Source organism: Drosophila sulfurigaster, chromosome 2L, assembly GCF_023558435.1.
Source record: "Drosophila sulfurigaster albostrigata strain 15112-1811.04 chromosome 2L, ASM2355843v2, whole genome shotgun sequence".
Classification (NCBI taxonomy): Eukaryota; Metazoa; Arthropoda; class Insecta; order Diptera; family Drosophilidae; genus Drosophila; species Drosophila sulfurigaster.
The window spans coordinates 4,019,868-4,159,327 of record NC_084881.1 but is presented as its reverse complement, the minus strand read 5'-3'; the positions used below and the strand labels follow the sequence as shown (position 1 = coordinate 4,159,327).

General features: G+C 39.7%; 7 protein-coding genes across 8 annotated transcripts; 5 read left to right on the top strand and 2 right to left on the bottom strand.

Moving 5' to 3' along the window:
* The first annotated feature begins 18,004 nt into the window (after positions 1-18,004).
* On the top strand, positions 18,005-64,527 carry LOC133843470 (protein abrupt). Its single transcript, XM_062277045.1, is given in 8 exon segments — positions 18,005-18,087; positions 29,247-30,217; positions 30,631-31,032; positions 31,034-31,247; positions 31,352-31,636; positions 31,713-31,914; positions 61,134-61,856; positions 61,924-64,527. Coding segments are annotated over 7 exon segments (2,802 nt in total). The 5' UTR covers positions 18,005-18,087; positions 29,247-29,738; the 3' UTR covers positions 62,421-64,527.
* A 141-nt stretch (positions 64,528-64,668) lies between these two features.
* On the top strand, positions 64,669-74,251 carry LOC133837246 (uncharacterized). The gene is given in 12 exon segments (XM_062267934.1): positions 64,669-64,978; positions 65,052-65,174; positions 65,259-65,602; positions 65,678-66,573; positions 66,668-66,823; positions 68,760-71,368; positions 71,421-71,742; positions 71,744-72,896; positions 72,966-73,205; positions 73,264-73,381; positions 73,439-73,929; positions 73,995-74,251. Coding segments are annotated over 12 exon segments (6,732 nt in total). The 5' UTR covers positions 64,669-64,845; the 3' UTR covers positions 74,142-74,251.
* Positions 74,252-74,339: 88 nt separating this feature from the next.
* LOC133843490 (polyglutamine-repeat protein pqn-41) lies at positions 74,340-76,023 on the top strand. 2 transcript variants are annotated; one of them, XM_062277081.1, is made up of 4 exons: positions 74,340-74,474; positions 74,731-74,822; positions 74,899-74,997; positions 75,082-76,023. In XM_062277081.1, the coding sequence occupies exons 1-4, from the start codon at positions 74,457-74,459 to the stop codon at positions 75,770-75,772; spliced, it is 900 nt and encodes a 299-aa protein (XP_062133065.1). In that variant the 5' UTR covers positions 74,340-74,456; the 3' UTR covers positions 75,773-76,023. The 2 variants fall into 2 exon arrangements, with proteins under 2 accessions (XP_062133065.1, XP_062133075.1); XM_062277091.1 differs by lacking the exon at positions 74,899-74,997.
* A 587-nt stretch (positions 76,024-76,610) lies between these two features.
* LOC133843487 (lysosomal thioesterase PPT2 homolog) lies at positions 76,611-78,100 on the top strand. Its single transcript, XM_062277065.1, has 6 exons — positions 76,611-76,816; positions 76,937-77,036; positions 77,101-77,142; positions 77,211-77,318; positions 77,385-77,658; positions 77,736-78,100. Exons 1-6 carry the CDS (start codon positions 76,685-76,687, stop codon positions 77,932-77,934), a joined length of 855 nt encoding a protein of 284 aa, XP_062133049.1. The 5' UTR covers positions 76,611-76,684; the 3' UTR covers positions 77,935-78,100.
* A 487-nt stretch (positions 78,101-78,587) lies between these two features.
* LOC133843480 (double-strand break repair protein MRE11) lies at positions 78,588-81,006 on the top strand. The gene is made up of 5 exons (XM_062277056.1): positions 78,588-78,907; positions 78,967-80,008; positions 80,065-80,225; positions 80,284-80,596; positions 80,661-81,006. The coding sequence occupies exons 1-5, from the start codon at positions 78,681-78,683 to the stop codon at positions 80,757-80,759; spliced, it is 1,842 nt and encodes a 613-aa protein (XP_062133040.1). The 5' UTR covers positions 78,588-78,680; the 3' UTR covers positions 80,760-81,006.
* LOC133843502 (uncharacterized) lies at positions 80,992-82,335 on the bottom strand. Its single transcript, XM_062277103.1, has 2 exons — positions 81,486-82,335; positions 80,992-81,425 (listed from the first exon to the last, which is right to left on the bottom strand). The coding sequence occupies exons 1-2, from the start codon at positions 82,220-82,222 to the stop codon at positions 81,305-81,307; spliced, it is 858 nt and encodes a 285-aa protein (XP_062133087.1). The 5' UTR covers positions 82,223-82,335; the 3' UTR covers positions 80,992-81,304.
* Positions 82,336-116,440: 34,105 nt separating this feature from the next.
* LOC133843512 (uncharacterized) lies at positions 116,441-117,626 on the bottom strand. Its single transcript, XM_062277114.1, has 3 exons — positions 117,465-117,626; positions 116,624-117,217; positions 116,441-116,569 (listed from the first exon to the last, which is right to left on the bottom strand). Exons 2-3 carry the CDS (start codon positions 117,209-117,211, stop codon positions 116,516-116,518), a joined length of 642 nt encoding a protein of 213 aa, XP_062133098.1. The 5' UTR covers positions 117,212-117,217; positions 117,465-117,626; the 3' UTR covers positions 116,441-116,515.
* Positions 117,627-139,460: the final 21,834 nt, after the last annotated feature.

The window sequence follows — 139,460 nt, the reverse complement described above, 5'->3', positions numbered from 1 at the left end:
TGTCTTGGTTGTTTAGTTTAGTATAATAGACTAAAAAATACAATTAAACTTAAACCTAATTGAAAATTGTTCTTAAGGACTTTTAGTGCAATATTATGTTATGACTTAGCTTCGCAGATTATGTCCTAAGGCTGTCTATCGACTAAAGTATCGATATTTAGCCCCCCTATGGGTAGATATTAGAAATAAACAATTTGTATCTTCTTGTAATTAATACACAATGTATTTTCCTAAATATTTAATAAATTTTATATCAAACTCTTCAAATATTGTTCGTACGTAAAATGACTCAGATGTGGAATAAACATGTAAAGGGCGTTGTATATGTTCAAACATTCATGTTGATATAATTCAGAGTTTAGACTAAAATATTATTCTGCAATTCGTCAAAAATGAATTGAACAGGGTCACATTTCAATAACGCGTAGTTACTGTAATTATCTTAATAGACCACGTTCTTTTTAGGTTATGGAATCTGGAATATGTGAATGGAATAGTTTTATGCAAATGAATCAAGAGCTTGTGCTTGTTGTCGAGACAGCAATCGAAACTATCGATAACACAACTGTACATGTGAAATACGATCGACGCCATTTTGAGAGCAGATTCGCTGTTGCTTTGTATAATAGAAAGGGCAAGCACAAACACATGTACATACATACATACATCGAAATACAGCGAATTTACGGCGAGTACATTCAGCTGAGTATGAATACGTACGTATCTTGCGAGTATCTTTCCAGTCTCTGGCCAACTTATTTTACATAATAAGCACTCGTATTCGTTTGTATATGTATCCAAAGTGTGTATGTACATTGAGTACGAACACATACATATAGGCATAAAATCATTAGTGTCTATTTGCGTGCGTTTGTTGAAAATAAAAAATATAAAATTTAATCATAATTAAATTCATGGTTCGTGTATCAGCAACAAAAACAACAACAACAATAGCAACATCAGCGGCAGCGGCAGAAACACCAACAATATCAACACAGCTCATGAGCGCAAATCAAAAACTGCCGTCTTCTCTGCACTCTTCGCTCTTTGCTCTTTCATTTCTTTGCTTAAGTAGTTTATGGTTCGTCTCTCTCTCGCACTCTTTGCATGTACATGCGATGTGCGTCGCAAGGTGAGCGTCGATTTCGACGTCGCATCGCTTCGTTTTGTTTCGCGTCGAGTCGCGTCGCGTCGAAAACATCTTCAGCTTGCGCTCACATGCATGTCTACATACACGTGAGTACGTGTGTGTGTGTGTGTGTGTGTATTTTCGACTGTCTCGATCGTTTCTATTGTTCACACACACATAAGTTTTGCTTGTGTAGGCCGCGTCAGGTTGATGTTGTGGTATTGGTATAGGTAGAGTTAGGTAGACAGCACTCGAAGCTGCCAGCTGCTCTCAGTGCGTATGTGTCTGTGTGTGTATGTGTGTGTGTGTGTGTGTGTTGGTCTTAATTGCGCCTCCGTTGGCTGATTGCTCGTTTACACGAGCATAATTCCATCCCAATCTAATGCCGAGGCGTAATTTCACATTGACGAAAGCGCCACCCATTTTCTATGGCATATGCTTAGCTGAATCCCCCAATACACCTACAGTATGTACGTACTTGTCAATGCATGCACATTCCTGTACAACATTGAAGACTTTTTTCAAACATTTCATAAACATGTTTCTATTTTTTACATTGATAACTCCAGCATTCGCCTCACACCGGAACTGAAAGCTTTCGCTCCTCGTGTACTTTTTCTTTCAATACATTTTGAGGCATTAATAACTCATTCCTCTCCCACCACACCGCCCCTATAATACTATATATGTACGTCTGTATGTTTCCCCTGGACACTTCTTATCCACAAGCTGTGACAACAATGTCGTGGATGACGCCTCCACTTTCTTGAGAACTGAAGAGAGGCAGAACTTTCAAATGATAAATGAAATATCATTTGCCGAGCGTCTTTTTCCATCTTGTGTTCACTTATCAGAAGGTCTTCTTCTTCATTTTATTACAATCTTCACATTTCATTTTAAAGTTTAGTACTTTAATAAATCTGTAGGATTTAGAACCTCTAAAGTTCGGATTCAAGTAACCACAAACAAGTAAGAAAGCTATAGTCGAGTGTGCTCGACTGGGAGATACCTGCTACTCATTTGCAATAAAAACATATTCTACAAATGTACTGAAAATATACTGCAATAATACTGAAATATACCGCAAGCTGTATTTGGTACTACATTTTAAAAATACCATACAGCACAAAATAGTATATCAGATTGCCAGCCAAAAACCCGATTGCAGTAGTCATTTTTTGTCATACAAAAGTATTTCTTAAAAAACTTCTGTTAACTGATAATTAAAGACACAATTTAAATTACATTTATGAGTTATAGATGACATTATATTATAGCGAAATAAATATTATTTAACAACATTTGTGTTACAATATAATGGAAAAAGCTTTACTAGAAAATACAATAATCTATTATCATAATGAAAGATTGTGAGTTTCATATTTGGTTCCTTCTATATATAACTTAACCGATTCTTATACGTGACTTAACGGTATTCTATGCCAAGATTAGGCTTTTACTGCTGTACTCACTGATCCTTCAAACTATAGATTCTTACAAAATTGTCTCACCTCTGTCCTCATTACAAATAATAGCTAAATTTGTTTAATAAAGCAATTTTTTTGTGTGTACATTATCAAACCGTATACAAATGCAATTATTATTGTTACTCTAGTTTAAAATATTTGGGATTTACAGCATTGAGTTTTAAATTCATTGTCAATAGTATCTCTTAGGAACTAAATTGTGGTAAGGAAATCGGATGGAACTCAAACTACTCGACTTTGTATTTTGAGAGATATCTATAGATATATCTTTGTAGCTGACAATAATTGTTCTACTTTCGAATAGAATTTAAGCTATTTTCGCTCTTGCTATCGCTGCTGATGCTGCTGCTGCTGTTGCAGGAAGTCATTAAGCTCATGAGGTGGCATAAATAAAGTTTTTCGAACCGCCTTGGGTTGGGTCCTCCCCTAGAAAGCTGGAAGGTGACAGGCGGCGGAGCATTATTAAACGCGACAAAACAATATAAAATTTACTCGAGAGAAACAACACGAAATTGTCGATGCTACACGTTGCGCGTTGCACGTTGCAGCCTCCTCTCCCCCCAGCCTCCTCATCCAGTGGATCCATCGAATGGACCGCGATCGCATGCAGCGGCTAATGTATCTAATAGATACACGACGGCATGTCAAATGCTGCCAGCCAAGCATAAGCGAAGAGGGGTACTCAAGGGGCTTCGGAGTGTCGGACAGAAGCGTGGGGAGGGGAGGGGGAAGAAGCTATCGCTTCGATGCGGCATGCAGCCTTGCAACGTGAGTTCCTAATTAACATTGGGATTGTAGTACACGTTTAATTTATATCTTATTGATGCCGGCGACATTTGTATTTATTTTTACCAGATGCTACACCCCCCCTCCTCCTCCACCTATCCCCATCCCCATTCCCATCTCGCTCACTCTCCATGGAGCCCATAGGTACTTCCCTAAGAATCAGTGTCGCATTATTGCGAGACTTTCGTTTGAGTGCGCGTATGTGTGTGTGTGTGTGTGTGTGTGAGTGGAATTTTATTTTTATCAAAATTGTGGAAAGCTCGAAAATTTATATGAAATACGTAGGTATCTCGTCTAGTGTATTTGTATCTGTATCTGTATCTGCATCTGTATCTGTAGTTATTGTTGTTGTTCTTGCTGTGATTTCGGCTATAATTATTGTTAATATTTGTTGCTGTTTGTTCATTTCACGCGTTTGCTCTTATTGTTGTTGTTTTCGTCATTTTTTATCTATACTCTAATTAAAATATTCGTGTGTTTGCCTTTATTTGCTTCGCTTTGCTTTTTATATTTTTATAGCATCAACAAAATCAAAAAACAAAACTTGAGAAACAAAATTGAAAAATCTTACTTGTGCACAAAAATTTCATTTTGTTCTTTTTTTCATCATTATGTTGCTTGCTCTTTTCTTGTTGTTGTTGTTGTTGTTGCTGTTGTTGTTTCAATACTCGACGGACATTGTCAAAAAATAAACACTACCAGATCGTGGGAGGCTTGATTTTAATTTTAGACAAATTATCAAATATTTGGAATCTACTTTTATTATATAAAAAGGTAACACAATTTCAAATTACGGTCTTGGATAACTAAAAACAACTATTAAATTGCACAAAATCTCACTTATACTTAATAATTTGAGATTCAGTTAAATGCAATATTCGAATTTTCTTTAATAGTTATTCACACAAATTCACCGATCTTATTTTCTCAGCAAGTTTGTGTATTATTTTTATTGACGTTTTTAATCTTGTGATGAGAACACCTTGCTCCTAAACATATACATATATCTGTACATTATATGTATACTGCTCACTTGTTTTATTTTTAAGCATTTATTTCGTTTATTATCGCCCATCTCTGCGATTATAAATTTATTACAAATACTTGTGTCAATTCTGCGTATTTCGATGACGCTATTCGTCAGAACTGTTAAGAATAATAGTTATATATATCACCCTATATATCCTCAAGACTTTGTAATTTAGTCGTTAGAACACAAATGGTTACACATTAAGATACCAAATAACATATCTTGCGAATTCAGTTCTCACGGTTTCAATTATATTTTACCCCAAAGACCTAGTTACTAATTATCTAACCTATCTTTACACATAATTCAAGAAATAAATAATATACATACATATGTTTACTTGCATGAATACGATCTCCAATTGTTCTCGTTGCTAATCTCAAATGTGTACGTAACATTGTTACCACAAAATCAAATCATCTACAAGACTTGGGAAATGTACATGTTTCGGTACATTATTTTTGTACCTTTTTGCTTATCTGTTGTATCTCAAGCATCGAACATGTTTGATGCGGCGCCGGTGGTGTCTGTGTTTTACAAAGTAATAACAGCGGGTTAACAGTGTTTATATTAGCTCTGTTATTTAATATTTAAGTCAAGCAATACTACAAACTGACATTTTTGTACAAATTAATGTACACGAAACATTAAATGGATATCTGAAAGATTGCAGCTTGGTATAAAAATAGTTTAACAGAATAATATATTAATTATTGATGCAGCGTGAAAACTATGCATTCACATTTAACCTAGCTCAAATTAAATTAAGTCACAATTAAAGTATTTAAATTATACTACTATATTACAAAATAGAACTGCTATCTTGTGTTTGCATTAGACAGTTTAAAATGAAATCCAAAATTTATAATTTGCAAATATGTATGTAATATTGCTAATATGCACATTTAACCGCAATAAACGGTTATTCCCCCTGTAATTGATGTTTCTTATTACAACTGCGTATTACGCTGTGTGGTTCGTGCGTAGGTCTGTCAAACATCAACAACTAACATGTCTGTTCCAGCGTGCTCGGTTGCAACTGGTTTCGGTTGGACGTTCAACATTTTGGTCTGACATTACGAGACATTACGATTTGAAGCGTGCGTGCGTTCGTAACGAACGAGCGTTGTGTTCGTTCCAACAAGCCGAATCAAGTCCAACAAGACGACGAAAGAGCAAGTAAAAAAATTACGCGGGCGTTCTCAGTACATTTCCAGCAATCAGACGGGCAGCAGGTGTCGTGGTTCAAGTGCGGCTAATCTTCGATTTGCCTTATTTGTGATTTGTTTTGGTTTTTTAGCCAAGTTTGAAATTCGCTTGGCAATTGGATAATCTTTTCAATTGCAACTATAACTGCAACACGCGAGCGAGAAGAAAACAAAAAATAAGCAAAAGAAAGAAATAGTGTTGATATGCAAAAACGAAATTCAATCAATGAATTAATAATAATAAACAGAGTTGAAGTGCAATTGCAATTATAATTTGTTTCCTAATTCCAAGCGAAACTAATGTTCATCATCATAATAATCGCAACAAAAATCAGTGACAATTTGCCTCCTGCGGCTAGCCAAAAACAATAAACACAGCAGCAGCAAAAAAAAAAAAAAATACGAAAAACGAAAACAAACTCACACATGCACAATGGCAGCGGCAAATTGGCATAAATAATTAAAAATCAGCGTTGCCTTTGCTTTTTTACAACCTGATTTTTATGAATGAATGCAGCAGCAGCAACTGAAGCAGCAGCAGTAGCAGCAGCAGCAGACGACGACGACGACAGCGCCAACAACAACGCCATCGTCGCGTGCACAGGAGCGCAGCAGCGACTCCACCCGCAACTTGCTGGGGTTTAACATAACCTCGCTACGGCCCTGTCGAAAGCGTTTATGCGAATTCGATTGCGACTGCGATTTTCGATTACGATTTCGATTCCCCTTTGCGCGTCGAGCCTTATTGGTGACACATCGCGTTCAGCGCTTGTCATTGTTGTTGTCATCATTGCTCACAAGTTCGCACTCACACACACAAAGAGACGCACACACGCAAGCACTACAGTGCAGTGACAACAATTGTCGCTGTTGCAAAATTAATAACGGAAGTTGTGCATTTTATTAATAAAAGCAAAATTCACACAAAATGCAGCGACAAAGAAGCAAACACACACTCGTGAACATCAAATCACAACTAAATCACAGTGCATAGAAAGTGCACAAAGCGTCATCTGCGGCTGTTTCTGTTTCTGCTTCTGAATCTTCCTTCTTCCATTTGCCGTTCGCTTTATTGTGCACTGTGGGGCCTCCTCATTGATTGTGATTGTCTCCGTTCTTACAGCTTTTTCAGTTTTGCAGTGTTATGTGCATCTCCTTGAAGGCAGCAAATTAACAAAAATATCCATTCTCGTAATCGGAACAAATTCAACACCAAATTTATATACTCCCAAACATAAACACGAATATCGCGAGTTTCAAAAATATTTAACAATATTGTAACTGTGTCGTCTAAAATAACTTCAAAAATTAACAATATCTGACTAAAAGAACTACGATTGACTCGAAGGTCAAGAGCGCCAAAATTACATGCGGTATTCCCCAAAAAGGATTCATCGAGACTCGTCCTAAATATTTGGTAAATATTTGTTTGATCATATTTTGCAGTAGAGCATCTTAAATATAAAAATTACTTAAAATATAATTGTAATGATAATGTTTTGGAAAGGTTTTGATTGCTGTTTTTGTGAAACAATTAGGATTTCAACAATCAAAACACAACACATATATAAAATATCATCTCAAGTTCCATTCCTAGACAACTAGTTATGTAGGTACATCAGAGGTGTACGTATCGTAAAAATGTGTGTATTTGGGGGAATAATGGTAATGGCAGATAATGAATAGATGAACAATATCGATAGATATAGATGGATGGTTGGATGACTAGATGCTGCGTAAGTGTAGTTTTCTCGCCCTGACTAATGTTGTTTTTTCCTATTTTTTTATGTTTTGTTGGCTAACAAAAGCAAATACAAACTTAGAGAAACCCGAAAATGTTCAAGAATGCAGAGAGGAGGCGAACAATTAACGCTTTGCTGTAATTACAGCGACTGCTGAAACAAAAAAAAAACCAAAAATAAAAAAAACACACACGGGGGCAAAAGAGGGAAAAGAAATAATGTTTGGGAACACACAAGTTACCAAAAATTAATAATCAATAACTCGCTAAAAGGCAGCCAACTCGCCAGTGACAGAAGAGAGAAGAGGGGAAGAAAGAGACAGGCAGGAGAATTGTAGAGTCGGAGGTAATTTTATCGGTCGTTGAACGAGACCGAGATGATTTCCAAGCGAATTTCGGTAGGTTGATCTTAAAGGGGGTCTTGAGGGGGGCCTGGGGGCTGGTCTCAGGGGCGGCACACGGTATGTTGTAAGATGTGATCGGTTTTCGGTTAATTACGCTTCAAAGTCGAAGTTCAGCTTGGAGGTTTGAAGTATTTTAAGTCTTCGCCAAAAGTCTTGGCTGTTGCCCGTTAGCTCGGTTAATTACATAAAAACAAGTGATTTGCGTGTGCGCTGGAGCCCAGAGGCATGCCGCTTGCCTTGCCGCATGCCGCATTGTAATTTGCAACTCACCAACTTGCGTAGCTAATTAGCCAAAGAATAGAGAATCCGAAGTCGAAGTTGAAGCCGAACCCGAGAAGTCAGAAGATTCGTTGCTGCTTCACAGCTTTCTTCACTGATATTGATTTTGCAATAAAGCATGGAAAGGAGCAAGCCAGGGTTGACCTCTCTCTCTCTCTCTCTCTCTCTCTATCTCTCACTCTCTCCTCTCTCACACACTCGTAATTTATCATATAAAAGAATAAAACAAAACTTTCTTTTTGGCTGCGACGTCGCCCCCTGCTGTGGTCAAGGACTCCGGGAATGAGGCACATTCGTCGTCGTTCTAGATAAATAAGCATTCTTAATTATCCCCTTTTTGACTGAACAAGAAAAAACGTAGAAAAAATGTTATAAACAATGGAAAACCGCGCACTTAATGCGTTTTCTGTTTCGCCAACAACAACTTGGCGAACAAGCCAAGTATTTTTCTTCATATTATTCATTATTTCATTTCGTTTCGTTTCATTTTTATTTTTATTTTTGACCGACAAAAAGAAAGGAAAATGTTTTTATTGCCCGCGAAAAAGGGTACAAAATGGGCCGTCGACTTCTTTGTCGTCTTCGTCGTTAGCCATTAGCCCCGACTCCATTTGCAACCTCTTCCCCCGGTTGCCGCATAAAGCGTCTCAAACTTATGAAAAATGCAAAGTGCCGGCCAAAAAGTGGCCACAATTGAGTCTGGTATAGAGAAGTCCATTGGCCAAATGCCGTTCCATTGCCGTCGCATCGCGTCGCGTTGCGTTGCGGCCGTCGGTAAACGAGATTTGAAATCGGCGACCAACTCGCCTGACAGCTCAATGACTTTTCCTTTTTTACCTTCATTGCGGACATTCCTTTTTCCTGCCCGACCCGGCCCGTCCCGGCCTGGCGAAATATGTAATTGCACTTTTAGGCCCAGAAAAAACAAGAAAAGGGACAAATTTGTACTTCAATTGTTTTCAAAGAGGCGCCTTCGTTTCGCTCATGACTTGGCTAAAACGCCAGCTCTTTAGTTGTCACTTACCTCAACAAACAATTCCCAAAATCTGACTTGAAAATTCAAAATTTGTGAAATGTACTTCTCCGATTCTTTCATTTTTGCCATATGAAAAAACAACAACGTCGGAACAGTTCTCTTGAATATGTGTGTTTTTTGCCTTTATCTGCATGAGTTGCCAGTTTTCTTAGTGCAACTTGTATTGTCATCTTGTAGAGCCAAGCTGCAGTTTATAAATATTTATGTTTCTAAAATTTCAATTCTAGAGGCTATATTGAATACTTTCATCTTTAAAATATTATAATACCGATTTGGAATATGTTTACACAAATTCCTCACTTAATCAATATATATTTGATCAATCTAAATTAAATTAAAAAAAAACAAACAATAAACTGATACATTATTTGATTTAAATGAATAACAATATTTTAAATATTTAACTACTATGTAAAATATTAGTAATATTTTTAACCAAAAATAGTAAAACTTTAATTAAATTATGTAATATTAAATATATTTCAATAGTTTCGGGTTCTATATACAACAGTAATTTTAAGGAATTCAGAAAACTACGAATACTTTCACAATTTTTTCAAATTTTCAGTCAAGATTAAGCTTTATACATATGTGTAATTTAGAATTCCAATTAAAAATGTATATTATTGAAACTTTTTATAAATTAATGTTAATAATTAAATTATTTCGACATATATTTATCAGTTGCCATTTTGTCAAATACATTATCGTATTGTTTCTTATATACTTTCGATTGCATGAACAAGAACTGACTTAATCACATAAAAAGTTCTATCACACATACATATCTATATTTTATATATATATATATATATTTGTAGGTAGATATGTACGTATGTCAATTGGAAACAAAATAACAAAATTTTAGAAATTTGCATCCGTAAAAGGTTATTTTTTGTGCCTACCCCTTCCCCAACCCGTTCAACATCTGACACCGGCCCTTAGCTCATCAAGCCGCCCACCAAGCCAAGCCCACGACCTAAAAACCATTTCGCACACTTATGTGTATGTGTGTGTGTGAGTGTGCTGTGTGAGCGGGGGGACAAGGGGATCTCTGTGTGGGTGTGAGTGGTGCTATTGTCAAATGCAATTTTCTAACGCAGCCGCACTTTCAACGTTGACAACGACAACGTCGACGTCGACATCAGCGTCAACAGCAGCAGCAGAAGCAGTAGCAGCAACAATTGCAGTTTTAAGTGAAAATAAAACACATAACAAAAACAACAACAACAGAAAAGGCAGCAGCAGCATTGGCCACCAACAACAATAAAAGCCTAAAACCTAATAAAAATTCAAATTAACATTTGAAAGAGCGAATAGGCGAGCAAGTGTGCAAGCGAGAAAATCAAGTGGGCGCCGTCAGATCTGCTGAGTGCAAGCGAGTAGGAGCGATAGAGAATCAGAGACAGAGAGCAAGCGAGAGAGAGAGAGAGAGAGCGAGCGGCAAACGAATTGAGAGCGAAGCGCACATGAATGGGACAGACAGACAGAGCCGAAAGCTTATGAAATTCTATTAATTTTTGAACAAAACTGCATGTAATGTCTGTTTGGACCCCATCCCCCACCCCACGCTGTCTCCCTTCCCACAACTGTTTCCCCCTTGAACTATTTGCTGCCGCTTGCAGTTTCCTAATCGCCACAGAACTAACTGCATGAAGGGGCGGTCGTCCGATTTTGTTTTTGTTTGCGTATTTTGTTGCAATTTGTTTTTGTTATGTGTGTACGACGCTATCCAGCGTCGTTGTTGTTCTCGTTGTTGTTATTGTTGCAGTGCAGACTGCAGACACTCGCATAATAATGCAATTTGCAAGCTGCCCATCTGTCTGCTCTCTACCCCCTCTCAATTCTTCCCTTTGCCAAATACCTCACTCTGCACACACAAACGCAAACACACAGTAGTCGACGTCACGCGCCAAAAAGACTGCACGACCAGCGACGCCGTCAGCTTCGCCGCTGTCTGTCGGCAGCCCGAGCCCCACTCACTCACACAAATGCATATACATGTGCACACATTGAATAAGCTAGCAGACATACGCACACATGCAGACAGCCGAGTATGCACGTACACACATACAAGCTTATAAGCATTGCAACTGTGCTGCCACCTGCAGGCTTGGTGTCTTCTGCCTTCTTCCTTCTCCATCTTCTTTATTTTATTTGCTGTTTGATTTGGCTTTGCTCGCTGGCTTCTCTCATCTTTCCTCTCTATCCCTCTTACTCTTTCTCTTTGTGGTTCTCTGTCGATTACGCTCTTGCCTGATTTTGCTGTCTCCACTCATATTCTCATTTGTGATTTTTGTTTTTGTCCTTTTTTTCGCACTGTTTGCCAGTTTTCCACAAAACAGCTGAAAAAAGCACGTGTCATCGTCATTGCTCTTGCTCGCGATGTTGATGTTGACGTAGGCAGCGGCAGCGGCGTCGACGTTGACGTTGACGTCGCCGCTAAAGGCTGTCTGCGTTTTGTTTCCAACGCGTTTCGCGGCTGCTGCTGCGTCTGTTCATGCTGCTTCAGCTGTGCTGTTGTTGTTGCTGTTATTGGTGTTGGTGCTGGTACTGTTTCTGTGAGTCTCCTTCGCTTCTATTCCCCTCGCAGGTCTGTTATTCCCTTTTCATGGTCGCGAATTCGTTTGCTTTGCTCGTTTGCTCGCTGTTTTTCATGGCTTTCGCTTTGCTTTATTTGATTTGATTTTTATGCTTGTGAATTTCCTTTTGATGCTCATCGCGAGTTGTTGTTGTTGTTGTTGTTGCTGCTGTTGTTTCACATTTGTCAGTGGCAGACAGGACAAAACTGGGAAACCCCATGATGATAATAGCAACTTTGCACGCTGATGACGATGATAATGATGATGATGATAGTGATATTGGCTTTTTTGTTTACTTCTTTTCTTCGTGGGATTAGCTGCTGCCACGCCCCTCCTTCGCCACCATTACAAGCCTAAATATTCCAATAAGAAATGCAGCCCCAATGCAATTTCTTTGAGCCTTTTCAGTTGTTTCCTTTGCAGCAGGAGCGAAATTATTGATTCGCAGCCACGCTTTTTGGCTGCACGCCAAGTGCAAAAAAGTTGGTTAATGCCAGCAGACAGTAAATCGACAGAAAAGACGAATTTCAAAAAGATATTTTCAAGATACATACATTGTGATGCATAGTTATTTGCTCAAAATTATGACCAGAAATACAGACGCCATTGGGACGAGAGTCCGTCTGGCCTTTAGTCAATTGTGCAATCGCTGACTGCAGTCAATACTAGTTCGCGCTCCCTCTCTTTCTCTTAGAATGTGTGCATTTTGCTAGCTCTCTCTTTCTGCTGACTCTTAAGTTTTCGCCTAGTTTCCTCAGCTGAGGTTTGTTATTGTTTTCCTTTGCCGCTTTGCCGGCTTGTGAGTCGAGTCGTTTCGTTCGATGGAGTCGACAACATGAATGAAACACACACAGGCACTTGGTCGCAAGCATAGCGAGTGTGGCTTCGTGTTGTGTCGCTGGTGCACTTCGTGTTGCTTCAAACGTGTTCGAATTCGTCGCGAAGAGCGTGGGCGTCGAGTTGCGTCGCGTCACCTTGTCGAGAGGTGGAGTGCGAATGAGAGGACGAGTTCTACGAGAATTAGAAGCAACAACATTGCAACTTTCAATAAGAGAATTGTCTAAGGGCAATTGCTTCAACTACCGACCATTTTAGTAACGTCTTGCCCTTCCCCTCCCCATCCAGCCACAAGCTTCTTCAGCAGTACTCTTTGCTTGACCAGAACTTGGTAAGCTGTTCATTAACCGTTAATGCGGCAGATCGTAAATCGAAATGGAAGGTGTGTCATTGCGACTTATAAATAAAATTAAACACAATCACAAGCGGAAATATTTGCGCTTCAAGTGTGGTTGTTGTTGTTGTTGACGTTATTCTCCCTCATCGTTGTTCTTGTTGTTGTTGTTGCTGCTTCTGCTGTCGTTGTACTTTACGTCTCCTTCTACCTCTTTGTTGTTGCTGTAATTAATGGCGAACAATTACAAAAAAGAACGCAAAAGAAAATAAAAATAAAAAGAGACCCCAACAGACAGCGCATTCAAAGGTGGAATTACAAAATGAAATGTGAAGAGCAAGTTAAAAAGTGAATTACCTGATAAAGGACAAAACGCGATTTGAGGTGTGTTTGCCTCTGGCCAATACAATGCGTACCGACCTCCCCTTCACCCTCACACTTTCCCCTCCCCACTCCAATCTGCCAACTCACTCAACCAAGAGGAGGACGTGTGCCTTGGACAGGTTAAAAACCCGTGCCCAGCATGAGGCTTTACTGACAGCCACAACCGACGCACAATGGGCCCAATCCCATGGTGTAATCAGCAAAAGCTTCTCTAAAAAAACTTTTGATTCAAATGATTATTAGAAACTTTCCTCAACGTGGTTGACCAATATAACAATAGTCAGATGTTTGTAAGCTGAAATGAAGTTTCTACTATACTACATTTTAAATCGAATGTTTTCTTTTACTATGTGCAGTTAAAGATAAACAATGAGAAGACTCCGAAATTGGAATCTTCCTGAAATGAAATATTAAGTTATTACATTCAGAGACGATTATGTATAGCGCTGTCTACTTGGCAATAAGAAATTTAAAAAAAACTCTTTATCTTGAATCATCTGATACATTTTAAAAGCTGATGATTTTTTAAGATGTATTAAGTTTACTAAATATTTAACTGAATTTCACATCCAATCTGTAGTTGGGTGATACGTTCTTTTGCTAAATCTACAATTAGTTTTCTGAATCATAAAAACTATCCCAAAAGCGATTTAAGTGTAATGTAGCAGAGTTGTGTTTTTTTTTGTGATCAGGTCCAGTGACCATTGTCCAGTGTCCAGCTGACGCGCTTAATTAATTACGCGATTGTATTTGTGACTAACTGCTTAAGGTCCACAGTTGCTATCTCACTCTCTTTTTTCTTTACCTCCCTCCTCTTTATTGCCTTACCGCAACCTTAGGCGGGGTCACCGCACTTTTCCCCCTTCGCCTACTTGTACTTCGCGTCGGCTTCGCAGCTCCAAAACTTGCGCATTGATGAGCAACAAAAAGTTTTGTAGCACTGCAATCGCTGCCTGGCCGAGACTTCCTGCGGGAAATGACGGGAATCGAGAGAGGTCAGGGAGTGGAAGTGGGGAATTCGCTGGGGAGAAATTAATACCTACTTAAGCTTAACTGGACAGTTGACTCCGTGAAGTTGTAACTGGAAGGTGATTCACACGATTCACACGCCCAAATAAATCGTACCGAATTGTGTGTTCCAAGTACTCGACCGGGAGGGCAACGCATGAAGCGAAATGAGTCGATGGCTTAGCTTGAGGCTTACGCTGAGATCGGTGAGGAGCGGGTGCGGGTGCGGTGGTTTGTTGTGGTGTGGCCGGTTAACATGCAGAGCAATGTAGCTGCTGAATATTCAAATGGCGGCAATTATCCTTGCGGTGGTGCTGGCCACGCGACACGCCCGAAAGGACTCGCGCTGCCTGCCAAATTATGAACGAGGCAAAAACAAGGAGAAAATGTCTGAGAGAAAGTCGAAGGTGGAAATTTTTATTACCAAAAATTACAATGTGCGATGCAACGCAATATGGCAAAAAGCCGAAAGGTGCAAGACGCAGGGTAACTGCGACTGTTAATTGTACCCCACAAAAAAAAAAAAAAATAGTAACAACTACACTACACAACGCTACAAAGCCGTGGGCTTGGACACCTTCGCGGGGTCAACAGCTCAGCTTTGTTTTCGGTCGCAACCCAGGACGACCCGTCGTCAAATAAACACCCTATGAGCCCGGGACTCTCTCATCGGACTGCCGACGGGTGGTAACCCTACCTAGTCCGGCGGTCCGTCGGTCCGACGGTTAGTGGAGGGGGTCTAGGCAGAGTTCCTTTTGTTGGCCATTACGCTTAATTTCATTAGAAATTCATAATTTCAGTTCAGTGTGTGTGCTGGAGGGAGGGGAGAAGGGGGCATGTGGGTGCTGTCACTTGTACATGTGTAAATGTGAGCAATAAAAAACGAATTTGATGTTGTTGTTTCGGTTTCGGTTTCTGTTTCTGTTTCTGTTTGCCAACCGCTGTGAGTCCTGTTATCCTGTTAGCCCTTTTTTCTCCAACTATTTTTCTACTTTACCTCTTCGATGTTGTTGCTAGTTACGATTGTTGTTGTAGTTGTAGGGCCATTATTTTTGTCGTAATTTGTTTATAACGGTATTTATGAAATGGTCACAAGTCAACGCTTTCCAGGCTGTTGCTCTACCACCACCCCTCTCATCCACCCTGACACACGCACTGCCCCCACTATTCTCCATCCCCATCCCCATCCTCATTCCCACTCCCATCCCACCCCGTGGCTCCCTTGTCGGATCACCCACAAAACAGTTTGGACATAGCGTCAATTATTCTTATTACGCCTATTACTTCTTTTTTAACTACTTTCGGTTGTTGTTGTTGCTTCTATTGTGGAAATCGTTGGCCTTTTATGTTAATCGCATTGTTTTTGGCTGGGAAAACTCGTGTAACTGTAATTGATATGCGTCCTTATCATGCAATCCTTCGTTACAGCTCGCTTTCGTTCCTGTTATCGCCCTTTTATAAGCTCTAATTACAAGTATTACTTGGAATATTCAATACTCTGAGCACTAGTCAACCAAACCAAGAATATAGCTCTCTGATTGAGATTATATCATCATTGAGATTGCCTTAAAAGTTAGAGAGAAATGATCGCATATCTTGAAAGAATCGAGTGTATGATTTTTACTTACTGTATTACTTTCACCTATAAAACCTCTTATGTTTGTTCTTCATATAAAGCAATTTCGTTTTTGAATCGTTCTTCAAGAATTTCAAATGAAAGATTCACTTGATGGACAATGTAAGTGAATTTTATGTGTGCATAATTTAAAGTCTTACGAATAAGATTCGCTTTTTTAAGCTCGTCATTTGTTTATTGCTGTATTTGTATTTTGTTTTTTTTTATTGTTTTGTCTAATTAATAAACTTTCACATCTGATATTTGTTTTTGGGAAAGATTTTCACTTGCATGCAACTTAAAGAAGACGAAACCAAAAAAAAAGTCGTACTAAACATATTTCGTTGTTTAACTGTGGTCAAAAATGTCGAGTTCGAATCGTTTTATGCAAATGATTTGTACAAAAAATGCGATGAGAGGAAAAAGAAGCCACGATCAATACAGATGGCCAAGAGGCAAATGAACTTGGCTTGTTGATTTCGACATGGCCATGGAGAGTGGAATAAATTTATTGGAGTTTGACAGTTAGACTTTAATTACAGCATTTCACAGTGTGTTTAGTTACTAGAGACCACTGCTAGTCTCGACCTTAATCATCGTCATCGGCTGAATTGAAGGGAAAGCGAAGTGCGATCCGATCGAATCCGATGCGGATCGGTCGGTGTAACCTTTGACCTATCTCGCTCCCCTTGACCATCGCAGGTAGTTGTGTATCTAAGGAGAGTGGTGAGCACCTTTTGTGTATGTGTATGTGTGTGTAGATGTGTTTTTCCCTCTTCTTATGGATATCATAAAGCAATAAATCTTTTTAATATCTTCTCTCGTTTGTTCTGCTCTTTTTTTTACCACATTTTCTTGCCATGGGCGTACAGTTTCCCTTTCAGTTACAAATTTCTCACGTCCTTTTTTTTGGCATTGCAGAGGCGTATGCGGGGGCGATAGCGGGGAGAGTTTGATACTGGGGCAGAGGCGTTGGCATTACTCAAGTTTGTGGATTTGAAGTAATAACTCAGTGCGTCATAAAAATTTTAATTGCTTTGGGTTTTTCTCGGTCAGCCAAGTGCCAAAGCAGTTTTGGTAATTAACATTAACCCGAAAAACGTCCAAACAATGCGAAGAACCCAAGCTCTTCGTCGCCCCCTCCTCCATCCTGCTTCCCAAACTTCGGCCAGGAGTCAAAAACAACAAAAAATAAGTAAAAAAAACATGCCGCAAAGAACAATGAAGCAATAAAAATTGCAGCGCATAATTTTCAGCTGCCTCCATTTGGTGTCCCATTGCCCCCCACCTCGCACCTTTTGAATGCGAGGCAACCCTTTTCTTAGTGGCCAAGATTTTTGAAATTTCCACGCGTATTTGTAATTAGTTTGCTTATTGTCTCCCCCGTTTTTCACTCGGAAGAATCTTGACTTTCAAAAGAAAGTCGCACTTTTCGCAGAGTTGAGATAATTTTTAATTCTACTTTGAAATTATCTATATAATAATTGAAGAAACACTTCCACATTCGACATTAATCAGAAGCATGTACATATGTTATGTGGCTATTTACTAAGTAAATCCATATATGATTCAATGCCACATTTTAAAAGTCTGTCATAGACTAAATGTTGAGGCCCTAAAGAAATCATAAGGTAAAAACACTTACAAAGAACAAATAGAAGAAAAATATTGTGTTTTAAAGCAGGACAGTAAGAAGTAAGTCAAAATAATAGTTGTGCTACCAATTGTTTGCTCTATGAACCCGCTTAGCTCGGATCCTTTGTGACTTACACATGGCATTTGTATTTCGATGAGGATTTGGGCATGTGCGACATTTAGAAGAGAAGAGGTGAGGATAGAGGATAGAGGAAAAAGAGCCGCTGTCATGCAGGAAATTTATTTTTGGGATCAAGAAAATCCAAGGAAAATCAACTGCAATTGTTTCTGGCACTTTGATGTTGGGACACAAGATCTTAGCCAAGTGCTAAGTGACTGCAATTAGACAGACTCACCAAGCAGGTAGATTTGGATAAAGTTAAGAGGCAGGCGTTGGGATCGGTCACGTTTGAAACAAATCGAATCGAATCGAAACGAAACGGACAATCGAAGGGCGTCAATAAATTGTATTGCAATCGACACTTTTAACATGAACTCAAATGTTGTAGACCATTTTCAAATGCTTCTTTCTTCATTGTTCTGTTTGCAGATCACATCGGACCAGATCAGAGCCCAAAGAGCAGCACTTTATGTAAGTACTTGTTACCATATAGCATATAGCAGGAGAGAGATGGTTTAAAGTCGAGTCAAATCAATTCGCTAATTGAAATTGAAATGCTTGCTTAATATGGTTAAATGCGAATGAAATTGCACCCCTCGGAGCAGACCCGGGGACTGCCCGGTTAACAATCTTAATAGAATCAAAGAGCGACGCAATATAAGTTTTAATTTGGTGTAATTGTGACGGGAAACTGGGTGCGGTGCGAGTACAGCTGCGATCCCCAGTTGATGAGGTACTCAGTACATCCATCAACGAGAATAACACAACAATCGGAGCGGAGTGAGAGGGGAAGGCATGGCATGCCATCCGTTCGAAATATTGAAATCAATTAACCAAATGTCGCGAGTACTCGTCTGTTCAGCGACTCGATTAATAACTGCTTGCAAAAAGTAAACAAATCATCAAAATCAAAATTCAAATTGAAATCTGTATGCGAATCGCGGCAGATTTCGTTGTGCCAACCAGCAGATACCCTGTATCGATTGCAATCTGATCACGCCACTCCTATGCTCCACGATACGCATGGTACTTTCAAATGGCAAACAGCAAATAACAAACAAATAACATGCCATCAAAGAGGGGTTCTTCCATTTCCATTTCCATTTCCATTGCCAGTCCGCCCCTTGATGGCCTCCTTAAAGACTGGCGCGCCGATTTTCTGAGCAGCTTCAATTGTCTGCACTTGAGTTCAATTTCTGTTCTGTTCTGCTGTTCGGTTGCGATTCGGATTCGGTCAGCAACAGGAACAGCAAAAGAAGAAAAGAATCAAACATATACAGATAGGGGGAAGCAAACTACAATAGATTCTTTTTGTTTTTGTTATGTTTGGGTAAAATGCTTTTAATTTCAATACACACTCACACATGAGCGAGTACTCGTTGATCATATTTTTAGGAACGCGAGTGGCCTGGGTAAATGTCATAACTATAAATTTTATTAAGATTCAAATGTACTGCGTACAAATTTAGATACAATTATTACTTACTTTACGACAACTGATTGAGAGTTGTGTGATCACGTGGGGATCATCATGACATGGGGTCTATTTTTTAGACAGATATTAGCGGACACCCCACAGAAGGCACAATATGTGAGAGATTAGAGTTAAGAGTTACTTGTTCTTCACTTTTAGAGTTAGATCTTAAGTTGTTCTTTAGCAAATGTAGATCACCTCACTGGCACCCTGTTTGCGACTTGTGGCATAAATGAAAATTGCAGCGACTTAATTACTTTTAATAAAGACGTCCGTGCGTGGAAATTTTCCACTTCATTAGCGAAAATATACTCGTTCCCGTTCTCGTTCTCGTATTCGCATTCGTGGTTTTGCATAATGGCTCATTATGATCGACAGATGGGGACAAGAGAGCGAGAGAGAGACCTGCATAGATGTGTCTCTGGGTGTGGGAGGTCGCCTTAATACACACAAATTGAAAATTGATGAACTTATCCGGTATGGGGACAACAACAACAACAACAACAACAGCAAAAATATGGCAAGATGCAAGTAGATTGTGAAGCTATCACATAGCACTCGAGAGAATGCATTGTATCAATCAATGAAGATCTATCGATCGACAGCCGATCTACAGTCTACAATCTGCAGTCTTCTATGCGATGCAGCAGTCTACACATTTGTAGGAAATTACTAATAATAATGACGACTTTAATTGAATATTGCGCACTTCATTCATTGCTCATTCGATATTTGAATTTGAATTTGAATTCGAATGCTCAATTCAAATTTGAAGAGGGGCAATGAGAGCATCGGCAAATTATCCATTATAAACTTTCAATCGACCATAAACACTTGGGGTCCCCTCCGGGACGAGACGAAGCGAGATACTTTGTATGGGAGCTCTTCCATTAGACGTCAGTTGAATTGGTCGATGGATCGATTGAGGTACTGACGTTATATTTGGATACTGCGGTTAATGAAGTTTCCTCGCAAAGATTATTCGCAGCGTACTTGTGGCTGTTGCCTCTTCATGTTGCCGGACCGTGTTGCGCGCTCTTCGTCTCGCTCTCTCCCCCCTCCCGCAAGCAATTCATGCATGAAAGCAATTTTTAATTTATTTTGGTTGAGCGCTTTATTTTCCTAAAATTATGACATAATCACAACAGCAGCAACAGCAACAGCAGCAACAGCAACAACAGCAAATAAAAGAGTCACCTAATAATGTCATGTGAAATTTATCGTACCCCAAACGAGTACCAGGGGCGTGGTTACCAAGCCATCGCCTGTGGCGTGAGGCGTGAGAAGTGAGGAGAGACGAGGGGCAGGCAACTGGAAGCATGCGAGTAGACAACGCTCGGGGATGGGGGAAACCAAATATATATTTGGATGCGCCGAACACCTTCCGCTTCACAAATCAGCGCATGTGTTGGCATTGTCGAATTAGAGCAGGCAGTCGATAGTCGATAGGTGACAGCTGAGGAGGGATGCGCTGAGGAGGGGGCAAGCGGGGGAGCGGTACCTTGGCTGACCAGTTGTCGGTCGGTTAATGTTAATTTTATAATTAACCTACTGCCAGAGCAAAACCCAAAACCGTCGATACATTCAAGCCAAGTGCCTCGATTATCGATTGAATTGAATACACTCATAAAATTCACTTAATGGCACAGTGCCCCAGTCTGAGACTCAGTCGAAGTCGAAGTCGCAGACACTGACTCCAATGCGGATTCACATTTAGATGAACAACCTGCATCTGTTGATAATGTTGGACATTTAAATGGCTCTTGAATATCTTCATTGGATAAGCACTTGTAAATGTTGCAATTAAAACCAAATGAATGTTTTGGATGATGGTTCGAAAATTGTCCTTTGATTCGTGTAATTGTAATGCGAATCATTCCAAGTAATATCATAATTAATGGAGTTGTAAATATTTCATTTTGTAGCGCTATTGGAATTGACGTTCATTTATTGTTTCTACTTAAAAATAAAGTTAGAAACAATTTTAGCAGTATAAATAAATATTGAATACACTTTTCAAACCCATTCATTAATAGACTTAAAGTAAAGTATAGAGGATATGGAGGAGGCAAACAAAAATAAATTAACATTTTCCGAGACATTTCCACAACTTGCTTAAAGATCGCAAAAAGGTCTTCAAATACATAGTAGTATTCTTAGGTTGACAATCTTAGAGGTCGTTATTTGATACTGGTGATGAACCTGCAATTGGGTTGACCAAAAGGCTTAAGGCGAACAAAATAAGAGGAGACAAAGGTTGATACAATCAAAATAATTAAATGAAATACCGTGGGCGAACTAGATGGACCAAGTATGTAAACATGATCGTTAAATTAAGCATTGAGAAAACGAAACAATACAATAACAACAGCACTACACACAGACAGACAAACAAAAACACTCGGCATACGCATAGTGAGACAAACAAATAGAAATAGAAAAAAAGAAAACGAAAAAGAAAAAGAGAGAAAAAAAAAAACAAGTTAACCAATGAAATAAACGCAAATTTAATGACAAAAACGCGAACAGCTACAACTCGGCCAATACAAAGTGGCCATTGCTCGTTGCTTTTGGCCATAAGCACATTACAATCGAGTCGGAGCGAGAGATCTGGGCAGCCAGAGACAACAAAGGGCAGAGTAACTATCGGACCCGATCCGATCCGATCCGATCCATTTTGAGGGGAGGGCGCAAAACGAAAACTACAAAATGAGAAACACATAAAAGAGCTCAACTCCCAAATATGAAGAAGAAAAAAGAAGCACACGAATCTAAAAACGAAGCGAATAATGTATTATTATAAGGTATGCATAGACAGAGACAGCCATAGCTACAGAAAAAGAGCGAGAGAGAGAGAGAGAGAAGGCAATGACACTTACAACTCTGCCATTTTGGAGATGAAGATGATATTTTGAAATCCAGATGAGCAGAGCAATAATTTTCATATAATCGTATATCCACTAAATAGATGTACCTGATCAACCTCTCTTTTTATAAGTGCACTGGTGTGTGTGTGTGTGTGTGTGTGCTCATTTCACTTTGATTTGTTTTTTATTGTTTTCCCCCAAAAGCCAGAAGGGAAAAATCTTACTAAAACAAAAACAAATTAGTTTGAATGTTGCTCTTTTTAGTTGTACATAGGTGAGCACACTCATACACACACACACACAGAGGCCAACTCGCTTTCTCTCTTGGAGTTAATTGTATTCGAATAACGATGCAGCATACGTATGTGTGTGTGTATCTTACAGATACTTCTTCAGTCAGGGTTTTGGATTCGACTGCGGCTTTTGGCTAATTTAATTTATGGCTAGTTTATGTAAATTTTTAATACCATTCAGTTAATGTTGCTGATGCTGTTGCTGTTGTTGTTGTTGTTGTTGCTGCCATGCTCATATTTATTATTATTAGTATTAGTATTTTGTGTCTACTTTTTTTTGTATCTGTATCTGTTTCTGTATCTACATCAGTGTCTTTGTTTAGTGACTGGTTTCTTGTGCGTATTTTCTACATTTTGGTTGCTGTTGTTGCTGTCCATTTCTCAATACTACCAATTTTTTGTGGAAGGTTCATTGACACCCATCAAAAGCACTGAGCGTGCAGCGACAAATGAATCCGTATCTCTGGCTCTGGCTGTCGCAGTATCTGAATCTTTTAAATGTATCTAAATCTAGTATTGTTGGCTAAAGAAAGTTGAAAACTCTTTCAGTGCTTTAGCGGCATTTGCATACATTTGGCCACATTTCTTAGCCATGCGAAACGCTCCTGATGCGCAGCTAATTGCGGCCTATTAGATGCCTATCAACTGGCCCGTCCCATTAAGTGCGTCGTTTGCTTCAAGTTGGAAATTAATTAGCACAGGTTAACAAAGCAACCCACACACAATCTCAGACTATCGTTGGAATAAATATATAGTCAGAAACTAAATAATTCTTCGAGTGCGATTGTAACGAAGTTTTGAGAATAGCTTTGCAGCATTGCAATTAATCCGATTCTCAAAATACTCCAAAAATATATACCCCACACGAACTCATGACAAGCTTTTAACAGTTGAGTGATGGGACTTGGAGTAGGAACCGAGCTAAGCTCACCTGCCTGTCCACAACTGGGGCATTGATTTCAGGTTTCGATGGCGCTTCAGAATTCCGTGGCGATTTTTTCGCTTGGCGTTTGTCGTTTTTGTCCCCGTCGTATTCTGAGCTTTAGTTTTATTTCTCGCTTTTATCGGTTTGGCCCTGCCATCCATACTCTATCCGTATCCGTATCTATATCTCTATCTCGTCTATTTGCTCATTTAATTTCGTACTTTTTGGTGCTCGGCTTTGAAATTACTCAATTAGTTTAATTAGCAGCCGGAGCGATTCGACTTGATTTGCGGTCATTTGCGAGCTCGGACTACGATTGAAATGGATCGTGTAGACAAGTTGGCACTCTTTTGCCCCTACACAAACACAGATGTACAGACATTCCTTAATAACTTTACTATGCGAGTGTGTGTTTTAACTTGCTAGCTAATTCAAACTATTGTTTTCTTTCATTTTGTTTTTTGTCTTCGATTATAGCTCAAAGTAGACGAACTAGTTTTCTCTCCGAAACTAAAACGTGTTTTCTCTCTCGCTCTATTTTTATTTATTTCCTTGTGCATATCTTCTGAATTTTGCAGGCTCTTTAAATGAATGTTTTAAATATTTTCTACATTAATTGATGAATAAGTGGGTTTGCGATCGACTAAATTATACTCGCGTTCTATAAAAGTTTCCATACTGAAATGTTCTACTTAGCATTATAATAATACGCAGATTATTATGTCAACAATGCAGATCTTAAGATTAGTTTCTTAAGGTGTTTCGATATCAGCACAAATATGTACGTCAAAGTCAAAGACGTTTGAGGGCGTTTGTCATTTATCAAAATCATTAATGCAATTACGCGACCCCGTCGGACAACTTGGACTGCGACCAGGACTGAGACTGAGACGAAGACTGAGACTGGCTTCTTGCTAGCTAATTATTTTGAATTATTCAATTTCATGTCTCAATTTAAATTCTCTGAGGCAATTAGGAAAGTCAGTTTTGTTGTTGTTGCTGCCATCTATCTGTCCAGTCATTTTAGTTTTTGTGCCGTTGAGTGGCACTTTGATGCAATGCCTTGGGTGGGCGGGGAGGTGGGTTGAGGGGTGCTCTACAGGGTGTGCTCCACAAATGCAAATTAGAAATGTGTGGGACCAAAATGAAAAACAATTTAAATAATTGAAAATCGAACAAATCGCGAGCTGTGCCAAAAACAAAAATAAAAAAACAAATTCAAAACGAATCGAATCGAATCGAATGGAATGGAATAGAAAAAATAGGAGGCAGGCAAAATAAAAAAATGTGAAAACGCAATGCAAATTCAAATTCAAAATCCCCTTAAAACAATGCGAGTCACGAGAGGGAAATCAGGTGATGGCAACCGAATTTGGGGGCCTGAAACTAAAACAAAAACTTAGACACACGCATACAAATATAATATGCAGATAAATATCGAATATATGTATATGTATATCAATATGCGTGTGTGTATGTGGATGGACATTAGCAAATGCGCACCGGATTGTTGATGTGCAAAATCTAATTAATTATTTCATTAAAAGTGTATTTTATTGACACTCTAATTTAGATTTTTGGATACAGTTGCGTGCACCTATCTATCTATCTACAATAGCGCTCGGCTATCTATCTATACATACTCGCTTATGTACATATGTGCGATTAAACTATGTTTACATTTTTCCTCTCTCTGCGTTCGAATGTGAAGCTGTGTATGTGTGTGTGTGTGTGCGGTCTATGCGGCGTATGAGCAATTTTAATTGGTTTTTAACTAATTTGCTTGCATTTAGCCGACCCTTTTATGTATGCGGCTGTGTGCGCTTTTGTGTATCTTTGCAGACTTTTATGAAAATTTGCATATTGTAAATGATTTATTTTGACATTTTCTAATCAATTTTATTTAGGCAGCAACTGCTAACATTTCGAAACAATTCTACAACAATAATAAATACAAGCGTACTTCACTAACTCCAAAGCAAAAAAAATTAAATGAATTAAAATAACTACAAAGTCAAATAAAACAATTAAACTGTGCATTGTCAGCTAAGTTCAGTACTCAATTATTATATATTATATATTTTTTTGGATTCTCCTTTTTTTATGTGAAAGCATTTATAATTGAAGTCTAAACTAATAAAGTCTACAATAAAAAGTAATATTTGAATAAAAACAAAGCAGTTCTTAAACAAAATACAAAAATATATACCAAAGGTCATATTTGGTATATCAACATAGTTCTAAATTCAAAATATACCATATATACATTCCTTAAAATATACCTAATTATTATAAAAAAAAATATACCAAAGGCTATATTTGGGGTTTCGACATAGTATACCCAATTAATATACAATAAAATACAAAAAAATACACAAAATGCTATATTTGGTATATCAACATATTACTAAATTCAAAATATACCATGTATTCCTTTCTTAAAATATACATAATTAATATACCACAAAATACAAAAATATACCAACGGATATATTTGGTATATCCACATAGTATACCAAATTAATATACAATAAAATACAAAAAATATACCAAATGCTATATTTGGTATATCAACATAGTACTAAATTCAAAATATACCATGTATTTATTTCTTAAATTATACCAAATTAATATACCACAAAATACAAAAAATATACCAAAGGATATATTTGGTATATCGGCATAGTACTAAATTACTAAAAATATAGTATATATATACATTCCTTAAAATATGTCAAATTACTATAGAACAAAATATACCAAAGGGTGTATTTGGTATATCGAAATAGTACTAAATTCAAAATATACCATACATACATTTCCAGCAGGCACAAATTCAAAATAACCTTCTACTCTATTTGTAGTGGGTTTAAAAATCTTAAGATTTCCGTAACAAGGCTCACAGTGAATTGGCAAATCGAAAAAAGCAGGAACAATAAACTTAATTCAATTGCCGTTTGTCAGATTTTGGTTTGAATAACAGCGACAAAATACGAGGCAGTAAACGGTTTTCCATCTCCATAAACCTAATGGAACAATCCGATTCTATATGAAATTATTCTCAAATGCAAATGGTAAAAGTACTCGCCATAATCATAATCATCATCGTAAGAAACGCCGAAAATTGCTATATGAATGCGCGTATAAATATATGACTATATGCTTGGCCCATTCTCAAGTATTTAGTATTCACTGGAGGATGATACTCCGTAGTACCTCCTTCCCTCGGTTCTCGCTCGGTTCGGTCTTCGGTCTTATGGCCATGTGCCCATGTGCTTTGGGGCCGTCGAATCGTTTACTAAGGCGCCGTATCAATTTACCAAAAATAGTTGCTGTGTTTGTGTGCTTTCTACTTGTCTAACAACAACTGTTGTTACTTGCCCGCCCTTTCGTTCCCCCGCTGCCACTTGGCTTAACTCCTTGCCACGCATATGGAAACATTTGATTGGATATCAAGCGCTTTGTGTGTTGTTTAGTAATTCGTTTTTTATTTACTATTATCATTTACATTTATTTGTTATTATGATATGCGCACCCTTCTTCTCCATCTTCCTCACACTCATATGCATATCCTTGGAATGTGTGTGCTTGTATATGTATGTGTGTGTGTGTATGTGGGTCCGTTGGCCTTTTAATTTGGACGTGTTTTTTATTGTTTCACGCAAATTTTTGATATGTTTTGTTTTTTAGACAGTCGATTTGCCATTTTTAGGCGTCCTTGTTGCTGTTGTTGTTGTCAGTGCTCGTGCCAACGTGAGAAATGCAATTGCGTTGCACTCACACATACACACACACACACTCACACATTTACACATATGCTGTCGTCATACTCGTACATGAAACGCTTCCTTTTTGTTCCGATTTCATTTACATATTTGTCTGGTTACCAACGCGGGACCGCGTTTTGCTTTGTTTTCCTTATTTTGTTTTTTTGTTGTTTGTTGTTTTTTTCGTTTGGTTTCGCTTTAGTGCATAGATAGGGGACGGATTTTGTTTCGTTAGTGTTGTTATTATTATTATTATTATTGTTCTTGCTGTTATTGTTGTTGTCCTTTCGAATTTATGCGATACGACGCGAATGTTTGTTCAATAAACGAAATAATTGTCGGCAAGTGTGTTATGATGAAATTGTTTTGGGTTACTTCATAAATTAGCGCACACAAACAGTAGAAGTAACTCTAACTGTAACTGTAACTGTAACTGTAACTGTAAGTGTACCACAGATACACATACACACCCACACTCACGCAGACTGACACGCACATTAATACACAGCTCAGCAGTGGCAAATTTCAGTTAAGAACTAGTCTTCAAATAAACTGAATTATAGAATATAAATTTAGATACAATTTCATAATCATTCAGTTCAAATAAAATAATAATAAAAATACTGCATAATAATGAACATTATGTATGTGTTATAGACAACTTTGAAGGCTTTTCGAGAGAAATTATACCATAGATAAATAATAAGTGATAAATTATGTATCTAGAAATAATAGATACATAATAAGTAATAAATTAATTATCTAGAATTTCGATTTTCGAATGAAACAAGTATTCTGAAGTAGATTCAATCAATCTATATCGTCAAAATTCATTCATTCACTGACTAAACATCAACGCACACCTTTCTGAAAAATGAAAACTAAAAATTAAAATTTTAGGAAGCGCATATTAAGAACTTTTTTTGTAAGTGTACTATATCTAATTAATGGTTTCAAAAAAGTTTTTACTCATTTCTTTCTCAATATACATCTCCTTATAGCGAATTTTATCATTTAATCTGATATAATTTAAATATAGACAAAAAACTGCTGCTGAGGACGGCAATTTCATCAAACTTACAAACATTATTGTTTTTATGATCAATAAATCTGTAGCCACAAAGTGTGTATGATTTTCCTTTTCAAACTGATTTAAATGTTTTTCCCATTGCCTTGCGCGCACTTTTGATTATGTTTTGAGTAATATTCTTTATTTGTTACAAACTGCTTTAGGAATCGCAGGTGTCTTCTCTTAAAATGGGTACATCGAGAGCAAGTGCGCCACTCCGGACATGGGTCTTGTTCTCTTGCGATGATGATGATGATGCCCATAATCGAATTTAAAGCGGCATATCATTAATCAAAACCCTGAGGCTGGCAACCCCAAGCAAGCAACCAAGATGTAAACATAGAAATCTAAAATCCAAAAAGACGGGAAACCACAGTCAAGTTTCATTTTAAATTTTTTGTTGTTATTGTTTCATTTTTTTTTTTTTTTGGAATGTGGCATGAAAAATGAGCTTGCCGCAAATGCAGGCGCCAATTGCAAACGAAAAGTTGTTGCAGTTGGCTTCTGTGATTATTTTGATTATTATTAGGGGCGTTACGCATTGCCTTCGATATTTCTATGTGAAGATCATAATCCAAGGGTCATCCCAAAGCGAAGATCAGATGAATGGGTTTATAAATATTTTGAAGTCAAACACATCGATCAGTGTTTGTCGAAGGAGAGAGAGAGAGAGAGAGAGAGAGAGAGAGAGAGAGAGAGAGAGAGAGAATGAGAATGAAAAGTACTGAGACGACCTGCGTGTCGTCTGTTTTGGGACTTCTAATGATCTTGTACAATTATTTCGTGTTGCAAGTCAGAGCTCAAAGATCGAGTTGGCCTCGTCTCTAGGGCCTGGCCCAAAGAGCGGTGTTCGCTGCTTGTAAACGGTTAAATTAAATTGATTTGCGTCTAATGCCCCCGACAAGTGGCCCGCTCGGTGCGCTCGAGTAATTAATGATTCCATTAGACACCGCGGTGGGGCAACTTGACTAGCAACTGGGCAGCTGGGCAACTGGCAACTGGGTAAGCACCGCCAGCGTAGTCTCGGTGCTTAAGTATGAATAATTGGTAATAGTATTTAATGATGGGGTTTCCAACTGCTGCTGAGTGAGGGGCCACCTGCCGCCCCGTGTGTGTGCGTGGACGAGGCGACGGTGGCAATTGAACCTGAACTGAGACCACGACTCATTTTCAAGCGTTTCTTTCGAACACGTTTTTTATATTTGTGCATGTGTTCTTCTTCTCTTCGATTACAGATTGAGCTGCCCTGCCCGCTCTCTTCAACCAGCACTGAGTAAACGTTCCGTCCATGATTGTGGCCCCCACTAGTCCCGTGAAAATGGACAAAGGCCGACAGAGGTTGCCACAACTTTCGCCCAATTAGCACAGGACGCAGGACGCAGTTAAGCACTAAGATTGGCGGAACGGCAACTGTAAATATTTGCGATACGCGCCCCACAGACACACATTCATACGCACACAACTACACATACATAGAGCGGGGACAAAGCAAGCATTCGTCCATACAACAATAGCCAAATCAGAGCATTAACAACAAAAGGCCGACGTGGATCGAGTCCATTAAGACAGAGCACAAAAGACGGAAGAAGCTAACTAAGAGCGAGAGAGAGAGAGAGAGAGAAAGTGTGACGGAGAACTGAAGCGAGAGAGAGAGAGAGAGGAGAACGAAAGTATAGAGTGAAGAGCGAAGAGTCGCAGGACAACGGCTTAAGTTCCTATACAGATAAATGACCGAGTCCACACAGCTGCAAACGGCGGAGAACAACAACGCGGGCGTGGTCAAAATGGAGCCACCGCCACTGGCGACCTCCACCCACAGCTCGCACACGCTCACGCACACTCACACGCACTCACTGGCCGCCACGGCAGCTGGCGGCGCCGGTACGGCGCTCTCGCCAGCCACACCGCCCCTGCCCCTGCCTCCGTTGGGAGGGCATTCATCGCAGCAGCAACAACAGCAGCAGCATTATGCGCTTAAATGGAACGACTTTCAGACATCCATACTCAGCTCGTTCCGACATCTTCGCGACGAGGAGGACTTTGTGGATGTGACCCTTGCCTGCGACGAGCGCTCCTTCACCGCCCACAAGGTGGTGCTCAGCGCCTGCAGTCCCTACTTCCGCAAACTGCTCAAGGCCAATCCCTGCGAGCATCCCATTGTCATACTACGCGATGTGCGCAGCGACGATGTGGAGAACCTGCTGAGGTAAGTCCTGCTGTTCTCTTGAGGAATTGCAAAGTCAGGGCAGATAACTAAAAGAGTTGAAATGCAACTTGAGCATCTTGATGCAACTTGTACATAAACAGAACTTCAACTACTGTTTTAATTAAACTTTTTATGCTTTTATTTAAAAAAAAAAAACATTTTCTTGGATGATCAAATCGCAGTTTAACACTGTTTACATGGTTTTACAAATGTTTCAAGATTATTCATAAATTACTAGTCATCACAAGAGATAAGATCGTTCCTTCGGTTCGTCGATTTGTATGATGACACATTATCAGAAAATATGTTTGGAAGCTGATGGTCACTTATGTATACGTTTTCTTCTTAGACTAGACAATATGAATTTAATAGATCTAAAATTAATTTTCTTTAACTAAAACTTACTCCCGCAGCTTTATGTATAACGGCGAAGTTAATGTCAGCCATGAGCAGTTGCCCGATTTCCTGAAGACGGCTCATTTGCTGCAGATACGTGGCCTGGCGGATGTCAATGGAGGTTATCCCTACTCCAAGGCTCTTTCGGCCGCTTTGAGTCACAGCAGCAGCAGCAGCAGCAGCAGCAGCAATAACAACAATAATAACAACACCGCTGACAGCAGCAATCACAACAAAGTTAGCAACTATTTGCCCACAGCGCTGAGCAATGCTGGCAGCAATAACAACAGCAGCAACGGCAACAACAACAACAGCAATAACAATAACAGCAGCAGCAACAACAGCAACACACACAGCCAGATTTCACCGTTCAACACGCCTCAGACGCCGTCATCGTTGCCAGTTTCGAGTGCAGCAGCCCGCTGCCGCGGCTTCGTTGACAGCAGCCGTTGCTGCAGCAGCCGCAGCGACAGCATCGAGTCTGCCATTGGGAGGCAACACCCAGGGTCAAAGCCAGAGTGGAGGCGGAAGTGGAAGCGGAAGCAGCGTGACCCCCGCCATTCAAGAGTTGAAGGCATCCGCAGCGTCGCCCGTAAGAAACTCCAATCCGAATCCAAACCCAAATCCGAGCAAAGTAAAGTGTGCAGTTCCAACCAGCTTGCACTCGATTCGATTGCCATCGCGCTTTGACCAAAACTAATCTGAACCCTATTCTATTCCATTCGTTTCGATTTAAAGGCAAGCAGCAACCACTGGGACCTAAGTGACATGGAGGGCAGTCGCAAGAGTCATCTAACTCCGCCGCCTCAGAAGCGTATTAAGAGTGCCGATCTGTTCCGTGCCCAACACGGCATCAGTCCGGAGCGATTGCTCATAGATCGTGACTTTCCGGTGGCGGGACAGCATCCGTTGACCCGGAATCGCAGCCGTGACACTTCCAAGGATCGTGATCGTAGTCTTGAACTCCGCGAGTCGTTGCTAGGCCAGGCTCTAGAGAACAGCAATGGACAGCAGGCTAATCAGGTATGCCAATGGTAAAAGCTTTGCTTTATTTGTACTGATTTTATTCCTTTCCCATTTCCCGATTACCACTCCACAGAAACATGATCTTGGCCAGAGTGCTGGAGAGGACTCGAACAGCAGCGATACGGAGCCATCAGATCGTGGAGATGGTCAGCACGATGGCACCCTCGATGGCATGGACAATCAGCGCTCTCACTCCTTCCCTAATGCATTCCTCGGCCTCCAGGGTATTCCTGGCCTTCTGCCAGGACCCTCTGGTCTGGGGGGTAATGATTTTGGTGAGTTCAAGCCTCGTTTATTCGATTTATATTTTTTCGATATAAGAGAAACGCTTTAAGAGCTGCATAAAGCTCACTTCAATCTTTATCGAATTATAGAGTACATATGTTTGCCTCTTGTGTATGATTTATCGATTGCCGCGAACGATTTGTGTATGATTTGCAATTGCAAGAAGCTCGTAACTAACTATCGATTGCTATCGATAAACCGATAAGCCGATGAATCGCCAGGGCATTACAAATTCGACAAACAATTGGCCAACTAATCAACAAAGAACAATCTCAAAATGTAACCAAAACAAGAAAGCAAAACGTATTAATTAAGTATAGTTAAGTGCGCTGTATATCGATTGTTATCGGTTTATTGTATTCACTCACCAACATACATATTACATATCTTATATTTATGTATATTACATTCTTAAGTAGTTGTTATTGTTTATTATTTGAATAGCGCAACGAAACTCATAAAATGTTTAGATAAATCGATTTGCCTGCCTATCGATATCACACATATGTACATACATATCGAAGCCTAATTAAGTTCCACATTTACGCATCCCAAATCGTGGCAATCATTGGGTCCAAATCGCCTACGAACGACGGGTTGGTCGAGTGTCAAGAAATATGCGTCGACCACGTGTCGCATTAAGGAAGGACAACAATGAGTAAAGTTTTCTTATGGGCCGGACAACGGCTGGCCAGCACATTTGAAGTGCGATTATAAACATATTCGGGAGAAAGGGGGAAAAGGACCGTCGTAATGTTCATTTACGTATGTGCAAATGCTTCGAAAAACGCACAAAAAATGATTATTATTACTATTTCTATTCCTATTTCTATTACTATTATTATGATTATGATTACCATTCGATATTATGTGGCCAACCCCTTACAAATATGAATCGTTTCTTTCCCTTACGTTTCACCTAAAAGTCAAGAATACGTTAAGGCAATCCTCCTTGTCTCTTTCACACTCACAATCGTGCTCCCAACCATATTCACTTGCGCTCTCTCACTTTCCCACTTGTGTGTGGCATTCGATTTTCTTTACCCTGTTTGTTTGCGTTGCCGAGCACATTACACGCACTTTGTATAGCATCGCAAATGTCGCATTTATCGGGCATTAAAATGATAATCGGACTAGAGATGAGAGCGTGTCGTGTCACGACTTCGGACTTCGCACAATGTGTGCTGCATTAAATATTCTTTTCATTCCCAAAAAATAATTTAAAAGGGAAATTGGTACTTCCTAAATTGATGTTGGAATTTAAACTCAAAAATAATTAGAATTTTTTCATAAGCAACAAATATATGTTTAGAAGTGAAATATTTGTTTTTAAATAGTCTAGTTTATTAAGAGTGCAAATAGTTCCCTAATATATTTTTCTTCTAATATTTTTGACACAAAAGTCGTGCTTTGTGAATTGAAGCACCACATCTCTGCACAGTGACTTCAAGTAGTGCTGGGTTGTTCCCTGTTCGCCTTTCTGGTCTCAGGGCTTAGGATTTTGCTTCCACTCCTCTCCGCTTGGTCACCCATAACGAACTGGGCCTAGTCCGTTCGCTAAGCCGGCAATGCCATTTAATATTCAGCGCACATAGATCATTGCAACAAATGTTGACCGGCCGCCGGGTTAGTCCAAGTGACGAGCAGTCGTTTTGACTTTAGGTGGATAGGGTGTAGGATGTTGGGTGTTGGTTGCTGTGGCTGTTGTTGGGCCGAGGTCCTGTCGCAGATGCCATGGCTCAAAGCGAGCGGCAAAGAAATCAAATTTAATAAAGCATAAACATTCAATAAGCTTCGACTGGGTTGGCACGCCCCGCCATGGAAAAAGTCATTTGAAATTCTGGACAACGTTATACGAATACGAATTCGAATACGAATACGAATACGACAACGGTTACCGTAACCGTAGCCCTAACTGAGGCTGTAACTGTAACGTTAACGGTAACGGACTTGCCACTAGGCTAACACTCCGGCTTGGGCTCTGGCCATTTGGTAACGGAATCGAAAATATTAACGGCCTGGACTAAAAAGGATAAAGTTTTGTGCAATGATAAAAATGATAAGTTCCTTTTTTTCGCTCGTTGTTCTTGCTTCTTGGGTGTTTTGTTTTCTTCTACTTTTGCTCTTCGCCATCGCTGGGCGAGGTGCTGTCCACCCATTCCGAAAAGGACAAAAAAGGACATACATACACACATATTTAGATTTTATTTCGTTTTATTGCTTTTTTGTGCATTCGATTTATTTGAAGACATTGGCAATGGACAAAACGGACTTGGAAATTGCGCACATGTGTGCGCAAGGACTTGAGACCTAACCTCCTCTTCTTTTTTTCTTGAACTGCCCCCACCTCTTCTCTAGCTACACCCCTGTCTATACCTCCCACTCTCTTTCTCTCGACGGTCCAGACGAGAGTTCTATGCCGTTTAGTCCATGCCAGCTCAGACTAGTAATATGAGTTGGGTTTGCATTTTAATATATTTGCGCCATTGGCTCCCTTGCTTCCTTCGTCCCAGTTTCCCACTCTCTCTGACCCTTCCGCGTCCTTCTCCGCCCACACAAATGTCACACACTCGCAATCAGATGCGGGCCAAGTGGCTCGAGCAAAAAAAGAATTGGAAAAAAGGAGAAATGGCACAACTACAAAGGCGAAAAAGTTTACTTTGCAAAAATCCGTTGCAGAAACATTTATAAAGTGGCCAGCCCGAAAAAGTCTTGTAGAACTAACTCCGCCAGGCAGCTCAGCGCAGGGACGAAGGACAACTGCAAAAGATGGACGATGGAGGCAAAGAAAAAAAAGAAACAGAATAACAAGTCGTTGGAGCTCCGAGCTTGCTGCTGACCTCTTGAAGGCGTTGCCATCTCTGAGCGACATTTTAAAATGAAAATGATAGCAAAAGAAATGAGGAAGATCCAGGCAAAATCGAGAAGTACGAGTGGATGTTGCCTTCGGGGCAGTTGGCGTTCCGTTAGGTGGACAGAAAGCAGGCAGCAGGCGGCAGGCAGTCGAAACATTGACAGCAGATAAATGGCAGCCAAAATAATAACAGCAAAAGGGAGGTGTAAGTCACACACATGTGTCCCTGTGTGTATATCTTCGTAACAAGAATGCTAAGAAGAAAAAAACACTTATACCTAACGGTGATATTCAAAAGGCAAAAGCAAAAGACGTTTTGGCAGCCCAACGATCTGTGTGCCAGCTCACCACAGCGCCATCTGTCGGTCGAGAGTTAGTTGCAAGGTGCAAGGCGTCAGACTGTTCCCACCCCCGATGTCCTGGCATTCTTCAGCCAGCAGCTAGTGCAGTTGGCGCCAAGTGACTATGTGGGAGTGGAAAAATCATTGACATATGAGCCCAGTTGCTCATTTCTTGTGCAAACCAAATGCATAAGTTGAAAGCGGCAAAAGGGTCAAAGAAATAGACCAAAGAGACTGCAACTGCAACTAAGGATTGCGATGCCGACTCGACTTCGACTTTGACTTTGGTTGGGGCTTGGGGTTTGGGGCAGCGGAACTTCGCTTGGACTTGGCTGGACCGATTGGCGCTGGCGTAGCTAATGCGCAAAGTTTTCTGTCAGTTTTATTTGCCAGCTGCTCTCGCATTCATCCCACACACAAGCACAACAGCAACTTCCACACAGAGACAAATGTGCATTATGTTGTGCCACATTCGTTGAAATCGCATTCGCAACTGTCACAGATTCCAGCTAACTGATGTGATTGCCAGAGAGCATTCAAGATAAAATCGTTAGATAATTATGAAAGATTATCAAGCATAACTAACGAACGCCATTGAATTTATAGGTTGTTGATAGAATTGAAAACGACTGTTGAAAATCAATACAAGTCAAATTTTGTAATTAGTCAGCAGATAAGAAATTCTTACAAACCTTAGTAAATATTCATAATTATATAATAATGACTAATAATGCCAACATTAAAATAAAAACAATAACTTGTTTGGGAACAGTTAAGTGGGAGCAGTTGCGCTGAAAAGTATGCAAGTTGTTAAAGAGTGAAGCGTAACTAATGTCAGTTCAGATGACTTAGCGTAGAGAGCAGTCAGAGTGGATAGAGAGGACAGGGAATAGAGACATTCAATGGGCATTGAGTAGAGCGTTAAATTAGCAGCTGGCAATAAGCATGCGAGCCACATTTCTCAAGCCAAACAAAACGCGCCCAGTTTAGTTGAGTCCTTTGTATGCGTGAGTGTGCGTGTTGGCTAGCAGCGTGTGTGTGTGTGTGTGTGCTTCAATGTGTATTGGGGTTGGATGTTGGCGTGTTTGCATTTAATAAATTCGATTAACAACGGAATAAATACGCTTAAATGCGGAAAATAATGAAAACTAACGAAAAGCGTTTTGTTAGCCGTCGACGTTGACGTTGACGTCGCCGTAGACGTCGACGTCGGTGTCGGCGTCGCTTGGGCGCCGCTTTCATTCTATGCGGCATTCAATCATTCCATTCAGTTATTCATTCGTTTTACGAGCTGTGTTATTATTGTAAATATGTTGTTGTTGCTGCTGTTGCTGCTGTAACAAATACAAATACATTACGTGAATAAACGCACCCATTATTTCATTTCATCAAGAACCATTAACGCCAACACGCTTGCAAGCCACCTCTCCCCCTCTTCCAGCTCCCATCTCCCATCTCCCTTCACTTCACTTTACTTCACTTCAACATCACCACATATACAGACATACACTCACACACTCACCGCGCCTTGTGGCACACACTTGGCCAGCTTGCCTCTGTCTTTGGCACTGCCCCTGTCCTCGATCCGTATAGTTAGTTATACACTCTGAAGGCAGGACAGGAATGTGTTGGCAGAAGACACAGGCATCAGGCATAGAAACTTTTGCCAGGATAATGAGTAAAATGATTGGAAATACATTTTCAGTGCGTGCGTTCTTTGCTTTGTATCTCGAACTTTGTATCTGTACCCTCTATCAGCAATTGTTATGTATCTCGCAGCTGTATCCTTAGATACATAAATAATAGTCCAATTCTTATCAGATTATCTCAATGGGTCCTTAAAAGACATTCCGAATGTCGCATAATGTGCTAAGCATTTTTCTCCAACACCCGTAAAGTATGCAGCACTTTAAAAAATATTTTATTATATGATTTGCAATTGTTTATCAAATCCAACTGGAAAAATTCACCAACCTGCAACTATTTGTACAATTTAATATTTCTTTTAATTGCTGGATTATTGTAGAAATATAACAAATTTAGGCTTCCATTACGAATGATAAATCCAGATTTTTCTGAAGCCGCCGCTAAGTATGCAACACTTTTCGCACTCACTTTTAGTACAATTTATTGCTTCGAAAGCAGCAAATAAAACTAGAGCGAAATAAAGAGAGAGAGAGAGAGCATGGAATGTTATCAAATTAATTTGAAAAACTCACATCTGCTGCACATCACACACACACACTAAGAATATATGTATGTGTGTGTATATACAATAGAAGGCAAGCATTTATAGTTACAAAGTGCCAGGGACACTTTTGCTCACACACGGTCGTACATAAGGGAAGGGTGGGGTAAGGGCTAGCGGGCAGCAGCGTCAAAGCTGGACCGAAAATGAAACCGAAACCGAAACAAAAAACTTTTGAGTTAAATTCTGGCTCTAATGTTTATGTAGATGAGGGATTATGTCATTGTGTGCCTGAACAACTAGCAAAGGGGGAACCCCAAACACAAACAACGAGTGAGAAGGAGAGTGGGAATAAGAAGCAGAGGAGGGGTTATAGAAGTGGAGATGGGCTGGAGAATGTCCATCGTTGAAAACCCATTGCAGCACTTGAAAATTCTAATTTTCTGCTTAAACTTGCTATGAAATTGTTTAGCACACAGTTTGGAAATAGATGCGAAGTGAAAAATTGAAACGAAAAACATTATTATTATTATTATTATTATTATTATGATACTTATGTGTGAGTGCTTGCCAGACTGAGTGTGTGCGTGTGTGTGTCTGAGTCTGTGTCTGTACGGCATAGGGACTGAAACTCCAAGGATGGGCAAATGTTTTGTCATAGAAAATACATTAAATTTAAACAAAATGTTGTAGTTGTGTTTGTTGTGCTTCTTGGGCTTAACGCACACACTCGCAATCGCACTCACACACATACTCACTTATATTCATGTATAGAGTCTTGTTCGCTCAGATATAGACACAAAGCCCAGGCAAAATGCAAAACTTTTGAAAACTATTTGGTTTCGGGCTTTTCTGGCTTGGGTTGGGGGTTGTAGAATGGAGAATGGAGAATGGAGAATGGAGGTTGGGCTAGTCCCTTGGCTACAGCAGCTGCCTTTTGGGTTGCCAGCCCTTTTTGCCACGTCGTATTTTAAATTCAAGTGGTCTTCCATACACACACATACATACGCACAGGCACATACATACTTATATAAAGAGATGTACACATTTACATAGACATAAGTACGTGTCGTCGGTGTTATGCTTAAGGATTTCGTTTTACCGAATCCGAATCCGTTTCAAATGCGAATTTATTTCTACAAAATATTACAAAAGTCAAAGACACAAACCATGGCTGACGCACACACACACACACACACATACACTCTTACAGTCACAGACTGGGACACCAACACATGAAAGTGCTTCAGCCGCATGGAAAAAGGTCATTTTTGGGGCCATAGAATTTACATAAATCCATATGGATGCCACTTGTCCAAGTGTGAGTGTGTGTGTGTTCGTGTTACAGTGTATGTGTGAGTGAGTCCATTTTGGTTGTCCTCCTCCATCTTTGGCAGCGTCTTTGGCCACGTGCCGTTGACAGAGCCGAACTTCAAGAAACGAATGTTCCACATGCAACCTTACGGTATTTTTGCTTATCACACAACGCTGATGCTGCCAAACCCCTCACCGCACCCTCCGTGTGTGTGTGTGTGTGTGTGTGTGCTTTGGCTCGCCTTTCGAACCCATTGATAGCCGTAAGCAGGCGATGAGCAAACCGAACTCTCACTCGCGTAGTCGCCCAACATCGTTCAACCTTCAAGTTCCGGCGATTGTATTACCACCATGTATGTGTATGTGTATGTGTGTGCGTCTGTGTGTGTGTGTGTGCGTGCGGTTTTCAAACGGAAGTTGTACGGCAGAAGAAGCAGCGGCTTCTGTTTCGTTTCGTTTGCTTCGTTTCGTTTGGTTTCGTTTCGGCCTTTTCCATTTGACCCCGTTGCCACTTCGTCTTCTTGTCCCGCATTCTGCCTGTTAAACCGCCCCCCATCTCCCTTACTCTTACTTCTGTCTCTTAGTGCTTCTTCATCTCACACTGACGCATTGATATCCCTTTTAATGGATGAATTATTGCCGCACATGCGAAAGTAGTTGCTGTCCTGTCCCTCCCCTTACTTCACTTCACTTCACCTCATCTCACTTCACTGTGCCGAGCTGAGTTGAACTCTTCCCCTTTTTCAGGGCAAGCGACTTGAGAACGTCTCCTTATACTTCTTGAGTTTGCTCTATCCTTTTACGCACTCAGAGGGCGGGGCAGACACACACACATGGTTTGTTTGCATTTCATTTCCTTCAGATCTTCCCTAAACCCCGTGATAGTCATGGCTTGCTCCGGAGTGTGGAGTGGAGAGCGGCGAGTGCGGGTGCGGGTGCGGGAAGCTTCTGCTTTGGGTCAGTTAATTAAGCAGCATCGTACGCAATTCGAGGCTCTGCCACCCCCCAAAGGCCATCCCAACCCGTTACCACCCGTCGCACCCCGCACAACCCATTCGGATGCGCAGGAATGCGCCAAATATCCATAATAATTGAAGGATATTACATCAATAAACCGAATGGCGCCCCTTCCTACCCCAACCCCATTCTCTTTGTCCATATTTATGTGTGTAGTGACCACGCAACGCTCATGATGATGAGGGACGAGATGGTGGGGGAAGGCGGGGGAAGTGGCATGCTGACAGGATGAGAGCTGCATTTTAATATTTCTAAGTATCCTCGCACATTCGCATATAATTCAAGCATTGACAGAGCGCGCCTATTCGGGTAAGTGGCGAGAGGCTGGCGGGGGGAGCTACAGATACAACGAGAGGGTGGTAGGGGACGTGGAGGGGTGTCAGTCAGGCCGAAGCCATAAACTAAATTTATTGCAAATATTTCCTCAGCAATGAGCAATTTGTGCGATCGAATCCTGTGGACCTCAATTCAAACACACACGCAATTGTGTCGGTATATGAATGTGTGTGTGTATGCTTAGTGTGTGTCTGTGAATTTAACGTGTCGATGATATATTTGCCGCAACGATTCATGAACCCCCGCTCCAGAAGCTGAACCCAGTTGACCGGGTCTGAAAATGAAACATTGTGCAAATTATGTGTGCTATAATTTTCGTTTTTTCTTAGCTTCAAGTGTGATTCGCCGGAAATTTAGCTGGAGTTACTCGAATACCTATGAGCATGATGTAGAATCAGGAAGTAAATATAATTATTAAAACTATTTAAAAACAAAACAAATAGCTGTCAAAACTGAAACATATAGTTGAATTGATTTAAGCACCCAATCGATAACTTGTTCAGAATCTCCTATCTAAACTAAATCGGAATTAATATTTACTTGAAGTCTTAGCAAATAGTTTCATTACTGCACTAATTTGATATTACATTTTTGAATAATTATAACATATAATTAAATAATAAATAGTTTTGAAATATTTAAATACTAAAAAGAATGATTGTTGCATAATCGTCACATATAGCAGTCACTAGAAGTATATAATCACATTGTTTAATATTTTCAACTCTAATGCATGCTGTAATATCTGTCTCTTCTGTCTGCTAAATAATTCTACGTTTACTACTATGTTGGTATCCAAGAGAATTAAATATTATCGCAAGATAATGGGGAAATTTTCAACCCACTATTTATAGGTTTTTTCTGAATAAATTTCGTAAAATGATCGAAATATTTTTTAGTGTGTAGTAGTGAGACTCGACTGTACTTACGAGCTTATTTCAATTTATCGCACTACAAGTTTTTCAGTGTACTTATTGATTTATTGCTGCCGTATTTATTTTGCTGTGCGATTTATTTAGCTGGACACTCTACACACAAGCACACGCATACTTGGAAGCCTTAGCACACGAACACATAAAATTCTAAACAGCAGCCAAATTCACACAAACACACACAGACATAAACATATACAAACACATACATAGATGTTGGCACTTCAATGTACGAAAATATCTGCAAAAGAGTTTTTAGTTGCGTTACCAGAAAATAACACACACACACACACACACACAACCATAGAGACAGAAAGATATATATTGTGTACATCGCACACTCGTGCATTCGACAGTAGTCGAATAAAATTACTCATACGCTCAGTCACTCTTACACACACACACACACACACACACACATAGGAGCACGTACACGGACAGACAAGCGCACACACACAAAGCGACAGGCCGACAAAATGGTTGGCCAACGACGTCTAAACAACAACAACAACAACGAAAACAGCAACAAAAGCAATAACAAACATGAATTTTAACAAAATACAATTTCAATACAATTCAAACTTTCTAACTCTCACACACACATACACGCACACACGCTGACGTGAGCGAGATAGCAACAGCAGAGCAATTCACCCGCTTCTCGCACTGGGTGCCAACCGCAGTGGCAACATTCCCCCCCTCCCGCATCTGCCACCCTCCAACCGGAGAGTCGAGTCCCAGCAGTGAATGTGAAACTAAAACTTCCTTTACTCATTTCCTGCACATACACACACCCCCCGCCACATCCCCTTACCCCGGTGCTGTCACCCCCCTCCCATCACTACTGCGACTGCTGATAGTGGGCAAAAAGTATCTCGACCGAGTGTCTCGCCGGTTTTCAGTTGCGTTCTAAATTCATACATTCATTACCATCGCATTTCATTCACAGCCGCTTCCCTCCCCCTGCCAAAACACTTTCTGTTCTCTGCTCTCTGCTCTCTTCGCCACGCTGCCACATTGAGCCACCTCTGCTCCGTTGTCCCCTTGAAAGTTAAATACAATCGTTGGTCCGTAAACAAAGCGGCGCCCAACACGAGCCCAACAACAACACCAACAAGAGCTGGCAACCCACTCACAGCATTGGCTTCCCTCGGAGACGAAAGAAAAGAGAGCCAAGGCACGAGTAGTTCTCTTGTGCTCATAAAGTAATAAATTGTACCATAAATAGTGCGGCGCAAGTGTACGTGGTAGGTGTGGACATACCTCCATCTCCATCTGTTCCCGCTCCCGCTTGCGCTCCTTCTGTAATGCCAGCCTCGGCTGCCTTGAAGCAATTCATCTTGTAGCCATTGCTCTTTCGCTTTGCACTCGAATGAAGTGCGCGCCCAGCTGGACTCAGTCTTGGCTTAGATCTCCATCCATGCATCCATCCATCCATCCGTTCATTCAGCCATTCAGCTGGGATGCCTTTGGCTCACCTAGGAGCAGCTTGGCATTCGATTTCTCCGGCAGGGCAGGCACAAGGGATCAAGCTTGCCAAAGCCAGTGGAACTATGCTTATTTGCTTTTGTCACGCCCCTGCGCCCTGCACACCCGTTGCGCCCACCCCCAAGCCCCTCTCTAGATTACCCCAAACCCAAGCCGATGCTAACCACACACGACCACATCGTTCATCATTGCCCGTGTTTGTTAGTGTGCGAATCTCTCTCTATGTGTGTGGGTGAAGGGGAGCGGGGGATTGAGTGCGGGGTGTTGGTTAGTTCGTTGGCTCGTCTAGCAATGCTCTGACTGTACTAATGAATTACGCAATCTAAAACTATGTACATTTAATTCAAATTCACAAAACTGTACGCCAAACTAACCGAGACGCACACACACACACACACACACACACACACAAGCCGGTCGCGTTTTGAAGTCGCTCCTTTTGATCGCTCTGGAATTCGCTAAAATAAGTAGAAAAATCAAAAAAGTGACTACGAGTGAGTTCGAGCTGTGCTCAATCCTTGTGTACTCACGGTCGGTCGGGGCACCTGCTGCTGGACGTCGGAGGCAGCCGTGTCACCAGGAGACGCATTGGCAGAATTGACGGCAGCGAGGGAAATTGTTGTTGGTTCCAGTACAATTGACCACAACTACTGGTAAACAATAACAATCGTACGCCCACGATCAGCTGACGACGAGGGCTGCGCTATCATCAGCTGCTCAGCCAGACTGGGCGTTCTGGCGTTGCCAGTCGGCCAACTAGAAGCCCAGCGCAAAGCTTAAAAGCACAGCGCAAAGCTCAAAAGTGCAAAAATAGCTGCATACTTTCAGGAGCTGCTAATTAACATACGCAATAAGCCCCGCTGAAAGAGTGCAGCTGCAGTGGTGCAGTGCATAGAGGCGCGGACTCTTCAGCGATCCACGGTTCGAATCCACCAAGATCGGAAAAGTCCAACACTTAATTTATTAAGTGGTCTGGCCGAAAAGAGTGGGTCGGCGATGCAGCGCACACCACCACCACCACCAGCTGCAGCAGCAGTTAACAGGAGGCCTAAGTTCCCGTGTGGCAGCAGCATAGAAGAAAATGCATGTCATAACCAAACGGGCGACAACAGGAGCAGGAGCGAGGAACCAGCAAGCAGCTCGTCGGCGGCGGTCGTTGTGTTGCCGGATCCCGATATGGCGGCCACACGTATTGTGCCTGTTGCTGGCCCAGCCAGCGAGAAGAGGTCGCTTAAAGACCTGTTGGAGCGCTTGGGCACGGAGCTGGACGGCCTTTCTTCGCAGAGGCACATCAACGAAAAGATGAGGAGCAAGTTGGCAAGAATGCAGAAATTGCATCGAGCCGCAACAGAGCTGTGTAAAGAGGCAAGCGTCACAGTCACCACAGACACAGCCACTGAAGGAGCGATAAAGCGGCCCCAAGAGCAGTCGTGTCAGCGGCAATCGGCATCAAGCCGTCGGCAACACCCAAGAGGCAGAGGGATACCGAGGCGGAGCCGAGGAAGACTCCACCAAGCGAAATAAAACAGTAACTCACGCCGAGTGGACTACTGTGGAGTCGAAAAGCACGGGGAGGAAGAGGACCACTACCAAGCCACGGCCTGACGCACTGGTGGTCAGTGCAAAAGGAGAGATGAGCTATAGTGACGTGCTTTCTATGGTCACCAGACGGCAGGATGGGAAGCTGCAAAATGTCGCTGATAGCGTGATCACAGCTCGAAGAACTGCCAAGGGAGATCTTCTGTTGGAGCTCGGCGGCTCTGGGCTGGACAGTACTTCCAAACTGAAGGACGCAATCGAGAACGTGCTAGGGATTGCGCAGAGGTGCGCAGCATTACCCAGCGAACTACAATTGCTATTCGTGACTTGGACGAACTCACGCGACAGGAGGAAGTGTTGGCAGCAGTGCATGCGCAAGCGGGCGTCCCTATCGATGTGTGCCAGCTGAAGAGCCTGAGAGCGGGATACGCAGGCACGCAGGTAGCAATTCTTCAGGTGCCACCACTATGGGCTCCAAAAATCCTTGAGTTGGGCAAACTCAAGGTTGGGTGGTCTCGCTGCAGAATTGTGGAGCAAGAGCAGAGGACGAGGTGCTTCAAATGCCTTGAGATCGGGCACATAGCCAGCAGATGCAAGAATCTCATTGACAGGAGTAACTGCTGTATAAGATGTGGAGTACCTGGTCACAAAGTGGCATCGTGCACCAACGCAGCGAATTGCACATTTGCAGCGCAAATGGAGGCAAACAGCTAAACCACCAGGCTGGTAGTCGCAATTGTCCATTGGCAGCAAAGAGCGCAACGAAAGCACACTCATGCAATTAGTCCAGCTCAACCTAAATCACTGTGCAGCTGCGCATGACCTTCTTCAGCAAGCAGTGCGAGATGATAGCGCTGACGTAGCTATCCTAAGCGAACCGTACAGAGCGGTAACAGGCTCAGTCTGGGCAGCGGATACTACGGGTAAGGCAGCAATCTGGGTGTGCGGCAAATCACCGTTGCAGTTCGGACACGAGCATGCTGCACGTGGATTTGTGCGAGCAAAAATCGGCGGTACATGGGTCTATAGCGTGTATCTGGCCCCAGTCTGTCTCTGGAGGAGTACGGGCGCATTCTGGATGAACTCGCAGCAGATGCTATAGGCCGCTCCCCATTAATTGTCGGCGGCGACTTCAATGCATGGGCAATGGAATGGGGTAGTCCCTGCACAAATGCGAGAGGCTCGATTGTGACGGAAACGTTCCAAATGCTGGATCTAATCCTCTTGAACGAGGGCACGCAACAGACTTTCTGTAGAGCTGGCGTGGGGTCCATAGTCGACCTGACTTAGTGTGCAGCGCGCTGTCGCCTTCGGCACGTTGGCGCTTGAGCGACGGCTACACAGCTAGCGACCACCGTGCTATTCTGTGCGAAGTTGGCGGGCGGCGCCCCAGCAATACAGGTGACCCATCAAGATGGGTTAACTTCAACGCGGATAAGATGGACGTGCTGCGCTTAGCGCTCGCATCCAGTGTATGGAAGCGGCAGGAAGCGCCGAGCAGATGGCTACGATAGCATTGCATGCGTTAGCGCAAGCATGCAAAGACTCGATGCCCCCAGAAGATCTTCCACCCACCACCATCTGCCAGTGTACTGGTGGAATGAGGATATCGCCACCGCCAGGCGGGAATGCAACCGCGTGAGAAGATGCTATCAGCGATCGCGAGGCAGACCGTCCTACACATCATGGCAGCGCGAATACAAAGAGAGGCGGAAAGCTCTGAAACATGCCATCAAGGCGAGCAAACGCAAATGCTTCATCGAGCTTTGTGAGACTTTGGAGAGCGACCCATGGGGAAGGCGTACCAACTGGTCACTAAAAGATCTCGGCACACAAAGCGTCTATGCCACCGGATGATGTGATGCACTGCGTTGTCCGTGAGCTGTTTCCGACTACAGCTGGTGAGACGGTGCGAAATCTTGATGTCGCCACATCCAATAACAGCGCGGCAATTGAGTTGGTTACCAGTGCCGAGATAAGTACTATCGCTGGAAGCATGAAGCTGGGAAAGGCGCCTGGGCCGGATGGCATTCCACTGAGAGCTCTTCGGCTCGCCTGTGCTCTGAGGCCGGAAATCTTCGTTGATATGTTCAACAGGTGTCTACAGGAGGCTGTCTTTCCAGATATCTGGAAATCGCAGAGACTGGTTCTGCTCCCTAAACCAGGCAAGAATCCGGGCGAACCTGCTGCATATCGGCCAATCTGCCTCATTGACAATGCGGGAAAAATGCTGGAGAAAATCGTATGCACCCGGCTGGAGCGCGCTATTGCCGCAGGAGGTGACCTATCGCCAAATCAATTTGGCTTTCGCAAGGCCAGATCGACAGTCGACGCAGCGACTAGAGTTGTGGAGATCGCCTCACACGCCATAGCGGGCAGCAGATGTATTGCTTGATGGTCACGCTGGACATCAAGAATGCCTTTAACTCGGCTCGTTGGGACTGCATTCTCAAGGCTCTGGCAGCGTTCCAAGTGCCGAGATATCTTCTGGAAATCGTGCGTAGCTACCTATCCTGCAGGCGGCTATTGTACGAGACAAGCGCTGGTATAGAGGAGTACGTCGTGACGGCAGGTGTCCCACAAGGCTCGGTCTTGGGCCCTCTTCTGTGGAATGCCATGTATGATGGCATCCTGAGACTAACCCTCCCCGGGCACGCACATGGTTGGCTTCGCAGACGACATTGCTGTCCTTGTCGTGAGGAAGGAGCTGATGCAGGCCGAGAGTGTGTGCAACCAAGCAATTGCGACCATCCAGCAGTGGCTTGGCTCAGTTGGGCTGGCACTTGCGCCGCATAAAACTGAAGCCGTGCTGATAAGCAGCAGGAAACATGTAGAGGTAGCGCAAATTTCGGTTGGCTGTACAACTATTTCGTCCAAAAGAGCGATCAAGTATCTGGGAGTTTGGATCGATACAAGGCTCAGCTTTCGAGAGCACCTGGAAGCGACGAGCAATAAAGCTGCAGGCATGAACCGGCTACTGTCAAGGCTCATGGCGAATGTTGGAGGCCCAAAACAATTGCGACGATCGCTAATCGCGGGTGCCATGCGATCCATCGCACTGTTCGCGGCACCAGTATGGGTTCGAGCATTGGACACCAGAAGCTACTGCCAAGGGCTGGAGGCAGCGTTCAGGAAGAGTGCCATCCGCATCATTAGTGGATTCCGCACAATCTCTGAGGACGCAGCGTTCGTCATCGCTGGTGTCTCCGTTTGTGGAAATGGCCAGAGAGCGAGCTGCTACCTATCGGCAGCTGCGATCCCGGCACCACAGCAACGCCGAAACGCGAACCGTTCGGACAGCAGGACGGCAAGAATGCCTAGAGAGGTGGCAGCGACGTTGGGATATGTCTCCAAAAGGCCGTTGGACGCATCGGCTTATCCCGAACATCGGGGAATGGACCAGCAGGAAGCACGGCCAAGTCAACTTCCACTTGACTCAGGTTCTAAGTGGCCATGGATGCTTCAGAAGCTATCTGCACCGATTTGGTCATGAAGCTTCTGGCAACTGCTCTGAGTGTGGAACACTGGAGGATGCTGAGCATACTATCTTCGCCTGCAAGCTATATGGATCACTACGCAACGACTTGGAAAGGGCACTGGGCGTATCGATTGCGGTGGGAAACTTGGTCCCGCTTATGCTGCAATCAGTGGACAACTGGGTTGCGATTTGTGAGTTTGTGTCAACTGTGATGCAGACCCAAAGAAGCATGGAGAGAGCCAGGAGAGAGTCGATGGAATAGGCGGCGCTATGTCTCTTGTGAAGCAATGCTTTACGGCCGTACCACAGGAGATCGCACTGCCCTTTACCCATCATAATTTATTTATATCATGTATCTCGTTATCATATTAACATTAGTAATAGTAGAGCAAAGTCGAAATTTAAAAAAAAAACACACACACACACACAACAAAAGCTACAACAACTTTTCGGGCAAACTTTTTTGCTGCCAACGTCAGCATCAGCATCAGCAGAGACGTCGACGTCGCAGTGAACGTCAACTGCGACGCTTAGGCTGTATATTTTTGGGTATAATTCAAAGCGAATACATTTCGGGGCGTACAACCCCATCAGCATCAGCATCAGAATCAGAATCAGCCTTAGCTTTGGCATCAGCAGCTGGCCGCTTTGCGGGGAATAGTCCAAGTCCAACTCGCCCTATGTTGCTGCTGCTGCTGCTCTCCGTGTCCATTCCATTAGCGACACCATTGGCGTCAACGTCAGCATCCATCGCACATGTCCTTGCAATTGTTCTTGCCACGGCAACACAGTCCTGCCTCACTCCCCTCCGTTCCCCTCCACGCCACTCCACTCCACTCCACTCCTCGTGCTGGGCAACTCGACCCAACCCTGCCAACATCACAACAACAGCCAAAGCGTGCGCAAAAAGCAACAGCAACAGCAACAACAACAACGAAGAGGAAGCACAGTTATATTCCTATATAATATTCGTACACACTTTGCAAACATGTTTGTCGATGATGTATTATACAAAATGCCCATAAAAAGGCCCGCATGAGCGAGACGGAAGACGAAAGGCGAAAGACGGGAGCAGGCAGAGCGGTAAAGGCTCGTCTGTAGGTGTGTGTGTGTGTGTGTGTGTGTGTGTGTGTGTGAATGAGAGCATCCGATGGCGTAATCATCGTTTGTCTCTCAACATGTACATATGTATGTATCCGTGTGTGTATATGTATGTATGTGTGTGCCACTAAATCGAAATGCCAAAATGCCCATTTCTATTCTGTGTTGGCCCCGCGCATAAGCGATACAGACATTTCGTTTTTTGGGGTAATACATCAAACTAGCCGCATCAATAGCACACACACAAACACACTTGCTCACTCGCACACACACACACACAGAGTCAGACATACGGACAGAGAGGGATGTAAGGGTGAACGTTGGGTTGCATGCGGCGTGTTAAAATAAAAGCAACAACGACTACAAAAACAATGGCCAAGTTAATATGTGTCCCTCGGTCACACACACACACACACGTACAGACAGGCTGTAAGGAAAAAGAGTAAAATGCTAGTACTTCATGCAGAACCGAATCGAATAGAACAGCAACAACAACAACAACAACAACAATGACAAGGACCAAAAAGTTGTTGCCACCAAAAGTAAAGGAGATAATCTTGGCCAAAGACGAAGAGCCAAATGCTTGCCAGGAACCAACATCCTTGCCAGTCTCTCTCCCCCTCATTCCCTCCTTATCTGTCTGTGTGTGTGTGTATATGCCGACAAACTGCCAACAAACCAAGGTCTGTCGAGGCAGAACTCCGTTCTAATGACCGCCAAGATAGAATGACATTTCGGGGCTGTCAGCTCTCATTGTTGCCCCGTTCAGTTGTATTGAGCTCTGCGTGTGTGCAACCCACACACACACACACACACACAGACAGAGAAGAAGTGCACGTATGTGTGAACTGGGATTTGTGTTTGTGTTTGTGTCGAGATGTGAAGGAAGAAAACTTTAAGTACACAACGCCCAAGGAGCCGGTTGTGTGGCCCAACAACAACTCGAGTACAGTGGCAAAAGGGTTTTCATTCCCTATTCCAGAATCCCGAATCTCTACAAACTAAAGACTATCCTTTCAAATATATACATTTTTACAACCAAATCCTACTATTGCACTAATATTTGTGTGCTAATAAAAAATTAGTTAAGATGGCATTGAACTTTTATTTCGCATATTCTCCAATTAAAAAATATTTTCATATGGTAATCAATTTATTTGGTTATTATTTACTACCATACTATATACGCTTCAAGTGTCTTTAAAGTCTTTGCGGTATAAATTTGCATTGCAAATGGCCAAAATGAAAATTCCTTACATATAAATAGTTTGTGGCCATTTATAGAAGATAATAGAATAAATACATACATATATTCTATTTTTAATGAAATCATTTCATATAAAATATTTATTTTTTAATTAAACTATATTTTTTGGACAATTTTTTTATTCTTTTTTAATAAATCAGTTTTATGTTTTAAAGATACTTGGCAAAATTAAAAAAATATATGTACATACATTACATAATTTTGAGACAAAATTTGGTTATGAGTTAGTTTCGATTCCTCTTGTGTCACTGTGCCTGGTGTCTTGTGGGCAAAAAGGAAAAAGGCTACATTTTGGCAATAAGACGCCCCGTTTCGGGTGCTCAGGTCTGGGCTTAAGACCCCGACCCCAACCCCAACCCCAACCAAAATCCCAGTCCGAACCCTAACACAGGCACAAGCACAAGCACAAGCAAGAGCAAAAGCAAAACCAGAGAATCGTTGGCAGAGCAACTGCGGTCCAAGTACGTGAAAATTGATAGATGAGTTATGGGTGAAAGGACGAGCGAGCGAACGAGCGGAGAGCAAGCATTGGGATGTTCGCATGCATATGTCCTTAAACACAAACACAAACACACACACACATATACACATAACATGTCTGTCTGCTGTGTATGTGTGTGTAGTTGCCTTTCGCAAGTGGCAATGAGTCCGAAGACGTTCAATGTCTGTCCGGCTCTACCCTTGCCTCCCTCTCCACAACGTGTTAGTGTGAGTGTGTGTGTGTGAGCAGAGCATTTTTCAACGCCCGCCACGGACGGAGGAAGTGGCACAGGGACATGGGCAAGGGACCAGGGACGTGGGCAGAGGGGAGAGCATTAAAAGTTTTTGTATTTATTTTGCAGTCGGTTAACAATATTCCTTTCGCACACCCAACCCGATGCCCTGTTTCTCCAAGCTACCCGCTCCCCCTTCGCCCCATAACACCATTCCTATCTTTGTACCCGTCTTCGTCCCTTGTCCCTGGTCTCTGGCGTTTGCGTGGCATACGTGTAAGAGTTTTGTAATTGTATGCGTGCGTTTTGTTTGCGGACGTGGTGAATGTCTTGGACTACGAAGACTGCCACACACATACATACGAACACACACACACACACATGCATGTGTAGTGTATAAGCGCAATAGGAATAGGAATAGCAATTCGAGTACATGGCAAAAGGATATGTGGGGGCTGAAAACTTTTATGTGTAATACATCAATTGCAAAAAAGATAGCCAAATGCTGTTAAGTTTATATACTACACATACACACACACACACACACGCACACAGCAAGAGACAGAGAGAGAGAGACACACACACATGGCTAGCTCTTTCTCACTCGCTCTGCGTCTGCAGCTTTCTTTTGGCTGTGAGCTGGGCGGCTGCTGGTTTGCTGGCTGCTTGGGCGGTTCACTTGGGGCCAACTTACTTAGAAGCTTGGCCGAGCATTCGTGGAGGGCATGGAGATGGAGAAGAAGATGGGGATGGGGCAGAGGGGGTTGTCCGCATGGCTGGCAACTTCTCGAGCGCTGCGCAAGTAAAAGATACATTTATTATGTGCGAAGAGCGATGAACACAAGCGATTTATCCTTTTTAACTTTTTCCTTTGCTGCTTCTGCTGCTGCTGCTGCTGCTGCTGCTGTCCACCCACTATCTGCGTGTGTGTGTGTGTGTGTGAGTGAGTGTTGTGGCTGCCGTTTGTTTGTCAATGTGTGCACGTGTGTTCTTGCTTTTGTTCTTTGTATCTTCTCTCTTCTTTCTCTCTCTGTTTCTTTCTTGCTTTCCCACATCTATGCCGTGACTAATTTATTACCGCAAGCGGGCATCATCTAAGCAGGCTTTAAACTATGCAAGTGTGCGTGCGTAGATGTATGTGTGTGTGTCTATTGCGGGCTAATTTCCCGTACAATTGCTCAGCCACCCCCCCAAAGTATGCAACACTCGACGGTCTGCCCTCACACATACACATACACATACACTCTCAAATGCGACATATGCAATTTTTCAATCGTTTGCTTCACTTTATGACTTCTCCTGCCTGCTCATATGAACCTCATCCTGCTCAACTCCTGACGCCACCAATGCTGCAGCAAACTTTTCTCATTTCAAAGTTAAAACAACAAACAACATTATCGCCATTCGTCACCCACAAAAAAAGAAAAACCCAAAATACAAAAAAGCAACGCGTCTCGCCAAATCTCCAAGTGCCCCAAGCAAACAAATAAAAATCATGGGAAACAATGCATATATAGCCGATGACTTAATACGCTATAAGATCTGAAGAGAAATGACTAGAAAGCGACAAATTATTTGTTTGTAAATAATTTTACTAAATAATTGTGATGTTTGGCCTGAATGAGTTTTCCTTAAGTTATTAAGGTACTTTATTACTGTCCAGGTTTAACTAAAAAATAACTCTAAAATCTATAAAAACAAAAAAAACTAGATAATTTTACTAAATGCACAGTAGAATCTAATTAGGTTTGAATTAAAAATGAACAAAGAAACAACTTTACTTTATTTCCTTGCTTCTAATCTAGTTTGCTGTATTAACACATAACTTTTGAATACTTCAATCCATTTGTGGATATCCTTTGAGAACTGAGCAACTAAGGAAACTAAAATTAAAATAAAATTTAAATTCTTCTTTAAGGGAAAATAGAAAATAGAATTTTGGGTGAAGGTTCTGCAGAAATTCGTGTCTTTTAATATCTTAGCAAGCGTATCGCTGAATTGGAGAGACTTGCCTTCAAAATTTAAGCGATGGCTAATAAAATTAGGCGACCCCGCGCTTCAAGTATATAAACTCCATTAATCCAAGAGTGTTGGAATCCATGTGTTTGCTTTTCCACTGACCGTGGCGATGTGTGTGCCTTGGTTAGAGGGATATGCATTCGATGTCACTTGCTATTTTGGACACAATCCTCACTCTCCGCGCTCCCCCATCTCCTTCTGTATGTAACTCTCCCTCTGTACCTTGGTAGCGGTCTCGACGTGGTCCCGTCTTGAATTTAGTCCCGTTGTCAGTTCATATATCACGGCTGTCCTGTCGTCACACATGCTCTCCACAGCAATTTCGCTTTCAATTTCGAATGCTATCTATGAAAAGGCGAGACCCAGCGCCGCCCCTTGCAGGCCGTCGCCACTAGCCCCCTCCCGTCGCCACGCCCCCATTCCGAGTATAAAAGAAAAACAAGCAAACTTGTTTGCAAAGTTTAAACAACATTTCGTCGTCGTTTTTTTCTTGCCTTCTTTCAGTCCTTGCCTTTTTTTCTTTTCTGACTTTGTTTGGACCCACTGTACGTGCTCAGTGATAGTCGTCGCAGTCTCCTTCTCTGCTCTTTTTTTCTTCCTTTTTTTGCTGCGTATGTGCCTTAAGATAAACAAATACAAATACAGAGATGGATTGTGCCGCGCGTGTGTCGTCCAACATCTGGATGGACAGTGTGCGTTTGTGCTAGCGAGTGTGAGTGTGCAATCTAAAATGGGTTTTCGATAAATCTTGAGCTGCTGCCAGTTGAACGCCTGCCCTCCTCGTCTCTTTCCTTCCTCTTATTGCCCGCCTACACTCGTCTTTGCTAATTAACTCGCATCTAATGAATACGGTCAACGATTTTTACGGCTCGCGCTTATGAAAATCTACTAGTTGGCATGCTGGCAACTCAATGAGAAGGGGAATAAAGAGGGGGAGGGGGAGCTCTAAGGTCAGCTGGCTGTGTAATCACTTTATCAATAATTCAATCACAACTTGCCGTCGGCACAGACAGACGCTCGTAAAAGTGCGTCGCCAATTTGTTAGCAACTTTTTGGCCAGTATACTTGAGACACGAGACGCATCTCCGCGAGTATTGCGTATTACGTGTTTTATTGCAAATTCGCCGATAAAACGGCACATAAAAATTAATAACAGACCCCCTCTCCATCTCTCGATGGGTACATTTGAGCTGCTTTTATAGTTTTATTATCTTTTAGATTTCGGGGATTTCTTGGGTCCAGTTCAAAACTCAAAAGCAAACCAAATTTGCTGAAACCGCGCTCGTAAAAATATTCCCTTCCCCTTCCCCTTCCCCTTCGTTTTCCCTTACCACCCTTAGCCTCTTGTGAATGAAAAAAAAAAGAAACAACGTGCGAACCCATCATAAAATGCAACACACAACACAACCATTTCAACTTATTAAGTAATAAATTCCAATAAGAACAAAGGCAACCAAATTAATGCCATCTCTGCTGCCCGCCCTAGAAAAATATGCATAATAATAATAGTAATAATAATGCGAAACAACAGAGCAGACAGGAGAGGTGATAACGATCGCAAGACATCGAAAAATGACCATTAAGCACACCTATGCCAACAGAGGAAGCCACACGCTCTTGCAACCCGTGCAACCCTTTTTTGCGTTGCAGGGACAATGACGAAATGCCGCTGATACGCTTACGTATTGAACCAGTAACAGTCCCTTCCATCCCTCCTGTCCCGCCCTTCACTCTATATCATCAATGGGCCTGGCCCATTGACGCGAGTGATTTATATGAAAATATTCATTATTTGCGCGCCAAAGTCCATTTTCCAAATGCAAAACGAGGTTAACTCTATGTTATAGCAAGCTACGCGAGAGATGGGGTGAAAATAATGGCCGAAAGGAAAATGTTACCTCGAACTGGCTTTATCTTTAATAAAGCTAATTTCTATTACCGCTAACAGCGGCGCGACATGCGAGTCAAAGACTCGAATCTGAATCCCAATCTGAATCGAAGCAACTTTAAATAACCATTAAGACTCGCTCAAGGGGGGCGCCACATGCAATTGTTTCATCTGCTTGCCACATTCTATGTGGTTTTGCTTATACTCGTATGTCTGTGGGTGTGAATGTCTTACATAAATGCGGCCAAGCTTTTCTTTTATTGGTGCGGAGGCTTGGGGATTGAGACACCTTAAGCAAAGCGGCCAACAGCGCCTTTGCGGCCATAATTGATGAGTTCAGGCCACCAAGCCCAAGTCATTTAGGGCCAGTTATAAGACGTCACACGTACATATGTATACTTTTTGCCCTGCTTTGTTTTCAATCATTAGCTGGGCCACTAGCCAGAGCATTATTTGCGATCCTTGATGTACATTTGAGTACTTTGATGAATACATACAATACGCTGATTTTTTTATCAAAACAAATTATATAATTAGAAACAGAAAAATTGATATGAAGTAAATAAGTCTTTAGGGTTGGGCTAGGTTAGACCGACTGGTCCTAGGAGATGCAGAGCACATCCAACAGTGATCCGTTAGTTAGGGCCATGTTGAATGGCAGCATAAGCCTGCAGTCTTCCCGAATGGTTATCTGAATGGTTTAACTCTATAATAAATTAATACATTTATTCATGTGCTCAATAGTTAAATACTACAAAATATGAGCTAAGGGTTTCAGAAAAATTTTCGTAGAATATCTTGCACTAAACCAGACTTTTGATACTCCTTAATTCTGTTAAACGCAATTAGAGAAGATTTCTACAATCCATTGACACTCTAATAATGCGAATATATCATAAAGTTCTCTCTCTTTTCAATCGTTCGATTGAAAGCACGCTTAGGTCCTCAAAGTACTCTAACGTTATTGGAGATGGTCGCTCCCAAGGAGGTCACATCGTCGCAAAGCTCAGGTCATTGCTTAACCACATGTGAAAGACACAAAAATAGCACAAAAAATGGCAATGTGCATAACTATTTAGGAAATTGAGTTTGCATTTTATATTTCATTAATTATGCACATAGCAAATGAGGAGGAGAAGCAGACTGAGAATCGAAGGGGGCCCGGGTCCCATTACGCACAGGCCAACGCACACTGCACAGAGTGCAGGGAAAAGTCCTCAATCTGAATCCTTGGCAAGCGTCTAAGCTGCCTCTCCAAGCAGCAGGTAAATCTTTTGACAGGCAACCACACAAAAATGGCCGCGTTTGGGGTGCAAATCTTACGCCTGATTTGACTAGATGCACACACACACTTATATAATCGAGCATGCTGCACTTGAGCTTGCCACACATACACAAAAATGTGCTTGGCTGGTCAAAGGAGTTGAGATGAAAGTGCTGAGGACACAGGCACATCCTGTCCAGCTTGAATCCCTCCAGTGCTTAGCTGAGCAGCTGCAGCCAATCGAGTGACTCAAGCAAGCGAGTGTGACATGGGGCATGGGGCATGGGGCATGGGGCATGGCGCAGATTGCATGTTGTATGTGCAACTATTATACTTGTATGCATGTACATACTCGCACACATAGACACACACATGTGTGCATATTGTATTTTATTCAATTTTATTGTATTTTTCACTTGAGATTTTTATGCAACGTTTTTGTTTGCCTTCTCCCTTGAGTTGTCACGCACAAAGGCCGAAGTAGATTGTTTAATTTGATTTCATTTCGTTTCGTTTCGTTCAGTTTAGTTTCATTACGAAGCCAAGCGAAGCAAAGCTCTTGCATCATGACCCAGGACATACCCATACCCAAGTCCAAACCCAAACCCAAGCCCAAGCCCAAGCCCAAAACCCAAATCGGAACGCCGATCCTAACCCAGTCAGGGCTTAGCTGAAAGACAGAGACACGCCCCTGTCGCCGCATCTCGCTCTAGCACGCATCTATCTGTCTCTATCACTGTGTGCAATGCAAATCTCTGGCCATCAAATGACTCAATAGACCCGCCCAGTCAATTCTCTATACATTTAATTGCGTTTTATTTTTTCAAAAATTTATTATTATCGAATATTCAAGGGATATTCAAATGCAAGCCCTGCACGTCATATCAGGCCTTTATTTACAATTCGATACGACCGACAATATCTCGAGGACACGCGATGTGACGCGCTCTGCAGAAAATTTGAGATTCTACATTTTATCTTCAATCCTTCAGTCAATTGGCTTTCGTCACGGATTCCGTATTTACCCTTTCGTCTCACCCACTTCCACTTTCATTCTCCATGATCCGTTAGGGAGTGCTTTATTAAATATTAAATCTAACACCTCAATTTCAAGACGGAATTCCATTCATGAGAACGCAAAATTCCTATAAATGAAATCAATGTCTAAAAGAAATTTTGAAGTTGGAAAATATAAACATTAATCTTTAATAAAATATAAATAAATTAAAATATTAACAGCACACAAAAATATTGAAATGTCCCGTATAGTTTGATAAATAGTAGACTAACTAAAATTGAAACTTGTGTGCTTTTCTACCGTTACTTCTGCTACGAGAGAAATCTTAAAAATATGTAAAATTTTGGGCCAGTGTATTATGAATATTGCTTATTATAAATATATATTCTTGACGAACATTTGTGAGTTTCAATGCGATACTTTATTTTTTTTGCAATAATGTTTATGGTAGAGCTAAATATGTAAATAGAGTTTTTAATATTATAAATTTCTACTTATATTATATAGTGAATTGTGTAACCGCACCTCATAAACTCATACAAATTCAGTATTGCTTGTCCGCCTGCATTTTTTATTAGAAATTTTACGCCTAACATAACATATTTATAGTAATATGCAATAATTGCTAAAATATATATATGTATGTATATATATTTAATATGTTTAAGAAATGAGAAAGTGCGAAAACTGAATTGGCATTCGAACTGGTCGAATCGATGTGAAAGACTTTAGTAAACGCAATTTGAACTGTTAGAACTGAATGTATCCCACAACAAAAACAACAACAAAAAGCAAAAAGCAAAAAAAAGATGAATACCGAATTCAACAATTGGCACAACTCCTTGAAAATTAGAACGAATGTGAAAAATGAAATTGGATAAAAGTAAAAATGCGAAATTTTTAATGCAATCTAGGGCGGATTATTCAGTTCTGTCTGTTGTTGTTGTTGCTGCTGTCAAAATGAGTTTATATTCATTGACACTTTTGCACACAAACATACACACAACAGAAAGCAGCGACACAGAGACACTTACGAGTAAGCAAAATTGGACGAGACTCTTAGAAGAAATTGCGAAGTAACTGCTTAACTTTGACAACTGATTTCTGATTTCCAATTGACTCCTCCTTCCATAATGACGGCTGACCCGCTGCAGGCACATTCCTGAACAACCAGCAGACCGCCATCAAGCAGGAGATCCTAGATGTGCCCTCCGAGGAGCAGCCACACGAGGCGCATGCCGCGGATCGTCAGCCGGCCACCTGCAAGTTGGCAAAGTTGATGCAGCGGCCGCAGCTGGCGCAGCTCTTTGAGCGACGCAGTAACAACAATAACAGCATTAGCAATAACAACAATAACAACAACAGTAGCCATACCAATAACAACAACAACAACAACACCAACAACAATAATAATAAAAACAACAACAACAGCAACAGCAATTGCCGCTCTGGCTACAAGAAGAATCGATCGACGAACTCGTCGCCAACGCCGTCGGCTCGTTCGTGGAACGATAGTGAGGATGAGCATGAGTTTAACCAGGATGATCGCTCCAGCTCCGCCTCGTCAGCCATCTCATTGACCATGAAGCGTTCCCGCCAGGCCAGCGAGTCTACGCTCTACCATACCCTGCAGCAACACCAACAACAGCAGCAACTGCAGCAGCAACAGCAGCAAACCGAGCATCGTACACGCCAAGAGTCGCAGGCGCAACTTAACCAGCAGCAACAACACCAACAACAGCAGCAATATTTGGATGAGCTGCAGCAGTCAGTGTCGGTGTCACATCAGCAACAGCTGACGGCCAATCTCTTCATGGCACGCACCATTGCGCTGAGTCGCTCTCGCGATTTTCCCGAGCTTTTCCAGAACACCTCGGCCGCAGCTGTTGCCGCCGCAGCAGCCGCAGCCGTCACCGCAAATGCTTCGGTCACCGCATCAGCCATTGCTGGAGGAGGCGTTGGTGTTGGTGTCGGCGTCGGCGGCAATGGCAACCAAGCGAGCGGCGTTGCATGTCCAGGTGGCAGCAGTGGCAGCAACTCAGGCAGCAATTATATGCTGCCTTGTCCGCTGTGCGAGACACCGCTGGAGCAGCGCGTCTTTCGTCAGCACCTAGACAGGCATTATCCACGCGATAGCCCCGTCTGCCCGGTGATCGAGTGTGGACGCCGCTTCGCTCATCCAAACTCGGTGCGCAATCATATGCGAATTAAGCATACCCTGCAATGGGCAAAAATGAAAGCGATGCGCTCATCCGGCGGCCCCTTTGCCGGTGGTCCCGACTTTAAGTTCAAAAGTGAGGCGACCAACTAGTTGGCATAGCCTAGATGCCCTAGTAGTGCCCGCAGATACTCGCACTAGTACCAAGTAAAGCTTTCTAGGTTGCTGCTTTCAAGTCAATGGCGACAATAATTCTAAACCTAAAACCCACTAAACAAAAACTAAACATAAAATGGAGCAAAGAATGAACACAAGACACTCGCATCTATCCTAGATAGTCATATTGTAGCATGGTCCAGGTCGTTGGTCGTCAATGAGCAACCCGATCTTCCCCACTAGAAAGTTATTAATTCCAGATTCGGCTAATGGTTTCATTATCCATTTCATTTAATGTCGCAACAAGGTGGTTGAAGTTCCTCAGATGACACTTTCTATATAGAATTAATAATAGTATTCATTATCTTTTCAACAAAACAGGATTTGAAACAGGATTTTGAAAAGAACTTAACCTCAATTCCGTTTCGATTTTGATTATTCAGCCAAAATCTGAAATATTTTATACTCCTTTTGATGGGAAGATCGGTTACATGCTGATGAAAGTAAATGATATGATGCTAGCATACAACAATTATTACGTTCCTATATTCAATATAGTATATAGTACTATGTTAAATAGTACATAGTACATACTGCGTATGTACAACTTTATATGTATAACATACAACAAAAGATGCGCTGTAAAGAACCCAAAGAAATGCTAATGAAATGATTATATGATATACTACTCGGTAAATACTTCAACTTATGAGGCGTAGCAGAGCTGCAAGATAACTGTAATTTAGTGCAATTGATTGATGATCTTTCGGTCGATTAATCGAATGACAGATTGGCTACTAGAATCAGAATCCAGATTTGATGATAGAAACTCAACTATAAATCTCAACTCGTAACACGTAAATCCAGTATTATACATAGGAAAAAAGCTACAACTATACACACTTTATAGTATAATATATATAATATATGTAAGCATAATCCAATCACAAAGGAAGGTATGTATTTGTAGATAATGAGCTGAAAACCAAGCAGAAACAATTATAATTAGTTATTATAAATAATGATAATGATACTACAAAATAGAATGTGCCTGCGTAATATATTTTTAGCCAAAAAAAAAAGATAAAAACAGAAAACGTGAAAAACAAACTAACTACAAAAATAAAACAAAAACTTAACTAAAGATGAATACACAATATAACTTACACTCTCTCACACTTTCACACAAACACACATAGAGAGACAAGGGAAATTTTTATTAGAACAAATTCAAGAAGTGAAGCTCAAAATTGTCGATTGAATTGAAATACTATATGTTTAAGTTTATTATTTTTATTGGCGACTTCTAAGGCATACTAGATACACGAAGAGAAGTTAAAAATGAGAGCGCGAAAACATACGTAAAAAGGTTCCTATAATGTTAATCAAAACGTAAAAATAAATTAAAAATTAAAAAAAAAAATAATCCAAATGTCAACTAAAATGGAGTTGAAAATCTGAGTAAGATTAAAAGGACAAATGGCGATGTTCCTGATAAAGTTTGCGGTATTAAGAATATTCTATTCCATTTCGACACGGACAATTTTACAGTTGTGTAGCCATATAACTAATATAATTATTATTATTAATATTATTATGTACTCGTAACAACTTTATGTATCATTTACGAGCATTTTAGTTGGCCAATTGTTTGGGGAATTCCTATGTTTAGCTCTTATGAATGTATCTGCAATTTATGTACGACTCGATGCGGCAAATATATTTTGGTGACTAATAAAGAGCAATCGAAGAAAGGTCGATCACAGAGATTCCCTTAAACTATCCATTTTTTATTAAACAATAGAGACAATGAATTGTATGCTGAAAATATGATCAATTTCCATTTCCAACTAATCTAATTTGAAATACTATAATTGGCAATGTGTTTTTAACGGATTGGTGAAGACATTATAACTTGAAATTGCATACTTTTATCGGTAAATTTGTTTCAAATTTTAATTTATACAAAATTCCCATTCTCCAAATATGTTATCCCGTATTATATTATGACTTCAAATGGAATTGCGAAAATGGGAATGTTTTTCAGCTCAATTGAATACATTTAGATCCGATAAGATAGAAATCGATAATCAATTTAAGAAATGTTTATTTATAATTTGTCTTTTCTTCTACCACAGTATCGCGCCGTTCCTTAGAGATGCGTGTGCGTGCCACTGATCCGCGACCATGCCCCAAATGTGGCAAGATCTACCGCTCGGCGCATACGCTGCGTACTCACCTGGAGGACAAGCACACCGTTTGCCCCGGCTATCGGTGCGTCCTCTGCGGAACTGTGGCCAAGTCCCGCAACTCATTGCATTCGCACATGTCGCGCCAGCATCGCGGCATCTCTACAAAGGACTTGCCCGTACTGCCCATGCCAAGCGCATTCGATCCGGATCTTGCATCGCGACTGCTGGCTAAGGCTGGAGTGAAAATTTCACCAGCTGAGCTTCGAGCTCGCGCTTCACCCACTGGAGGCAGCGGCAGCAGCGGTGGTGCCGGCAATGGAGGCAGTGGCTCCCAGAAATTGGACCTCAGCAATGCCAGCGGCGGAATGGACGATGTCGAGGACTCTGACGATGATCCTGAGGATCTTACCACGGGCAATGGACTCTATGGCAGCAGTGCCAGCGACCTCAGTCGCTACCACGAGAGTTTGCTAAGCAACTTTGGACACGCAAACACAACCATTTCACGGATGCGTAACGAAGCTGCCGCTGCTGCAGCAGTTGCCGCTTTGGGCCAAAAGGATCTGTCATCTGGCGGAGGCGGTGGCGTCGTTCAGATGCCCAACAGCAGCAATGCGGGTCAGTCGCTGCTGGACACATATCTTCAGTTCATCACGGAGAACACGTTTGGTAAGTGTCAATAGCTGAAATCTCACAAATGCATCTCAAGCTAATCAAATACTTTCGTTGGCTACAGGCATGGGCATGTCGCAGGAGCATGCAGCGGCAGCCGCGTTGCATGCCGCCAAAATGGCGCAGCTGAATGCGATGGGACACAATCTGGACAAACTGCCGGCGGGATTGCTGCCAACACAGTTTGATTTAAGCAAGCTGACGGGAGGCGGTGGATCGGCAGCTGGTTATGGTCAAGGCGGCGCTGGCTTGACCATTGAACCGATACTGAGACGTGACCAACAGCAACAGCCGAGCAGCCTATCGCCAGATGCCAATGGAGCCCTGGCATTGAGCACTGTTGGTCACATGCATGCCAACCTGATTGGCGGTGGTGGCGCTGACGATCCGGATGAGGTTGATATCGACGCCGATGCTGATGCCGAGATTAGACGCGATGGCTCTGAGCCCATGGATTTGGGCTTGGGCCTGGAGAACAATCAATCAGGCAGCAACAACGAGGTTGTCAATTCGGATGCCGAGGAGAATTACTCGGAGGATGAAGGAGTGCACAACACATAAGCGAGAGGCAATACATAATAAAAGTTGAGAGCAAAAGATATTACGATATAACGATAGCAGATAATTCCTTATTACGATATATTTGCATATTACATTGAGATAGAGATTGATAGCGCGAAAGAGAGAAAGCGAGAGAGCGAGAGAAAGCCGTCAACAAATAAAACAAAATGAAAACAGTTGTATACCCACACAATGGAACATTTGTAACGAGTAGCCTTATCCTCATGTATACCAGTTTATGTGTACTATACGATACGATAGTTACGATAGTTATCTAAGACTAGAAACAAATCATATAAATCACACAGATGTGTTGAGTGTGCAAAAATTGTAGTCAAATTTATGTTGTGCTTTTAAAAAAACAAAAATTAAATCACAAGCGAAAATATTTGATCTATATAAACAGATTTAGAGAAATGATTACTTAGATATACAATGTACTTATCCTACATGCTACCAATATACACATGTACCTGTTGTGTGTATAGAAATGAAAAAATGCGCCGAGCAAGAGAACAAGACAAAATTGAATCATTAAAAAAGTAACAACAAGTGAAATATAAAAGAAAATAAAAAAAATATTAAAACTCATAATACACAATAATTAAAGAAACCCCTAAACATAAACATAGATATAGATATTTAAGATTAGTGTGAGTAAACAACTCTGTAAATAGTATATAAAATGTTGATGGAGATACGCACCCCGGACATAATGAATGCTCCCAAATGAATACTCTTAATCCGTCTTAAGTTTTAAATAATTATGTAATTTTATCAGATGAAACAATTCAGATGTGCCATGCCACAGATAGAGCTTACATTTAACTCTGAAGACAAACACTTATACGAGCATGCCTACTACATATAGAAAATAGTATATATAGGGCATTCATATACCTATACTTATAATGCTTAACCATATCTCAGGAATTCACGTGGACGAACTTCCCGCTGCCGCAATTGAACAGCCGGAAGAACTGAACTACCTCACAAATGATTTGTGCAGTCCTTGTACTTATTATCCGTACAACCTAAAAATACTTACATACATAATCTTCCAGTAACTGTACTTACACACAGTAACACACACAATTCGCACACATGACATAATTATAGCAGTATGATCTGCCTAGTTTTAGGGTTTCCATTGGATGGGTGCGCAATTTTACAAGTTTTTAATGGGAAAATGCATAGCCGCAGCTGTGAGTCGAGTCTAAAGATTTTCACCTGCTTTCGCCAAGCAATGTAAATTTAATTCTTATTATTTATACAAAAATTATGTGTTTATGTACAATAACAGGAAATAAACTGAAATTTTCAATTTAAAGTCACGTCTCAAAACCTTTGCTAAGACACAATTAAATGCGTAATTGTTAGTACATGGTGGTAATAGAATCAAATACCTCATCAAACTCAGATCACACACAACATATATAAGAACACATTCTAAAGGTTTCTCTCCACGTGTACCATACAAAATATGTATAATCGCAATGTCATAATATCTGTATTTCCAATATGTACATTTAGTTTGAATATGCTCTGTTTATTTTAGATTTATTGTTAGTTTCACGATCGAAAATAAGACTCTACAAGAGTTAAACCCCACTTGCCTTATTATTATAACATACATGTGTTACTTTAGTAATTTTCTACCTCAATTAATTTAAACTTAAATGTAATTTACTTACATATTATTTAAGCGCGCAATTATAATAATGTATTTCTTTCATTATTTAGAATTTGTATCTCTTGAACAAATCTTCAATGATAATTCATCACGAGTCACCTAATATAGCATAAATTTAATCAATATTGATAAAATATGCATAGAAATAAATTATTGAATAAAGCAAATTATAAGTAAATACAAATACGTTTAATTCGTTCATTTTCTCTTATTCGGTTCCTAAATATTTTTTGCTGGAAATAAACCACACGCACTCGAAACGCATACCGAATACACAGAGAATTAAATTAAGTTGCTAGAATCACAAGAGTTAGTGAAATGAAAGTCGTTACATAAGCAATTTAAGTAGAGATCCATGTGCTTAGAAAGTTATAAATATTTATTGATATGAAAATAAAATCGCGTTATGAAGAACTACCAATGTGTTTCTCTTTAGATAAGTTCAAATAAATATTTAAATTTGAACTGCATTTTAAATTTATTTACTTTCGCCAACCCTGTCAACGTGTAAAACAGCAGGCGTCCTCAGTGAATGTCAAATCTCGGTTGTTCGATAACAGGCAATTCTTTTGTCTGTGTATTATCGATATTACCACGACGCTGGTTTTATGCTGATTGTCGCGTTTGAAGAAGAAGCAACGCGAAAGCGGCATTTGTTCGAATTAACTGTAGAAAAGTCAATGTAAAATCGAAATTCTTCATGTTAACAAGTATTGTCCTGTATTGTGAAATATGTCCACGAAAAGCTCTATTCAAGTGTGCATTAAGGTGCGTCCATGTGAGCCGGAGCTGCCTACATTATGGCAAGTGAAGGACAAACGAGCCATTCAACCATTGGACAGCCAGGCAGATCCCTGTGTTTTCGGTGAGCAACACACACTTAAGCTCACAAAACAAAAACAACAAACAATAAATATGGCCGTAAACAATATTTGCAGATTATGTGTACGATCAGGGCTCCAATAACCAAGAAGTTTTCGATGGCATGGCAAAACATATCGTCGAAGCCTGTGTGAGAGGCTTCAATGGCACTATTTTCGCCTACGGTCAAACATCTTCTGGTAAGTTGTGTATATTATTTTTAGCCTAAATTATTTATACCATGAGTTTGACCCACTTTGTTCACATTGTTATTGCCTTGACAGGAAAAACCTATACAATGATGGGAGACCAGCAGAATCCAGGCGTAATGGTCTTGGCTGCCAAGGAGATCTTCAATCAGATCACCAATCATAGTGATCGGGATTTCTTGCTTCGTGTGGGGTACATCGAGATCTACAACGAAAAGATCTATGATTTACTCAACAAGAAAAATCAAGATCTTAAAATATTTGAAAGCAATGGCATGGTGAATGTAAATTGCGAGGAATGCATTATAACCAGCGAGGATGACTTACTTCAGTTCCTCTGCTTGGGTAACAAAGAGCGCACTGTCGGTGAGACGAACATGAATGAACGTTCCAGTCGATCGCATGCCATATTTCGCATAGTACGCTACTCATAATTATTAACTCAACATAATTGTATTCGTGACATTTACATTTATAACATTATTTTCTTTAAGATCATTGAATCCCGCAAAGCCGATCGCAGTGACGACGATGCTGTGATTCAGAGCATACTGAATCTCGTGGATCTAGCTGGCTCTGAACGAGCCGATCAGACTGGTGCAAGGGGTGCTCGTTTAAAAGAGGGAAGTCATATTAACAAAAGCCTTCACTTCTTAAGCAATGTGATTAAAAGTCTAGCTGAGAACGAAGATAATAAATATGTTAGTTATCGGGACTCGAAACTGACTCGCATTCTGCAGGCTTCGCTTGGAGGCAACGCATTCACATCCATAATTTGCACCATTCGCCCATCAATAATGGAGGAATCGCAATCCACATTAAATTTTGCAATGCGTGCGAAGAAAATCCATCTAAAGCCACAATTAAATGAAATTGTATCGGATGCGACAATGATGAAACGCTTAGAGCGTGAGATAAAGTTACTTAAAGATCGCTTAGCCGAAGAGCAAGCAAAAAATGAAAGTCAGATTAAAGTAAGGCTCTTAGAGCAGAGAATTAAGACCGATACGCTCAAGATTATTACAAGCAATACAATTACTGATCGCAATAAAAATCGACGACGTACATGGTGTCCAGCGTCATCGAATCTGGAGGAAACGTCCACAGGCTCTCAAGTAATCCCAGTAGCTAATGGGTCGAATAAACCCCATGCCAGTATAAAACACTCAAATTTACCGAAGCCCAGCTTCTATCCTACAACTAACCGTCCAACCCAAAGATTTTTAGCCGGGTCCAAAACTATAAACATTATGAAATCCCTGGAAGTCAAAGAAGAAACTATGTCTGTAGAACCCAACTTTGAGCAGGCAACTCATCAGCTCACCGCAGGACACTCCAAAATGAGTACAATTACTCTAACTCCAGCCTTATCTCAAATGGGGGCAAAAGGGTGAGTACAGATTCATCTATAAAAATATTCATTCACATGTATACAATTACATTCATTCACATACATTCATCAACTAAAAAATATGCAAATGTAGTAGAGAATTGCTTGAACGCGAGCTTGTGGAGCTAGAAGCCTTCACAAAAATAGAGCAACAGATTAATGCAGAATGGGACGAGCTAAATGAAAAGATATCTACGGCAACAGCTCGAGTTGATGATCTGCAGACAGAGAGACTAAATTTGTTGCAGCGGTGAGTTCAGAAAGATATTTTAAGGAACCGTTGGTACCAAGTCAGGCCATTAAAAAAGGGACCTGTCCCATTCACCGTTCTTTGATTCAAACATATCTATTCGAGAATATATCTTCAAAATTGTTATGTGCGCTAAACAAAGTTTTTACAACTGACTGTATATATAGAACTACTAATTACAGTTCCGTATTTAATGTTGCTCAAACCATACTCAGATATATTTTCATTATACTAACTTTTGTATCTGGTCTGTATCTGAACTTTATATTTTTTAGAATCTATACAAAATCCTCTTCTGCTGCTCGGCTTTCGTGGTCTAAATTAAAATTCGATTATTCGCCCTTCAATCGCAGTAGACTTTTACTTACAAATTTTCCCTTCCTTTCTGATCGTAGAACCATGATTGGGACATATATTTACTTAAGCTACTTCATTATAATCCTTTCATCATTATTTTTGGATTCGATTTGGAAATACTAGAAACTTTACCTTTGTCTTGCCCTACTACCTTATATATTATTTCAGTATTCAATGTTTAAACAATTTTAATTATTATTTCATAACAAATAAAACCAATTTTTTTTTCTATCTTCCATACTCATTTCATCTTTTGAGCGATCTTATTAGCTCTGTATTTCCAATCCTATTGTAATTTTTTGATTTGAAAGACCCATTAATTAAGCTTAAAATACCATTTACCAGCTCCACAAAATTGTATGTCGAAAATTGAGCAGTTGCCTTAAGCAATTGTGTTTTCCGAATCATTTATCATTTTATGCCGGCCGGCAATTTGAAAATGTAAAATTCACCACTGCAGGTGAAAAGCACTTCGTGGTGATCTTGTTGAGATTCTCTTCTAATATGCTGTGTGTTCACGATGCGTTGTCATTCCGACTCATTTGTGCAAAGTTACGACGCGTGAGAGAGAGAGAGCGACGCACACGAAGTGAATGTCAAAATAAAACAGAAAGATAAACAAAGTGTTTTTTGTATAGGAAAAAAATCGCACTAAAACCCAGTATTTGTTATTGCGGTTGTTGTGATAGCACTGGAATATTAGTATGGGTGTTGTGATCGAGTTTGCGAATGGAAATCGACTCTCGGCAATACCACTACCGATCAACATAACGATCTTAAATGGCAGCAACGTTGTCGATAAGCAAAAGTTATTTCCAATCAACCAGCTTGAATGACGTCTTAGCCGCAACAGCACTGTGTCGATTAAAATTGTGTATTGTGAACGGCGGACGAACATTGAACTGCGTTCCGTTTCAACGAGCTCAGGGCTCGTCTGACGTCGTTATTGAAGACGACGTAACTCTGATGTAACTCTCACTCCCAACTAAATTAGGCCATACAGCCGCCAAAGCGTGTGAGTAAAAATACGAATGCATCAACAAAACGCATGTACGAGTATGTATAGTTTGTATATGTTAGGTGCAGGGCTCAACAGCAATTGGAATTGGGAATGCTGTCGTTTGATTATCTGGAGGCAACAGCTGCAGCTTCTATTTTTAGGGCGCTCGCTATAATTGTCAAAATACTGGTCTGGGAGAAATTGGACCCCAATGCAACGGGTGACTACATTCAATATGTATATGTAGTATGTTTTAAGGAGTATTGTTGAAAAACACTTTGATAAAATTAATTTACGAGCCTATTATGATGAAAAGCAATGATATATTAGTATAAAGTACGATAGACAGGTAGTTTCAATAGTTTGATAAAGTAGTAAATAATTTTTAGATACTGGCATTACATTTTATACAGTTTTCGAATTAATTTTGGCCTGCGTTTACTATAAATTTAATTAATAAAAACAACTGCAATTATTTATAGTTATAGTTATAAATCCTGTCATACTCTACACATCATATTATTTTATTGCGCACTTGATAAGTTATAATTTATAAATAATAATAATAATCACTTTTAGTTCGGAAGACTTACAAGCACAATTCGATGATCTGAGGAAGTCCAAGGAGGAAGCCGATAGAAAAATTGCAAGTTACGAAGAGCAACTTAAAACGCTAAAAGCAACCGCGGAAAGATTGGACATGGAGAATCGTGCTGCCGTCGAGCTGGAGTTTGAATTTTCAAGTCATAAGTCAAAATCAAAACTAAGAGAAAATGAATTGCTTACAGCGTTGTCGGAAAAGGACAGTGCCATCGAAAATCTGCAAAAGTCGCTAAATGATCTGTCGAGTGAGGTACTACGGAACAGCAAAGATGATCATATGCGTTCCATTTGCCCGGCTCTGGAAACTAGCTGCGAACTGATCTGTCGCAAATGTGTAGATTTAGAACGCCTATTAGAGGAATATAACAATAAGCCCAATGACAAAAATGGTGCTGTTGCAATTGATTGTGAATGTGAACAGTTACGAGCAGATATCGGCAACACTCGTGCTCAGCTTGAAAGCGTTCAGAATGCCTATAAGCAAATAACCAGTGATGTAGCTGAGAAGACAGAGTTGTGCGATCGTCTAAGCCGTAATGTTATCTCTGCTGAGGAGGCCAAGTTCACGCTGCAAGGAAAATGTGATGATCTCGAGCAAGCGCAGCTACGTCATGAGGAGCTTATAAAGATAATGCAAGACGAATATGACAAGATTCAGCAGAAGTACAACGCTTTACAACACGATTATGAGATATTGGAACGCACTGCTAGTTCTACAGAAGAAGAGCACAGGATGTTGCAGACTGAGAATGAAAGTTTGCAGAGGGAAATCAGTACATTAAAACAATGTGTTGAGGAAATGCAATTGAAACTTCTAGAAACAACTGTCTCCGATGTTCACGAAGCTCTTGTACAGCAGCTTAAGACGAGCAATGCGGAGCTCATGGCAAACTTGGCCAATATGGAAACCAAATATTGCGACTTGCAGGGAGAATACGATGATCTTTCCAATCAGCTTGTTGATAGTGTGCAAGACGGTGATAGTTTGCGAGAACAATTCAATGCGCTGCAGGAGACTCTGAAAAAGACGCCATTGGAGGCAGATCAATTGCATGCACACATTGAACAACTAGAAAAAGAAGTTAATGAAAAAAATCAGCTTTTGGAAGCCACCGAAAGCACAATAAATGAGATGCGTGAACAGATGACAAATCTGCAGTCTGAGTTGCTGGAGAAATCTGTGATAGTAAACAAAGTGGAGGACTATCAACGTCAGATCGAGTCGCTCGAGAAACAACATGCCGAAATGACGATGGTCTGCGAAGAGCTACAGGAGAAGGTTAAAGAGACCACTATTAACGATAGTTTGTCCAAGAGCACAAGTACTGTTATTGCGCCTGATATTGATTTTGAGCAGGAGCAAGAAATTGGTATTCTCAAAGAAAGGCTCGTCCAATTGAATGGCGAACTCAAACAGTTGCAGACTGAAATTAAAAAACAATTAATTGTGGTTCAACAAAAGGATGAACTTATTGAAACGATGCAATTGGAGATGCAGGAGCTAAATGAGCGTTGTTTATCCATGGATGTGCAGATAGTAGAACTTCGTTCGAATGTTCAACAACAGCAACAACTGCTTGATCTGCAGGCTACCAAATTGGCAGCCGATGCCAATCGAATTGATCAGTTACAGGAATGCAATGCAAAGCTAACAGAGCGCAGCATTAAAGCAGAGGAAACGCTAGAGGAACGTCTCAATCTGGCCGCGGATATTGATAGCTCGAAAGCAGAATACGAAAAGCATCTTCAGCATTTGCAATTGACACTGGACACTGTTAGGGTAGAATTCGCTAAACAGGAGAAGATAAATAAGGATGAACTTGATAATGCTAATTTAGAGTTTTTGCAAAAGATTGAGTTAAGCGAGAGCAGATACCGAGAGAACCTCCATAAATACAATACCGAATGGGAAGATCGTTTACAAAAACTCAATTCCGAAGGCGAAGCTAAATTGTTGGCTGCTAATGCAGAAATTGCTGCTGAAAGGGAACAATTTATACAAGAAAAACACGAACTGGAATCACTCTATGATGAGAGCAAGAAAACCATTGTGGATCTGCAAGATAAGCTAAGCTTTATGGTGGAAGACAATGAGAAAGTAAAAGCATACGCAGACTTCGAAATATTGTCTAATGAAAAGCTTAAAAATCTGCATGAAAAATACGAAAGACAACTGAAAGATTTCGAGCAATTAAAACATGATCATCAACTAAACTTAGACAGCTTAGAACTGGAAAAGAACGCGCTACAAGCTGTTGTGGATGATAACAAACAGATCATTCAGCGTTTGACTCAAGAACTTGAATCTGAACAAAATGTGCGACAAATCGAAGCAAGCAAATTGAACCGTGAATTAGAGAATGCCATAGAAGCTAATAGTAAAGCAAAGTCTGAGTACAGCGAACAATTGGAAACATACACTGAAAAAATTTGCGATCTCCAAGAAAAATTGAAACAGGCGAACCTAATGGCCAGCGACATTGAGAAACTTAATTTAGAACGGCAGCAAATACAAGAAGTTTTAGCAAAGACAAAGGAGCACAATATGTTATTGGAAAAGAAACAGGCGAACCTAATGGCCAGCGACATTGAGAAACTTAATTTAGAACGGCAGCAAAAGCTACATGAATTAAGAAGTTTTAGCTAAGACAAAGGAGCACAATATGTTATTGGAAAAGAAAGCAGAAGAACTTGAAAGCGCATTGTTATTGGCTCAGAATGAAGTAACGACACATAGAACGCAGTTGGAGAGCTTGCAATCGAAACTAGATTATACTCAGGATGCGAAGAATAACTTTAGTTCCGCGGAGGCCGCATATACTCAAAAGCTACATGAATTAGAGAAAGAAATGGCGGAGCAGGCACATCAATACAATCGCAGAATAGAGGAATTGATAAGTTCAGAGGCCGAACTTAAGATCAAGATGGAAGCATTGCTAAAGAGAAAGCTCGAAGCTAGAGGCTTCGAATGACGAACTGGCCGCCTCGCAAGAGCTCTTGAATCAGGAACGTGAACAGAACGCGAATTTGCAACAAAGCAATGATCAGTTGAGGTCGCAGCTAAAGGCTAAGCAAACTGAGTGGGACACCCTACATCACACGCTGCAACAGCAAGAGACGCAACTAAATGTTAAGCAAACTGAACTCAACATTTTGCAAAAAAGCGCAGATGAGGCAAATTCGCAGCTACTTACATTGAAGCAGACTCTTCATCAAGCTGAGTCGCAGCTTGAACTCAAACAGACCGATTGTGATACATTACAGCAGTCCTTGCAAGAAGCAACGTCTCTGTTAGACAGTAAGCAAGCCGAATTCGATGCAGTGCAGCTGACTATAAAGCAGATGTCAGAGGATAACAAAAAGGCCCATGATTCGTTGGAAAAAGTAGAGTCGCAACTCAAAACAAAGCAGGCCGAATGTAATGCATTGAAAGAGTCCTTGCAACTTGCAAGAGTCCAAGCAACTTGTGAATTTGAAACAAAACATGCTGCCTTCAATGCGTTGCAGATGTCGTTCAAGGATCTGCAGTGTAAGTTAGAAGCCAAACAAGCGGTTGACTGTTCGTTGCAACAAGTAGAGTCAGAACTCAAGGCGAAGCAAGCGGAATGTAGTTCTCTGCAGCAATCATTGCAACAAGCAGTGTCTCAGTTACAGAATAAGCAAGATGCCCTCGATGCATTGCAGCTAACTTTAAATAAAACGCAGCTTCAGTTAGATTCTAAGCAAGAGGCCCATACTGCTGTGCAGAAAGCTGAGTCACAAATCAAAGCGAAGCAAGCGGAATGCAATTCTCTGCATAATTTCTTACAAGAATCAAGAAGCAACTTGCATCAAGTAGAGTCTCAACTTAAAGCAAAGCAGGCTGAATGTAATTCTCTGCAAGAATCATTGCAGAAAGCAGTGTCTCAGCTAGACTCTAAACAAGCTGCATTAGATTCTTCATTGAAACAATCAGATTTGCAGCTCAAAGCTAAGCAGACTGACTGCGATTCATTGCAACAGACCATTCAAGAACTTAAAGCCCAACTGACGGCAAGTACCACTGAACTGAACAACAAAAATGAGGAAATGGACCTCAGAGCTAAAGAGTTACAAATAGAATTTGATAAGCTGGTAAGACTATTATTATATACATGTAATATACTGAAATTGTCTAACTAATCCATCATACGGTAATTACAGAAATCTAATAAAGATAGTTTGCAAGCTGAACGAGAACGTTTGGATGCAACCATTTCTAGTTTATTGGAGGACAAACGCAATTTGGAGGAAAAACTTTCCAGTACAAATGAGATTATGCAGAAATTGGAGATGGATTCAAAAAGTAAATCAAATTGCAGTAATATTTCGTTTGATTCAACTACATCAAATACCTCACCAGCTCCTCGAAAGAGTTTGGATCGGGATCATCATATACCGCGGGTAAGTTCTCTGATTTGAAATTATAAGAAAGAACATTAAACTTTGATATGTTCCATAGAAATCGATAATCTCTGAGTCGGAGGTGCGCAGAAATAGGCGGATTAGCACTCACGACGAACGACGTCAGTCATATTGGAATGATTCCCGACACGTAGCCTGTATGACAGATCCTGTGGGTAAGTTCCATATATGAAATATGCATCGACTGGTTAAGCTAATAATATTTTATGCAGATACCAACTGTAATTGCACGGAACTCGATCGTAAGCTGAAAGAATGCCAATTCGAGCTGTTCGTAAGGGAGAGCAAAGTGACCGCACTGAGCATTGAGTTGAAAAATCATCCATTGAAAGAAGAAAATGCTCAATTGAAGAAGCGCCTACAGGAAGAGCAGCAAAAGTCGCGAGATGAAATTAAGCGAATGAAGAGTAAGAATTCCGATCTTATGAGTAAAGTTAACGCATTCTCCGCATCTGCTGCCATCTCGTCTAGCGCCAATTGCGCTGCGATTCCACATCAAAAGCTAACGAGTGTTGAGACTCAAACAGAGTCCGACTTAGTGGTGGAGCTGAAAAAGACAACAGAGAAATTAAACGACTGTATCCAGGTGTGTCGACATCGCTACAATCATATAAAGGATCTGGAAGAGAGATTAAAACAGAATGAAAATAGCGATACTTCCAATATTTCTTCCCAGACAATCGGTCAAATTAATTTGCTTAAGGTAAGCACCCAGCATAAAATACACTTGAGATATATTTTTGATTCTATTTTCTTCTTCCTTTTCAGTCCAAATTGGAGATACAGAAAAAGGAGATAGCTACGCTCGCCAATAAATATGAATACGCCAAAAAGGCGCTAAAATTGCGAAAAGATGAGATAGAAGAATTGCGCAAAGGCGCTGGCACAGCCGTAACAGCAGCATGTTCTAAATAATAAATTGTATTCCTTAGTATTACTATGTTTAGTGATTATTTGTATAGTATTTCAACAGTTGTTTACTTGTACTCAATATAATAATATCAACGTTAAGCGTTCTATTTATAGTGAGCGTTGTTTTTATTTCTAATTCGATATGTTATCGTGACAGATTTGTGCACTTCAAGAGTAATCGATATTTCTTGTTTCGATAAATTTGATAAATATTTGGCACGTAGCGTCGCAGTGTTGCATTATCGTCCGTTTATCGACAAGCCACCACGGTCGTATTAAATTTTATATTAAAAAAAATTAATTTTGATTAAGTTGGCCATGAATTCGGCAACAAAGGTATGTTGAATGCAATTATAAATAACGGGCAAGTCCTTATCAAAGTAATGTAATATAGTGGGTCAATTAAATCGTGCAGTAGAATGGCGGCTCTGTCTTGTCATTTTGTCTCACTCCTTCGGCTGCGAGTGGAAGCAAAAAATTGTTTGTTTCATGAGGGGAAAGGGCGCGTTTGTTTTGAATTTGCAACGCACGCGAAACCAAACAAACCGCCAGTTGCCACGATAAGCCTAATATGATTTTCATCTGTACGTAGGTTGGGGAGATTTTTACAGCCGCGGGACAAGCGTTCAGCAAGCTGGGAGACTTGACTATGCAATTGCATCCAAATGCGGAATCACCAAGTGGGTAAGTGCTCGATATCTTATTTTAGTTATTTAGAAACGTTGATATGCATTGATTTCGTGTTCCCTCGCTATCGCAGCAAATGGACAGACGAGGAAATTGACATGTTACACTCGTCCATAATGCGGTTCTCGGACGATCTGAGCAAAATCAGTTTAAGCATTAAAACGCGCACAGTGTAAGTCGAGTTACATAGCGAGAGAACATGATTACGTCAAACAAACAGCATTAATGGAATCTCTTCCTTTGTTTCCATTTGCAGCTCTCAAATACGACAGGCGCTGAAGAAAAAGGCTTTTGAGGATGCTGGCATACCGGCCAAACAAGTGCCCGTGCAGCAGGTGCAACACGTCATTCAAACAGTGCAGCAATTGCCAGTTGTTCAGCAACAACAGCAGCAGCAGCCGCACGTATTCAAATCACACATAATACAGCAGCCAACGAAACAAATTGTACTACAGCCACAGACAACGACGACAACAACAACCGTGACAATCAAACAATTTCAGCAAATGCAGCAGCAGAAAGCCGCCGCCTTGGCTGCCGCACAACAGGCAGCGGCAGCTGCGGCTGCATCCTCCAATGCCAACACGCCTACCATTACAGAGAACATCATCATACAGCAGCCCACATCAACTACAGCAGTGCAAGCTCAGCAAGCTCACACTGTTGTTGTAACATCTGCGGCGACACAGCAGCAGCAAATTATTGTACCTGCCCCAACAACAGTTCTATCATCCAGTGCGACTGTTGGAGCTGTTGTTGTGGCTGACGACGTTGTGAGCACTACCTCGAATCCATCATCGACTGCAAGTGCGAGTCTCAAGTGTGGCCCGGATGTCTCAATGACACTGAATCGCATTAATGTCCAGGAAAATGAGGTAGACGTCGAAGAATGTTTGCCCGCGGAGGTTGTCAAGCTTGATTTTGTTAGCGAGGAGGTGGCAGGGTGAAATTTGTTGCCGGCCAATGGTGAAGCGTCGCTTGATCTAGTTGACGATTTCTATTACTAGATTTAATGTTAAAAAAAACAGCTTCAGAATTACATTCAAGTAAACTCTTTCATATATTTTACACCACACTAGCCTAAACTGTTAAGCGTTGTCATATTTGATACACACAAAACGCAAAAAAAAAACCCTGAATTGTAACGAATTGTAAAAAGTCAATACAAAATTTAACTGACACACGTTGATTGGCTCAGTTAGTCTTGTTAATAGGTGAGACACAAAACATTTAGATACGATCGTTAGGCTCACTTAAAACTTAATTTAAGACGATATTCAATAGTTTAAAGAACATAACGAAAGTGTAAGTTCAAAATAAATAAAAGAACAATAATACTATATCAGGTAATTTATGATTTAGCAAAATTTAATAGAAAAAATATTCAGAGGAATTCAATTATTAAATGTATTTAAGTTATTTTTAATTGTAGTTTCTGAGGTTCACATTACGCTTAACATGTTTGTAATAGAACTGTAACAATTGTATAGTTCAGATTTTATTTACTTATCCGTTATCGTAGTTCTGTTGAGGTAGAAAGTGACATTGGCATTGTAATGTAAATAATGTATAGGCTATTAGCCAAATTAATTCCATCGAAAGAGTATATTGTAGTCGATTACTCTCGACTACAACCATCTACCTGTGACCAGCATACCTTCCATGTTTTACTCCTGACTTTACAGCATTGCAATATATTTAACAGTATTGCTCCACACTAACAGATGGTACCGATGTTTTTAATACATCGATATCATTCAATGTTGGTATCGATGCCTTCCTATCTACTCGAAATATGCAAAAAGTATTTAGTTCAACAATTGTTTACTTGTTTGTTTATTTTTGTTTTTGAGGTCAAAATGTGGATTAGAAGTTTTTTAATTTTATGCTTAAATTTTATTGGAGCAAATGCATACAAGCCAGTGGTAATACTTCATGGAATTCTGTCTGGTGCTGAATCCATGACACTTTTGGTGCGACATATCGAAAAGGTATTATATACGACATGAAAGCGAATCATCCTTTGTTATTGTTTATTTTTATTGCGATGCGGTCAAAGTCAAACTGATGTCAATGATGGATTTCCCGAATTTTGATTGCATTTATTGCAGCTGCATCCCGGTACAGTTGTGTACAATTGCGATAAATTCGATGGTTGGTACAGCCTGGAGAATGATTGGTGGCAAGTTGAGCAGTTTAGAGAGTATATAGGTATATTAACATATACATATTTGACTATTTTTATTACCTTAATAATATATACTAAATTATCAAGATCAAATTGGAAGACTGCATCCCGAGGGTATAATTGTGTTAGGTGAGCTGTGAATGCATTAACTTTTTGTTACCGAGTATAAATATCAAAATGTTTAACTTTGTTTGAAGGATATTCGCAAGGCGGACTCTTAGCAAGGGCGGCGATCCAAAGTCTACCGAATCACAATGTGAAAACGTTCATTTCGTTATCATCACCACAGGCAGGCCAATACGGAAGTATGTAACGATTATGCGATTATGAATAGAGAATATGAATAAGCTTTTCTATTAATCTGTTTACAGCAAGTTTCTTACATCTCATATTTCCGGATCTTGCAGCGATAACTGCCTTTGAACTATTTTATTCTAAGGTCGGACAACATACATCTATTGGTGGATATTGGAATGACCCACGTAGGCAGTCGCTATACATGAAGTATAGCGAATTCTTGCCGTTAATTAACAATGAAAAGATTACGTCAAATTCAACGTCATTCAAAATGGGAATGGTGCGCCTGGATAAGCTTGTCCTGATTGGTGGTCCTAATGATGGTGTAATAACTCCTTGGCAATCGAGGTACAACTTAACGATACTGTTAACTTATAATTTAACTTTAAAATCGAACTTATTTATATTATTTGCGGCCTTTTTAGTCATTTTAGTTACTTCAATGACTCATTGGACGTGGTTCCTTTTAATAAGCGAAAAATATTTATGGATGATTCGATCGGTCTGAAAACTTTGCTGGAAGCTGAAAAATTAATAATTATCGTAAAGCCATTTGTACATCATCTTTCGTGGCATACAAACCGAAAAGTAATCAATCAAGTTATAATGCCTTACTTGGATTAAACATGCGTGCCATGGTGCGAGATGGAGGCTGTGATTGGAATAATGGATTTTCACTTTTTAACTGATTTGTGGATATTTACATATTTATACTGTGTACAAAGTGAACAATTATCTGACATTACTAATATATGTTATAATAATAATAGATTTTACATAATTTCTCATTTTTTATTGAATCAAATATAGAACAATTAATAAACATTTAGAAATTACAAAATGATACATCAATCTAATGCGCTGTTATTATTATTATATTATATATGTATTTACGTTGCATTTCTTCAGTTAATTTTTTTTGAATTAAAATTACTATTAATATGTTATCGATACTTACAAATAAAAACTATTATCGACGATGCTCAGCTGGACTTATTGCTTAGAACAAGCACAACTGTTTTCCATACCCGGAGCTCAAAACGGTCATGGGTATAATAGGTTCCACACCCAAAATATTATAAAATGCAGGAAGCGCTTTTGCATAGACTATTATTTTTAAATTTTAGAAATGGATGATTTGATCAACCAATAATAACATCTTAATATAATATATAAAATAATTGTATATTGATAATTCCAAAGAATGGATACTGGGTATTTTGCAGTCGGAAAGCTTTATTTGCAATTTACTTCTTGATATATCGATAGATGCAACGCTGGGGAACCGCGTACTGAGTTGTGAAATTGATATGTTTGCGGATTCTACGCAAGTAATTTAATTTTGTTTACTTGTACAGTGAAAAGAAGAAATGGCAGACGGCAACAACACTGACAAAGATGCAGAGAATGTGATACGCATAATGGTTGCGACTGACAACCATTTGGGTTACTGCGAGAAGGACGCTGTGCGTGGTGAGGATAGTTTTATTGCATTTGAGGAAATACTTCAGATGGCTGTAGATGAAGATGTGGATATGATTCTGCTGGGTGGTGATTTGTTCCATGATGCAGTTCCTAGTCAAAATGCATTCCACAAGTAAGTGAAAAATTCGAAATCTAAATGGTATATTTGATTGACACTTGAGTCTCTTGTAGATGCATTGAATTATTGAGGCGCTATACGTTCGGAGATAAACCAGTCTCCTTGGAGATATTAAGTGATCAGTCGGCTTCATTCCATAATGCTGTCAATCAATCGGTGAATTACGAAGATCCAAATCTAAACATCGCCATACCAGTCTTCTCCATACACGGCAATCATGACGATCCAAGTGGTTTTGGACGTCTTAGCTCTTTGGATTTGTTGAGCACAACGGGACTGGTTAATTACTTTGGGCGTTGGACAGATCTTACCAAAGTGGAGATCAGTCCCATTCTAATACGGAAAGGCGAAAGCAAATTGGGACTCTACGGACTGAGTCATATACACGATGCCCGTTTGGCGCGTCTTTTTAAGGATTATCAAGTCGTCATCAATGGGCCTAACGAGGTCGACGAAGAATGGTTTCATCTGATGGTCATTCATCAGAACCGTGCTGATCGTGGGCCTAAGAACTACATTCCCGAGGAGGCATTACCTTCGTTCTTACATTTAGTTATCTGGGGACACGAACACGATTGTCGCATCGATCCAGAGTTAAATGTGCTGCGCGATTTCTATGTATCCCAGCCTGGATCATCAGTGGCCACATCGTTGTCTGAAGGCGAAGCCAAGAGAAAACATGTTGGCATTTTAGAGATATACAAAACGAAGTTCCATCTTACACCTTTGCCACTGAAAACAGTGCGCCCATTTGTCTTTGATTCTGTTATCCTTACAGATTGGGCAGATAGACTAAATTTGGGCGATGGCGACGCATCTACGAAAGTATATAATTTCGCAAAGGAACGCATTGAGGCAATGATTGAACAAGCCCGTCAATCCTTAACGGGTCACCCAAAGCAGCCCATGGAACCTTTGATACGACTGCGTCTACTTTATACCGAAGAATCGCACATGTTTAATACTATACGCTTCAGTCAAATGTTTGTTACACGTGTGGCCAATCCTTCCGATGTTGTTAAGTTCGAAAGACTCATCAAGCGTATAAAGAGCGATAAGATTAGTGTTGACAAAGAAGCGATGCAACGGGCGATGGTACGCAGTTATAAATAATTGAAATACATTGCTTTCATATGGATTTCCTGTTTCAGGAGGTGGATAATACAACGCGGGTCGAGCAGCTGGTGGATAATTATTTCGAGGAAGCCAAAGCAAAGAACCCACTTAAGCTGATGCACTCGAAAGCATTGGCGGAGATCACCTATCGTTTGGTAGACCACAAGGATAATAACGCAGCAGACAATATTTTCAAGTTAGTCTATTGTTGACGAACAACGAAACCATCAATGTCTAATTGAAAATATTTGCAGATATTACAATGAAAGAGCTGTTGAGCATTTAATGGAAACTTTGCCAGATGATGAGAACATCGATGAAGAATTATCAAAATTTAGGCATCGCTACACTGCCGATGATATATTGAAAGCATTGGATACATCCGGTCCTAACCGAAATGTTTCAACGTCTCTAACTAGCTCTACGCTAAAGATGGAGAATAATGCTGACTTAACAGAGTCAAATATACGTGGAGGAGCACGAGGACGAGGTGCACGTGGACGTGGACGCGGTCGTGCTACAGCAAGCGGTGCTACAACAACCAGCCGACCAACAGATACATCAAATGTAAGCTGCATTATACACAGTGTGCAGATTGATTTTATTATACTTTAATGTTGTTGCTTTGTAGCGCATTTCGGATAAACAACAAACTCTACTGGGTGCCGTCAACAGTGGACGCAGTGCCAAGGTTATGTCCTTTGTAATATCTGATGATGATAGCGATTAATTCATATGCTTGATGCGTATTTTGATATTTTTATAAAAAAATGATTAACTTTTAACAGTTCCAGTGAAAAGAGAGAAAGAACACTATAATCTTTTAATGGAATTCTCTAATGAGTTTGTCCTATTTTTATTGGGGCTTTTTGTATTAAATTCCAGGGTTGTAATTAAGAGCAAATATTTTTAAACTGTGTTTGGACATAAGTACGTAATAATGCAGAACTGTTTAATATTCATTGTTTGAAGGAGTTTGGATATCTACAACAATAAGGTAATTGACTTAACTCTCTGTTTATTATATTGTGAAAATAATTGAGGGATGATGCTGCACCATTAATTGTCTAAATTTACACTATTACTTAAAGCTATGATATACATAGATAAGGCGCCAGTCTGGACACAACGCAATGTAGTCGAAGGTTTTAAGCTCGCTGCAATCGGTCCGGTTCGGTTCGGCTTGTTCTTTGGTAGTCTAGCTGCATCTGTTTTGCACATATCAATACACACACACCCGCAGTTGCACAGTCAACTCGGACGGAAGCTATTGGTCTACTGCTGATGATACTCGTAGTAGTAGCGATATGGATCAACCGAGGAGCTTCCACCGGCAGCCGTTACCCCTACATTCGAATTTGTTTTGGATACAGGTCGAATGACGTATGTGTTGCGCCTGAAAGAGTTGATTTTGTTAATATATATTATGCCAGTCATTAAGCACGATTGATCTCACCTGTTGTGCTCCCCAGCATGTACCTGGAAACTGGTTTCTTCGCTGTGGTCGTGGGAGAACAGTTTCTTAAGTGCTATAATACCAGCGATCGTCAGTGCAACTTTGCTGATGACCAGCGCCTTTCCAGCAATTGCTGCCAGCGCCTTGAGGCCCAATGGCCCTGCGATTCCCATCGCAGTTAGCAATGCAGCAATCACATACTTTATGTGTCCACCATCCTTCTTACTCTTCTTTTTCTTGTGACCATGCCCACGACCAACGCCGCCTTCGACGCCCATGTCCAGATCCATGTCGAACTTCAGCGCATGGGTACGCATTAGTTTGTCGGCCTTGGAGAGCAGAGCGCGGTCAAGGGGCGAAAGACTACCGAATTGCCTGGCATCTGTGAGGGAAGATATTATGCTATCGGATTCGCTGACGTTCTGCTTCTCCAAAACCAAGCCATCCACGATTTTAATCGAGTCCTGGTCCAGAGCTCGTGACAAAGCATACAGCGCCTTCTGTTTCAGGCAGCCGATGAAGTCGTTCCTTTCTTGACAATCATCATAGACGCGACGCACCAGCGCCAGCTCTGGCCCCAATCCCCAATCGTTGGCAGGAATGTCAGCCTTTGGAGTCGTAGTCTCAGCTATGCTGCTGTGTCTGTGTCGTCGCTGGATTTGGCTAGCTGCGGCATCTGCAAAATCTCCAATGCTGACGGTGCACGCCAGGAGTAACAACCACTCGAGACGCGACATTCTATTGTCTATATGTATTCCGTTGATAATCCACTATCCACGATGCACGATCTACGATCCGCAATGCTGCCAAGCGTCAACGATATTTGGATGCTACTGCAGCGAAATCGCTGTACGCCTGTGGCTTTTATAAATTGCGATCCATGGATGACCACATTACACTTCTGAGCACTCAGATGGAAACAATTGGCGTGCGCCAATAAGATGCGATGTGTCTGCCGAAGTGCTGAGAGACTGCAACAGCGGCTGCCACTGTTTGTTGCACCAATTAAAATTAGCCATATTTTGGCCTTCTCTTTAATCGTCTTTATGGCTCTGACATGTTTTCATTAGCTACTCACCCATGGCTTGGATGCTGATGCTTATTCAGCTAAACAGTTTTTCGCTTTGGTGCAATCCCTCTAGCTCTCTTTATGTTTAAAAGACTTTTCCATTTCATTACCTGCAGACGATGGTCGAGACTTCTAATAAAGTGGTAATAGTAAAAATTTGGTATATAATATGTCTCCCACAAAATTCTCGATCAATTTGTAATATTTATTTAAAATTAAGGTAGATACTAACCTGTATTATTGTTGTTTTTTTTTAAGTTATCAATTAAGCTTAATATGTGGGTCATTTCTTAAGAAAATCAGATTATTATTTGAGGTAGTAATATATATATATAAAAAAATTCAACAATAAAATTTATAGATATTTTTGTATTCAACATTGCTTAATTGAACACTCATAAGGATGTTTGGAGCTCAAAATTCGACGGGTTGATAAATTTAAAATTAATTAAAAAATGGTGGTGGAAAAAGTTTTTCTTTTCTGACATATTAAAATGCCATTCTTAAATTAAGAATTGTCCGAAATGAGATTAGTAGAACTTCTCAATCAAATAAGTAAATAACCATGGCCAACGGCTGGATCCGTTGTCTACTCATAAATTAAAACGGTAATAAGAAAAAATATTAAGATTTACGAGTATAAGTATGTACATACATATACATATAATGTATATAAGTGTGAGCCATGTGTGTGATACTTTGCCAGTCTCAATGAAGGTGTAAATGCCCCCCAAAGAGTATCCAATGCATTTTTATGATGCGTGTCATAAAGTAATTAAGCCCCCGTCTGAAGTTGTGGCTAAAGTAGCCTCCATTTGTGTGTGAGGACTGATGCTGTTTAAGTTTAAATTGATTAGGCGGACTGCTGATTTCAAATCGCAGTGAGCTCGTTGCGCATTTGGTGCACTGGTCCACTGGGTGAAATTGAGTTGAATACAGTTAAGAAATTTTCTTTTCGCTGTTGATACGCTTGAGAAACCATCGCATGAGCCTTGGCAATGCATTGCGGCGCGACAACGAAAGCGGTCTGTGGTAGAGGATTGAATTGTGTCTCATGTTTGTTGACAATTTCTTTTAAATTTCATTTTATCTACACTTTCAACAGTCTCTTACACATCAAATATATATCATCAACAAATCTTGAATTGATTTCACTGATTCTAAGTGGGAAAGTTGACACAAGTAAACATCGAGGATATCCTCTTCATCGGCACACAAAATTAAAAATATTTGATGTTGATATCAGGAATCTAAAATCAACAAGATGAAATTAACTGCTTCTTAACTTTATTCTCAATTGGGTGTTAATTACCCAAGAATTTAAAAACTTCAAACCTACACTTTAATAAGAAATATAAAATAATACTATACCAATTTCATCAACTTAATAACGTTCAAAAGCATTTTTATACCCGCTACCCGTAGAAGGATATTTTAACTTTGTGCCTGCAGGAAATGTTTGCATGTAATAGTAGAAGACTCCATAAAGTATATATATTCGTGATCAGTGTCAACAGGAGAGACGATATAGCCATGACGTCTGTGTATGTATCTGTCCGTGTGTGAAACACTGGATCTCAGTGACTTTAAGAGATAGAGCTATAATTTTATTTCGTCAGCACTTGTTATGCTTGCTCGCAGATTAAGACCGCCCCTGCAAATCAATAAAAATTGCATTTCGCTACATGCAATAATAACCATAGTATTAAAGAATTTTAAATTTTGGTTTACGCGATACTTTTGTATGACCTAAAACGTCTACTAACTATGGGTCTTAGTTGTTTTGGCTGAAAATCTGTATTTTGAAAGCCTTTGGCATATTTTTAGTATTTTGCAGTATAATAACTCGGTATATTTTAAAATTATTAGCTCACTGTTTTTCTTTTATTTATAATGGGTAGCGGGTATCACACAGTCGAGGACAATCGAATGAAGATTTTTTACATATTTTATATATTATATTTTGGTTATTTATTTTATAGTATTGACGAAAAACAAATCTTATAGGGTTTAAAAACCTAATCAATATAATTTACAACAAAGGTATAGGACACAAATATATTTATCATAAGATTATGTTGTAAAAAAAAGTACAATAAAGATTCGTAGAAGTGTTTACAATTTCAATTTTGCTATTTATGCAACAAATTTTCAGTTCTGAAGATTCAAGACAAAATAAAAATAACAACAAAATTGGTTCAATCTTTGTTATCCAAAGGTCAACCAATTTTGCAGAACTTTTAAATTCTAGAAGCAATTTTCCAGCAGAGCACTTCTTGCCGCAGTGCATAGAGAGATTCACTCAAAGTCAATCATAATATCTATGTATGTTTGTCGAAACGTCATTAAAAAAAAGCAACTTGTATAGTATGTTGTTATCATACAATACAATATATGTACCACATTATATGTAGTATATACTATACCTAGAGTAGACATCAACTCATGTGGCTGCCACACGCACACACGAAATCCTGTGTTCAAGAGGGCGTAAATAATTTAATACATCAAGAAAATTGGAAATGAAAGTTTCTTTGTTTTGGCTTGGCCGCAGATAACTTTTAGTTTCGTTACTTGCCTAGAGGGGGACAGGAGGAGGGCTGAAAGAGGGAAGGGAAAACAATTGTGCGATTTATTTGCACATTTAACGAGTGTGGAGCTGCTTATTCATCATCGTCTTTCGTTTTTCTCATCATCATCATCATCGTCATCGTCGCCATCATTATCATCATTGAGCTCTTATCGTCAATAATCATCATATGCTCAAATTTTTGGTCGCTTAATTGGAAAATTGTTGTTGTTTCTATTCTATAGTGTGGCTATGGCTGTGGCTGCGGAGTGCGCATTACGCCTGAGCGATTGAAAGATTGGATAGCTGGATGATTGGATGATTGGTTGGTCATTCGAGAGCTTTCCCTCTTACTCTCCGGCTTTGAGTGTGTTTGATTGATGACTCTCACGACTGGACACAGACATCATTTTGTGGCATTGTTATAATAATAGTTGCCGTGCAGCAATATCATTGGCATAGCTCACAGCTTTTCGATATCTAATATTGGATTTGTGTGTTTTAAGGGGAGGGCACGACTAGGCACGGCCCAGCACAGTTCAGTATGCGATTGCGCAAACTTAAGTTTGGGGGTGGAATATCAATTCATATTTCGTCATATTTCATAACATTACCTCCTCTTACAGTACATAGTAGCTTGTGGGCGGCACCCAAATAAAGGCATTCCAAAATGGCGCCATAGCTCCTTGCTGGAAACCTTTGAAGTTATCGGCAAGGTGACTGGACTCACCTGCAGCTCACATTTGGATTACGGAAAATAGGTTTATCAAAAGAAGTCGAAACCACACAGAAAATCTCTGCGGCAGTTTGATAGCTACACATGAAATCATCGAGTTCTTCGTTTGCCCGTATCTCGTATCTGCGTCATGTTTGCACCTTTTATTCTGGCGAACACATAGATACATACTACAAATATATTTATCTGTAGTATGTTTGAGTATATAGACAAAGAAAGAAACGGGATTGCCGCAGACGACTTTGTTCTATCTCTTTAGCTGCGGTTCGTTTGGTTCGCTGTCTCCCATTTTCTCAATTTCTCAGAAATGCTGGCAAAACTTTTCACATTTTAAATTTGTTGGATTGCAGCAAGCTCGGGTTAAGAATTCCTGGCCACGCCCCATTTTTTCCTGTTTTTTTTGTTTTGGTTTCAACGTGTTGCACACAGTTAAGTCGAGGGTTGTTATATTTACTTAGTACTTAGTCTTTACACTGTAAAGTAAATTTACACCACAAAGTAAATTTTAATTCTAAGGTGAAACAATATAGAATACTAAAATATAAAAATTAAATTTTATTAATTCAACTATCGACAACGTTGACAAATGGTGCATACTTTTAGTGTTGAAAAAATACGTCGTAGACTTCCTAAAAGTATGCTACATTATTTTTAAGATATTCGTGCATGGAAATCGCAAAAAAAAGTTTTAAGTTTTAAATAAAAAAAAAAAACAAAAATATTCTGAAGATCAAAGTTATTTCATAGGAATTCTAACGTTACAGACTGCAAAAATACAAGTTTTCTATTTAATTGTGCTCAGACACCATAGTTCTTCAGATGAGGTTGTGAATTTTTAAGGTGTTTTATTTTTGTGGCTGATAAGTTTGATAGTTTGGTGGATGTCCTGTTGTGGTTGCCATTGGGTCCTTAACTTCTCCTTCTTCCTTCCAACGACTGAGCACTTTTGCAGCTAGTTGCAGTTGAAACTTTTGAGTGGCAGCTGCGGTTAGTGCCTGGCTTTGCTTGCAGTTGTTATGGAAATCAAATTTTACATTTTTCCAGGAGGTAGATGATAAATTTTAAGGGGCCGATTACTTAAGAAATCAAAAGTTATACAGTAGTTAATCCTTAAAGTCAAGTGTAACAATATTTCATTGGACTTGGGACAACAAATCCATTTTTTTTTTGCAAATACAAGCAAAAATATAATTTTGTTGCCACACATACCTTACAAACAGACATATAGTCCCATACATCTACATATCGTAACGTATTTATGGCATGCCGGCACGTACGCGATATATTGCAACCCAATCGTGGGGATTCATGGAAGAGGGAAGAGAGAAGGTTGGGGGGGATGGCAACGCTTTTATTTATTTGCTAAACTTCGTTATATCGCACAAGGACCAAAAAGGAAGCACGACAGAGGACGACGCCATGTTGAATGGTCGATGGTTTGGGTTTAGATCTGGGTAAGGATCTGATTGAGGGTCTGGGGTTGTCTTTGGGGGTGTTGGTCTCATAAAAGCACAGCGCGTAGAGACAGAGAAAGCGTGCCAGAGCGAGAGCTAAAACACCCAGTCATGTTGCACCAGAGTCGTGTACTTTGTGTTTGTTATGCTTGTCAAGCAGTTTGTATACGCGAAAGGGGCCTGCATAAGGGCAGGATTGTAGAACTGGGATGTCTAACGATATGTCGATTTTGATATCTTTGGGTGTTATCGTTAAATGTTTGCACGAGGGGCGGCGAGACGTTACAATGTGCCATGTTGATTATGGTTTCAATTTTGGTATTTACTTTTCATTTTATTTGATGCCCATAAAAATCCCCAATCCAGCATCGGCATCGTCATCAGAGCAGTCAGAGCAGGCAGGCTGGGTGAAAAGTACTGCAGACTAGACATCTTTGGTATGCCTTCCATATACATATACTGGATGTGGCCTAACACTTGCCCCAATTTACTGTCAGTCGGGTCATCTGACTTTTAAATTACTATCCCAAATGTGTCAAGATCATTATACTTGCGATGATTCCACGAAGCCTTTTCTGGGTTAGTGCCAAACTTTAATGATGCTTCCTCTACATGACACACGAGCATATCTTGGCTTTTTGACAAGGGTTCTACCTGTTGCCCCAACTGTTCAACTGCTCGTCATATGTCATAATTATAGCTGCAGCAGAATGGTGATTCCTTCCTGGCATTCATCTGAGCAGGCTGTGCTCCTAACTGCTGGTCAACTCCCGATAATTGACTAAAGCTTTGCCGGCGGCTGATGAAGTCTAGACGAAAGAGTTAGATTTCGAAAGTTTTGACAGTTGACATTTGATTGGTATAGAAATTATGTGGAATGTGAGTAAAAGACTAAAGTTCAGTCACTAATCAAAAACTGATGCACATATCTGTAATCAGACAGTTTATAATTATATTATATAATAATATATAATAATTATGATCTCAATATGTTGGCATTGTTTTGCAGTAGATATTTGGGGTTATTTTCAGTATTAACTAAAAGAAATACAATTTAAAATATGAGGCAATTTTATTTAATGCGAGTCTTCACAATTTATTTGAGTATTTGAATAATGTGTATTTGAGTATGTGCTCCCTTGGATGTGATTCTACCATTGCTTTTTTTTTGAAATAAGTCTGGCTATGAGTATTTGCTTATGTTCGATTGAACTAATAAGAGAAGTTTTTAGGATACAAATAATCAAATAGGGATCTGTATCTTTTCTGCAACTTTGCTGTAATTTACATTTATTTACATTATTTATCGATTGGTATTTTCGATGACGTGTTCAATTAATATTCCATGATTTTACAACAATTATTGTTAACCAATTGACAAGATGCTGCGAAACAAACCGTTATGGGTCATAAAAATTCAATAAGGCCAAAAGACAACGAGTCAAAATCGGCGGTATATGCATGACGAGCAGAAAGAAGGGGAGAACGAAAAGCAAGTTGCAGTCTTCAGATAAACTGCAGAGATGATCAAGCGGCTTGGGGGGGCGGAAGATGTTGTGGTGTCTGGCGATGTTCCTTGTGTGATTTATATGGCTTTTAGGATATTTTATTAAAATGCATATTCGTTGCTCGGATGTCATCTGGCCGGTCCGGTCGGTGGTCAGCAGTCGGCGAATGTTTATGATTTTCATACGGTCCACAGCCATTGGTTGCATTTGCATTTGCAACACGCAGCCTGGCTACCACATCGTGAAGTTGCTGTTGTGGTTGGTGTTGCTTGTGCTCCGCCAGACGTTGTACGTCATAAATTGTCACCGCAAGTGGCGAGTGGTGCAGATTCAGACTCAGACTCGGAGCTGCCTTGCGATCAGGGGCCAAGAGCTCTGGCCGCAAGTCAGGTGAAGATATTGTATCTGATCGTTGCGCCCGCTGCGGGTCATAAACAAGCGATGCGTGTGCTTCGGATGTGGAGCGCAGTCCTTGGCGACGACTTCTTTTATTTCGCTTGTTTTTCCTTCTCTTTTCCACTTTTTTTGTCTGCTTAATTTTATTTTATTTTCTTGCCTTCGTTTTTTGTGAGTTTAATTAAAGCAGTTTGCTTGTCTTTAGTTTTGTATCTGCAACAACAAAAATAAACAGAAGAGCAACAATGACGGCGACGACGACGTTTGGGGCTTAGCTCGGGATTCGTTTATCGGTTTATTTAAATTTCGTTTTGGGGTTCGTATTTATGCCTATAATCAGCACATGGAATCCCGTTAAATCGCCTCATAAGGCAGTCCTCCATTTTGGCCCGCTTATCGGCAGCAGCGGCGACGGTGGCGACGTTGCCAGCTGCTCCGCCCACTCTTCTTGAGGAGGGCTGAGTTTTATTGTAGCATACAGAAATTGGATTTGTATCAAATACACCCACACAAACGTACACATATAGGTTTTATATTTGTATATGTATTTCAGTTTATGGCAACTCATATCTGACAGAAATAAAAGCACACACACACACACACACAGGCTTACACACGTTTACATAAAGACGTCGCCATCTTGTGTGTACGAGTATATAGTATACATGTGTATATGTTTGGGTATCAATGTGTGTGCGTTAACGAATGACGACGACAACGAAGAAAAATGATAATAAAATAACGCAAATATGGCAGAAGGAAATGCTCGTTATGCGAGGATTTTCTTTTTATTTTATGTATTTGCCACATAAGCAGCTTAAGTGGCAAAACAGACACACTCATGCAGATAAGGCGAAAGAGAAAGATAGACACAGTGGGGACGAGAGAGGGAATTGGGGCATGTATGCATATAAGAACGAAAGGATCAGACATAATGCTGACTACAAGGCTCGCCGTTTGCCGCATGTGCCATAATTTGCAGCAAAGTGCCAGCAGAGAACTAACACACACACTCATACATATCGTGCACACAATCTCATACTCATACATACATGTACACACCCGCCGATACAGTCAGAACACAGCAAGGATAACATTTTTTTGGTTGCCTTTCAGCCTTGGATTTTCGTTCTACGTTGTGAAATGGCAAATGGGATGAATTGGCGAAATGTGGAAGCAGAAAGTGGAGAATGGGAACGGGGATGGGATCTAGAGGCATATGGAAAAATGGGTGCATGCCATAAAAAACAATAGCAAACATAAATTCTGCACAAATATATATAAAGTATGCAAACAGGCATAAAACGAACAAAAGAAGCCGGCAATCCGTTGGCTAGATGGGGGCTGGACAGGATAGTATGGGATGCATGGGAATGGGGCGGGCTTTGAGCATTGGGGCAACCGACTGCTGGATGCCAACTTCCAACTGCCAATTGGGGTCGTTGCATACAAAAATGAGTTGGCACTGAAACCCACACCCACAGCCACAGCCAACAGTCTCATTCTCATTCTCATGCTGAAAATGGTTACGAAAAATCGTAAAACATGAGGAAGAGCCTGAAAAGTCGCAACGATTTTTGTGTGAGTTTTCTGCTTTTTCATTTTGTTGTGATTTCGCTGGAATTTTAACGAGGCACAACAAGGCTGCAAGTACAAGTACATTGTGAGTAAATGGGTAACTGAGTCGCTTGTATATTTTATGGTATACTATATAACTTATTTATGTATTAAGATTTTTCTAATTTTCAAAGCCTTCAATTACGGGTATATTAATTAACGTATTACAAACTACATATTTATAGGTATGCAAATATGAATAATAAAAGTCCTTAGTGTATCGATTATAATACGATAAGCTCTAAAAAAAACAAGTAAGAACCCGCTACCCATTTTGAATATAATCAAAATATTGCGGTATTATTCTCAAAATATACCAAAATAATATACCATAAAAATACTAAAAAAAATGTGCCAAATGGTATATGTTTTCTATATTATATACTTATATTCAAGATATACTATAGAGTGCAAAATATACTAGATTGTCTTCCAAGACAAATATGACCCTTAGTTAATGGGCGTTTGCCTATACAAAAACATTTCTTTAATAACTTCGATACTTTTTATCTGATCGCAACTAAAGGAATCAAATAGACTATAGTTATTATTGTATATACCAAATTATAGCTATATCTCTTATAGTCTTTGAGATCTAGGTTTTCATACGGACGGACGGACAGACGGACATGGCTAGATCGTCTCGGCTGTTGACGCTGATTAAGAATATATAGGGTCGAAGATGCCTCCTTATGGCTGTAGATACATTTCCTGGCGGCACAAAGTTAGAATACCCTTCTACCCTATGGGTAGCGGGTATAAAAATCCATATTGCCTTTTTCAAGTTGATGTTAAAACTAATGGTTTTTGTGATTAATACTTCAAAATCTTATTTCTTAATATAACTTTGTAATGAAAGTTAGTTTTCAGTACAATTCTTTTAAAGGTAGAATCATTTTCACATAGTCTAACGACATCAATTATTATTAAGTTTAGTATTAAGAGCATGCTGGGTAAGAACATCTGATATCGATGGATATCAATCTTGCACTCGAAAGAAAGAGGTGGGAGATCGCAATAGAATCGGAGAGTGCTCAGAGGACTTTCACGCTTTTTGACGGGGTCACAGATGTTTGTATTTATGCCCATCAGCGCTACCAGTAATTGGACATCGGTTCAAGTGGGCAGGGCTGGCCAGGTTCGATGCCCTATGAACTGTCACCCTCTAGCAGTACCACATATACGTAATTGTGTTTTCCGTGTTTTTCTGTTTGATTTTTCACTGTTGCAGTTGATGATTTTTCTTTGAATGCCCACTACGAAATTGCGTGAAATTTTGAAGTGTAGAGGGTTCGGGTAGTGAATGAATTTGTCGTTTTCGGTGCGTCAGAAATTTATGCTTTTTAGTTTATTGCCTTTTGCTTGTATTGGGGGCAACTGTGATGGTGATGACGGTGACTGTGGGGGAGGGTTTCTGTTACACAGATGTACGGGACGAGCTCGGGTCTCGGGACCTCATGTGTTGGCGATTCCCGGTCAAGTCGACGTGTAATTGGGAATTTATTAGTCGCTGGAGACTCATTTACATTTTTCTTGCTCGCTAAAGGACAGTGAAGCGAGAGAGGATATACCAGGGATATGGGGGTTGAGTTGGACTATTTTGATTGCCAGCGAAGGCAGCTGAACAGCCGAAAAGCTACAGTCAAAGTAATTATTATTGTTTAATTTATTACAAGACAATTTTGATTTGTGGCCATAACTAAGTCGGAGAGATGGGTAGAAAAGGAATGAAGCAACGAAATTTACCAAATATTGACAGCAACTGGGAATTCGAGCATCGATTTTCGTTCTTTGTGAAAGTTGAAGTTAAAAAAAAGCGTATTGAACTCCAACTGAAACATGAGTACATACTTTAATAGTGAAATTTATAATTTTATCAGAAACCTTTAGAGCTTCGTACACTAATATTAAAATTTAAAAACTAATTTAAGCCTCCAATCTGAGTCGAACTTTCAATGGATTTCGTGCAAATATTTACTATACGGTTTATGGTCTTCAGTTTTTCTGCTGATGAAAAATTGTGTTGGTAAGGCATTGAATTTTCAATAACTCTATTTTTGTCAATTTTATTATTTATATTATTATGTATTTATTATTTTAATGTACTTATTGATTTATCGCTTACAGTTGGTGGTCAACATACTGAAAATGATATATATACATATGTTCATATATACATATATGCTCAATATACCTTTCAAGCTTATAGGTACTGGGTATTTAAATAAGCCAAATCAACGTCACCAATATCCGGTAATTATTTCAACTGTCGGTCGATTTAATTTATTTGTTACTCAAAATTAAAACGAACCGAAAACAAAGAAATCCCCTTGTCCAAATCGCGACATTTAAAATAGGCACAGCCCAGCCCCAAAGTAAAAAATCTGCTCCCAGCTTCTCACTTTCTATTTTGAAGTTCTACATCTCATTCCTGATCTCCCATTCCACAAAACACGGGTCACCCCATGTTGTGTTTGTTAGCGTGATTTTTCATTCCAAGCGCAATTGGTTTTCAATTCATGGCCATGTAATCCCCAGCTCCGTGGGATATTTCAGGGATTTATGTTGTTTTTATTTCAGCTTTTTTGCCGTTGTCATTCCTAGGGCTATCGAGGAAGTGGGCTGGGACTGGGTCTCTGTCTGGACGGGAATATTCTGCATATTATTAGCGAGCTCTGCGTGACTACGAGTTGAATTTTTAATCAAATGCACATAATTGCCCAAATAAATCAATCAATTTGGCTTCGTTGCTCCCAAATTAGAAGTGACAGTCAACTCAACTCGCATTCCTAATTTTTAGTCGTTCCTCAGTTAACTCGCTGTAGGTGCTACGCATAAATTACAAAAGGATATAGGATTTTTCCGATGACTTCCAGTAAATATAATGTGACATCGGACTTAGCTAAACTTAAGATTTGGTTTACGTGTCATTTGCAGGACTCAGGATTAAGCTCTCACCTTAGGGTGCAAGGGCGTGATTGTTGTCACTTTTGTTAATGCAATGTCTTAAATGCATATAAATATACGCGATAGTGATCGCTCTTAGCACGTGCATCGCATTTGTTAATCCCTGAAATATTACCTCACAGACACGCTCCGACTGCTTGACTTCGCGTCCATTATGAAAATGACAAATCGGGCACAACTGTCCCTCCCTTTCGACATTGTTTTGTACGATAAACTGAATGGAGCAAGGGGAGAAGGGGTAACACAAATCGTTTGGCGTCGTTTTTGGTTTCCGCTTTTGTCGCGTGTTGCGTCTTGTCTACTTTGGGCCTGGCTGCGATCAGATCCGTGCGCACGTGCTAGATTGCATCAAAAAGGATTAATCTGAAAAGTAAAATGAGTATAAGTCGAACTTACTTTCTGTGGATGTGAAAAAACGGATATATTTTTCCAGAATTTTGCAGTTAAAAGTTGATCAGATTTGAATAGTAATGCTGGTTGAGTAATGAGTTGTAAAGAAAAAGTTCGGAATGGTTAAAAGTTTTTAACGTACCAGAACTTCATGGATATTAATTTAATTATCTAATAAATACTAATACTGATCATCATTTCTATATTTATTGAATGTGTTTCACACTTTCACTGAACGATTTTTCACATATATACATATATTATATTAATCAGACTTTATTACCCTAATATGACTTTTATAGATAATTCACCAGTTTTGTTAATATAATATATTGTATTTTATTAATTCTAAATGGTGGTAAAAAAGTAAGTAACAAAATCAGATCTTAATTACACTAACTAAAAGCTCTTCATATTGATAATATTGCATTTTTTAAGAGCATTTCCGCGCAAAGATTTATGAACCATTCCTATTATCACCCCCTTTAGGACCTCCCGCCGTGCAATTGCCGAGTTGCTGACAAATTTGTGTTTAAATTTTAAACCATAATTTGTCGGCACGGAAAAGGCAAACGGTGCTAAGGCACTGACGGCGTAGTTATTAGCCGCAAGGCGGGTGTGGCAAAAGGGGTGACTTCAGAGGGTTGTGGCACTCCGCAATTGAATTTAAAAATGGAATGAGAGAAAAACTGCAAAGTATATTTTTCAAAAGGGCAAAAAACAGAACGTAAAATGAAACGGAAATGAAAACAAACAATGGGACGAAGGAAAACAAAGTAACCTGAGAAGACACACCTAATGAAGCGAAGCTCAAACGAAAAACGGTTGCCCATGATGGGAACGATGATGAGCTATGAAGAGATGGCGGAGGGGAGTCCAAGTAGAAGTGAGATAGATATTGAGCAGTTGGGTAAGCATAAGCTCGAGTTCGAATAGCTAAAGGGGAGTGTGAAAATGAAATAAGTATAAACAAATAGAAGCACACAGTGGCAGCTCAATTTGAACAAAGTCAAACGGGCAGGCAGGCATACAGAATCGGGGTTATGGTGAGATTTTTTGTTGAGGGTAGTATTCATTCATTTTTTAAACTTCCGACATGGAACACTGAAGACAACACATATTGTTGCAGTCAGATTTGAGACTGGGGTTGAGGCATGGGAGACTGTCAGGGCATGTAAAGTGATGCAAAATCAGTTTTATTTATTGTAAAGTGGCCGAACTGACATCGCGACTGTTGGTGGTGTCGAGAATTCGAAAGGACATCATGTCTTCTTGTCTGTTGGTTTGGTCTTGCTGTCGCTGCTTTTAATTTTTATTTCACTTGTCCGTTTTGTTGTTTTACAGGCTTGTTTTAATGAAATGCGTGCCACAGACCACTGATGTCCTGTCTCCTCTTCTCTCCTCTCACTCCACCTACTTTACTGCTCTGCGGGCTGCCTTCACCTCATTAAGACGCACCATTGCAGGCCAATTGCATTGTCAGCACGATTCCAATTTCAGAGCATGGCAATGGCATAAATCACGCCGTTTAATAACTAATAAACGCCACTGTCCACTTTTCCACAGCCCCACGGGTCCTTACTTCTACCAAGTGGCAGCTGTCACTTTTACCCAACACACAGCATGGAAAGCGGAAAATAATCGCAACTAACGCGGACATTGTTCCGCCATATCTCAGTGTTCATGTCAAATAAAAAACACCCTAGAGGAATCCATCAGATTTGTGATTTTCTACTGTATTAAGACATCATTTTTATGCTTCGCCCCATCCAGCAGCAGTCAGGCTCTTGGGAATTAATTGTCCTCTGTTCGGGGTCAGCTTAAATCATAGCTGAGTTTCTTGATTGGCTTGAAGTCTATATTCATTTATATTGTCTGCAGACAGTTATTTAAACGTTATCTGCAAACTATTCACTTGCGCCCTAAATAATGTAGAATAATATTGGATTTTGCATGCTGAAACAAGTAAGAAACTGCAGTCGAGCGACTTATTGAAAATATGTCCCAATATGCCAAAGCAAGTAAAAGCAGGAGTTACTAACTTCTAAGGTTTGAACAAATCGCAATCAAATTTCTAAGAATTGTAAAGACTGCAGTTTAATTTATTTATTTGTTTGTAAATAGAGATATATTATTAATGTTTATCAACGTACAAGCGTAAAATTCACGATAAAAACACCGGTGGGTATCGTTTATAGTTAAATTTGGCCTTTTTTTGGTTTTTGGATCGTTTTCTTTACTTTGAATAATAATAATTTTCAAAGACTTATTTTTAGTTGCTTTGACTAAGTTCTTACGTTACAATTTAGTTTTAACATTGAAATGAAAACAGCACTATGAGGAAATTGGCGGCTTTCAATACAATTTGGATTCGTTTATTCAGTATTCTCCTATTACCTATTATTACCTGACCTAAAAGTATGCACCATTTTTTCAAAATTTTAATTTCCTAATATGTAACGGGTAGTATGAATTCCTAGATCGCAGAACCTTAAATGCTTTGCTTGCCGCGTCTACTTCCGCAATCAAATCGAAAACTTATGAATAGTTATATGAATATAATAACTACAGTCTTTATCATTCTTTAATTTGAATATGATCAGAATAAAAATTGTATGAGTTTTTAAAGAAATAATTTTGTATGGCAATAACCGGCTGCTGTAGTCGCGTCTTAGTTGTTTTGTTTTACAATCTGGTATATTTTGATCAATCGATATTGATATAAAATATAAATCCATCGGTAAATTTTAATAGTTTTCCGATATATATGTATTTATTGTAACGTTATGACTTTTTTTTTAAAGCTAGTTTTCAGATATCATTATTGTATATTAAAATAGGTTTACAGCTGGGAATAGTTATTATTATTATTAATCACTTTGCGAAAGGGTTTGGATGTTATCTTTAGCACAAAGTGTTGGATGAAAAATCTTTGTATATAAAAATGAAAATGCAATGTATCATAAAGATAAACAAGAGAATTTTCCATTTATATTGAAATTGCGAATCCAAAGAATCTCCAGTGAGAGCAGCTATCATTTCTGTTGCCATATTTGAAAGTCGATTCTGGTGATTCCGTTTACACAGCAACAATAACAGCAAGAGCAACAACAATTGCATTAATTCGCTTGCAGGTGTGCGTGACTCTAATGGATGTCATGATTGAGCCTGAGTCCCAAACAACCTTCCCTTTAAATCTCCCCCCATGGTGTCATTCTAAAGCGTCAAAATCCTTCAACTTTTCGCTGTATTTGCGCGCACAAACAATGTAAGGAGAAGATGAGGCTGTATGTAGAAAGCAGGAGGCGTGGCTGTTTCAAGTGTACTTCAACAACAGAAGAATATAAAAAAAAAAGAACAAAAGTATTTGAATTGACAAGTGCCATCAAAATAGAAACGGAATTAAATTTATCATGCAAAGTGGTGGCTTCGTCGCCCACCCTCAGCTAAGGGTGGAATAACCAGCACCAGCCGCCACCAGCTCCGCCGGCAATGACGCTATCGTTTAACTGGAATATGGAAAAGGAAGAGATACCTTTATATTATATATATTGAATAATGTTTTTACTGTCTATTAGGTGACAAAAGAAAGATGTGCAAAATCTTGAGATTAATCAGGCGATGATGAGAGCAATGACATAGCTTTTCAGCATAATAAGCACGATTACTAACATTGGGAGATAGGATTTGTGATGGTAAAATATTTGTAAACAGTTGATATTTATTTCCTTAGTAATTTCCATTCGCATTCGCATTCGCAATTCCATTTTCAATTTGTATTTAATTTCATAATTAGAGATGAGCATGGCACGTTTCATTCAAGTCGGGTGTCGACTCTGGTTACATGTTAGGAATGCAACACCATTGAGACTGGAGCGTGTGCTCGCACAACCTTTTAGTGATAATCCTCTTACAACCCAACTCTAAACTCTTTACTTCATTCATAATTTTTGTTAATAAGCCCAGAACTTGTAATTTCAGCAAACTCAAATGAGGGTTATTCTATCAAAGGAGACAGACACTGCTAAGTCACGTGACTTTCGTCGATTTTCCAATTATTCTAATAGGGTGCCGATTTGAAGAGTCATGGCTACAGCTGCGATTGACAGACGGAGTCCAATTTTCGGGTTATAGCAAAATCGATTTGAAATATTGTCGCGCTTTGGACTTTTCAATGTTAACATTGTGCGAAAAATCGACAAATTGTTCCACTAAAAACAGCAGCAATCAAACAGAATTGAATATCAGCGGAATCGGAAATGGATGCGCTAAAAAATCGACAACTACAACAAAAACAACAATAAAACCAAAAATAAAAAATAACAGAGTTTTGTATCGATTTCGCAGTGGCGAATATCATTTACACTTAACAAAATCAATAAATATATCGAAAAGTATATATTTGCTTAAAATTTATTTTGATTGAAAATTAATTGAATTAGATGACTTGTTAAACTGTGGTATAATTATTAGTTTATTGTAAATACACGAGTGCATTTTAATTCAAACCAGTTATTTTAAAATATTTAACATTTATTAATAATAATCACAAATTTTATTTTATATCCAAATTGTTGATATCATGGAAAAGAGTATAGACAAGTGTAAGTGATGAGAGGTGCATTTTTGTTTGTGAAGTATTGTCCAGTGGCAGTCACATGCAGGACGATTGGTTGGTTTCCATTTTATAGCTACGTCAGCGCAAATTGTGTCATGAATTGGGAGCCTCTAGAGAGGGGATAGACAGCGGGCGACAGGGCAATTGTTACGTGTCAATAACTGCTATAAAAAGTCGACATTGCAACACGATTCACAGTTGCACAAATAGCAGCCGAGCACCTTAATAACTCTCTAGTCTGCAACTCAAAATCAATGTTGCATTTCAATTGCGAAATTGCGAAACTCGCAAATGTTGTACAGATGCATGGTCCCAATCAATTCCAATGACACTCCGTTTTATTCTGCCAGTGGAAATTCTTTTTTTTTTTTTTTTGAGGACTTTGCTTTTATTTATTGAATCTTCTCTAGATTTTGAGACTAACAATAAGTTTACGAATCTTAACATTAAAATTTAGCTAACAGTGTGTTAAAACTGCATTCTGGTTGCGCGTCCCTCAGGTCGGTCGCTGGGTGGGTAAGTCATTACGACGAAGACGTGATTGGTTGCTCAACCTTGTTAGACCTCTCGCCAGGTGGTTAGGGTGCAACAGTAGCTTGGTAAAGTACTTTTCCTTCTGTTCTGCGATCACTTCTTTGACTGGTAGGATGTTTAAGTCGCGTTGTATGTTTTCGTTGCGAACGTACCACGGTGCCCCGGTGATGGTTCTCAAGATCTTCGACTGAGCTCGCTGGACTATGTCAATATTACTATTGCTGGCACTCCCCCATAATTGGGAGCCGTACATCCATATAGGTTTTAGTACCGAGTTATATAGCAGGACTTTATATTCAAGGCTAAGGGGAGACCGAGCGTTGATAAGCCAATGAAGGCTGCTGGCTTTTAGCTTTAGGTGTGTTCTTTTGGCTTCAATGTGCCGGCGCCATGTGAGTCTTCTGTCGAGGTGTACTCCTAGATATGTCACTTCGTTTGCTTGCGGGAGTGGAGTGTTGTTTAACGTTAGCGGCGGGCAGTTTTGTCTGTTCAGGGTGAATGTAACGTGCTTGCATTTTTGTTCGTTCACTCTAATTCGCCAATCTGATAGCCATTTTTCAACATCGACCATATGAAGAGCTAGCTGCGCAGTTGCTTGCCTCGGGCATTTCGAGCGGCTAAGAATAGCTGTATCATCAGCAAACGTAGATGTTGTTATTCGTGTGCTTGTCGGGATGTCTGCTGTGTAGAGGACGTATAGTGTTGGCCCTAGCACACTACCTTGAGGAACTCCAGCTCCAACAGTGAAAACATCAGATATAGCAGAGTTGCATCTCACAACAAATTTTCTGTCGTAAAGGTAAGACTCTAAAAGCTTATGGGTGTTGCTGGGGAGCATTGTCTTGATCTTGTACATTAGACCTTCTAGCCAGACTCTATCAAATGCTTGAGAGACATCTAAAAATATGGCAGTACAGTACTCTCGTTTTCGAACGCGTTCCGAATTTCTGATGTTATCCGGTTGACCTGCTCAATTGTTCCGTGCTTTCACGAAACCCAAATTGATGTGACGGGATTCCTTCCTGGAGTCTTAGGTACGTGTTTATCCGAATCAAAACGCATTTTTCAAAGAGTTTAGATAAGCATGAAAGTAGGCTTATAGGTCTATACGACGTGGGGACTGTGTGGTCTTTTCCCGGCTTTGCTATCATTATTATAATTGACTTCTTCCATCTCATTGGATAGTAGCCAAGTTTTGCGATGGTGTTGAAAAGCTGGGTGATAGTGCAAACGGCGCAATATGGGAGCTCGATGATCATTTTGGGAGTTATGAGGTCGCATCCCGGGATTTTTCGGATTCAGTTGATTTTTGATGATGCTAACGATTTCATTTGGGCGAAATTCGATTGGCTCACGTTGAAGCTGAGGCTCATTTGATAAAGTCGGCAGAGTAAACGCACTCGTGGCAGGATTTGGTTGGAATACATTTTAAGGTGGTTGGCAAACGTGCTGGCTCTGTCTGCATCGCTACGCGCCCAGCCTCCTGTGGGATTTCTTATAGGCATCACGGCTTCTTTCGGTGAGCTCAGAGTAGGGTGAGCTCTCCATAGTGAGTTTTCGTACTAGAAGTACACAATTGCTCTATGTAGTGGCGTTGGACATATGCTTCTTCTTGCTGTAGAGCTTTAGTAAGTTCACGTGAGGCATGTCTTAAACGTTGCTTAGAAGATGGCGATCTGTGGAATTGCCACTCTCGACGTAAGCGTCGCTTTTCGAGGACGAGCTGCTCGATTTGTAGATTTGTCTTCTTTTGATTGCTTTGTGTATTTATGGTTTGAGGTGTTGAAGCTTGGGCTGCAGAGACAAGTACAGACTCCAGTGAATTAACAAAGCTGTCTACGTCGGCTTCATTATTGAGATGGGGACTTAGCTCAATGTGTGAGCTTATATACTTTCTGTACTTAATCCAATTAGTTTTCTGTGAGGTCAATTTTAGTGATTGTTCCAATGTTCCTGGATGCCGGAGTAGAATAAACAGTATAGGCGAGTGGTCAGATGAAAGATCCGAAAGGCATTCGGCGCTTATCAGATTTTTGGAATGTTTTGGTAATCGCAAAGTCTATTAAATCGGGCAGTTTCTTTGGGTCTGCCGGCCAGTATGTTGGTGTGCCAGGAGAAGCATAGTCGAGCTTGTTCTTGGCGTTGATAATGGCATTGTAGAGCTGCTTTCCTTTTGGAGTCACGAGACGAGATCCCAGTGTGTGTGCTTGGCATTGTAGTCTCCTGCTGCTATGAAGTGGTCTCCTAGTGAGTTGAAAAACTGCATAAACTCATCTTCAGCTATAGTGAAGCGAGGGGGCAGTATACGGCGGCTAGTGTAAGTTCGTTGCCGGTATTTAGTTTTATATTTATAGATGTGGCCTGTAGGTAGTTTTAGCAAATTTGTTATGATAGTAGTGCTTAATACGGCTTCTGATTAGAATTCCAGTCCCACCATGTGCTTTACCGTCTGGATGATTTGTTCCGTAGAAAGTATATCCTCGAAGATGAAAATTGTATTTGTTTGTAAGGTGTGTTTCTGAAAGCAGCATTACGTCGATTTGATTGTCGAGTAGGAATTGAGCTAACTCAAGTTTATGCTGTGAAACGCCGTTAGCGTTCCACGTAGAGATCCGTAGGGGAGTCATTATTTGGATTGTTGTGAAACCAGCATTTCAATCAATAGATTTTGGTTTCGCATTAAATCTTGCATAGTTGTGCGCATAAATGACATAAATTCTGTAAGGCTTTGTTGTAAGCTGCATATCATAGCTTCGAAGTTGCTTTTGACTGCTCCGGCGATTGATGTTGCTGAGCCATGTTCGGTTCTTGGTATGCTGATTGCAGAAATGAACTTTTGAGGCAGGGATAGCCGGTCCTGATTTTAAAGCGCTTGCGTATGTCACACTTTGTCAGAGTTAATAGGTCCTAGTGAGGATCTGGCTGCAGTCGAGAAGAAGACTTCAGGGTTTGATCTGGAGACTTTCAACGTTTTATTTTGGGTTCGGGCGGTAATTCCTTTTGATGAATGCGGCTTTTCAGATCCTTATAAACTGGGCAACCTCTATAGTTAGCAGTGTGATTGCCACCGCAGTTGCCGCACTTTTCGAGTTGCAGTCATCTTTGCTCGCTGGGCAGTGTGCGGAGTCATGAAGCTCTCCACAAACTACACACACCGGGCGCAGTTTACAGTATGACCTTGTATGACCATATTCTTGGCAGTTCGCACATTGTACCGGACCATTGCGTTTGTGCGGTTCCTCAACTGTAATTCGGCGATGCAGCAGGAACTGAAGATTGTATATAGGGTGCACTTCGTATTTCTTCAGGGGCTTATTGTCTGGCTCGAGCTCAACCTTAAAGAGTGGTTGCGGCTTTCTATCCCTGTTAAGGATATTGAAGACTGTCTTTGCGCTAAATCCCTTCTCTTGTAGTGCCTTTGTTATCTCTGCAGGCGTTACTTCAGATTCTATACCCTTGAGTACGACTTGCAAACCCTTGCTGCTTTTAAGCTGATACGTGTAAAAGTTCTTTTTATTATCGGTAAGATATTTCGATAATACTCTGTAATTATCTTCAGACTTCATTTGAACTTTTGTTTCGTGAATGTTGCCCTTTACAAGGGGTATTATGTGGAAGTTATCCTTGCCAATAAGCTCAATAATTTTGTTGACGAGAACATTGGAACTTTTTTCTCGTATATAAATAGGCGGAGGCTTTGGCTTCCTTTTCTCGACTTCAGTAGATTCGGCCGCCTCAACCTCATAGGCGTCTGCCAAGATTTTGAATCGGTTCGAGTTCATGTCCGTTTCTATTGCAGCTAGGCTAGCATTGCCACGGGTTATTTTGCGTTGAGAATTTAGAGGGCTCATCTTTCTTTTAATTTGAATGTAGCGATCCATACCAGTCTGCACAGCCGGCTTAATAGGTTCATTGTTTTTGTTCTTTTTTTCGGGCAGCGCAGCGACAGACTTAGTAATGTTTGCGCTGCTAGCTGATGATGTCGTTAAACGCGCTGTCGATACAGTTGCGGTTGTTGTTGTTGTTACGGTTGACGTTGTCAGCGAAATTGCGGTGCTGGTTACTGCGCTCTTAGGCTGCAGAGACATCGATGGTAGCGAGGGAGAGCATGAGCGCGCTCTATTACTCTCTACGTTTAAGAATTCGGTCGAGTTGGGGTAATTGACCGCACTTGATCAGAGCTTGCATTATATTCGGTCGCTTTAAAAGAGAAGTACGCGTTGTTTCGTTGTTGTGAGAGCCGTCTCTCGTCTTGCTCACGGTGACGTTGTGCACGAATGTCGTTTTGACTCATTGTAATCGAGATTGATTAATTAGAGTTTTAATTGTTATGATTTATATTAATTAATTAATCAATCAATATAAACATTAGCGATTTCATCGCAAAGAGCGTCTTTTCGCGATATTGTAGATTTTTTAAACCAGTCACTGCACTTATGTGATCTTATTGAATATTTTTTCCCGGAGCACAATAAATACACGTCTGCATGCGACGATTTGACGAGTTTTTTGTGAATATTAAAATAAATGTTCGTTCACGTTATGTCATTTTTTAGAATTGATATCAAATTAAATTAAACTGAGCAGAGAATGGCGTGTTTGATAAAAAAAGCAAAATAGAGAAAGCCAGAAAATACGACATCAATGAAATTGATTCCAGAATTTTATATACATAGTTCAATCCGCAATCTATGTAAAATTACATTTATATTTTTGTTACAAAAATTGAGCATTTGTTTACGTAGGCGATTATAACATATATTTAAATACTAATAATTAACTTTATTTTATCATTAAATGATTATTTTAATATCAACATACTAAAAGAGTACACTGAGGAATCGGTGAAGAATATTTCGGGACTAAGCAAAATATGTTTGTGCTGTCACAGCAAGCACGAAAACTTTCGTTTATCTCGACGACACATCTGCGATGATCGATTGAAATGTCAATGCCTGCAGTTAGTCAAGCATCAAGGATGAACTTGCCCTACACTAATGTTTGTTTAAGACCGGTACACGAACACATTCAGGAGTAAGGGTTACTTTTTGTCAGGGTTTCATGTATCTGGTAGTTATTAACACGCTTGTACCGATTTGTCAAAATTCGCCGTATGACATGTGTGCAAACACGGACGAGACAAAGGATCAGTAGGGTTGGAGATAGGGTACTATGACAAGTTAGTGCTCTGTTTCAAAGGGTTGCTTGTGCGATCTATTTGCAACCCTGCGAGGCAATATGCAGCGATGCACGATTAACAACAATTTGTATATTTTTCATTTGACGAAAAACTTGATTCCATTTCAGATGTTCATCACAATTCGCAACTGAAGCATTTCCAATGAGCATAAAATGAACCAAACAAAAAAAAACAGCAATAAAGATTAATATAAAATTGAAAGTGGTGAGTAGTCCCCCTTAACAGGATTTCACAGTACTCGCATAAGTACAACATATACATACATACTTTATATGTATGTATGTGGACTCGTATGTACATATATAATTAATCGCAGGATAGTAAGTGCTGCGTATCCTACTTGTTTCTCGTTTTCCAGAGAATTTAAGCATATCACCAAAAGTTTAATTAAAAGCCCATCAAACTGCAGACACTGATATCAATCACAATTCCCAATTCCATATTCAATCGAATCCGCCTCTGATTCCGAGTCTGAGCCCATGTCCGGTTTCCCATATTCGGGAGTGTGTGAAAAATTGATGATATGCAAAAATCAAAAAATAAAGAGATTGGGAAATAATATGCAAGAGAAAGAGAGAGGGACATTGTATTTTTAAAGAATACTGGTAATTGAAATTAAAATTAACTTAAAGTAGAATTATGATGAATGTCGTAGACTCTTTGTATTTGTACAATTTACAAATTTATACAAAATGGACTATCCTACATTACTTTTAGTATTTTACTATAAGATTTGAAGAAAATGTATTTATACTCACACTAACGGTCGTTATAAAAATACTGTGCTAATAAAAATACTCAAGGTAATTAGTTTTCCATTGTTTACTATGAGAAGACTCAATGCATTTTGTAAAAAAATTTTAAATAAATATGAAGTATAAACTATCAAAAGCGAAATGGTCGGTAAGCAAGGTATCGGTAAATTTCCCTGCATTTTCAATCGATCGACATGGAATTAGAATGTGCTATAGACATCCTTCCTAAGCTTCGACTTGCAATTTTCGAGTGTACAGAACACGTATGTGTGTGCGAGTTGGGGCAATCGTTACCTGCATTTACGACACGGTTTTTGTAATCAAAACTTGCCCGGTTCCTGGCCCTCGGGTAGCCTAGACGTGATACATAAAAGTTGTGCCAAGGAAATTGCTTCCACATGGCTGACCTCATTAAATGCAAACAGAGTCCGACCACAACAATTCAAATCAAATATAAAAGTCAAAAATTCATCGAAGGCCAAAGAGGTGAAGTGAGCTGTGGGTGATTTTGGGGGTGGACCGAGGATGGCGCTATTCGTGACGCGTTTGTTGGATGCCTTTAAAGCGGAGGCGGCTAACCACAATAGCAGCAGTAGCGAGAAGCAGCTATTCAGTGACAGCAATGAATGGAAATTTGCTTTGCGGAAAAACTTAAACACCGGAAACAATTAATTCCACTTGAATTAACATATGCTCCGATTGCTTTGCATGGAGTAGGGGTAGTTAGAAGAAGGTTGGGGCTGGGGTTGCTTTTAGGTTGGGGTGGCCACCAAGCAAATCACGACCCCTTGAAAAGTGTTGACTACTCGATGCTTTAGGTTTTAGGGTAACCTGACTCTTTTCTGATTGATCGTTGCCTCCTCTATAACCTTTTGGAGTCCGCCAACTTTGGCCATTATCACTCCGCAGCTCATTCACTTTTATGATGCAAAACTTTTAAGTTGTTCGTGTTACTGAGTTGGGAGTTCGGAAAAGGACATACATAGGTGGAATGCAGAGAAGTAGTGCGGCTGAACACCAATTTGGAGAAATGAGTTAAAAAGTTAATTGCCGGCGGACAGGTAATTTCTGGCACACTTCAAATGCAAACGCTACTAAATAATATGCAAACAAGGGGTGGCTTGACTAGTCCCATGCCGTGGCAGCAAGTCAATCAAGGAACTGACAGGGCTCTTTCCCGTTCCCAGTCTCATCCCCTAGCAATAACCGCGACACGTCAGCCATAAAGTCACGAAATGTTTCTGCGTCCTTGGACATTGCGTGCTATCTGTGGTTAGTAGTAAGTTAGTTTGCCGCCGGAGAGCCAAGAGTGGGAGAGAGACATACAAAGACCGATGGGGAGAGAAAGAGCAGGTTAGCGGCGTGTGCCCACGCTCAGGCGAAACAAATTACCATTAAACTACTCTTGCCGTAGGCGGGGAATCGCCTGATTATTATTTAATGATGAACTCTGACAGATTGTTATGCTTATGGCTCATAGTCGATTCATTGATATAATTACATATACTGAATAACGGTCGTTTACTTATGGGCTAATTCGATACATCAACATACTCGTTCTTAGCTATTTCTTCACGGAAATCTTTTTATACCCGCTACCCATTGTGTTGAAGGGTATTATAACTTTGTACATGCAGGAAATATATGTAACAGGCAAAAGGAGGCATTCCGACCCCATAAAGTATGTATACTTTAATTAATTCTCTGAAGAAAATGTCGCGTGTAACACTATATAAATTGAAAGTTTATTTATTTTGAGCAAAGATACATCTTATAGCTCTTGTTAGCACTTTAATTAGAGCTAAAAACGATTTTGGATTTGTTTTTGTGTTTTAAGATAAAGTTTTAAATGAACCAATTTGTACGTAAAACAAAAAATGAAGGAATTTATATATAATATGGTAAAGCTGAAAAAGTTCGTAAAATTAATATTAGCTTTAAATGTAGTGCTAATCCAGAGCTATAATAATAGCCTTCACATATTTCTCAAAGTGTTTCAGTATTTGTTTATTTTTTCCACTGTAAATAGTGTCGCACTCGGAAAATTCCGTCAGAGACTTACCCATACATATATATTCGTAATGAGCGCCAACAGCAGAAACTATATAGCAAAGACGATATAGTCCGTCTATTCGTTCGAAATTATGAATCTGAGAATCTATAATAGATAGATCTACAGTTTTTTTTTTATAGTAAATGTTATTGTTAGAGTCGTGTTCTTCGGTACATACGATAATCACTACAGTCCTATCGTTTCTGAATTTGCTTCAGATAAAAGAAATTTTAGAAGTTAATTAATAAATAATTTTATACGACTGCTGCAGTCGGGTCTTAGTTGCCTTGATTGACAGCCTGGTATATTGTATACTCAACGAAATAGTGTATCGATATACTAAATATAGTCTTCGGTCTATTTCAGTATTTTTGAGTATATTTTTTTTTTTATATTTTAAGAATAATGTTAGTGTAATGTTTCGCTTTTATTGAAAATAGGTAACGGGTACTTCAACTCGACGGTAGCTTTCTTACTTGTTTTCACTTTCTTTGTATAGTACACGGGATACTAGTAATAATATGGAAAACAATCTTAATTTTAAGGTCTAAGGTTTAAGTCTTAGGAGTAAATAAGATTTTAAAATACAAACAACGCAAGGAGTTCCCGTTAATGATTTATATTAATTATACGAATACTTTTCAAATAAATGAAAATATTTAACCAATTATTATCATTAAATTTTATATATATATATTTTTTTTCGAGATTATTCTGCTATGATAATCAATCATTCACCTTTCTATGACTTTGAATTTCTTGTACGTATCAGTTTAAATAATATTAGCATTATGTTATATATTCCCCTGAAGCAGAAATTAGTATAAATAAGGAAAACAAATATGTTTGTTTTGTACCAAGTTTCAGTAGAGTTAAACACCAACTTTATTATTTCTACTGCAGCTGCAAACTACGAGCATCATCATCAACGGAAATGCAATTATTCAATTGCCTGCCATCCAATTGTGAAATGCCAAAAACACCCTGCGAATTTTCCGCACTGTCAGCACATGCCAAAGGCAATTTTTTAATTTCTTAATTTTTGCGAGGTCATGAGAATTAGCTGCGTTCACGTTCATGTCTCATGTCCCAAGTATCCGCCGACATTCCACGTAGCGACGCCACGGTCCATGGCAAGCCACATTGGCGCTGTGCTGTTGTCCACCACCAGAGACGGTGGTAATATTTCTTTATCTTCAACTCCGTCTCTTCTTCCGAGCTGGCTTTATCAGAGAGAATAAGAAATAGAGAATGAGAGAGAGAGAGAGAGACAGGGCGAGAAAGATGAACAGAGAGAAGAGAACGACTTTGACAATGAGATGCGAGGCGACATCCAGTTGCGCCCTTTGTTTTTCTCGAGATGCTTTAGCTCCAGATTCAGATGCTGCTCCTGGCGATGTTGGTGGTAGTGGGCAAAGTTTATTCATTTAGAAAATTTGCTCATTTTCTTTGCGGGGCGGATACCAAATTATTGTAGCATGGCTCAAGAGGAGGGGGAGTGGAGAAGTGTGGTACGTGTTCGCAGTTTTCATATAAATTGCGGCCAATAACATTTTTCAGTTGGCATAGCAAGAAAAACGCGCACAAAGCAAAAGAAGAGAACATCGAACTAAGAAACAGAAACCGAAGCAGCAGAAGCAGAGGGAGAGGGACCAAAAAAATGGACAAAAGCTGCTGATGATGGCTTCTTCGAACAAACCCGGGGACCTGGTCATGGGCCAGATGAAACTGGCTCATTAAGTCAGCCATGAGAAGACTGAGCAGGAGAAATGGTAGGGAAGGGAAGCGGATTGAATGGCGCGTGGGTGTTGCTGTGGTTGATAGCGGGGAAATCTCGACGCGACGACACTTGGCCAGAAAATTTTCTTTGCTATTTTGCTTTCACTCTATGCCATTAGCCCAAAACTTGGGCAGATGCACATAAAGGTCAAGGGAGGAAGGCAGAGCGATATAGACAGATAGATAGAGAGAGATGGACGAGCAAATTATTCTCCAAATACCCCAAGGTAATTATAAATGTCCTTCCACGCTTAAGCTCGTCAGCCTGTCGCCCTGTTTTGTCTATCATAATGAGTGGCAGGCCGACATTTGGACATAATTGTTCAATTATTTTGTTACTTATTGCCTGGGCTTGGGTCTGAGAATGAGCCTGGTTCTGGGTTGTACTTATTCCACCTCATGCTTCCTTACCATCGACCTAGTCAGCGCTGTCTCTTTTGCTTTCTATTCCAGAGATTTTGTCTGTTAAATACTCGCCTAGCAGGCGACATTCGCAATCTTGCAGACATTCGACATTCGCAATCTTAATATGTGAGTGTGTATGTGTATGTATATTTTTGCGTGGGAGTATATATGCCACGCCCACAGAAACCGCGGGATACCCGCTACACGCGTTATTCATTTTGCCATTTCGTTGTGTGACAATCGAATGTCAAATTCAATTACAATGCCAAAGTTGATGTGGCAAGTAGGCGCAAGGGGTGGCAGGCTGTGTGAAGCGAGGCGAGGCGGGTGGTATGTAGCCCCTGGCTTCAGGTGTGTTTTGCCATTCAATTATAAAATTTCAATAAAAAATTTGCCCACTTGCGTTTGCCTTCTTTATTGTTTTTGACATTCGTCGTCGTCCTTGTGCTTGCATCAAAAGGGGCGTCTGAAGGCACCACGTCATCCAAAACTTTATTGAAAATAATAGATGGAGGCGTACGCCCAATTTCAGAGTGCTGTTGCTGTAAGTGTGCGCTTCCTTTCAAATCGAGGTAAGTTCGCTTCAGTCCACATTATGGGATGCAAATGACAGTTCAGAATTTAAAAAGTCAATTGAATAACTGCAAGTCGTTCAAATAACGATGAGGGAGAAGTTTTTCGTAGAATTACAAAACTATTTTTAAGAGTCGCTCTTTAAATTATTAAATGTATGTGCCAACCTTCTTGAAGCTCCGGTCTGTTATTATATTAATTATAAATACTTATATAATTTAAAGGAGATATAAAAGTGTGTTCTAACAAATAACATATATGTATGTAAATATATGGGTAATTCCATGACGGAATTTGTCCCATGTGAGACTATATTTAGAGCTAAGATTGATTTTAGGAACTTGTTCTGTTTTAATTAAAGTACGTATGTACTTATCTAGAGCTATAAAAATAACCTTTTCTTATTTTTAAAATTGATTCAGTTTATGTTATTTTCAATGTAAAGAGTCTCGCACGGGACAAATTTCGTCATGGAATTACCCATATTTATTTTTAAACCATTTATCAGTAGCTTTTTAATATATTTTTCTCTTTATTAAGTTAATTCAGTGAATTCAATTCGTGGTAGAATGTAAGAAATGTATTTAGTAAGAGCAATAAGACGATGTAACGTGAAAGTGTTAAATCATATTGTGAATATATTACAAATTGACAAATGGGAAAGAATTATTTGACATTCTCGATTTTATAATATAATATCATTGATTCGTTAAAAAGGCGCAGATGAATTTTGTGTGTTTGTCAGTCTATTCGGACATCTACATATGCTTAAGTATAAAATCTAGCATGTAGATTGCAATATTTGTATATGCTGTAAACACGTTTTCTTTATATTTAGATTTATTAATGTGATGTGCTTTTTCTCATTCAAATTGGTGACAATTTCAGCCACTGAATATACCTGTCTAAAGCCTATACTATTGTGCGAGTATGTGAATCGCTCAATGACATATCCGTAAATCAGAGCTTCAGACGAAGAACCGCATTCCAAGCAGCAGCACAAGCAGTCCAAGTAGAGACGGAGTTGGAGTAGAATCACCTCAGCATCATCTGACAGCTGGACAGAGCAACAACATGAACACAACAGCAACAGCAACAAAACAAAACGAAAAAAATATCGCAATGATCATAAATATTATTCAGTTTTGATGTCTGGACAACAGCTTGTAAGTGGAAATATGCACGGCAAGCTGGCGGCTCGGTTGTTCTCATCATCGACGCGATACGATGCGATTCAATTCGATTCGATGCGACGGGGCTCAACATTGCCCGTGTTGGTAATGCGCGAGAAACGTTCTTAGCGCTTCCTAAAAGCGACAAAAGTTGCCAAAATGGGATTTCCATTTCGCACACATACATATTGTGAATGTGATCAAATACTACACTCCAACCCTCCCAGCATTGGCTTTTACGTCCTTCGAGGCTCGTCAACTGACAGAAAGAAGGTGTTGAAGAAATTGTTGAACAGCAGAAGCGCAAAAAGAGCAACAAGTTGGCTGTTGCATAAATGAAGCAGAGCTGGATTGTGGCACAGACACGCTGTCTGGCAATGCGGCGGGACTGTCGCCCCTGGGCAAAGACAAAGGGCCTCATCGTCTGGGGAGCACTGTGGCAAGAGAAGCAGAAGATCTGCTGCACATTTGGAGAGTTGCATGGTCGCACAGGCGTCGCATTGTCTTCGATCGCAATATTAGTCCAAGTGTTTGTTAAAGCAGCAACAGCAACGATTTGAATTTCTGGTCCCAGACTTCAGACGCAAATATTAAAATAGTTTGGCTAACCGATTCGATACCATTCGATCCCATCTGATCGAATCGGAGGCGGAGAGTAGAGATGCCATCTGAGCCGCAAGTGTGTTATGCATCCATTTCCATCGTGTGCCTACATATGTATGACATACACGAACTCACTCCGAACCCGCTTGAAACTGAAACCCAGCGCAGTTTTCTAATCTGTTCATTCTATGCAAAATATGATAGAAATCTGTGGAGCTGGAATTGGAAACGGATTGGGGGTAAGCTCGTTGGAATTCAGTGTCGAAAGTCAGTGTCATCATATATGCAGTTTGTTTTCCTCTGATCTCATATCTATAAATTGTGTGAGCACTGTGGGAAAAGGTGTATTGAAAAATTTAAGTTACGATTAAGTTAAGTGTTTTTGATCGATTAGCGGGTTTTAATAAGTTTATTTTTAATAATCTTTTCGGATGAACAGCGGTCATAATATTTAAAAGCAAATGAAATTCAAATGAAATTACATAGCTACATAATTCATATAATTAAATAGTCAGCGTAATTGCAGAATATTTAAGGTAATATAATTGCATGATTAGTTCCACTGTCAAGTTATTCAATAAACGAATCTATTAATGAGGGAGGGGGTATCAGAAATATGATTGCTCTTCGGACCAACGTATGAGGAGAGGAGGTCGATGATGCGATGGAACGGAGGAATAAGAAGCGCGGAATGTGGAACGATTTGGTTTTGTTTTGCTTAAGCGGTCGAACGGCCGGCTGCTTGTGTTCCGTATTGGGATGTGCGGCTTCTGCTGATCTTGTTACCGATCTCGATTTTTGATGCCGATTTTGACTGCTACGCGATGGGTTGACAATTCGCTTGAACTGGATGTTGAACCACATATAAATCCCATGAATCCGACAACAACGACAACAACAACAACAACAGAAACGACAACAACACCAACACCAACGACAACAGAATCATGGGGAACCGGAACAGTATGGACCTGAAGTTGAAGCAGGGATCGCAGTCAGTGTTGAAGCTGTGGCCATTGTCACTGCATGCCACTCGAAGCATGATACTTTATTCATTTATTCCAATAATAATAATGCAATGCAAACATTGATTGTCATCGATTGTCAGTCGCGATGCCTGTCCCGACGTCGGCGCACGCGCAACATTCACCAAGTCAATGGGGACACTGGAGGATCGGTGGAGGGAGAAGTAGACTTATGCCCTTTTAGGGTATTTTTGATAGGTGACAGATTTTGCGCTCGCTCGGCTATTTGTGGGCTGAATTTATGAGTTCACTCTTATTGTTCGTCGTCGTTGTTACTCTCGTCGATGACATATCCTGCTCTTCCTTCCTCCTCTTGATGTACCCTTCACTCGTTACTGGTATTTACATTTCATTTCACGTTTATTATTAATACCCATTGAATGGAACTCTTCGTATCCTTTTGTGCATGGTCCCACTCACAACGATTTACATAAAAAATTGTGGCAATTTTTATATCGCATCCTCGTCGGCTGACATGGCTCTCAAACCAATCCCAATGAGTAACGAATTGGACTACCAGCCAACGACGCTGCAACTGCAACTGGAGCATGAGCTGACGGTAGAGGTACAGTTGATAGAGAGCTGAAGCTGATGCGGGCGGAAAAGCGGGAGTCAGAGCTGGCTGTCATGTAATTGCTTTTTGCACCGCCGCCGACGCCCATCAGGCGCTATTGAATTTAAATGAATTCAATATTGCATTTTCACGCTAAAATGCTTCCAAAAACAGATTTTTCATTTACACTTTCTGAATGGTAAAATCCGGATTACGTATCCCACGGGCAAAGCATTGATTCTGATTCTGCTTCTGCGCAATACAAAGAGGACACGTGAAAAGTGCTTCATGGCATCGGCAGTCCCTTCCATCTTCCTCAACCCGCGCCGGTCATTTGGTCAAAGGATCCGCCGCAAAGCGGACCCCCTGCCTCCTCCCCACTGGTTCGTTGGCTTCACGATAAAGCTATGGCTACAACTTGGACTGTGGTAGGCAGAAACTGCCTTTAGCTTTGACTTGCATGCCCTTCTCCTATCCTGTAGGTGTCTCCGTCTGAAATCAGTTCTTGTATTCTGTATGCCGTTTGTGTGGCAAATGATTCGCTTTTCGCACTTTTTTCATTGCTGCAAAATTAATCAAAATGTTTACAAAATTTCTGTACAAAAAATTGATTGAAATTCAAGTGACGGTCAGAGCAACTAATCGGATTTGTTTGACTATTTTCTTAATAGCAAAGAAATTAAACCTGGCCTTTTATTATATAGAAAACTTATGAAAGTGAACTTAAGCCTTTTTATCGGGGACCATAAAGAATTATTGAAATAAGATGTCTAACTTATATCCATTATTCACCTCTTTGAAAAGTCTTGATTTGAAAATATTGAATCATAGAAGGCCCTATACCGATTTCTGTCCCTTCTGTTCGTTGAATGTATAAATTTACAAATGCAAGCTAAAAATTAGTTATCGACCAGATGGATTATTATATTAACCTGTACCTTCCTTCAATGATGAATGAATGATCCACATTTTTATGTGTCGTTTATTTGGTTGGTTATTTTTCAAGTTGCTTTAGTTTTTTAATTTTTGGTGGGGAATTTTTTCAGCTTCTCTGATACGGCATGACTTTTTAATAGACTCAAGTCGACTTTTGATTCGTTTTTGTCGTTTTATTGTGCATTGAATTTTAATTTTGTCATTCGTCAGCACGAAAACGAATCACTTTCAAAAAAGCTATCAAGCGTATTACGACGCATCGAAATGTTTGTCAAAAATATTTAAAGGCATCTCTGCCTCCGCCTTCCAATTTATGCCAATTCTTTTATAAAATAAAATAAGTAAGCTGCCATTGGGTGTAATCGCCTTTTAAATACTCGGTAAGAGCTTCGTATTTAACAAAATATGAATTAATTGGTCTCAAATTCAGGAATTACTCAACAAATTATTTGAAATATTAGGTTTATAAAGTACTTAAACTGTTGGCGCATGCCAGGCTGCAGTAAATATATATTCTTGTGAGATGTGATTGTTACCTACATTATCGGTAGACACTATGTTATAATACCCTCTTACTTCGTGGAAGCCGGGTATCTAAAAATAAAAACAAAAATAAGTCCCACTCAGTTGTTTTTTTTTTGCGGAAAAATGATCTGATTTATATTTGACACAATGGATTGCCTGACTTCGTGTCACAATATACATATATACACATTCTTTTATTTATATGACTATCTGTATTTGTATCTGTGGCTGTATAGGTAGATGTATGTATATCTAAGCTACACACGACTCACAGTTTTTGGCAGCCGCTCGCTTTGATACATAAAACATAAGCCTGATCATTCCCCACCCGGGAGGTGCAGGGAGAGGTGTTGAATTGGTGGCTCCCTCGACTTTAACCGTAAATCGCACCAGACATACGGCGGCCATTATGATGCGCAATAATTCGAAATGCTAAATGAATCGCAAAACAAAAAGCTTGAGTACTACTTGTATACACTCATACGATCGTACGTAGAGGCCCAATTATATCGCAATGACTGCTCGTAAAATATTGGGGTGTTGACAAATTATGGCAACGCCTTTGCTCACATCACGTCTTGCACGTCAAGCAGCTCTGTGTGTACCGGGTATACAGCAATTTGGTTAATCAGATATTCAGATATTTGGGTATTCGCGGTGGAACGACCACTTTAATGGCCCAAATGGTCAAAGGCGGTATAGTTTCTGACAAGTGTTCCGATCTCGTCTTCGATAAGGAACTTGCTCCACTAAGAATATCTAAGTAGATATATTCGTAGTTTACTCTAAGAAAGTCTATTTTTGCCTTTTCACCAGTTAATATGAATAAAAGCACGTACGAATGTGACAATGACAAGGGCTGATGATGAATTGAATGATTCCACATACTTAGGCAGAGTATAAGGGTATTATTACCCTGCGTACGGCATTTGTTGTTACCTTCTGATCAGCGTAATTTGATGCCAGCGTACTCTAATTTTATGCATACAATTAGAACTACATTCAATCACTACAGTGATCCTGGCTGCAGTCAGATACAAAATTAAAAAAATATAAAACTTATTGCTGATTTACATATTTTCTTTAAATAAGTATAAAGCATACTTGGATGCCTATATGAAAAATGAATGTTTAAAATTCGATTAGAGCAGGACTTTGTAATTTTTGATGCAAGTAATTGAGATGGCAACTATTGTGTGGTTAGCATGTTGACCAAGTACATCATAGTTCAGTATACTTTTGAAATCGAAGCTGAAAGTAGCAAATTTTAAATCCTATTCTATTCTATGGAGAAACGTGACATTTAAAATATATTAAAATATATGGAGAGTTTTTGGTGATGCAGGGCACTAGTGTAACCGTATAATCGTATCTATGTTAAAAGCTAGATTTATAATATAAATTATATTATGTTTTTGTCAAATGAATGCATTCTTTATTACAAATGGGTAGCACACTAGCCGGTGGCTTCGATTTCACCTTTAAATGAAAAAATATACCGAAAAAACAAAAACTGTGTTAACCGATTTATGAACAAATATATTTAGATTAGAAATTGCATTAAATTTTGACCATTTCATAAAAATGAATAATTTATCGACACTCTTTGCGTCGCTGATGGCGTGGATTGCATGTTACCTTGCAAGCCTTAGGGGAAAAGTGATAATTTTAAGAGTATTAGAATATTAAATTTTAGTTTACTTGTCTACGATAACGATCCTTTTTACACTCTGGGAGTCTGACCCAAGCCCTAGCTCCTTTGGTTACTAAATCATTTGGATTCAAACCACAGTGCTTACGTCTATAGACACGAAGAAAATTTAGATAGCCGTTGTTGGTAATAGGACCTGATTTTTGGCATTTTGGAGCACATCGCGGCTTTGGAGCACATCGCGGCTTTGGAGCACATCGCGGCTTTGGAGCACATCGCGGCTTTGGAGCACATCGCGGCTTTGGAGCACATCTCGGCTTTGGAGCACATCTCGGCTTTCGAGCGCATTTCATTTTTGGAGCACATCGTGGTTTTGGAGCACATCGTGGTTTTGGAGCGCACCTCGGCTTTCGCCTACGCTTCTGAGGGCAGCTCATACAGTCGCCCCCGTCCATGTTAAAAAGTTGCATCCTGCTCATACGTCGATATTTATTTTTTTGAGTTTCGGACAATCGATTCCACAATTTTCCACCTTGGATCAGAGAAAGCGTATCGTTGCCATATTGTGATGCATAGGCGTTAATAAAAGTTTCAAAGGCTTTGTTTGTGCTGGGTGAGACTCTTTGCAAATCAGCCATTGTTTTCTGAGGGAAGAAAAGTGTGGATTCAGTTAGAAGTATATTGCAGATATTTTCATGTAGAACGTTAACTCAGTCGTGGAATCAGCGTACGCTGTTAATAAAATGTTTTTAGATATGTTTTAAGAAAAAGATAAAAGCTCAAAAATTAAATTTTATCCTAACTCTATCAAAAAAGACTAACGAAAAATAAAGCCACAAAATTGGTTACCAGCAATAGATTTCAAAATAATAACAACTGGCTTCTACTTACAGTCTTTTCCTCCCGTAGTACAAAAATATTTCACAATTAAAATTTAAAAAAAAAATGTTGTGATTATGATAAAAAAAATATTTAAAATTAGATACTTTCAGCACAAATTTCAGAAGTATACTAAACTATTCCATGTACTATGTCTAGATCTTACCCAAAACATGAACAATAGTCGCCTGCTTGATTACTTGAAACGAATATTACGGATTATAATGATTGTAGGATTCTCTGACTAAAAATGAAGTATTAACGGAAAGCCCAATATTGAAAGCTAAGATGCTGACGCAATAAACTAAATTATGGAATAATATTGCAAAATCTAACCGTCTTAAGAGGTAACACCACCAAAATCACAAAAATCAATATATTTTCAAAAATCCGTACGACGTTCTCTAGATATACCGATATTTTTGTTGCCGCCGGGTAGGTTCAAATTTATATCACTTGTGCTGCGTGCCGCGGCCTTTCATCGAAGCACGTCTCAGTGCGGCGACCATACTGCCGCCTTTTTGTTTTTTTTTTATATGACAAAATTTTATTTGTACTTTTGAAAATGTTGCACAACATATTCAAATTTCATTCATTTATTTCCTTCCCATTCCTTCTGATCGAAAATGGATTGAGTACACTTGACTGTAGCTTTCTTGTGTTTGTTTTTTTTTTTTTTTGTAATCTGTAGTTAAAAACATACCGGAAACTGAATGAACATCATTAGACCAAATAAACAAAAATATTAATCTTTACTTTAAATAGTCCAACGTCTAGAATAATTATCTTATCTAATGCAACAACCATGTTCTACTTATTTTAGTTAAATGCTTTGAGTTTGGTAAATCAGAAAAATATATTACTCTCTTGAATTCATTAGTTGAAGCAAGAAATGCATTTACATTCGCATTTGTCATGCAATCTCATTCTTGGGCTGCTTGGGGAAGCTTTAATCGAGGCAACAAGTGTGGAATTTCGGACTGGGCATAGACTGAGCCGGGAAGAAACTTGTTGAAAATGCAATGAGGCAATGGAGCATTGGAGCAATGAAGCAATGCAGATATGGAAATATTTGCGGGAATAACTCATGCAGATTAGCTGGAAACTGTACTGGAGAACAGCGCTGGTTTGCCAAGCAGGCGGCAAATGAAAGACCCGCAAATGAAGTACGAGAAAATATAATTGATAAACATGGGTGAGTTCTAATTCTGGCGCTTTATCAGGCGAAGCATTGCCATTAATTAGGCGCTTGATTTATGAACCCACTGATGGCGATAGTCTGAGTAGGCGACGCAATGTAAAAATGTCTCTAAATGATGACGCCGATGATGCTGCTCAGTGCAATGGTTGCGATTTATCTTTTGTTTTGGGCGTTGGTGGCGTGGGCTGTCCTGACGATCTCCAAATGTTACCCACTTGACAATTTACCACCTGCCTAAGCGATGTTCCATCTAGCAGGCACTGTCACCCATAAATCAGATGGTCAGCTTAATCGGGGCTTAAATGCTGGTAGCAGTAGCAGGACACCGTCCTTAAGCGCGTTCCTGCCAAGCGAAACAAGCGCGAGAATTGCAAATACTCATGATAAGTATCTTTTCTTTGGCTGTTTGGCTGGCAACCAGAACCAGCTTGTGATCCTTGTGGCCCGCAGCCTCAAGTGCGTTCAAGCGGAAGTCGGCATTACACTTGAGCATGCGCAGGGAAAGGACATCGAGCGAGGGCAGCTTGAAGTTGTGGTGAATGTGCCACAGGCTTATATTAATTAAGTGCATGTTGCGCATTTCTTATGCTGCCATTCGACTTTATCGTTTTGGTATTAATTGGTGCCGCTCTGCAAGGGTTGTCTTGGCCAGGACAATGACAACTCGATAAGCACATTGTGATCCCCAGTGCGATCCCTCGACATCATGCACCTGTTTTCCCCCTCTTTCGCTCGTGGGTGAACACATTGAACTCGCTGTCCGAAAATTCACGTATCGCATTCTTATATCGTATATCATTTACAGGGTTCTGTCATTTGCTTTCAGCCTGCTGTTTGTTGTCATGTTTACTTCGGCATATTCTACATATATACATACTTATTTCTATGCCATTGTTATAGCGGTATCAGAATTTCATGGTTTGTTTGTCATTTAACACCTTTCTAGGTGTGCACATTAATTATAAACGCAACGAACCTGCGCGACAATTCTCCACGAATACTTATGTTAGAAGGCTCTGTTTAGAACTCGTAAACGAAATCTATCTAGATCTCCAACTGTGCGCAGTCCGTAGCTGGCGAATGCTCATTCTGTCCCTAATTTGATAAAACCGTAATGCCTTTATAAAGAATACAATATTTGGAGCAAATAAATAATTAGGGATACAAATAAAACGTAGGGAAAAAATAAAATAATATCATTTGAGAAACACATTTGATCTGCTTATCAAATCTACTCAATGCTACAGATAAATTTACTTATTATACTTCGTATAATGATTTGCAAAAAAAAAGTCCGAGGTATAATTATATGTTTATGCAAATTTTTCCAAAAATTCACAAACTTTGTATTGCAATTGGTATATTTCTTTGCATTAGTAAGCTGTTTACGAGGTTTTTTTTTTAAATTCTAATTCAATTTAATTAAAGAGCGTCTCTTAAATGTCAACAACAATCAGATACAAGACACGAACCAAGAGCTTCAAGGAGCAACGCAGGCTTGATTCTCTTATCGCAACCATCGATTTTGAGTATGTCGAGTGTTCTTGGCCCAAAAGCACAAAATACAAATAAGAACCGAATTCCCCATGCTCCTTAAAAAATATTTAAAAAAGTATTGTCAATATTAACAGATTATTTTAAATGCACATTTCATTTAAAATGAACTAAAACATAATAATTGATTTTATTTGTTATTTTGAATTTAAATCAATGTCTCATTTCATAAGTGCGTTACATATTGACTCTCTTAGTTGTTCTGCCCAAAGCAGACAAGTAGTAAAACTGTTTGAATACCAACGAAATATTTATTAGCCGAAAAAAAATTTTAATGAACTGAAAAGTTTTCAATAAAATAAAATCGACATCCAAATAAAATAAACTCTAAAGAGAAGAAATAAAATAATGAAGAGACAGAAAATTATCAAAAGCAAGTTCGTGCTCAGGTAGGGAGGTAGTATCCCTACAGCTCTGTAGTATACGTATGTTTGTAGGTGCTATCGATGTCCTGAGCTCGCATGCAAATCGTGAATGCAAGAAGAAAGAGAACCAGCGAAAGGCACACACAGTGATCATTATAAGTACGCATACACGTAAGCTGCGTTTCTCAGATTGCGAGGTTCGAATTTCGAAACTCCATCCGAGCAGTCGAGTTTGTTTGGCATCGCTTCGCATCGCTTGTGATTTTCTTATTTATTGATTTTCTACAATAAATTTCGCATGCTTGCATCCAATTTAAATAAAATTCGACAATTCTAAATCACCTCGTTTTGACGTGGGGCTACTGTATCTCCTGTTGGCCAGGTTGACCAGTTTAAGCCAGCTTTGTCGCTCTTCCTCGTACTCTTCCCCCATCTCATTCTTCGTCGGCACAGTTTGCGTGCGAGTCTACAACTGGCTTTTGGTTTCTGTTAGCGGAAATGCAAAACAAGGCCAAATCGGCAGATTTATTGACATCTTCGATGTTGGATGCGACTGCTGATGCTGCGCCGGCTGCTGCTGGTCAGTTGGCACTGCTTTGCATATGAAATGGCCAGACTAAGAACACTAAATATATCCATTCTCATGGATATCAGAGGGCATCTGAGTTATTGGCACGCTCGGTGCCGAAACGAGAACCACATCTCAGACCACAAAATCTCATGGAACTTGTTCGGTTCTCTTCTGGAACTGGTTCATGACTCAATTTCGGCTTTTCTGTTTCTAAATCACATCACACAATCTCTAACTAGAAATTATGAATTCTAAATGAGCTCTGATTATACTTGCGTTTTTGTGTGAATACAACCTGACTCTACAGACTCGACTGTTTAACTGTCTGACTGAATGACTGACTGGCTGAGTCAAGTTATTCGTGGGAATTTGTTTATTCAAATTGCTTCAAACATCTGTTATGCATAACTCTTTTGTCGCAGTTTGCCAATTTCGATTCGCCTCTATTCGCTTTTGTTTCTATTAATTGAAAGTAGTTATTTGTATGTTAAAATCTATATGAATTTTAAACTCTTCTTCTGCAATAATGCTGATTCCCATGTCATTTCAACAAATTTATCGATTTTAATTAACCGATAGTCATTTCACTCGAATATTTATTGGCAATTTGCTGTGCGAATTTCAAATTCGCTTATTGCAAATCGATGACAATTTGACAAATGATTACTGCTTTAAAAGTTTTAATGATATCACAATTTTGTATGAATATTTGTAGTTTGTGCTGGATGTATACTGGGGAATTCCCAATGAATCATACTTTTAGATGAACTGATTTGAAACCAGGTTAGAGGATTATGCCTTGATTTGGCATTTGTTTCCACTTCGTTAAGCTTAGCTTCAAATGAGTTGGTTTACTTTCAGGGTAGAATTTCAAATATGCCACTAAGAATGTTGGTCTAAAAAGTGAGTCAACAACATAACAATCTTATAGTTAGGAAACACATCTTGATTTTAATAAATTTAAAATTTACTATTTATATTTATTATTTTACTAATTATTTATTTGGCGCATTCAGTTTTTCTTCTTGTTTTTAGAATCTTAATCAATATACATATCTTATTTTAAGATTTGCGAATGCTTAACTTTGTTTAAAGATTGCAGAATATAGATAAAGAAAAAAGAAAATATACAATTTTCAGTTTCAGATTGGTATAATTTCTATGTACAACATAAATCTAAACAAAAACAGGCCATGCTCAGTAGTTGATTCTTTAAGATAATTGAGTATGTTTTTCTACAGTTCTGGCTTTTATTAAAAACTGTAATGAACAGGTTAATATGATATGATTTGTAAGGTACATTATTTAATTTTAGTAAAATAATTAAAGCCGCCATATGCTGACCACCATTTGGCGCTCCCTTGAGCAATTTCATTAATTAAAATCGCTTTTAATGCGTATTACGGATTATGACATACCATTGCAAGTGTGAATGAGTGTGTTCATCTCATATACGGCACATTTATGTGGTCACTTGCCACTCGTACCTCTCTCACCCCACCTTCTGTGTCTGTTGCATGCCGCTTTTATTACAGCATATTATGCGGTTGTCATTTTGTATTAAAATTGTTAATTGGTTTTGTTTTTAATCTGTCAATCAATTAAAAAAACAACTGCGATTTAATTAATTAAATCAACAAAGACCGCAATAATCCAACACCAGCAACAATAAACGGATGTGTCCCACCCTCTTCGCTCTCCCCACCCACAATCGTGTCTTTGCGAATAATAACAATAATAAATAAATAAATTTAATGACGTCAATGCTGAAACTCTGTCCGTCTGACTTTTTATCCGTCGGTCTGCTGGCCTGCTCGTAACACAAGCGAGGGGGCGTTGCCGAACTCTAAGTGGCCCTGACCAGTCATGGCGAGGCATAACGGACTACCATCCGCCATTCGAATGGACAAGAGGAGGGGGATGAGGGCAGGGGTTTTTCTTCCATTCCCATTCGAAGTTCGTATGCAAATTTCCATACATTTATTTTCCACACTTTGGGCAAGCAGCGCCGCAAGCTAAAAATGATAAAGCGGCTTCATTTTTTTCTTTTTTTGTTTATTTCAAGTTTCATTTGGTACCTTGTGGAGGTCCCACTTCAATTCCCTCCTCCCCCACACCCACTCACCTCTGTACCTCTGGCTGACTCTCCGTCAACGTTGCAAACGTAATTATGCAAATTAACTCTTTTCGGGGCCTTTGAACGCCTGCTCAGCGGGTTGCATACCCCCCAGAGCACCTACTTCCTCTACTTCCCCTCTCCCATGCTACGCCAGGCAACATGATCGCATTAAAATGGAGTTTAATATGTATATGTGCATGTGTATGTGTGAGTACACTCGTATAATGTTCCTTATGTAAGATGCCTGTTCAAATTTAGCTGTAGTCCAATTGCCTATGGGGGACTGTGCAATTTGTTTTCTTTCTTTTTGTAATTTTGTTGCTAACTAATTTTATTTGCTCCGCTTTGTTCGTGCTCACTCAATATGACATAGCACCTTCTTCTCCACTCCTTCCTAAAGCTCACTCACATCTTCAATCGGTCACTAGCTTTACTTGTCTCTATTTGTTACTTAGGTAATTTCCTGCATTCTAATATAAAATAAAAAATATGGACATTTTCACCCATTTGGCAGGCTTTGCTAATACTCATGTACTTATTTTATTTTATTTTTGTAAATGTAAATATGTATATTCGATATATACATGTGCATGTATATTCTATTTTGTGTAGTCAAAAGTTTTTTATTTGATTTAGAGGAGGTTTTTAGTTTAAGTTTACTAACTACTTTCACTTAGAGTCTTTGTTGCGAATAACGACAATAACTTAAAGCAAAATTTAATGAAAATTGAAATTATTTTTAATGTGTATGTAATTTTGTAGCTGACTACGATCCTTCGGATCATTGGTAGAAACAAGTAAGTACATTCGAGTGTGCTCGGCTATGAGATTACTAAATTAATCTACCAGAAAAATACAAAATTTACCGATAGCTATATTTGGTATATTGATTTAGTGATACACTCAAAATATACCATAGATAACAAAATATACCAGATTGTCAACCAAAAAAACTAAAACCTGTAGTAAGTAAATAAAGTCCACAATTTTGAACTGATCGCTACACATTTTCAGGAATCATAAATGATTCCATTTATTATTATCTTCTTCTGTCTGTTACACACATTTCTGCAGGCACGTTGACATATGTATTTAATAATACCCTTCATAATATATGTATTTAATAATACCCTTCATCTTCCTATTGGTAGCGACTACAATAATGCGACACAAAAAGTGTAGCTTAATTAGCAGAGTCTTGTGATTTTATACGAAAAACTTTTCACTAACGTCAACGGCTTTATTTTCCGATTCATTTTTATTGCAATTATCAGAAAATAAAAGTAAACCATTCTTAGCTCTAATTAAATATAGAGCTATAAGAATAACATTTTCTTATTTTTAAAATTGTTTCAGTTTATGTTTTTTCATTGTAAAGATGGTCGCACGTGACATCCGTCAGAGAATTACTCAAGTACATTTTTTAAAACCTATTAGCAAATCTGTACTGTCAAACATTATAGAATAATTTTATTTACCAAATGTTAAAATATATCTAAGCCGCGCTTAGCCACCCCATTAGCACATGAAAATTAACCAAGAGATATATTCTGTGTTTTCATTGCATTTAAAAAGCAGACGCAAAGTGACTATTATGTAGGAAATAGTGTAAAACTAAACTGTTGTTAAGTGAGTTTTGGTTCTAAAACGGAATTTAAGGATAAGGCAACGGTATTATTGTATTAGTATGTATTACGATACAGAATATTTTTATACCCGCTACCAATAGGGTAGAAGGGTATTATAACTTTGTGCCGGCAGGAAATGTATGTAACAGGTAGAAGGAGGCATCTCCGACCCTATAAAGTATATATATTCTTGATCAGCGTCAACAGCCGAGCCGATCTAGCCATGTCCGTCTGTCCGTATGAAACACTGGATCTAGAGACTATAAGAAATAGAGCTATAAATTTGTGCCACGCCCACTTCCGCCCCCGCAATTTAAAAATATCGAATAACAAGCGTAATTTTAAAGCTAGAGCTACGAATTTTGGTATATACAATAATAACTATAGTAGTTATGATTCCTGAAAATTTGGTTGCGATCAGATAAAAATTGTGGAAGTTATTAAAGAAATACTTTTGAATGGGCAAAAACACCTACTTAATAGGGCTCTTAGTTGCTTTGGCCGACAATCTGGTCCATTGTGCCGTGTATGGTGTACGTTGAATGGTGCACTCTATCGATATACCAAACATACCATTTTGTATATTTTAGTATTTTCGGTATATGTATTACCGCAATATTTTGCCTTTACTAAAATGGGTAGCGGGTATCTAAATGAGCACACTCGACTGTAACTTTCGTACTTTTTAGATCAAAATCCTATGCTAATACTTTAATTTTGAATTTGAATTAAACAATTTGATTAACTGCAGTTTCAATCGATGCACTTGAATTGTATCGGACGCTCCTGTTGTCAACTTTGATTGAATTGAATTGAACTGAATTGAGACTGAAAAAGTGCATTAAAAGACGCCGACGACTATGGCAATAATTGAAATCGAACCATTTGGAGTCAGAGTCAGAGTCAGAAGTCGCCATTCGCAAGGAGGCAGCAAAGCCTAAATAAATTCGTCATTATAAATCATGAGCTGCTACGGAGCCGCATAGATCGCTTCGGTTTAATTAATCACCGCTGGGGCACAGACGCAGACGCAGTTGGTAAAGCTTGTTGTCGAAGTTGCTGTAGCTGCAACAGTGGCTGCAACTGCAGCAAGTGCTCAGGTCTCAGCTGGAGATTTGCGAAAAAGATGATATTTATGGCAACTTTGACAGCGGCGACATGAATGTCCGAATAGACTCATTGCCAGGGGCCGCACAGACTTGCCACAGATTGAGTGCTGCACTCGTAGTGACCACCAGCAGCGGTGCAACATAAGCAGCAGCAACATCAGTTCAGCTGGCAAGCAGGCAGACAATGTCGCGACTTCGAAGCGGGCGACAGTTTTTAATCGTAGCAATAATCATAACTGTGATTTGTATGACTCTGTTGCCAATGCCACATTACTCCAATGTGTTGTGGTGCCACCAATGGAGCCGACGTTTGACCATATCGGCGATGAGAGGTGAATTATTAAAGCGTTTTGCAATTTATGCGACACGAAAAGCGTTCGGCTGCCGTTTGAAGCCGTCATAAGCTGCCGCTCCCACCTGCCACCGTTTTGACCCGCAGCGCTCCGACTCATGCCCCATCCTCTGCCTCTGCGTCTACCTCTACCTCTACCTACGCCTCTCCCCACCATAGCGAGTGGCTTGTTTGTGCTTGTGGCATGGCGACTCACGCTGCAGTGGAGCGCCTAGTTGGTGGCTTACCAAATGAGGAGATCGAGCTCTTTTTTGTATGGTACTTTTGCCTTCGTTTCTCTTTCAGAATTTGTAATTTACGTGGCCCCACAAGTTGTGGCGCTACCGCGTCTACCGGCAATGGATACATTTACATTGCCTATATAAATATTTATAAGAGAAAATCAAGAGTTCATCATGACTCCCTGAAGCTGTTGTAATAACTGATTGCCGCACTATGAATGGTTCCATTTCAACGATACTCTCTACTAATGAGAAATAATTGACTCCAGATTAGGTATATTTAACTTTGTATTATGCAGTTAACATTTTATATTTACCTTTTTTTGACTGTCTTTTATGGACAAACTTAGAATAATTCAATATCCAAATATTTAATTTCTTATGGCTTTTGCTGACAACGTTTTATCATAAACAAACTGCACAATTAAAGTGTTAAATAAAATAAATAATTACAACAATTTAGAAAAGAAATATCCTTTTTTGCGATTCCACAACTATTTCAAAAAATGGTAACTTACTCAAACGCTTCTAATATATGTTAAGACAGCTAACCAATATTTTCTTGCATTTATTTACTTTTTTGCTGTAGTCGCGTTTATGTTTCCCATTGTCGTTCCTATAATCGTTACGTTTGAGCACAGAGGAGTCTGAGACTTTGCTTCAGCTTTAGGTTCAACTTGAACTTCGGTTTCAGCCTGAGCCTCGTATGCAAAATATTCAAGGATGAGTACAAATCGATTGGCTTTTGTTGCTGCTGCGATTGTTGTTGTGCTGGGCTTTAGTTAGAGCTAAAATACATTTGTTTATGCTAAAATCGCCCAATTAGTAAGATTGTTATTTCTTGTATAGTTCGCTGATGCTTGCTTGCTGATACCAAGCAGGAGTCGAAGCCAAAGCTGCAGCTTGGAGATGTGGACTGAGCTGCTCTGAATTGAGCTGAGGTGAGCTGAGTGGTCAACTACGGTCTTCGGCATGCCCATTTGTTTGTATTTATGCATTCGAAACAATATCAATTGTAATGAATTTTGAATATCGTTAAGCGTGAGGCAGCAGACCTCGCCACGATCACTTCCATTCCCAAACCCCAACCCCGACCCCGGCCCCGACGGTCGTCGGTAGTCGGTCCCATTCCCGATCCCGGTCCTTGGGGCAACAGTGGAAACTGTCGCAAAATGGAATGTTCGACTGTAGATGATGCACGATATGAATATGGTTCCCAGGGTCCTCTGTTCAACCTGCAGTTTGTTGCAGTTGCGGCACATGTTCTTCCTGCCACAGTTGGATCAGCTCAATGGTCCTTTCCACGAATGCTGGCTAAATTCCGTGGACATGTATGGCTTATAAGCAAATAATTATTTGGCAAACAACTGGCACCCTCGACATCGAGCTTAACTCCAAATATACAAAAAGTATTCTGTTATGTTTTGGCATGTCTGTAATTCAAAACAAATGTTGCACTTCCTTTTGGGTTTGGGGGCACATTGCAATACACCCTTCCCGCATCCCTCTCCATCGTGAGCGTGTCTGTTGAATTATATCGTCATGATCTCCATGATCGTCGTGTCTTCCATCCGTTTTATTCCGTCCAACCAGACTTACAGCCAAATGGCCAATCATCCGTTCCCCATCCCCTCGACAATTTTCCAGCTCGACCGTTTTGTGTGTCATCGTTTGATTTGTCATTATCATCGTGGCCTGGCGCACAATTCGTGTTCATGTTCCCCCCTCTGCTTCTCAAACTTTTCCCATTCGTTCCTCCATATTCTGCACTTTACACTCCGTTCGCCATTCTCCATTCTCCACTTTCCTCTTCCCAGTCACAGAGCAGTTACATGAAAATTACAATTGTACCCATTAAAGCGCCCGCGAATATCAGTAATAACCAAGTTGTAAGTACTACGAAATCGTTCCTCAGTTGTTAGAGCCGTTGTGTGGGACCCAATCTGATAGGTTGATCGAAATTGCATTTGCAAATTGCTAAGAGCACGAACTCTTTATTAGATATGTTAGTTAGAAAAGCTCAAAGCTACAATAAATTCATACTCAGCTCAGCAGCATTATTTCATTTTCAAATTGAAAATTACAAAACAAAATAAATCATCATTATTATCTTGCTTTCATATCTTGTGGTAATGCTTAACTACTGATTTTATCAATTATCAGATAATTTGTCAACTTCAACAATCAGATCTTGTCCGATCATTAATAAACCGAATTATAAGACTAAAGAATCGTCATTAAAATGTTAATCATTTAATGTAATAACTAGGAGATTATACTATAAATTAATTGCTAAATGTTGTATCATACGTACGATTACGAGTACTGCTTAAAAATTATTTCAAATCATTAGGTTTTTCTTGACATATATAGAAACGATTTTTTATTCAGGGATCCCACTGGTATAAAAAAAAAAGTATGAAACTAATTTATTTTTGTTTTTAAATTTGTTTTGAGGTACAACAAGTTTAACTACAGAAATCGTATAACTATTGAGCACTATGTAAAATCATTTGTTGAAATTTATACTTGTATGAAGTGATTGCCCTTGACTACTCCCAATCACAAAGAGTTGCCAGAAATTCGTAAATGGGTCTTAGAGTTGTTGTGTAACTTTCATGTGTTTCGAGAATAATTTTTAATAAAAAGTTAGGAAAATGTAATATGACAAGGTGACAGCCATGAGAATGATAAAGACCTTAAAAATTTTTGGGTTTCTGTGGCACCGCTGTAATATTCCACTAGCTATTTCTGTGGTACCCCCGAGTTTTGGTACAATAATAACTATAGCCTTTGTGCTTTTTTGTCGAAGTTATTAACGAAATATATTTGTATATGTAGGCAAAAACGCCCACTTACTTGGGAACTTAGTTGCTTTAGCTGATTATCTCGTATTTTTAACGCTCTATAGTCTATCGTGAATGTAGTATACCATACACATATACCAACAAGTAAGAAAGTTACAGTCGAGAGTGCTCGACTGTGAGATACCCGCTACCAATTTTTAATAAAGGCAAAATATTGCGGTATCAATGTCAAAATATACCGAAAATACTAAAAATACTAAAAATATACCAAATGGTATGTTTGGTATATCGATATATTGCACCATTCAAAATATACTATAAACGGCACAATGTGCCAGATTGTCGGCCAAAGCAACTCAGACCCCTAGTAAGTAGGCGTTTTTGCCAAACAAAAGTATTTCTTTAATAACTTCCACAATTTTTATCTGATCGCAACCAAATCAGGAATCATAACTACTACAGTAATTATTGTATATACCAAAATTCGTAGCTCTAGCTTTAAAATTACACTTGTTATTCGATTTTTTTGATTTGCGGGGGCGGAAGTGGGCGTGGCAAAAATTTGAAACAAACTTGATCTGCGTGCAAACATAACAAATGCTGTTATAGCTCTATCTCTTATAGTCTCTGAGATCTAGGTGTTCATACGGACGGACGGACAGACGGACAGACGGACATGGCTATATCGTCTCGGCTGTTGACGCTGATCAAGAATATATATACTTTATAGGGTCGGAGATGCCTCATTCTACCTGTTACATACATTTCCTGCCGGCACAAAGTTATAATACCCTTCTACCCTATGGGTAGCGGGTATAAATATACCATTTGGCATATGTTTAGTATTTTTATGGTATATTCTTTTGGTTTAGTTTTATGGTATATATTTTAAAAATAATCGGCAATATTTTGCTTTAGTTGTTTTCTAATGTATTAAAACTTAAATTTTAATCATATTTTGATTTTTTTTTTTGTTTTGTTATCTAGCGGAAAAATTTAAGAATAGCGTAACTTCCAATATTTTCGTGAAAATTAAGGGCTTAGTTATTTAAAATTATTCGTGATAACCATAAAAATGTTTGGAACATAAAAAGAAAGAGAAATCTCTGGGAACAGCACTACATTGTTCGCGCCAAATAAAATCAGAGCAATTTTCATTTCATACTAAGTATAACACCGAAAATCAAAAAGCTACAAGAATGGCCTAAGAGAATTGTCGGACAATCCGTGGGACTGAAGCAGAAAGTGGAGACTGAAACAATTTTGAATATAGACCAAACTTGACATTTAAATTATGGGAAGCAAAGATCACAGGATCGTCCAATCTCTAGATAAAACTGAAGTTCAACTGACAGGGGGAACTGGTAAATAATTTGAGGAACAGTCATTTCAGTCAAGCACCTGCAATTTTAGCGGATTTATAATAAGTGTGGAGTCGAGTTCTGTTTTGGTTTTTTTTTGGCTGCTGAGCCTTCTGCTTATTGTTTCATTTGGTTCTCTTTCGCTTCGCTGTATATTTATTTTCGGGGAATAACAATTGAGCAGTCGGATGGCAATAAATATATGGCTCATAATAATTCTAATTGCTTTTCAAATAAACACTGCCAACAACTTGAACAATAAACAATTGGTTCCGGGCGCCGTCTGCTGTTGTGAATGCTTTGAATACTTGTACATATAATATACGAGTGCTTCTAAGATGTTTTCCCCATATCCGAATAGCACATTAAGAACCACAGAAATAATATTTACATCAATTAGGCGGCCTATCAAAATAATATTAAAGAGATTTATAAACCTGCTTGTGAATTATGAAATAATCCGCAACAGATTTGCTTCGTATCGCATTCGAAATTCGAAAGGGAAAACCTGAAACTGGCAGCATTTAGACCACATGCAGAGCAAAGGCAAGTCAAAGGTGTAAACGCCCGGAGGCGCCAACGAGAGCTACCGGAGTCGCAGTCAACATCGAAGACGTCGATGTATCGAATGCTGTGCCTCAGCCTCAGCCACAGTTGCCATACCGCCTGCTGTGATAATCTTCCGTTCCGAGGTGTTTTAATCGGTTATTACATTTGTTAGCCTGTTAGCAATAGCCTTTGGTGGCATTCTCTGTTGCTTGACACATGCTACTGATTTGTTTTAGGTAGCTCTGATCTGATACCCACTTAATGAGCAAAAAATGGATTTTCGAAGTTCAAACTGTTTACAATAACATCGAGAATATAAGTTACTAATTATGATGCTTGCCACGATTACTATCTTTCCAAGATAAATAAAATTATAAAATATAAAATATACCAGATATACTAGTTTTTGCCATATGAAATAATTGTTTTTCTGATTGAAACCAATTTTAACATATCATAAATATAAAATAATCCTAAAAAATATAGAATAAACTTGTTATTTCTTTTTATTTATTTACAGTAAACTTGACTTGCTTGCAATAATAAAACAAACAGTAGGGGAGAACATAAAGATATAATACCCTTCCACACTCTTGGATCTTTGATCATCCTAAAACATTAGAGCTTGATAGCTTATACATACCATAATCTAACGATTTTTAAGCGTAAACATTAAGCTTAAAACCCACAGAGACCGTTGCACATCTATTTAAACTATAGTTTTTATGCGATAAAATACTAATAACGCATATTAAAAGTCAATCTTAAGTAAACTTCTTCAGCGAATCGTTCATCGAACGCATTTACAGAATAGATTTCATCTGTATCCGGTCTGACTGGCTAGCTGGTTGCCTGGAAGGTTGGTTTGCGTGGGCCCAGGTCTGAATGGTCATGGGTACGGCCCCTAAATGTTTTGCCATTTATTTGTTGCATGAATTATGAGCATAAGCATACGGGCGACAAGAGTCGCGCTCGTTCAACTGAAACTGACTACTAAATGGCCATCCGCGACAACTCCAAGAGGGGCCAGATCCAGGTTCAGGTCCAGATCCAGGTCCAGGTCCAAAGCTGCCATATTTTTATGCCATTTTCGCACATGTTCGTCGCGCATGCAAAAGTGTCGAAATATTTATGTTCCGCTGAGAATTAGCAACAACAACAAGCAAACAACGACATCTCGTTGTCGCCGTCGTGCATTGAGCATTGCTCAAAATGAGGGGACGCTATGTGCGGGGAGCGTAACGTGTTTTATTGAATGAAACGGCGTTGCATGGCGTTGATTCATAAATGTGGCCCAGACCGAATGCCACTCGCAAAACCTTATGCAAATGCGAGTCCGACCTACGCATGGACACAGATTGAATAAAGGCAAAGATTTGTTGCCAGCAACCAAGGTGCAAATGATCTTCCAGCGTGTCTCCCGATTTCGACTCTGACTCTGATACAGAGAACAACAAAAGTAAGAAGAATAGAATGAAAATATTGACTACCTGACACCCTATAACCAACTAAACAAACTCTCTTCTTTCAAGGCTAATGCATTTTCGAAATACTTCAAAACTACTTGTATATTTCTTTTTAGATTTTTGACTGATTAAGTGATTTTATCAGTACAGCAATTGAGTACCATAACAACATATTCAAGGGAATACTCATATCATACCTCATATCCTAAGGTCGTATATTCTTGTATATAAAGTTATCATTGGACTCTGTTACAACGAGTATGTTTTAAATATTTTTTTTTAAATATTTCCTTATCGGATTATTAATGCACTTATCATATAGTTAAAACAATAAAATAAGTATGGATAGCAAGAACTGTGTAGGTCTTCAGCCTAATTATTTCAACTACTTTATGACAAAAATATATCAAATATTTGTTTTAGGTTTGAAACTCTCTTCTTCGCCAAACGAAAGTTTGTAGGGTATGCTGCATCTTCCCGACTTGAACTTGGTTTGGCTATCACATTTCAGATTTCACGTGTTAAATTTATGCTGTGCATGAGAATTACAAATCAATGAGATGCGACTTCGACTGCACTGCATTATAGAAAGATTGCCAAGATGGGCAATTCTTAATGCTAATTGAATATTCGCTTTCTTTTTGGCAGCTGACTTCCTGATTTATAAAGATGTTAGGAGATGGCATCGATAGTCGATATCGAGTTCGTTTTGCCTATGCTTAGCATTCATCGATCCATAATACTTGCTTCTAAATAACTCATTTATAGAAATAGATCTGCACCGACAGACACAGACACAAAAACAAACACTCAGATTGAAAATCATTTGGATCATTTTGGGATTGGTTGTTTATGTTTTGACTCGATTGGAATGCGCTGGGTTCCGTTCTCGACTTGGTTTCTGGTCTTCAAAATTTTGTGGCATATATTTTTATTGATTTTCGTGTGTTCATAATGAGGCTGTAGCTGTGGATGGGAATGGTGTCTGTTGGTCTGAGTATATTTGACTAGTTGGGCAAGAGAAACAAAAGGAAGCCATAAATTAGCTCTATGAATCAAACAGATATCTGATTTCTGGCCACTGATAAAATATTTATATACTCATTTCATGCAAAGGCATAACTCTTGCATCTCCACGACTCTCATTCTCATTCTGTTTGTGATTCGGATTTGGATTTGGATTTTGAATCTTTTCTCGTTTTAATAGGCACACATTTTTTGTGTATGGCAGACATTCTGGCAGTCTCTGGGAATCTCATTGAACTTTAACTTGCGAGTGGCCTTAGATGATATCATGTCATAAATATCTGAGCGTTTATATTAGTTGGGCTGCTTTTGGTCCCTCTTCGATGGATGCTCGTAGATGCTAATAATACCCGTAGAATAACATGAATCTTATTTATGTGCAAGTATCCGAAAGGTTCTCAGCATCATTTATGGAATGCATTCAAACAAGTTTTCAATTTAATAAGATAAGAACTAGAGGTCAATAAATTGTGTAACCTTCTCGATAATTTCAGTAGTCAACTTTCATTAATTTAAAGAAATATTAAGGACATGTGTCTAGGGATCAGCATTAATTTTCCCTATTGCATTTGCCAAAAAAATATGTTGGGCTCAGCTTCAATTAATAGTAAGAACGCAGAACAAGTTGGAAAGCATCAGCTGTAATCCATTTCTACACATAAATCCAATTAAGATTTGCACAAATACTTGGCACTTGGTCTATGGAAGATGGACTAAGGGCGAAGGGCGAAGGATGAAGAAGCGATGTCTGGTCCGGACTAGATAGCGCACCCCCTGCTCAATATCCTCCTCCTTCCATTGAATGTGATAGACAAGTGCAGAAATCAAAGCACATTCTCCACGTGTCCGCCTCAGACGAGTAAGACAAAAGTAAAAGTAAAAGTAAATCACTCAGCGCGATTTTCGCTAATAACAAAAATGATTTTGCCAAGTGGCCAGTCACAGTCCCAGTCCCCAGTTCCCACTCTTCTCTCTCGCCTCTTGGGAGGCATTATCGCATGTGTGTGTGTGTGTATGTGTGTGTGAGTTAGTGAGTGTCTGTGTCTCTCTATGCCACATGGCGATAATATCAGACTTAGCTGCCTCTGCGAGTTGCCATCTAATGAACTCAATCAAAAATCGATTTGTACCACAGGATAACAGGATATGTTGCAACTTGCCACTCATCATGGGCCAGCACATCAAATGGAATTTATGGGATAAATTGCCAAACAGATTTCTCTACCAATTGACCAAAAACTTTCCGAACGCCCTTATGAAAGGGAATTATTAATACTCGGATTGAACACTGAGTATTATTTTGCTGTTGCGTTTGCTATCTGCTCTTGCGTTCATCACAAGTTCAATGCTTTAGTGCAGCTCATGGCATACATATGAGTATACTCGTATATACCTGCCACAGCCTGTCTGGTTCAACACAAAAAGAACTTGTCAACTGTCAAATGCTGATGCAGAGCCATTAAGAAAGAGAAACCCATATATGTTAAGTAACTACCAAGATGCACGAGGAGGATGAATGTTGAGGGGGGATTTAAAAAAATATTGTCATCATAAAGCGATGCAAAGAAGCCGTTAAATATTATTAAGGAGACCATTTAAATTCATTAATGAGCCGAGCTCTTTCAACATCCAACTGAATTTACATACTATACTATGGAAGTTGTTCACTGTTTACCTGTGCGAAGCGTCATTTTACGACCAGACCCAAGCTCCTACCCGCTCTCGCTCCCGAACCCATACTCAGTCTCAGACTCAGACTAAAGACCCAATCCAGAAAATGAACAACGACCGAGAGCTGTTTTATCCGTCTGCCTGTCTGTCTGTCCGTCCATCTGACTGTATGTTTGGCTGTCTGTCTGTCTCAGTCAGACGGTCCGTTTTGGGCCACATCCTCGTTAAAACAAATGAGAGACGCGAAATACAAAAAGGCGACAAACGAAATGCGAAATTAAATTAAGCAAATGAAAGCCCACGTTGACAATTTTCATATCTTTCCCCTCTGCCTCCTCCCTCCTCATCCCTAGTCTACACTCTCACCAAGGAAGTCTGAATATTGGCGAATATTGCTTAAAAACGTCAATAATTCATTTGTTATGCCTGCACATTGAATGTTGCCGACATGAGATATCGACCATGGCTCTGGCATCACTTTGACTTCATCTCCAACTCCACTTCCAGCTCCACTGAAGCGTCTTCAGCTTTAGTTGTGGAGTCGCATTGCATTGCGTGTTGAATTTGGAGCGTGGATTTGTGCGCGACTTTTATGCAAATTCAGATTACTTGTCCAGAAATAAATCCAGTGTAAACATTGAGCAGTAGCTACACTATTTTTTTTATTATTCAAACCATAAGAAATATTATACAATCATATCTGAGAAATATAAATCAATTTTCTTATTAATTATTATATTAAAAACGTAAATATCATAAGTCTGTTTGAATATTGGGAAGTTTATTATCAGCTGCTTATCAACTGAAAATTGTAGTAAATATATGTTATACAGGAAAAAAAAACACATAAAACTCTTTTTTCTACTATTTAAAATAATCTAAATTGTGAAACGTTTGATCTTGATTTCAGATTTCTCCTTCTTGGTTCAATTTTACCATTTTGCCATTTTTGAAACATGAATACAATATTGAATCAAAAATGGGCAATCTACAATTTTTGCATAATTTTGATTGTACTTGTACTTATAAAGATCATATATTTTATTTAATTGTGAATAGAATATGCCATGAATAAAGCTGTTTCTGTCTGAAAAATATTACATTAATTTACATATTTGAATTAAGTCGAATGTAGACTACTTCAAACTTATCTACCCTACACAATAGACAGAATTGGCAGGACAATTTTGCATTTTTGAACTTTGCATAGAACGTTACCCCGTCAAAAGGCAACGAAATTCATCATTAATTTTCCACATTATGTAAACAGTGGAAACATTATCAAACATCAAAAAAGAGGATGTAGAAAAAAAAAGAGAAACGCAAACATTTTGAATGCGTCTCGACGTGTTGAAAAGTAACTGACATTTTGATTTCCGTAATAAAGTAATTAATGATCGTAGCTGCAATCGGAATCGGATCAATGTCACTGAAACCGAACCGAAGCCGAACCGAAACCGAAAGCGAAGCTGAAACTAAAACCAAGAGCGAAACGCATGACGAGACCAGGCGCCTAATGATGACATTCAAATGGCAGATTCCTGAACTTTGAAAACATTGGCTGAGATAATTAGTTGCCTGATTCTTTGAAAGGGTTTGATAGATAGTTGAACTGGGAATGCTTTCTGTGCATTTATTATTTTAATCTAAAACCGATTCAGTCCGCTCAAAGTATTTGAAGTATTGAAACGATACAGAAAACCCAATAACCGAGAAAGCACTCCCAGAACATAGTTTTCATTTCTTTTTTTGCGACACTTTTTCAATCAAATATTCAAAAATCATATTATGGTCATGGCTGTGCTTAGAATAAATTACGGCCCCCATCAATGTCCCAAAGTCCAATGTCGACGTGAAAAACTCAGACGAAATGCGTATGCGAATGCCTCGCCAATGACATTTATGGGACAAATGCGGCACTCCACTCCTTCGGTCTCACTATGAGTGACTTTGAGTGCGAGTGCGAGAACGAATACGAGCACGAGTATGTGTATGAATGACCGATTCGACTGAAGACTGAAGTTGAGTTAAGCAAAGGCCAAGACGACAATAGCTTCTGAATTTTGGCGCCATCAATTTGGTCGCGGAATTCTGCGGAATGCGCACGAATCGCAAAAAAAGTAGACTGAACCCACCTGATGGCCAGCGAAACCCACTTGCTTTCCAAATCAAGACACGACATCGATAAGTTGAGGCGCCAGCAAAGCCATTTCCAAGACTCAACAAATACAAAAAATGAATTCTGCAAGTCGGCAAGAAACATTCATCAATGGAATTCCGTGTTGAATGTTTAAAATGTGATGTTTCAAAGAAATTATATTCGAAATTGGATTTCTACTGCCTTCTATGTGGTTGTAAAGTATATTTTAAATAAAAAAATTATTGTAATGAAGTCCTCTCAACTGATAATTTGATAAACATAACATGTTGCCGTATTCATATAAAACAAATCGATTTCTATCAGTTGTTGCTCCACCCACAAGTAATGGCAGCTTATTAAATTGAACCTCCATATTGAACAGGCCCCAAGCCTAAAAGCCACACACATGCAGATTTACACACCCACACACTCATACATACACATTCATTTGAGGTGGGTCTATCGCAGCTCCAGCATCAACGATTTGTAGAACAAACAAATTAAGCGGCACCCCACAAAAAAAAAGTTTTGTACATGGGGCATATCGAACTGAAACTCAAACTCGACTACGAACTGGAAACTGGAACTCAGCTCGAAAACAACAAAATGTTCGTGTGGGCTGCGATAGAGACTGGAACCCAGTCTGACGTGGGACCGGGACTGGGAGAATGCTAGGTAGGCTTTTAAAACGATTGCTTCTCGTCTTTGATTGTAGATAAGTCGATGGTCAGCAATCGGTCGTTGTTTGCTATTTGTTAATTTGCATTTAGCTTTTTTGCATTTGTTTAATAATTTTCCATATTATATTTTATTATTACATTGACATGCTTTATTCGTGTTTGCGCTCGTGTTCACGTTCGACTGGCTTAGTTGTGCATATTTTATATTCATAACTTGTCGCTACCCGCTTTGAGTCTCGTTTATCGAGCGGCAATCGATGCAGCTCGCCAATAAATTGGCAACAACATGCATGTGAGAAATCGCCTTGAAACCATCTGAGCTCCAGCCCCTCAGCTCTCCTTCCAGCCCATCTGTTGTCAACTTGCTGTGAGTTATGCCCCGGCATCAAGAGTTATGACAATCCGTTTACGATTCGAGTTTATGTATATATGCATCGTATCTATCTATCTATAACATTGTGTGTCGTTGAAATTACAAATGCATAAATGCCAAGCGCGTTCTAATAGTAATAATTTCAGTATAATAGTAATAACTATTTATAAGATGTCAATGCGCATTGTTTTTGAATCGACTTAATTAATGAGAATTTGTGTTAAATCACTTAGTTGTTAGTGAAGTATCTATACTATTTAAAATATATTAGATATATACTCGTATATTTTAAGAAAAGCCAACAGAAGAAATAAAAACATTTTCAATTCTTATAATAATATTGTAAAACAAGTAAGAAATCTAAGTGCGCTATAAAACCATTGTTACCAGATTGTTAGAAAAAACAATTAAGTGTCATTTGCAGTAGGCATTTTTATACCCGCTATCCATAGAGTAGAAGTGTATTATAACTTTGTGCCGGCAGGAAATGTATGTAACAAGCAGAGGGAGGCATCTCCGACCCTATAATGTATACATATTCTTGATCAGCATCAACAGCCGAAACGATCTAGCCGTCTGCCCGTCTGTTGTATGAAACACTGGATCTCAGCGACTATAAGAGATAGAGCTATAATTTCTTTTCGACAGCATTTGTTATGTTTGCACGCAGATCAAGTTTGTTTAAAATTTTTGGTTTTATTCAAAATAGGTATCTCACAGTCGACTATAGTTATCTTACTTGTTTTCCATACAACAAATTTTTTTAAAAAAACTTCCACACTTTTTATCTGATGGCAACCAAATTTTCAGTAATG

Bases quoted from the DNA above. Each gene is read 5' to 3' on its own strand.
- LOC133843490 (XM_062277081.1), top strand. The intron at 74,823-74,898 runs GTAAGTGCTCGA...TCGCTATCGCAG, and splicing joins AATGCGGAATCACCAAGTGG to CAAATGGACAGACGAGGAAA. The intron at 74,998-75,081 runs GTAAGTCGAGTT...TTCCATTTGCAG, and splicing joins AGCATTAAAACGCGCACAGT to CTCTCAAATACGACAGGCGC.
- LOC133843480 (XM_062277056.1), top strand. From the start codon at position 78,681: ATGGCAGACGGCAACAACACTGACAAAGATGCAGAGAATGTGATACGC. The intron at 80,009-80,064 runs GTACGCAGTTAT...TTCCTGTTTCAG, and splicing joins AAGCGATGCAACGGGCGATG to GAGGTGGATAATACAACGCG. The intron at 80,597-80,660 runs GTAAGCTGCATT...GTTGCTTTGTAG, and splicing joins GACCAACAGATACATCAAAT to CGCATTTCGGATAAACAACA.
- LOC133843512 (XM_062277114.1), bottom strand. From the start codon at position 117,211: ATGGCTGATTTGCAAAGAGTCTCACCCAGCACAAACAAAGCCTTTGAA. The intron at 116,570-116,623 runs GTAAACTAAAAT...TTTTCCCCTAAG, and splicing joins AGGATCGTTATCGTAGACAA to GCTTGCAAGGTAACATGCAA.
- LOC133843487 (XM_062277065.1), top strand. From the start codon at position 76,685: ATGTGGATTAGAAGTTTTTTAATTTTATGCTTAAATTTTATTGGAGCA. The intron at 77,037-77,100 runs GTATATTAACAT...TAAATTATCAAG, and splicing joins GCAGTTTAGAGAGTATATAG to ATCAAATTGGAAGACTGCAT. The intron at 77,319-77,384 runs GTATGTAACGAT...ATCTGTTTACAG, and splicing joins ACAGGCAGGCCAATACGGAA to CAAGTTTCTTACATCTCATA.
- LOC133843502 (XM_062277103.1), bottom strand. From the start codon at position 82,222: ATGTCGCGTCTCGAGTGGTTGTTACTCCTGGCGTGCACCGTCAGCATT. The intron at 81,426-81,485 runs GTGAGATCAATC...CAACTCTTTCAG, and splicing joins CATGCTGGGGAGCACAACAG to GCGCAACACATACGTCATTC.